General features: G+C 36.5%; 1 protein-coding gene across 2 annotated transcripts; it reads right to left on the minus strand.

Annotated features, from left to right (window-relative positions):
- Positions 1 to 5,354: 5,354 nt before the first annotated feature.
- Positions 5,355 to 95,702, minus strand: RNF128 (ring finger protein 128). Of its 2 annotated transcripts, none has more exons than XM_010346387.3 (7): positions 95,297 to 95,702; positions 27,011 to 27,258; positions 14,760 to 14,831; positions 11,929 to 12,011; positions 10,863 to 10,959; positions 9,917 to 10,085; positions 5,355 to 6,796 (listed from the first exon to the last, which is right to left on the minus strand). In XM_010346387.3, exons 1-7 carry the CDS (start codon positions 95,700 to 95,702, stop codon positions 6,663 to 6,665), a joined length of 1,209 nt encoding a protein of 402 aa, XP_010344689.2. In that variant the 3' UTR covers positions 5,355 to 6,662. The 2 variants fall into 2 exon arrangements, with proteins under 2 accessions (XP_010344689.2, XP_003935936.2); XM_003935887.4 differs by lacking the exon at positions 95,297 to 95,702 and adding an exon at positions 62,368 to 63,100.
- Between the last annotated feature and the right edge of the window lie 11,922 nt (positions 95,703 to 107,624).

Consider the following 107,624-nt stretch of genomic DNA (forward strand, 5'->3'; position numbering starts at 1 on the left):
TTTGGTTCAAATAAATGAGTTCCAGGTGTAAAGGTGTTGCTTCTCTTTATCGTTTTACAGCTGAAGGCATTAAACTGTAGAAAACAAAGTTTCTGGAATTTTGAAATATCGGTTCACTCCAGGAAGCAGCAGTAGCAACAACTAACATTTAATGAGCTCTCAGAATAAACTCAGGTGGTCTCATGTAATCCTCACAGCACTATTGCGACGTAGATAGTCGTCTCGCTTTGCACATTAATAAAGGAAAGCGCTAACGGGGAAAGTGACTTATCCAAGGTCACACAGTCAGTGATCGATTCCTTCTTGAAATCTAAAATTTATGCCTAGATTAAGCTCTTTTTGGTTGTATAGGAATAATATAAAATCTCCAGAAGCCACGCATTTACTTCACTCCGTGCACCCCTCCCTTCCTTCACTGTGCCCCCTATCTGTTTATTAAACTACTGTAACGAACCACAGAAAATCTCTTGTCCAACTTCCCATTTTGGAATCTAAACAATGTGTGAGCATTTTTTTTTTCCTTTCTCAAACTCTTAAGAAAAAATAATCCCTTTGAGGACCACCTTTACCTCTTTGTATCTTGGCAATGATGCCCAGCGGTTTGAACACTAAGGTGAATGAGGTCAGTAATTTGCATGATATCCCTGTGAGGAAATAATATTTGAGTGATTTTTTTTTATGTATTGCAATAACTAAGTCCACCAGCATTAAAGAGTGCACTAAGAATGAAAATAAGTTTAGAGGGAAGCAGGAGTTGGGAGGCAATGTATAAGCAAGGGGCTCTTGGTGAGCTGTTTTGATAATAAAGCCTCAAAACCATGTAGATTAAAAAAAAAATGTGATGGGGCACGTGCAGATGCCAAGCCAAGGAAATCTGCCCTGGAGGAGCGTCTCTGGGATAACCTTCCAAGATGTGAGCCATTTCCAGTGAGGCAGGCGCGTGCTCCAAGCAGGAATTTTTCTTGTGAATGAGAAAAGGAGCAATCTGGGATTCTCTTCTACTAAATGGCAGTAAGTAGTCCCAAGGCAGCTATCTGGACAGTTTGGAAAGAGACAATCCTTTTAGAGTCCAGACTGCAATGTGTCTTTGGGAAAACCCATCACAATTTGAATGTGTACTAAGGGAGATCATTTTTTCTTCGCTTCCTGGAGAAAGATCAGTAAATGTAGCAAATGTTGAGAGATGTCTTCCTTTCTTTTTACCTTTCCTTCCCCCTTTTACTTCCTTCCCCATAAAACCACATTCTTTTCCAATACTCTTAAAGGTTACAGTTGTGGCAAAGGAGATGCTGAACTGGATGGCTTTTCTACCTGTTTACTCTGCAACTTCATCCAGGTGTACCCATATGCTCCCTGTTAAAGGATCAGACCCACTTCTGGCTTACAGCAGAGCATTTAGAGAGCTCCTGCTTTAGTAAATAAGCATTTCACCGACTATGTAAACATTTTTTTTCTAATTAAATTACTTATGTGATCTAAATTTTTGGCTTGATCATAAACAATTTATTTCACACCCTTGCAAATAAGAGTATTTTCCTAGAAGCACCTTAAAAAACAGAGTGTGTCACTCTATTCTGTGTCAATATAAATTGCTTGGGGAAAGAGGACTGGGATTGCACACTGTCTGCATTGCTGGTGCTGTACTGTATATGTGTTGTCATTTAATTTTCATTAATAAGCTTGCACACTTTTACATGCTTACTTTATGGATGAAGGAAAGGAGCCTCAGAGAAGTTAAATAAGTTGCTTAAGATCATATAGCTAAACAAAAGGCAAAGCTGGAATCTGAACCTAGATTTGTCTGATTACAAATGATGACACGATACTGCCTATGCATATGGTCCATAATTACCTCAAATACAACATGTTCAAAGCCAAACTTATTTTTCCAATATTCTCCCTGGTTAATGTTTCTCCTACTAGGTTTCCTAGTTCAAAGCACCTCTGTTTACCAAGACACTGAAGGTAAGAACTTGGTCGGTTGATCAGTCTCTTTCTCTCTCTCTCTCTCTCTCTCTCCCCCCTACTTCTTTTTCAAAAGTATGTTCCATCCTCCTATGATGGCTTTAGATCAGCCTCACAACACTTTCCTCCCATATGGTAATATAGCTTCTCAACTCATCTGTCTGCTTCCATTCTTGTTTTCTGATTTATCCAAGCCATATATTAACAGATCCAATAATATACCATGAAGAGATAAATAATTCCTCATTTTTCTGAAGGTCAGTCTTCCAGCTGACTCAGCCTTCTAAGAGTCTCAAACATCTATAAGAAAAGGTATTTGGAAACCCTAAATAGCAATTTCAAAACCTGTGCTATGGAATGACTGAGGCTGTCACTCAGGATTTTACTGGCTTTTCTGAAAGGAATGTCACTAGCTTAGCTTATACTTTTTTACAGTCTGCAGCTAGTTTAGAAGCAGTATGATTCAAAACAGGCAGACTACTGCTAGATGAGAGCCATTTAAAGCTTTGCTACTGAAAGTGTGGACCCCAGACCAGCAATGTTTGCATCACCCTGGAACTTGCTAGAAATTCAGAATCTCATACTTCCTTCTACACCTACTGAATTGGAATATGCATTTTAACAAGATCCCCAGGTAACTTGTAGGCGCATTAAAGTTTTAGGTGCACTGATTTAAAGCAAATTAGATATTTGAAAATCAAACTCTACAACGAATTGGGGATACTCATGTTTCTATTAAGACCCACATAGACATCTTCTAAAAAAGAGGCTGTTAATGAATTTTAGATCACTGAATTGCTTTTTTAAAAAGTTTATAACAGGGGCTGGGTGCGGTGGCTCATGCCTGTAATTCCAGCATTTTGGGAGGCTGAAAAGTGGGCAGATTGCTTGAGCTCAGGAGTTTGAGATCAGTCTGGAGAACATGCCTATCTCTACAAAAGAGTACAAAAATTAGGTTGGTGTGGTGGTATGTGCTTGTGGTCCCAGCTACTTGCTAGGCTGAGGTAGGATGATTGCTTGAGCCTGGAGGCAGAGGTTGTAGTGAGCTGAGATTGTGCCACTGCACTCCAGACTGGGTGACAGAGAGAGACCCTGTCTCAAAAAAAAAAAAAAAAAAAAGTTTATAACAGGACATGACTGTTTAGTTTTATAAGGCAGTGGTTTAGACGTGGGATATCAGTTGGGATTATAACTAGAAGGGGAAATTGCCACTAACCTTCCATACTAAATCCTATTTATTTGTACTACTCTCTTAACCATAAAAGTCTGGGTATGCCTATTAGTGTTCCACATTCATGAGACTGTTTATGTAGAAAAAAGTTGAGAACTAGTGGATAAGGTTTCTCAAACATTTTACCTTAGCTCTGATAGTAGAGGATAATGAACATTTATCTCAGGAGGTCAAAGTGTCCATCACAATAATGAACTTATTTTAAGTCTCATGTATTTGTTTAAATTTTATATTGTTCAATGTTTAAAAATATAAAAAATTAACTTTCAACAAAAAGCAATGAACAAGGTAAATAATTCAAAATTTGTCAGACATTATCAAACTTAAATAAAATATTTCATAAGTCAACAAAAACTAGATGTGGGTGGGGGAAGGAATCTTCCTAGCATTCCAAATGTATCTCTAAATATATTTTTACTGATTGACCTGGGAACCATATATATTCTTATTTATAAGATAACACAACCTGGGTTCCATTAAACTTACAAATAAACTGTGAAACCCCTTCTTAAGTTGGAGACTCCATAGACATACAAACATTACTCCCACTGTTAAAAAACAACAGCTTATATTTTGACTACTATGTGAGAGTGTAGCATAAAGTCTGATGTTCAAGCTAGAGAAAGTCAAAAGATAACAGCAGGAAGAAAATTCACAAGTGGTACAGAATTTCTCTCCTTGATTTATAACCAAGATAACCTAAAACATATATCTACACAAAGACTTACATGTGAATGTGCATAGCAGCATTATCCATAATGGCCAAAAAGTTAGAATAGTCCAAGGATTCATTAACTGTTCAGTGGATATCCACTCATACAATAGAATATTGCTCAGCAAGGAAAAGGAACAAAATATTGATATATGCTACAACATGGAGGAACCTTGAAAACTTGCTAAGGGGAAGAAGCCAGTCACAAAAGGCCACATGATGTATGATTCCATTTATATGAAATATCCAAAATAGACATATCTATAGAGACAGAAAGCAGATTAGTGGTGGTGTGAGGCTAGGAATGTGGGGGGGAACTGACTGCAAATGGGCATGGGAGAATGTTTGGGAGTGATGGAATGTTTTAAAACTGGATTGTGATAATAGTTGTACAGCTCTACACATTTGCTAACCATATTCCAATTATATATTTGAAATGGGAAAATTATGTAAATTATACTTCAGTGCAGCTGTTAAAAATTTAAAAATGCCCCCAAAGAAGTCCCACGAAACTTGAAAAGAGGTTAACTCTCTAAGAATATAGGGGAAGAATATAGGCATTACACATTCACCCCCGTCCCCGGCATGTCACCACATAAGAAACATGTACCTGTTTTGATAATCCTAGTGCTGAGGTGTTTCAAGCATGTTTGTATCCTTAACATGCTTGACAAAAGAAAGATGTACTTAATATATTAATAACATCCTAACAATCATACTACCAAAGAGAAGGCAGAAGAAAAACTTTAAAGCATGAAGATGGACTGGCATAAAGGTCTATTTTAATGTTATATTATTACTGGTCAACCTCTTGTTTACCTTGCTGACATTTAACAATAATTCATGGTAAGTTGAATGATACTACAATGGCATCCATTCCTCTCTATGTAATATGTAAATATATCATACTAAAGTTTTAGAGTTTATTGATCAAATACATAAATGACCATTTACATCCAACCATTTTATTCCCTCCCAAACCCACGCATATTATGTGTGAAAAGTTAGTATATGACAGTGATAGGGTTTGGACATTTGACCCTTTCAAATCTCATGTTGAAATGTGATTCTTAATGTTGGAGGTAAGGCCGGGTAGGGGTGATTGGATAATGGAGATTGATCCTTCATGAATGATTTAGCATCATCCCCTTGGTGATAAGTGAGTTCTCACTCAGTGCATGCAAGATATGCTTGTTGAAGAGTCTGGGACCTCTTGCTTCTCTCTCTCTTCCTCCTGCTTTTGCCATGTGATGTGTTTGCTTCCACTTAGCCTTCCATCATGATCGTAAACTTCCTGAGGCCCTTACCAGAAGCGGAGCAGGTGTTGGCCCCATGTTTCCTATACAGCCTACAAAACCATGAGCCAATTAACCCTGTTTTCTTTATAAATTACCCAGTCTCAGGTATTCCTTTATAGTGACACAAGAAACATCCTAACATAGACAGTTAAACTAACACCAGACACAAGCTTTTATTGGAATATTTTATTTACATTTTATATTGAAAGAGAATCAATACAAATCGGGACATATTTACAGCATTTCAAATCAGTGTACAAGAATGCAATGGTTTCATCCATTCAGCAAACAAAAATACATGTCTGTTTTATTTTTGCCTAAATTCTGCTAGAAAGAATTTCAACAAAACTCTAAAACAAAAGATAAGCCACAAAGAGTACAAATAAAGTGCATTCTTAAATAGCTATATTTGACTTTGGTGGATGAAGCTTCAAACTTTATATTAAGGCACCTGGAATTCCCCCCACCTTCTTTTTCAAACACCAATAAAATGCATTCACAAAATTTATAACTACATGGACAGAATTTTAGTTTATCTAATGTAATTTTAGCCCATTTAGGTCAAACATAAACTCAATTTTCAAAGTAACATTGCTTGGAAATCATTTTCAACAACTAATTTTACAGAACATTTTTCTGTAGACTAATTCATGCACAAAGATCAATGACCAATATTAGTGTTACTTACTCTGTCATTACCATTGTCAAACAGTACGATTCATATGCTGTGCTTTTGAAAAATCCCACAAGTTTGAGAAATAGCTACACGGTATTTTTGTAAGGAACCTTTTTGTCTAATCTTGTGTCGAATTGGTGTCGTTAATATACCAATCAATTCAGTCCATAATCTCTGAGAAACTATGGTTGACACTCACATGAAGCACATTTAGCCTAATTTTGAAAACAACAAAAAGTTAAAATGAATATTTTGCTTTAAACTTGTTTTATTAACTTAAAGTAGCTTAAATAGGCATTTCATGAAGCACTAGCCTAAGTTTGCATTGCTTTTTTACATTACAATTCCAGATCAATATAAGCACCTGGAGAAAAACCCTGACACATATAGCCCAAGCTAAAGTAGTAGTATTTTTCATTAAGATACTATCATAAAATAAAGTGATCACAGCTACTCCACATTTTAAAAGCAATATGTTTTTATAAGAAAATTGTTATAAATGAAAAATGTGACTTCTTGAAGACAGTTTTGAATGTCTAAAAATGTTGCTATCACTATTGAGAGGAAACTTGCCTATGAAAAACATTATAATGAGTTTGTGGAAAAAAGTTAATAGGTTAAATATTTTAAGCCATTTAACTATAGCATAATATTAGTCATCTGAGCACTTTCAGTATCACTCTTATTTTATTAAATTTATCCAGTTCATTAATAGTAAACTAGGCCCTGATTGGCAGTTCTGTTATTACTAATGGTTCAAGTTTTCTATTGACACATATTTTAAGATTTAATTCCTCGAACAGCAGTCTCTTGATCAGGAGTTTCATCTTCTTCAAAGGTTGGGTTGTCAACATGAGGGACAACATCCACTGTCACAGAATTTGCTTCATGGTTAACCAGCTGTAGATTTTCATCTTTAAAAAGAAATAGCAATTTTAGGATGATTTTATCCCTCTATTCTTTGAAGACAAAATTCAACATTCATTTCCAAGAAGTGTTCCTTATTTAATTTCATCATACTCTGATTACCATACTCATTCCCTGTACCTTTAATAGTTATATAATTTATGCTAAATCTTACATAAAGTAGATATGGCATTATTACATTGATTTATAATTGATCCTTTTTTGATTCCCATATGTGTGCTTATTTCTACCTAGATTATAGCCTCCCTAAGAGCAAAAAATTATGTCTTCTACTTCTTCCTTACCTTAAATATAATAAGCTGTTAAATCTGGCTATACATTTCAATCACCTGGGCACTTAAAAAATTACCAATGCTTCTTCATAAACATAGATATATTTTTAAAAAATCAACCAGGAAGTTGGAGGGATGCCCAAAATTCAATAAAAACAGTAATAAATGAACTTAATTGTATTATAAATGAAATACACAACCACATGAAGAGAATGGGGAAGAAAACAACTGCACTTAAATAACTTTGGAATACAGTATTTTGACTGTAACCTATAAGGCTAAAAACAGAAAAAACTGTACACTAGTTAGTGAAATTGTTTTACACAGGGGTATGTGTTAGCAACGCTGAAACTATTTTATGTATATTCTATAATTGAACAAATAAGTAAATATACTGTGGACAAAAAGAGCCTTTCTCCTTTCACTGTCAGAGAAAGGAGTTACAAATAAATAAAGGGGGAGGCTAGAATGAACTCTGTGGTGTTAGATCAGAATCAGATGTATTAGTATAAGGTCATTGTTTTTCAGATAAATAAGATAACGGAGAAATAATGTATATATGTGTGTATATTTGTGAGAATAAACACATATACTTTCTAGTCTTGTTCATTAAAAAGGCCAATAGCAATGACACCCTCGTAACAATAAACATGCCTAGTGCTCAGATCCTGGTTTTGAAATACCATTTTCCAGTAAAAGGCCTCCTGAAGAAATGGCTGATTCTAGGGCTAGGACAGGGAGAGTACAAGGTTAAAATAGGTTTTAGCCTAGGGGCCAGCAAACTCCAGCCTACAAACCATAGCTAAAAGTGTTGTAAAAGGTTGTAAAACAACCAACAAAAAAGAAAATAAGAGTATGAAAATGAAGACTTATGGCCTTTAAAAGCTTTGAAGTTAGAAATGAAAATTCCTAGGCACCAACCAAGACCCACCCAAGACCCACTGAGTCAGACACTCTGGTGGTGACCTCTCTGTTTTAATCAGCCTTCCAGGTGACTCAATGAGTACTTAAGTTTGAAAACCAGTACTCTAATAGAACTTAGCCCAATGATGTGACATACAGACATGAACTATATGTATTTGCAAAGTTATGCAAATCAACTATCACCATAAAAATCAATGGCTAATACACAAGATTTTTAAACTAGTAATATGTAATCAGAGACAAAATTAAATCTGGTTTAAGTGGTCACTCATTCAACACAAATTTGAGTATCAACTATGTGCTAGGTCCTGGATAGACAACAGTGAATACAAGACACTGTCATTACTCAAACGAACCTTAAAAGTTTTAATGCAATTCAGTGTTATAAGTGCAATGATCGAATTTCTATGGAAACCGATAGTAGAGTTCATCACATCTAGTCAAGAGAGGCTTCTCAAAGAGGTGTGAGTCTTAAAGAAGAAACAGGAATTATCCTGGGCTCCTCCAATTTCTTGGATGAACCAGAATGGAAGGAATAAGCGGAGAGAAGATAGTGGCTCAAACGATGACTGTGGAATTAAGGTTGGAAATTAGAACACAGATGTTGAATCAATAGAAAGGGGAAGTGGGAAGAATTTGGGATGTCCCTAGTTTCTGATTTGGGGCAGTTGGGTGAGTATTACTATCATTCAAATTAAGAATACAGGAGGAAAAACATGGATCATTATTTCATTTGCTTTTTAAACCTCTGCAAAATCTGTTGTGCTTACCTCTTTCCCCCACCCCACCCCTACCTGCGGAAGAATAGAACACAAAAAGAGTAGATTGGTATTTTGTTTTTTAAAAGACTAGCAATAAATTATCTTGTACACTGTCTTTTATCTTTACTGAATTCTATTACCACGCAATTCTGAGAGTACAAGATCATCTGGGGCAAACAAAATGATTCCTTATTATAGGTAGAATAATTCACAGATTGTTAAGACACAACTAGTTTATATTCAAGGGAATGTCTAAAGATTAGATACAAGAAATACAAAGTTTGCCTTTGCATGTTTATATTTATTGTGATATCGTCAGACGTGGTATCTATGGCACTGATAAGCCTACAGAGGACAAAGGTTTATATCACAAGAAGCTGAAAGTTTCATAAGTCATCTCGACAATGAGTTTTTGTTTGACTTTTATGCTAGAATTAAATTATCTCAAAATGAGGATTGAGAGAAGACTTTCAAACCAACAAAAAACATGAAAAAGATTGAGGTTAAGGGGAAAATAATTTCTATAGGAGTTGTATCTTTTTAGGGAAAAAACAGAACTCCCTCAAATTTCTCATTTGGCATAAAATTACTAAGTTGCAATACGAATTCATATGAATTTTGAAAATGATATATTCAATTTTAGTTTCTAACAATTTGTTCATTTCGCGGTAAATAGTCAACAGGTGGCAGCACATACCATCCTTAAACAGGTTCCTATTTGCAAAACATGAGTTCTGGAGAAGCTGGGTATAAATCAAGCACTTGTAAATTGAATTCTATTTTATCATTTCAGAACTCCTTTATCTTAATTTCTGCTTTATCTGCAATAAACAATGGCTTCTAAAGTTTAAATTTTCTCCTTACTCTCTGTTAGTAGTTAAGCTGAGATTTAAAATGCATCGGAGAGAAGCTTTCCAATAAATCTTTCTTTTGTAAATAAGCCCCACTCTGATGCATTTCATCGATTTCAAATACATTTGAATATATAAGGCAGGGGTGAATCCTTCATGGCATTATTTTAAGTGGAAAAAACCTGGACCATGATAATGGCTGAATGGAACAAATGCTAAAAAGCAAGAGTACTATACAGGCATATGATCCACAATAGATTGTTTGTAGGGCACTCATTAACCCTTAGTGTGATGCTTACTTGTTGACTGCACGTGTTCCTCCAGAGGCGGTTCATCTGTTCCCTGTACTGAAGCATATCCAGATGATGCAGTCTCACTGCGATTATCCTCTTCATGGGAGGAGGCACTATTGGATGTTTCATTGGATACAGGGACTTGTAAAGACACTGACCCATCTTCAACATCCACCTTTAAAGAGCATTTGAACAAATTAAAAGCCTCTCACTGTACATGCTTTTCCTTGACATATCGCTTCAAAGTTTATTTATAGGTGATTCATTGGAGCAATATTTCTTAACCTTTAAAACCTGTGATCTCTTTTGATTATCACAAAAGTCTCTTGTTAGCCCCAGTCGAAACAGAGTAACTAGGTTCACCAATGGGGTGAAAGATGCTACAGGCAGAGTGCACTCTCATTTGATATGTTCATTTGGGTGATCCCAGCACTTTGAAAATAATGCCGGGTACAAGTTAGGCCCTAAAATAACATCATGCTGTCCCCTGTGGAAAGTGAGAATCACTGTCATCTATGTATCTTCCCAAGTCAAGAACTGAGCTTGACTCTATGTTGTATCTTGAAAATAGGCCTTTTTAAAAATTTTCCAACTCTAAACTTACAATTTAACATTTATTATGCCTTCTCAAATTAGGCGTGCTTATTTAACTACAAGTTTGGTCACTATGCAACAGTAAAAGATTACAAAAATAGAAAGAGTGATGCCAAGTTGGTAGTTTATATGGTTATTATTTCAAATTCTGACCAAATAATCAGTCTATTTGAAAAGAGGGAGGGAGAAGGAAAATGGAGGTGGCCCAAGATGGCACCTCATTGTCTATATGATATAAATATGCCCAGTTTAAGCATTAACTGTAAGTATGGCATGTTACATAACTAAAAAATAAGGATGTTATTTTCCCCAAAGCCCAGGCATATATCCTTCATATAAATAACATATTAATGTTTACCTCAATTCCCAAAGCTTTGAGTATGTCACATTTGCACATGGGGCAAGTCCTGTGTTCTAACAGCCATGGGTCAACACATGTCTTATGGAAAATATGGCTAATGAAGGAAAAAATACATAGTTATTAGGTGTGAAGTGGCAACACTTGGCCTAATATATATTAACAGATTACTTAGTGTAATTTTATTTAGTCTTTGAATGGATGCCTTTTTTTTTAAACACACTATTCATGCAGTGAAGGAGCCACAGAAACTAAATGTGGAAATTCCATAATACAGTACTTTTAAATGTAAATGCCTCATTACTCTAGCTCCCCAAAAATATTTTTAGTACTCATTTGAAAATGGCTAGAATGCTACCTGACCTAAAACTTTGTTCATTATTACAAATTTTAAACAGTTATAATTCCCTAACTGTTAAATGGTACAGTCATTCTCAATAATATAGTCCAATATAGTATTGAGTACAATGACACAGGTACTGATGCTTTAGGCAATGTGATATGTTCCAAGAGTACCACTATTGTATCAAGTAGCTAAGAGAAAGAGGGTTAAGAACAAACTTCAAGGGAGGGATAATTAAAAAACTAAGGAATGAACACTTCCAAATAGATGTTCATAAGTTTATTTTATTGTATTTTATTCTCAATGGATTAGAATAAATTTAAAATTAAATAAGCCAGTACTATCCTTATATCTATGTGTATATATTATATATTACGAATATATGTATATTATGTATGTTTATGTGTAGACTTGTACCTTATATATTATATATACATATATATATATATATATATAATTTGTGCTGGCTACATTCTCAGTTTTCTATAGAATTAGTTTAGAAGAAATTGAGCCAGATTACAATTAGATTTATACCAACTTCATTAGTATTCAGAAATAAATAATAATAAAAATAAACCATTCTTCTATATTTAAATGAAAATAAATTTAAAAAATAAACATTTCCTTTACTATTTGGAAATAGTCACAATAGTTTTCTTTCATCACAATCATTTTTTTGGGTCAGTTATTTTTATTGAAGATATAAAGGAAAATCAAACTTACTTGCAGGTTAAGATGCGTACCAAATCATTTGGTTTATACAATTCAATGCACACAGCACAGCTATCTCCATCAGGGCCAATTTCCTACAAGCAAATAGTTATCGTTACTTTGACAGATAAGAAAAGATATATTAAACTACAGAACAAGATCAGAACATACATGTACTTAACCAGCCTAAATTCCTACAAAAGGAAGAACATCATATCACTGAATGATTATGTAACTGTAAAGTTTTCAAAGCTGATTTAAAATTATCAAGACTTTAAAAAGATGAAAGAATAAAGTGAAGTAAAAGGGGAACAGAACAAAGAAAAACATGTAGCACTGATTTATTTTTCCTGATTTTAGAATTCATAAAATATCATTTGTACAAGTTCTGTAACTTTGTTCATTTAAAAAAATAAAGTGCAATTCACATACAGTAAAATTCACCCTTTTAGTGTACAGTTCTGCACATTTTGAAAAATATATAGTCACTTAATCCTTATCAAAATTAAGATATAGAATAGTGCTATTACTCCCAACAAATTCCTCCAAACTCTTTGTAGTTAATCTTTCCTCTCATCCCCAGCTCCTGGCAACCACTGATTGATTTTTATGGTTTAGGCTTTTCCAGAATGTCATATAAATGGAATCATGTATTTTCTGGCTTTTGGGTTTGGCTTTTTAAACTTAGCATAATGCATTTGAGATTCATCCATAATGCTGTATTTATCAGTGGAGTTCCCCTCACCCTTCTATCACTAAATAGTATTCCATAATATGCATGTAGCACAGTTTATCCCTTTACCAGCTGAACAACGTTTGGCTTTTTTCCAGTTTTTGACAACTATGAATAAAGCTGCTATAACAGTTGTGTACAGGTTTTTATGTGAACATAGATTCCCCCCCATAGGGTAAATATCTAGTAGTGAGATTGCTAGGTGCTATGATAAGTGTATTTTTAACTTCAAAAGGAACTGCCAAACATTTTCAAATTAGCTATATATTTTGCATTCTCACCAGCAAATGAATGAGAGTACCAGTTGCTCCAAATCTTGGTCAGCTCTTGGTATTTTCAGTTGTATGCATTTTAGCCATTCTAATGAATATGTAATGGTATTTCATTGTGGCTTTAATTTGTATTTTTTTAATGATTAATTGTATTTAACAATTTAACATCTTTTTTGTGCTTATTTGCCATTCATATTTTTTTGGTGAATTGTCTGTTTTACTTGTCAACTTTCTATTCTGTTGTTTTCTTACTGTTGAGTTTTGAGAGTTCTTTATATATTCTTGGTACAGCCCTTTAACAGACATATGATTTGCAAATATTTTCTCCCAGTTTATCCCTTATCTTTTCCTTCTTTTAAAAGTGCCTTTCAAAGAGCAGAAATTGTTAATTTTGACAAAGCCAAATGTATCATTTTTTTCTTTTATGGACTTGTTTTTAGAGTTATATCTAAGAAATGTTTGTCACCCAAGTCATGAAAACATTTTTCTTTAAAGTTTTCTTCTAAAATTTCATAGTTCTAGGTTTTATGTTAAGGTCTATGATCTATTGAGTTAATATTTACATAGGGTATGAAAAATGGATTGAAGTTCTTTTTTGTCTGTTTGCTTGTTTTTTTATTGCTTAAGGATTTCCAATCACTGCATATGGATTGCCAACAACTGGCTAACCTGCTGAAAAGGCTATCCTTTCTTTATTGAATTGCTTTTGCACTTTTATGGAAAATCAATCGACTATGTATGTGTGGGTTTATTTCTGGACTCTCTCTTCTGTTCCATTGATCTATAAGTCTATTCTTTTTCCAACAGGACACTATCTTGACTGCTGTGACTTTAAAATAATTCTGCAAATCAGGCAGTGTGACTCATCCAAAGTTGTTCTTTATCAAAATTGTTTTGTTTATTCTAGTTCTTCGCATTTTCATCTAAGCTTAGAATCAGCTTGTCAATTTCTATAAAAGATTTCCACTAGGATTTTTACTGGAACTGCATCAAATCCATAAATTAGTTTGGTGGGTAACCGATAGCTTAACAACAGTGAGTATTCTGACCCATGAACATGATATATGTTTCCATTTATTTAGATCTTCTTTGATCTCTCTCTTTCATAAGTCTTTTGCAGTTTCATGGGTTTGGTAAGATTTACAATGGTTTATTATTTCCATGAGTTCTACAGCTATTCTCAACTGTCCTAAATCTGAAAATGAATGTTCAAGCAAAGTAACACTAAAGTATTGTATGAGTTTCCTGTAGTTGCTGTAACAAATTATCATAACTCAGTGGCTTAAACAACACAGGTTTATTCTGTTACTGTTCTGAAAATCAGAAGTCTATAATCCAGGCATTGTCAATACTGTGCTCCTTCTGGAGGCTTCAGGGGAGAATCCCTCTTCTTACCTTTCCCAGCTCCTAGAGGCTGTCTGAATTCCTTAGCTCATAGCCTCTTCCTTGTATCACCCCAACCTCTTGCTTCCATTGTCACATCCCTTACTGTGCTGTGGTCAAATATCCCTGCCCCTCCCTCTTATAAGGACACCGTGATTATATTTAAAATCCACCTGGATAACCCAGGATAATCTTCCCATCTGAGGTCCCTTAACTTAGTCATATCTGCAAAGTCCTTTTGCCATATAAGGTAATACTCACAGATTCAAGGGAATAGATATCTTAAATATCTTTGGGGGGACATTATTCAGCCTACTTGTAGAATCAAATACATATAAAAAGTCAATAAGGTTCATAAACGCCAATAAAATCATACTTTGGAAGAACATTGACCCTGAACCATGGTTTGGTACCACTGCTTTAAAACAAATAGCATTTAAAAGTCATGAATGCACCTTGTCTCCTTGTTTCAGTGTGCGTAGTTGAAGCCTTCCAATAGCTTTTTTTGCATCTGCCTTTAATTGCCTCTGTAAAAAAAAATAGGCATTAGAAAAACTATTTTTTTAAAGAAGTATGATGAAAAAGATAGAGAGGTTCAATAAATATTTATCAGGTAAAAGCCAACGTACAAATGAATTTTTAAAGATAAAAGTTAATTAGCCATAATAAATGTCCCATTTACCTGATATCAGGCAGGATTTTCCAAGTTATTGAGACTTTTCACCTACTATGTTTCCCCGTTTTCTTAAACAATACTTGGGGACCATAATGGGAAATGTACATTTCTCCCATCCCCAGTGGATTCAAATGCTATGGACTTTCAAAGCAATCTTCCTATTTGCAAGCTCAGAGGACATTAACATGCATCTTTTCCAATTTCCTTTTTGAATTGTCTTGTTTGGTGGAAGTTTATAGGATTTGGATTCAAATGGTTCGATATCTGACTTTGTCACTACCCAATGAATAACCCCGCATAAGTCATTTAAAGCTTCGAGTTTGTTTACTTATCTACAAAATGAGTGTGGTACCAACGTTTACACTGTTTGATATTAAGAAAAATACTGCTGTTTATAACCACAACTGCTTTATGAAGAAGATGGATTCTGAGAGTGATTGCCTTTTATTGTTTCACTGAGCATATTGTTTCACTGAGCATTATTTCACTGAGATGTGTCTGGATATGCAAAAGCAAGCCACAGGCTCATTTATGGAATAAGAACTAAAATGTTATGGATAATTGAGTCAGAAATGAAGTCAGGGTGTGGGAAGAATCTACCAACAGAAGGAAAGACTATAAAGAGTGGAACCCATGAAAGACATCCCAGGTAATATTTGGTGAGGTATTTGGTGTTAATTTGAAGTTATTGGTGATGCTGCAAATACTTCATTCCCCTTCACTAATGTCTACTACATACATGAATGCCTCAAGTGAAAATAATACACATATAAATTGAAGTAGAGGCTAAGTATCGTACTTGGTAGATGCTGTGTTGATATGGTGAATATTTGTTCCCTTCAAATCTCATTGAAGTTTGATCCCCAATGTTGGAGGTGGGGCGTGGTGGAAGGTACTTGGGTTACAGAGGAAGATCTCTCATGAAGAGCTCAGTACCATCCTTGTGGTAATGAGTGGATTCTCAGTTCACGCTGGTTGTTTAAAAGAGCCTGGAACCTGCTCCCTCTCTCTCGCTTCCTCTCTTATCATGTGACACACGTGCTCCCCCTTGCTTTCAGCCATGATAGGCAGCTTCCTAAGGTTTTCACCAGAAGCAGAGATTGGCACCAAGCTTCTTGTATAGCCTGCAGAACCACAAGGCAAATCAACTTCTGTTTTTTATAAACTACCCAGCCTCATGTATTCCTTTATGGCAACGCACACCCAACTAATACATATGTGGAATATAATGGTAGCATGTGTGGCATGGCAAGATAAGCGATCTTCCTATTTTGAACAAACTTAGAAATTTGGCAAAAAGTAGACCCTCAGAACCAGAGATCATTGTGAGAACATAAGCAACTTCCTTCCCATATGTACCCCCAGCCCCAGCTGACATTTAAGTTACATGAAAATTAGAGATAATATAAGTATTTAGTATAATGTCTGGCTTATAGCAGACACTCAATAAAATGTTTATTACATAAAAATGTAAACTATCATTCATCAATAAGCATAACACTCACTTGCCAAAATATATTTGCTACAAATGCTACGAATACTTGTAGCAAATATATTTTGGAATGTAATAGTCTGTAAGTATCAGTATGTAAAGAATTTCCTTAATGCCCAAACCTGTCTCCTACATAAGATATCATTTTGTGAAAGGTATTTAGCTTAATGCCAAGGAGAATACTAGCCAAAGTATTTATTTGCTGCCACAGGAAAAGCAGAAACCTCTCAGAATATTACCTGACGAGCAAATAAGCTTAATAGAAACAGTGAATAGGAAGCCCTAGATCCTAAGAAGGAAAAGAGATGCTAATCAAGGCACTTTCACTCCCATTTTGGAACATAATTGTGAATTACAAGAATTCTATGATGAGACTTAATTTCAGCACAAATATCTTCCCTTCTATTTTGTTACCTGCAAGATAATAATAGAGTGACAGTGAGCCAAGGTACACTTAGGATCTTTAGATTACCAAGCCCGACATCTAATCAGACAGAGAAGAAAACCGACGCTCAAAGAGGACGAATGTCTTGTTGGAAATATCAGAGCTAGTGTCAGCTCCACTGAAACCCAGAGTTACATCAAGGTAGCTATCTGTTTTGACTGAAGCTTGGAACAGCAAGCTAGTACTATCACTTCCTTGCAATATACAGTTGTTATACAATTTATTTATTTATTTATTTATTTATTTATTTATTTTTGAGACGGAGTCTCGCTCTTTTTACCCAGGCTGGAGTGCAATGGCGAGATCTCGGCTCACCGCAACCTCCGCCTCCGGGGTTCAGGCAATTCTCCTGCCTCAGCCTCCTGAGTAGTTCGGATTACAGGCATGAGCCACCATGCCCAGCTAATTTTTTGTATTTTTAGTAGAGACGAGGTTTCACCATGTTGACCAGGATGGTCTCGATCTCTCGACCTCGTGATCCACCCGCCTTGGTCTCCCAAAGTGCTGGGATTACAGGCTTGAGCCACCGCGCCCGGCCTGTTAAACAATTTAAAATAATTTTTTGTTATCCATTACCTCATTTAATCCTCACAACAACCCCCAGAAGAAGGTATTATCCTCATTTTAGAGATGTGCAAATGAAGGGTTGAAAACGTAAGCTAACTTATCCAAAAGGGAATGCAGCATCTAACTAATAGTGCTGGTACTGGAACTCTGCTCTTCATATTCCAAGAGTCCATTACAATATAACCATGCATAACTCTGCTGTCTTTTGATGTTTCTCTAGCTCCTGGATTCTAGGGTCTGTCAAACTGTGGCAATCCTTCCACCTGTATGCCTACAGGGTCCTGGCCCTGGCCCAGACACCTACACTTCACTACTTTCTTTTCCCATAGACCATGAGTCAGTTAGACATTGAGAGGAGAAAATGCAAATGAGAAAAAACAGAGCCAGCAAGAAGAAAAAGGAAAAAATGTAACATAGTTGATGATGTCTTTCACAATCATTTTGCCCTTTGTCCTGAAAGCAATTCTAATTTAGGTTTAGGCAACAAGCTGCATAACACAGTTAGGGGAAAGCTCTCATAAGGAAGTGATAACTCTCTAGGGTATTTACTTGATTCAGTCTATATAGTCTGATTTCTCATTGCAAAATATTCCATTCAATACAATATAAATGTCTGAAGCTCCAGTGTTAATGCTTATCAATTTATTAGGCATTAATGTCAAATATATAACTTTCTTAATTATAGCCAACACTATAATGCTAATTAATTTGAAGTGTGGGGTCAAAGGGAAACTTTGTATGTAATGTCTGAGTCTATGCCCAGGAGAACAGTAGAACTTGCACTAAGATCAATGCTAGAAAATGACGGTGGGGGGAGAATACAGAAAAAAAAAAAAAATAGGGCCAAATCCAAAATGCCAGAAGACACTAGACAAAAGACTTGATTATAAAGGATCTCTGAAAGATTTGTAGCATAGCATAAATTAATGTTTAACAAAGCAGCCTCAGAATAAAAATGTGTTTAAAAGAAAATCTGAATATTTCAATAGCTCCTACTGGGCTTATATAAAGAAAAGCTACTTTCTTTAAATATGGATGCAAGACAAGTGATTTTACTAAAAAACACCAACTGTATTTTTAGAGCTTAAAAACAAGTCACTCACAAAACTGCCTTAAGATATTCAAGATAGCACTCAAGATATTTCACCATGACACTGATAGCAAGTTCTGAGATGCATGCCTCCCTCTAAAAAAACTGAAATATGAGAACAGTATTAGGACCGAGTAGATTACATTCAATACATACGTTTGAACAACATTATGCCAACTTTTGCCCAAACATACCTTGACATTTAAAGACAATATGCCCCATGTGGACTGTAATTTATATCTTACTCCTTAAACAGAATTTCAAGAATGTATCTGATTATACAAATTACACTGGATACTTTCCCCTTTTCCAATGCCTTGCTACCTGATCAGAATTTCCTTAGTTTAAAAATTCTAATAACACATTGCTTCCACCTCTTATCTTGTTCAGTAATTCTATTATCAGTGCTCCTTTCTCTCCTATTAGATTGTGAGTAGCTGGAGGACTGGGCCTTAGTCACTTAGAAAAAAAGTTCCCTAGTTGCTAGAGTTTGCTCAAAAACTATTTTCTGAATTTAGAAAATATAAACAGACTTTCTTGATTTTCTCATGCAAGACACTTCTCATTTCAATTATTAAAATTCTCTATTAAGGTTGGGAAAAGAAAGGTTTAAACATTAATGGAGCCTTTACCATGTGTCGGATTCTAAGCTTTTTACATGTGCCATCTTGTTTAATAATTAACAACATTGTGAAATAGCTATTTTGATATCCAAGTTTTATAGACAAGAAAAGTAAGGTTCAGAAGCTTGACTAAAGTCCAGACAGCTGGTTAGTTTCAGAGCTGTGATTCAATTCAAGCTCAGATTCTATCTGACTTTAAAGCCCATGATCTCGCCACTATTGTACACTGCCTCCATTGTGTAATGCAAAGAAGCCTTTAAAAAGCCTTCACATTCCTTGTGAAGAAGACAAATGAAAAAAATTAAAAAACCCGTTCAAAGCAAGCAATTATCCAATCTTAAAATTCTTCTCAAATTGGCTACTTTACTGTGATTTGGGGAATTTAAAAAAGCAAGTACATTATGTCAACTGCCTTTCACCTTTCCCCTCCTTCTCTTTAATCCTAAGAGATACCTGGTCTAAGAATATTTGGCAGTAGAATGGAAGACTGATTCAAAGCTGGTTGTTGGCCAATTTTCTTAACAGAAGCTTAATGTGGCTATTCTGACTAATCAAAAGCTGCATTCACTCTACTTACTGAAGAATCTCAATTATAAGGGTCTTTTTTTTTGGTTCTGAATGGGAATTTATTGGGGTTGAAGATGAAGTGTCAAACCAATTATCATTCTTTATTACAATGTTCAATTTTGAAATTATAGTGAATGCAGAGATATTCTACCCAGTTCATTGGTGTATTTATATTCAAATAGGTAAAATACAAGTTTCAGTCTGGTGATTTGTCAGCCTCATTTTTGCTTCCAGGATATTCAGCTTTTAGCTTAACTGAAACTCACATGAATAGTATTAAGTATGTAGTCAAACCTAATTACTTGATGGAGGACAGGGTGCATAAAAGCAAGACAGGAGAGAGATACAAGCAAACTAGATTTTTTTTTGTACTTAAGTCACCATATTTTAAAAATAAAGATTTTCATTAAAAAATTGGCTAAGAGTTTTAACACAGATATTTAAAATCAAGAATTACAGTAAGAGGATTGTTTTTCTCTGATATATTCTTAGGAACAAAATAGAAGTCTGAGCCATGTGGCTGTTTAGGTATATGAAAACTGAAAGAAATCCATTTTATTCAACACAAGCTTATCTGTAATATTTGACTGAAAGTATACCTACAGGTAAGAGGAGGTGCAGGCTATAAAAAAGCTCCCTATAAATCTATGGAACTACAGATGAGGGGATAAATAAGAGTGCAGACCACACCCATGAAGAACATCACTGTGGGCAGTGTAAGGAAATACACTACAAGGAAGAACCATGAAGAAAGGGGGAATTTCACCCAGTAGATAGGTTATAGCTCAGATTATAGCATTTTTTTTTTAAGAAATGCGATTAACACCCTTTAGAATTTGTGGTATAACTGCAAGTTTGTATCATTTGACCAACATCTCCCCATTTCCTCAACACACACCCCCACCCCAGCAAACATTTCTCTGTTCTCTGCTTCTATGAGTTCAAAATTTTAGATGAATACATCCTGAGGATCTGATATATAGCATAGTTTACTTGAAATTTGCTAAGAGGGTAGATCTTAAGTATCCTCACCCACTATGTGTGTGGATAGATGTGTTAATTAATTTATGTTAATCATTTTACAATTAATATGTATATCAAATCAACCCATTGAACATCTTGAATATATACAAATTTTATTTGTCAATTATACTTCAATAAAGCTGGAAAAAGAATTAGTGATATAAATGCAAAATTAGAGTAAGTGAATATATAAAAATCCTGAGACCCATTATACAAGCTTTCTTTTGTTTAGTGAGAAAGTCAGAAGAAAGACTGTAAAACGAAGTCCCATTTAGACAAGGATTTAATCTGCTCTTCATATTCAAGAATTAAAATTCTCATGATTCCTGTAAAAAACCCTGAACTACTCTCAAATATAGGCAGAAATGGATACATACATGTGAGCATATCAACCACAAATGTATATATGTTGATAGTGGTACAGTGTGCAGGTACTTAATGAATCTTCCAGCTAATTTCATGTACTATGGAGTAGAGAAAACTTAATGTAACCAGAAATAGTTTAGATACTTTTTAGTAATGCTTTAAGTTGAAGGACAGATTTTAAGATATTAATGTAGCCTAGTCCTTTCTCATCTGAGAGCACACAGGAGTGCTCTTTCTCTCTGGCAGCAAATTACAGAAATGTATGGTATATCTCTGCCCAGCGAGCCAATTTAAGTGTTAGGGTCCAAGACTTAGATGAAGGGACTGCTTACTAGGTGCATCCTTCTAGCAACTGGCCATGTTGCCTGAAACTCAGGACCCCAGCAATGAAACTAGGATATCATCAACCTTGATTGTTGTGAAAAGCAACTCTGACAGGCTGGCACAACATGGTGCATTGTTCCAGGTATATATAACGAAATTATCAATTGCTAACATAAAGAACACTTTGAGAACCACATTCCCAAGGTTGGCCAGAGGCAATCATGGTTCCCTTAGGGACATGCAAGCAGTAAGCAACTATATCTGTTGTGTTACCTTTTTCTTCACAATCCATTCTGTTGATCAAAGCCTTTTTATAATAAAACTGTCAGTACAGTAACTATTAGTATGGTATTTATACGTTATCATTTCAGATAGTATGGTAGTCAGTACAGTTTCTATATAGTAACTATACACTTAGCATAGTATTTATTTACAGTATACTATATATAGTATACAGTTGAGCCTTGAACAACATGGCAGTTATGGGCACTAACCCTCACCCAGCCAAGGTTCCATGTATAGCTTTTGACTCCCCCCAAAATTAACTACTAATAGTCCACTGTTGTCTGGAAGGCTTACTGATAACCTAAACAGTAATTTATACGTATGTTGTATGTTATATAAATCATACACTGTGTTGTACAATAAAGTAGAGAAAAGAAAATGTTATTAAGAAAATCATAAGGAAGAAAAAATATATATATTTAAACACAGGGTCTCACTGTCACCCAGGCTGGAGTGCAGTGGCATGATCTCGGCTCCTGTAACCTCTGCCTCCCATGCTCAAGTGATTCGCCCACCTCAGCCTCTCAAGTAGCTGGGACTACAGGTGCACAGTCACCATGCCCAGCTAATTTTTCTATTATTTGCAGGGACAGGGTTTTGCCATGTTGCACAGCTTGGTCTCAAACTTCTGGGCTCAAGCAGTCCACCTGCCTTGGCCTCTCAAAGTGCTGCTATGACAGGCATGAGAGAAAATATATTTTCTCTCCACTAAGTGGACATGAATCATCATGAAGGCCTGCATTGTTCTTTCTCCACATTCACTAGGCTGGGAAGGAGGAAAAAGATATATTGACCTTGCTGCCTCAGGGATGGCAGAAGTGGAAGAATATCCATGTATAAGCGGATTCACGTGGTTGAAACCCAAGTCGTTTAAGGGTCAACTGTATATACTGTTCAGTTAGCACAGTATTTACATATAAGGTGCCATATGAACAACATAAGTATATCTAATACTTGCAGAAGCCAACAAGGAGTAGAAACAGGCTCAAAGGAACAATTCATCCAGTTTATAGGACCATCACAAACATCTTTACATTGTTATACCAATTTAATTATCAATTTATTCCTTTGATCTATGACCACTTGAACTTTGTGATAAATTTGCACAGAGGTATTCAATATAGTAATCCACCAAATCATTCTAGTTCTTCTTCATGCCAGTCACTCTCCCTTGGTATCACACTGTGAGAAGTTTTAGTTCAATTTCTCAAATAAATTTGATTACCATATGATTTGTTTATATAAGATAGTTGAATTTTACTAACAATACCAGTATTATACCATATCAGAATATGGTTATGGTACAGTTTGGTTTGGTTACAACAAAATCCGGAAATGTCACAGATGTCACAGAAATATTTATTAAACTTTCCTAGAAGAATTAGCCTTTGCCCGTATACCAGATATGATGAGAAACAAATACTGTCTCCAGTGGCAATTATTCTGTCATTTCTAGGTTCCATGTTATTTGGGGACAAAACCAATCATTGTCTCAACTTACATTATTATAAAGTTATAGGTTATGGTTAACTTTGCACAGCAAGGCCATTTCCCTACCATGAGAGTACATGGGTATCATTTAGTATTAGTTCTATTCCTACTAGCCTTATTTTGGTCCATCTTTTGGTCAAGATCAGTCAGAAATCAGTAGTGCAAGTTGCAATTTTACAAAAAAAATTCCGTAAATTTGGGGATCTGCATGTGTTTCAAAGATTCTCTGCCTGAGCTTTCACAGCTAAAAATGAAAAGCCATTACCCCCATGGCTACTTAGGGCTCACTTTTAAGTAAAATAGTTAATAGAGTCTGTTGTGTTAGAGTATATTTTCTTCCCCAGTATTGATTCCTAGCATTCCCTAGCATTATGTGTTAGATCTGTGTGATCATTTTATCAAAGCTTTATGATCTTTCCAAGTGGATTCCCATTCTTTTCCCTTCTCTTGGAAGATGATTTCCTTCTAATCTGTCTATTTTAGTTAGTAATCCTTTTCTGAAAGTCACTCTTCATTAAAAGTAAATTCAGCTTTTCCCATTATATCCAGGCCAGCTCCTATTTCACCTATAGGTCTCTTTTGTTTCACTGGTCAGTGTTTAATCCAACAGATGCATTGCTGTTATTGAGTATTAACTGCTTGAATACAGTTAGGATACATGTGCCGTACCCCAAAATGTTTGGTAACCCATGCTAAAGTCAAGTGTATAGAGATCACTCTCAAATGTAGTTTAATCTGTGTATGCCATAAGGTTTCCCATAATCTTTCTTGTCTCAAGTTAGGGTTGTTCCTAGCAGGGACACAAATCTAGCTTATAAGGCCTAATATGTTATTTTCATTTATAATCCATTAATACATTTTTGTTCTGTTTAAAAACTTTGTTATCTACAAAATAGGAATGATATGTGTTCTTACACATCACACTACGACAGATCAGGCTATTCCATCTAAGACTCATCTGAGCATTCAGCCATCAGAATTTATGGTTACACGGTTATCAGTTGCCTGACATTATATACCATGTATCATAACCTTCAGAAGGAAGAACTTCTTGAATATATTAAATTTGCCTAACATTCTAATGAAGGCAAATTTCCATAACTCACCTTCATCACTATTTCTACCAGTAAAATGGAAATAATACAGTTAAATGTTTAGTGATAGTTATAATTAGCATATGTGTTAAGTGCTACCTTTTAAAAATTAATACTAAGTCATGAAAATTAAATATATAAATGACCTTCTAGCACCCTCGAATATTTATAAGCTAAAAGGATTATCAGCCATATATTTAATCTTTTAGTCTCCAAAGGATAAACAGATATAGTCCATTAAGTAATTTTTAAAAGTCCCTTCAAAAACCTTCTCCAATAGATGAAAGTTCTAATGCTATTCTTGACAATTTCTACAGAGGTTAATTTTCATAAAATGTATTATAAACTATGAAAATTAAATAAGTGAGAAGACTAGAGCTAAATGTCCAATGAAGCTCTGTACCACCAGACAAAGTTCTTTATAAACCTTATTATTTTCTGATGGGGTTTAACGCCATGTTAATAAATTTATTATGGCACTGAGAATAAAGAAACACATACCCCACCAGGAACATATGCAAACTAAACACTCTTGTCATTGTAATTATAACCTTTGAGTAGTTTGCCACACTGGACACCAATTTCCTTCCAGCCTTGCAGATAAAAACAGCACAATATACAAATGTCAAATATTAACACGGTGTGAAACTACTGAGTGGCCTGGCACAGGAATTTTAAACGTCTTTTTGACCGCAGCCAGTATCAGGCTGAACCTGCCACCAATGTGATAAGCTGCTTCTCTAAGCAGAAGGATAGAAGTCAATTAACTTTAAACACTGCGATAACCATCACTTATTACCATATGCTGGTATCTAATCTTTATGAAGTTTTTATAACAACATTTAAATTTCTCATCTATTCCTAAATTCAATTAACTTTCTTGCTATATAAAAATCCTCACTGCTGCCTCCGCGCTCCCCCGACCCCAAATAGATTGAGTTCTTTTCACTTATTGGAGAAAGAGTACATGAAGTGGCCAGAAATTAACTGCCTTTAGGGAAACTTCTCAGTACATATAAAAAATTTATTTTCATCTGAAAACATTAAATCCCTACTGAGCTTTCTAAAGAAGTGTCACACCATACTGCTGTTATACTGAGAATACCTGAAAGGAGGAGGAGGTAAGAAATCATGGTGGCTTTGATCGCATGGAAGCAATGGAGGTGTTAAGAAACAATCAAATTCTGGATATATAATGAAGGTAGAAATAACAGGATTTGCTGATAGAGTTTACATGGGAGGTGAGAGAAAAAAGGGAATAAAGACCAACTTCAAGGTTTTTGGCTTGGGGTCAAGAGAAAATCTTTTGAAAATGGGAGCAATGATACTATGTTTGCGTGTTGATGTAAAAGATCCAGAGGAGAGGGAGAAATTGTTAAAGTAGGAGAGTGAGAGCAGACAATTTCTGGAGTGGTGTCCGTGAGTATACAAAAGAGAAAAAGAATCCTGTACATGAGTGAAAGAGCCTTTGCAAAGGAACAGTTCATCCATAATAACAGAAGACAAGGCAGGGGAATAGGATAGACTCAGATGCAGACAGATGAGAATATGCAAAAATATTATTGATAGCTTCAATTTTCTCAGTAAAATAAGATACAAATTGAGAGTAAAGTTAGAGGAGGTGTTGGAGAAAGGGAAAGGAACACATACGGTTAGTCAACAGTAGGATAGTAAATGGCCAAGAAAACATAGTGTGATTCCTTGGTAGCATTAAGGACCCACTCTGAATTTATGGTCACAAATTTAAAGTGAGATCAGTCAGTACAGCTGGAAATGCTTTTCTGATACTTCAGCTGTGCAAGGTGCAGACATAGAGTAGGTGGGAAGTAGATTTAACCAGGGCTGGATTTGTTTTGCCAGCAACTATAACAAAGAGAAAGAAGGGCCAAGGGAACTGAAGATATATGCATGTAAGTGACCATGGAATTTAAACTGGGTAAGGAGAGATGTAAGGGTATCAGGGAGCTGAGGGGGACAATTTAATGGTGGCAGGATCAATGTCATACAACCACAGGTACTTTACTGTGCAATAATGCTTTGGTGTTTTTGCTCTGTTATTTCTATACCTTGTACCTTTTTATACACTGTTATAATATGGTAGAAACTATTAATAGTTGACTCTGTTTGGAGCCTAACAGCATATCATGTACAATTAGATCTTCTAACCTGTCTTCTCATAACATTCTGTCTAGTTTCTCTTCTCAGCACCACCCCCACATGCAAATACACACATACACATAAAATAATAGTGGTTACCTTTGGTCAGTGACTATAGTTATATTGCTATATCAGGTTTTAGGTGGCTTTTCTTCCTATGTAGTTTCGAATGTCCTCATTTTCTATATTAAGCATGAAATGTTTTTGTAATTTAGAAAAAATGTTTATTTAAAAGAACATATATATTTATACCTATATATGATTAATCTTGGCTGTGATCTCTAATGAGGTGTTAGAAGACTTAATCGGGCTGGATTAAGTTCTTTGACAAATATAGAAAATAAAACATTTGAGAAGAGCTGATGCACTTTTAAAAACTACCAGATTTCGTAAAACATATGCAGAGATCATCGTCTAGCAATTGAAATGTATTAAAATGCATGACCCAAAAACAATTAGAACAGTACAATTTTTTTTTAATATTGGAAGAAAATACCATTACAAACCTGCTTCCTGCTTTGAGCTCTTGCATTCCGTAGTCTTCGAGCAGAATAAAAGATAAAATAGCCCACAGTTGCAGCCGTAATAATAAAAAAGGACACAGAAACAAAAAAAATTGAATAGTGATTCACCCAAGGGCCATGCTTTTTCCCTACTTCTATGACCATTGTCACTTGTATGCCTCTTTGAATAGATTGTAGAATTTTTGTGCCTTTCAGATTGCCGATCATGATTGCAACAATGTCTCCTGCACCTGTAAAATAAAACAAATTCAGTTTTAGTTTGGTGAAACATTTTTTTTTTCTTTTTCTTTTTGAGACGGAGTTTCGCTCTTGTTACCCAGGCTGGAGAGCAATGGCACGATCTCCGCTCACCGCAATCTCTGCCTCCTGGGTTCAAGCAATTCTCCTGCCTCAGCCTCCCGAATAGCTGGGACTACAGGCATGCACCACCATGCCCAGCTAATTTTTGCATTTTTAGTAGAGATGGGGTTTGGTGAAACATTCTTAGCATACAAACCCAATTGCTAAAATGAATTTAAATGGGCCTCAATGAGACAAAGGAAGGATACTCATTCCTTCAATTAACATTTTTGAGCACCTACTATCTATAGAAAAGTTGTAGGCTATATAAACATGCATGAGATTTGATTAGGGATCTTAGGGAACTCATAACTAAGTAAGGAAGCTACAACACACCCCTTCCCCTCCTCAGATTAACTATCTATTTTTCAACAGTGTTGCCTTTGAGACCCAATTTGCATCTTATATGAAGGCTTGCTTAAAGACAAATAGTCCCCCGAATTGCAGAAAATAGGACTTACATTATAGGGATCCTAAGACTCGGGAAATACAGACATATTTCCCAAGTTATGAAGTGATAAATTATCTCATGAGTTCACTGCTAACATGTATAAGGATTTACATATTGAGATAGTAATTTGAGCCAAACAGTGTTTACAAACCCAAATGTGCAACCTATACGTATGCCCATGATGTGCCATTTTTCTATATCCTCAAAAGCAATATAAAACTTGCTCAAGGTGTTCTAGGGATTTACACAGACCTGATCAGGTTAGCAATGAAGATAACATATAGAAATGTACATTTCTATTCACTACCAATTAAAGACAAGCAAGCCTAAAATCAGATGAATCTTACTGCTAAAGGTCTAATTATTTATAATACCTACCTCTCTACTACCAATAATGTAAGTTTTGTGGAAAAAAATAAAGTACAGACGGTATCTTTCCCAATATTGTAAGAATGTCAGATTGCTCATGCTATTCCAATGCTTATCAAGGTTTATATTCCTTCTAGTTTATATGACCTAAGACCAATAATCTTAAGCAAAAGAATAGCACTCATTGAATGTTAAGGTATAACCAACCAGAGAAACCTCCCACTGATATTAAGTTAAGGTGCTAATCTAGGTTAATGATCAAACTCCAATCTGGAATAAATACATCTACGCACATACAACTCTATAAGGACCTTTAGATTTGAATTTAAATACAAAAATACAGAATGTACGAAATGTAGACATCCTCAGTTGTATCTTCTTCCAATATCAGTATATGACCCAAATATTCCTTATGGGTCTGGAGGTAATTTTGCCAGAGAGTGGCCCTTTTTTTCTGTTTATTTGGGGACTTTAAATTTTTAGCTATGGCACTAAAATCACAGAAATTATTTGTCTTTTCTCTAAGAGCCACCTCTAAGGAAAATATTAAAATAGTATTCACAGTTTTAACTTTCAAATTAAGAGTACAAGACTTAAATGACAATGTACATAGTAAAATTATGACTCAAGTAATCCTTTAAATGTATGGTCCTCAGTAGCCAAAGTTTCCAAAAGATGAGGCCAAAAATAAAAAATCTCATAATATGCTAAGATTCTCTCTTTATTTGAAGTTACTAATTTAAAAATTTTATTTAAAGGATTTTATTACAGGTCCTTAATGTTCCAAAAGACACTATTTTTACATGATAGCAATTTAGTTAAGCCCTTTTATAACTCTACTGACTCATGTGTAATCATTCAGTTTGATAGACGTTAATGACTCACCTTGTTCTCATTTACACCAGGAAAATATCAAAAACAATGGGGAGTGAAGGAGTCTGAAATGTAGAGACCCTCTGTTGTATCTTCTTCCAACATCAGTATATGACCCAAATATCCCTTATGAGTCTGGAGGTAACTTTGCCAGAGAGTGGCCCTTTTTCCCATTTATCTGGGGGCTTTAAATGTTTAGCTATGGCACTAAATTCACAGAAATTATTTGTCTTTCCTCTAACAGCCATCTCTCAGGAAAACGCATGGTAATAAAGTTGTGACTAATTATATAATGTAGCATTCATTTCATTTTTTTTCTTTTAGAACATATGGGGTAGGAGACAGGGGTGGATACTCAGGAACATACTGGCCATTGTTGTCAGATGAAGGTTAAAAAACAAATCAAAAAACAAGGATAGGCAAGAAATGTACATTGTCTACATATTAGGAACAATGCTGTGTTTCAGTCCTCACAATATATATTCATACATGCTATATACAGTCCAACTATTAAAAAAACTGGAATTAGCTTTCTAATCTTATAAAAGACCTATTTCTAAGCGTTTTGATACTTACCACACCCTTGCAAGTATCTGTAAACTGTTCCCCCTCCACTGTTCTCAATTGCAGTTAACAATGTAACAACCCTTCCAGTCACCTGGTTTAGTAACCTCGGAATCATGTTTGAATCCACACTGTTCACCTAATCGTTCATGCAGACTCTATCTACTTTCTTGGTGTCTCCATTATCAAATTTTTCTATTCCTGCTGCCTTAATATAGACCCTCATAATTTCTTTGAAATAGGGCACTGAAACTATTTCAGTAACCTGCTAGCTGATCATCCTGTATCCAGTCCCTCCCTTAAAGTTTCATTAGAGTTGACCTTCCTGTTTGACATTTGCCATAACTTGGTTGAATCATGCCTCTTTCTCCGCCCAGGAGTCTTTGGTGGCTCCTAGTTACTCATAACAATCCGACTCCTTGGCCTAACATGTAAAGCCTTATATGATCTGATCTCAACTGATCTTGCCAGTTTGATATATTTCCACTATGTCCCCACCTCATAGCCACATGGGACCATTGTCATTCACTTTTCTTAACTCTTTTTTCGTTCTGATCCTTCTGCCTAAAATGCCCTATATTTTCTCTGACACCCCCCTCCTCTGTTTATCTATGTATTACTTAAGTCCCAGCTCAAATGATGCTTCTATACAGGTTCCTCAAGCTCCAAGTCAGAAAATAAATGCTCTGTCTTTGATCCCCTGTCACTTGGTTTCTAGCCTCTGTCTAGTATTTCCTTTTGCTTTGCATCTCAATTGTCATGCCTCTCTAAATTGAGCCTTTTTAAATTTTGGGCAGAGTCCTTTTTAAAAAAAAAAAAAAAACCTTTAATTTTAAAATTTATAATTGACACATAATTGTATATATTTATAGGGTACAATGTGATTGTCAATGTAAGTATACTATATAGTATATAATCGAATGGGGGCAATTACCATATCCATCACATTGAACATTTTTCATTTATTTGTGGTGACATCATTAAAAATCTTCTCTTCTACTTATCTTGAAACATATACTACATTGATATTTGCTATAGTCACCCTACCGTGTAAAAAAACACCAAAACATATTCTTCCTAACTGTGAGTTTTTACACACTGACCAACCTCTCTCCATCCTTCCCTACCCCATACCCTCCCCAGCTTCTGGTAACCACTATTCCATTCTCTACTTTAAAGAAAACAACTTTTGAAAATTTTTAAACTTATATTTTAGGCTCAAGAGCACATGTGTTTGTTATATAGGCAAATTGTGTGTCACGGGGGTTTGTGTACAGATTATTTCATCATCCAGGTAATAAGCATAGTACCTGACAGGGAGTTTTTTGATTCTCACCCTTCTTCCTCCATCCACCCTCAACTAAGCCCTGGTGTCTGTTGTTTCCTTCTTTATGTCCATATGTACTCATTGTTTAGCTCCCACTTATACATGTGAACATGTAGCATTTGGTTTTTGGTTCCTGTGTTTGTTCACTTAGGATAATGGCCTCCAGCTTCATCCATGTTGCTGCAAAGGACATGATCTCATTCTTTTTTATGGCCGTGAAATATTTCATGGTGTATTTACACCACATTTTCTTTATTCAGTCTACCATTGATGGGCATTTAGGTGGATTCTCTGACTTTGCTATTGTAAATAGTGCTGTGGTGAACATACATGTGCATGTGTCTTTATGGTAGAATAATTTATATTCCTTTGGGTATATACCCAATAATGAGATTGCTGGGTCAAATGACAATTCTGCTTTGAGTGTTTTGACAAATCAGCAAACTGCTTTCCACAATGGCTGAACTAATTTACATTCCCATGAGCAACGTATAAGCATTTCCTTTTCTCTAAAACGTTGTTAACATCTGTTATTTTTTGACTTTTTACTACAGCCATACCGACTGGTGAGAGATGGTATTGCATTGTGATTTTGATTGGTATTTCTCTAGTGATTAGCAATATTCAACAATTTTTTGTATGTTTCATTTGTTGGCTGCATGTATGTCTTCTTTTGAAAAATGTCTGTTCATGTTCTTTGCCCAGTTTTAAGGAGGTTGTTGGATTTTTGCTTGTTAATTTGTTTAAATTCCTGATAGATTTTGGATATCAGACCTTTAGTGGATGCATAGTGTGCAAATATTTTATCCCATTCTGTAGGTTGTCTGTTTACTCTGTTCATAGTTTCTTTTGCTAAGCAAAAACTTTTTAGTTAAATTAGCTTGCATTTGTCAACTTTTGTTTTTGTTTTTGCTTTTGTTGCGATTGCTTTTGAGACTTAATTTTCTCCAGGTTCATCCACACTGCTGCAAATGACAGGATTTGCTGCTTTTTAAAGGCTGAATAGTATTTCATTGTATATATGTATGGATTTTTTTTATATCCATTCATCCATTGATAAATACTTAGGTTGATTCTATATCTTTGCTGTTGAAAATAGTGCTGAAATAAACATGGGAGGGCAGATATCTCTTGGACATACTGATAATTGCATTTTTAGTTACTTGTTTGTTTAGTTTTTTATTGAGATGGAGTCTCTCTCAGTTGCCAAGTCTAGAGTACAGTGGCACGATCTCAGCTTCAAGCAATTCTCCTGCCTCAGCCTCCTGAGTAGGTGTGATTACAGGTGCGTACCCCCATGCCTGGCTAATTTTTGTATTATTAGTAGAAAGGTGGTTTCACCGTGTTGATCAGGCTGGTCTTGAACTCCTAACCTTGTGATTCACCCACCTCGGCCTCCCAAAGTGCTTGGATTACAGGCGTGAGCCACCGCACCCTGCGTGTTTTTATTTTTTAAAGGACTTTCCATACTGTTATACATAATTGCTGTACTAATTTCCATCCCCACTAACAGTATGTAAGAGTTCCCTTTTCTCCACATCCTTGCCAATATTTGTTCATTTTCTGTCTTTTTAATAATAGCCATCCTAACTGGGTGAAGTGACATGACATTGCAGTTTTTATTTGCATTTTCTTGATATGGTGATGTTGAATATTTTTTCATGTAACTGTTGGCTATTTGTATGCTTCTTTTAAAAACTGTCTATTCAGGTCTTTTGCCTACCTTAAAATCAGATTGTTTGTTGTTTTGCTATTGAATTGTCTGAGTTAACAGTCTCTTAATGACAGTAATGCCTTTATCTGCTATTCTTAGGAACTAGATGTTCCATAAAAGTAAAATTTACAGGTAACAAAAGGTTTTACACAAAAACTTAGTTTTAATGATTTTGAATGAACACTAAAAAGTAATCTATATTGTCCTAAATTTGTTTAAATTCTTTTTATAAAATTTTTAGTTTTTATGGGTGCGCATCAGGTGTATATATTTCTAGGTTACATGAGCTATTTTGTTACAGACATACAATTTGTAATAATCACATCAGGGTAAATGGGGTATCCATGACTTCAAGCATTTTTACTTTCTTTGTGTTAAAAATATTTCAGTTATGCTTTTAGTTATTTTAAAATGTACATTAATTTGTTGTTGACTGCAGTCACCTTTTTGTGTTATCAAATGCTAGGTCTTATTCATTCTATATAACTATATTTTCGTGCCCAGTAATAATCTCCAATTTCCTTCTACCCACCTCTACCTTACCAGCCTCTGGTCACCATCCTTCTAATATCTATCTCAAACCGTTTAAAATTTTAGCTCTCACAAATGAGTGGAAAACATGCAAATTTTGTCTTTCTGTGCCTGGCTTATTTCACTTAACCTAATAATACTCCAGTTCTATCCATGTTGTTGCAAATGACAGGATCTCGTTCTTCTTCATGGCTGAATAGTACTTCATTGTGTGTAAGTACCACATTTTCTTTATCCATTTGTCTCTTGATGGACACTTAGGTTGCTTCCAAATCATGGTTATTTTGAACGGTGTCGCAGCAAACACAGGGGTGTAGACATCTCTTTGACATCCTGATGTCCTTTCTTTTGGGTATATACCCAGCAGTGGGATCGCTGGATTATATGGTAATTCTACTTTTAGTTTTTTGAAGAACCTCCATACTGTTCTACAAACTGGCTGTAGTAAGTCACATTCCCACCAAGAATGTATGAAGGTTCCCTTTTCTCCACATCCTTGCCAGCATTCATTATTGCCTGACTCTGAATAAAAGCCATTTTAACTGTGGTGAGATAATATCTCATTGTAATCTTCATTTCATTTCTCTGATGTTCAATGATATTGGGCACCTTCTCATATACCTGTTTGCCTTTTGTATGTCTTCTCTTGAGAAATGCCTTTTGTATATCTTCTCGAGAAATGTCTATTCAGACCTTTAGTTCATTTTTAATCGGATTATTAGGTATTTTCTTATTCAGTAATTTTGGCTTCTTACATATTCTGGTTATTAATCCCCCGTCAGATGAATAGTTTGCAAATATTTTCTCCCATTCTATGGGTAGTCTCTTCAATTTGCTGATTGTTTTATTTGCTGGCAGAAGCTTTTTAGCTTGATGTGATCCCCTTTTTTTCATTTTTACTTTGGTTACCTGTGCTTGTGGCAGGGTATTGCTCAAGTAATCCGTGCTCAGTCCATTGTTCTGGAGAGTTTTCCCAAAGTTTTCTTTCAGCAGTTTCATAGTTTGAGGTCTTAGATTTAAGCCTTTATTCCATTTTAATTTGATTTTTGCATACGGTGGGAGATAAGGGTCTAGTTTCATTCTTCTGCATATGGATATGCAGTTTTGCCAACAGCATTAATTTCAGAGCCTATCTTTTCCCCCAATGTATGTTCTTGGCACATGTGTTGAAAATAAGTTCACTGTGAATGTATAGATTTATTTCTGAATTCTCTATTATTTTCCTTTGATCTATATGTCTGTATTTATGCCAGTACCATGTTTCTTTGATTACTATAACTGTGTAGTATAATTTAACGTCAGGTAATATGTTTCCTCCAATTTTGCTCTTTTTACTCAGGATGGCTTTGGCTATTCTGGGTCTTCTGTGGTTTCATACAAATTCTAGAATTTTTTTCTATTTATGTGAATGATGTATTGGTATTATATTTTAATAGGTATTGCATTGAATCTGTAGATTGCATTGGGTAGTATGAACATTTTAATAAAATTGAAACTTCCAATTCATCAACATGGAATATCTTTCCGTTTTTTTGGTGCCATCTTCCATTTCTTACATCATTGTTTTACAATTCTCATTGTAGAACTCTTTTCTTTGGTTAGGTTTCTTCCTAGGTAGTTTATTTTATTTGTAGTTATTGTAAATGGGAATACTTTCCTGATTTCTTTTTCAGATTGTTTGCTGTTGGCATATAGAAATATTACTGATTTATATATGTTGATTTTGTATCCTGCAGTTTTACTGAATTTATCAGTCCTAATAGTTTTTTGGTGGACACTTTAGATTTTTCCAACTATAAGATCATATTACCTGCAAACAAGGATAATTTGACTTTTTCCTTTCCAATTTGGTTGCCCTTCTTTCTCTTGTCTGATTTCTCTTGCTAGGACCTCCAGTACTATGTTGCATAACAGTGGTAAAAGTTGGTATCTCTCTCCTGTTCCAGATATTAGAGAAAAGGCTTTCAGTTTTACCCTATTCAATATGATACTAAGCTGTGGATCTGTCACCTATAGCTTTTATTGCAATGAGGTCTGTTCCTTGCATACACAGAGTTTTTAGGGTTTTTAATCATGAAAGGATGTTGAATTTTATCAAATGATTTTCAGCATCAATTAGAATTATATGCTTTCTGTCTTTCATTCTGTTGATAGGGTAGGACATTGATTGATTTGTGTATGTTGAAATATCCTTGCATGCCTAGAATAAATCCCACTTGGTCATGATCAATGACCTCGTTAATGTGTTGCTAAATTTGTTTTGTTAATATTTGGATGACGTTTTGCATTAATGTTCATCAGAGAGACTTGCCTGTAGTTTCCACTTTTTTCTTTCTTTCTTTCTTTCTTTGTTTCTTTCTTTCTTTTATTTTTTTTTGATATGTCTTTGGTTTTGGTTTCAGGGTAATACTGGCCTTATAGGATAAGTCTGGAAGTATTCCTTCCTGCTCTATTTTTCAGAATCGTTTCAGTAGGGTTGGCATTAGTTCTTCTTTAAATGTTTAGTAAAAATCAGCAGTGAAGTCATTGGATCCCAGGCTTTTCTTTACTGAGGGACGATTTATCATGGCTTTCACCTCATTACTTGTTATTGATCTATTCAGGTTTTAGATTTCTTCCCGATCCAAACATGGAAGTCCTAGCTACTTGGAATGCTGAGGTGGAAGAATCCCCTCAAGCATGGTAGGTTTAGGCTGCAGTGAGCCAAGATCATGCCACTGAACTCCAGCTGGGGCAACAGAGTGAGATCTTGTTTTAAAAAAAGAAAAAAAAAACAGATTTGTTTTGTGGCTTAACATATGGTTTATCCTTGAGAATGATCCATGTGCCAAAGAGACAATTGTGTCTTCTGCGGCTGTTGGATGAAATGTTCTGTAAACATCTATTAGGTCAATTTGTTCTATACTACAACATTAAGTGTGATATTTCTTTGTTGATTTTCTGTCTAGATGATCTGTCCAACGTTAAAAGTGGGATATTGAAGTCTCCAGCTATTATTGTATCAGGATCTCTATCCCTCTTTCTAGTTAGGGTAATATTTGCTCTATATATTTGGGTGCTCCAATGTTGGGTGCATATGTATACTTGTTCTATCTTCTTGCTGGATTGACCCTCTTATAATATAATGACCTTCTTTATCTCTTTTCATAGTTTTTGTCTTGAAATATATTTTGTGTGATGTAAGTATAGCTACTCATTTTTGTTATTTTTTATTTGGATGGAATATCTTTTTCCATCTTTTTATATTCAGTCTATGTGTGTCTTTAGAAGTGAAGTATGTTTCTTATAGAGAGCAGTTAGTTGGGGCTTTTTAATGCATTCAGCCATTCAACGTCTTTTGATTGAAAAGTTTATTCTATTTACATTCAATGTTATTATTGATAAGTAAGTTCTTACTCCCTTGCCATTTTATTATTTGTTTTGTAATCTTCTCTTCCTCTTTTTTTCCCCTCTCTGTCTTCTTTTTTGTGAAGGTGATTTTCTCTGGTGGTATGTTTTAATTTCTTGCTTTTTATTTTTGGTGTATCTATTGTAGGTTTGTTGATTTGAGGCTACCATGAATGTTACGGATAAATCTTATATTCCATTATTTCAAACTGATGACAACAGTGATTGCAAAAACAAACAAGCAAAGAGAAAACTAACTGAAACTCTTTAACTTTATCCCCTCCTTGGCTTTTTACCTTTTTATTGTTTCTATTCATATCTTATTGTACTGTCCATGTCTTCAAAACTCACAGTTATTATTTTTGATAGGTTCATCTCTTAGTCTTCCTACTCAAGGTATGAGTAGTTCACATATCACAATTACAGTGTTATAGTATTATTCCTTTGAATATGCTTTTGACCTCGATCTCTCTACCTCCTCTTTAAGGCAAACTCTTAGATCTGTACTTCTGAAACTATTTTCTAGATATTGTAGGTGTGCTTCATTCTATTTTATTCTTTTTTTGTCACCTCTGACTGCACGTTTTCAAATATCCCCTCTTCAAGCTCAATAATTTTTTTCTTCTGCTTGATCAGTTCTGCTTTTGAAAGACTCTGATGCATTCTTCAGTATATCAATTTCATTTTTCAGCTTCTGAATTTATGCTTGATTTTTTAAAAAGTATTTCAATCTCTTTGTTCAATTTATCTGATAGAATTCTGAATTTCTTCTCTGTGTTATGTGAAATTCACTCAGCTTCCTCAGAACAGCTATTTTGAATTCTGTCTAAAAGGTCACATATCTGTTACTCTGTGATTTGTCACTGGTCCCTTTTCTAGTTCATTTTCTGAGGAACTGTTTTCCTGGACAGTCTGGATGTTTGTGGATATTTGTTGGTGCTTGTGCACTTAAGAGTTATGTATTATAATCTTTACAGTCTGGGCTTGTTTATACCTGTCCTTCTTGAGAATGCTTTTCAAGTATTCAAATTGCATTGAATGTTGTGATCTAAGTCTTTGGACACTGTAGCCATATCCGCATTAGGGGGCACCCCAAGCTCAGTAACGCTCTGGCTCTTGCACACTAAGAGAGGAACTGACTTGGTGGTCTTGGGTAAAATCCAGGAGAATTCCCTGGATTACCAGGCAGAATGTCTTGTTCTCCTCCCTTACTTCCCTCAAACAAAAGGAGTCTCTCTTGCCATGCTGTGCTGCCTGGAGTTGGGGGAGAGGTGATGCAAGCACCCCTGTGGCCACCACCGCTGGGAATGAGCTGCATTAGACCAGAAACCAGCATAGTTCTGGGTTTTGTCCAAGGCCTATGGTGAGTATTGCTGTTTGTTCAAGGCCCAAGGGCTCCTTAATCAGCAGGTGGTGAATCCAGCCAGGCTTGTATCTTTCCCTTCAGGGTGGTATTGTCCCTTCTGGCCCAGGGTGGGTCTAGAAATGCTGTCTGGGAGGTAGGGCCTGGAGCCAGGAACTTGAGGAGTCTATTCAGTGCTTTATTTGACTGTGGCTGAACTGGTACCCAAATTGCAAGGCAATATCCTTTTTATTTTTCACTCTCATTTCCTCAAGTGGAGGAAAGGAGTTTCTCCCTGAAGCCTTGCCCAAGGCCCATAGTGAGTACTGCTTAGCTACTATTAATGTTTATTCAAGGCCCAAGGGCTCTGCGGTCAGCAGGTGATAAATCCTGACAGAACTGGGTCCTTCCCTTCAAGGCAGTGGGTTTCCTTCTGGCCCAGGGTGTGTCTAGAAATATCATCCGGGAGGTAGGGCCTGGAATGTGGGCTTCAGGACTCTGCTTAGTGCTTTATTTCACTCTGGCTAAGCTGGTATCCAAGTTTTAAGACAAAGTCCACTTTACCCTTTCCTCTCCTGCCAGAGCTGTGAGCTGCACTGCCTGGAGTTGGGGGAAGGGCGATGCAAACGCTTTCTTGGCCACCTGCACCTCAAGTCCTCTGGTTCTGAGCCCAGCATAGCACCACCAGGACTTGCCCCAAAATTGCAATCCTTTTGGCCTAGACAGCCTTTCAAATTTGTCTAGGACCCCAGGGCACTTTAACTTGCAGTGGTGAGACTTGTCAGAGGGATGTACGATTCTCCTCTGGCTAGGGCTGGTCTAAATGCTCCCTCCATGGGTATTGGCCCAATTCTGCCCCATGTTGCTTTCCACTGTGACAGGGTAGCACTGAGTTCCAATGCAAAGTCCCACAATCCCTGTGCTCTCCTTCCCCCAAACACACAGGTTCTCTCTCTGTGCCATGCTGCACCACCAGGGGATGAAGAAGGGGTGGTGTAAAGAATGCATGACTGTCTTTCCTACCCTCTTCAGTGCCTCTTTCTTTCCTTGATATGATGTTAAACTCAGGTACTGTTATTGCTCACCTGATTTTTTTTTTTTTTTTTGAGACGCAGTTTCGCTCTTGTTACCCAGGCTGGAGTGCAATGGCGCGATCTCGGCTCACCGCAACCTCCGCCTCCTGGGTTCAGGCAATTCTCCTGCCTCAGCCTCCTGAGTAGCTGGGATTACAGGCATGCACCACCATGTCCAGCTAATTTTTTGTATTTTCAGTGGAGACAGGGTTTCACCATGATGACCAGGATGGTCTTGATTCACCTGATTTTTTATTCTTATAAAGATGCTTTCTTGTGTGGGTAGTAGTTCAATTTGGTGTTACTATGGAGGGGATGATCACCAGTGGGTTTTATTTGGTCATCTTTCTCCCTGTCCTATTTTCTTAACTGAGAGATACAGGCTATGATTTATTATTGACACTGGATTATTTTTGTATGCCATTATTTAATATAGTAGTAAGATTATTTGTTTCTAAATTGTTGTAATTTTTCACTAAGGTCGCAGATTTTTGGAAATGTAACAGAACTTAGTGATCAACCAGTCTGACTTATTTTTGAGTTCTCACACTTATAATTTTTTTTTTTTGAACAAGGAAAGTTCTTGCTTCAGTTTTTTCTTCTAGCAGCATCTCTCCTCTCTCTCTCTCTCTTTTTTTTTTTTTTTTTTTTTGGTGATGTCATGCTTCTAATATACCTTTGGCTCAGAAAAGACAATCAAGCTTGGTCCTACAGAAAGAGTAAAATAAACTTCTAGAGAAAGCTTGGGGACTTCAGGTCAAGTACTCTCTGTCTGACATTTATATTGATTGCTCAGTGACATTTTTGTTTATTTCCTGAATCCTGGCTATGCTCTGGATAACTGAGGTTGCTAGATAAGATTTATCTATAAAGCAGGCCTTTAACATATTTAATCCTCACGTCAACCCTATAAGGTAGGCATTGCTACTATCCCCATTAATGATAAGATTCACTAATTGCCTAGGATAACATGAGCCAGTAAGTGCAGAAATGGTATTTGAACCCAGATAGTTTGGCTCTGGTGTCTCTGCTCTTCACCATTCTGCACTAGTTATCTTCAATGAAACCTAAAGCTGTTATTTAGCTGTAAAAGTGAAAATTAAATAGGCATATTTATGGGTGCAGTAGTAAATGTTTAGCAATCACTCTCAGGGTTGGAGAAAGCCCTAATTTGTAGTGTGTGCCAGTATCTATGAATGCTCCCACCATAGCCACATAAATGTGGAATTGGGACAAAATGTGTACAATTGACAAAACAAGCTCACCACTGGACATTACAGATTTGAAACTTAAGTACAATAGCTCTTTCAGTCAGTTACAAATTAAACTGCTTATTCTACTTTCCCCACTTCTCACTACTGAACTTATCTAGTCTTAAAAAACTTAACTACGAGTAAATACAATTCAAAGATTGTAGCAATTTTACTTTGCTATTCTTTTCACTTGAGCACATCTAATTTCCTGGATTTTTTTTTTTTTTTTTTTTTTTTTGAGAAAAGGTCTTGCTCTGTTGCCCAGGCTGGAGTGCAGTGGCATGATCACAGCTCAATTTAGTCTCCACCGCCCTGGTTCAAGTGATACGCCTTTCTCAGCCTCCTGAGTAGTTGGGAATATGGGTGTGCACCACCACACCTGGCTAAATTTTTATTTTGTAGAAACAGGGGTCTCACTATGTTGCTGAGGTTGGTCTTAAACTTCTGGCCTCAAGCTATCCTCCCACTTTGGCTTCCCAAAGAGCTGGGATTACAGGTGTGAACTAACATGGCTGGCCTCATACTTACTCTTAAAAACTAGTAAAATTCCATGCACATTCCCAAATTAAGTGTCTCTACTTGCTACTTTGTTGAAAATCACAAAATATGTACCCTGAAACTCCAAAGAAGAACAATCTAATTTCCTTTTGTGGAATAGGAAAAAAACCCTTTTAGTGTGTGTGTTTTTTTGGGTGGTGGTGTGTGTTTCTGTTGCTACAGCAGGCCTTGCTGAGCCTCTTTTTCCTTTAAGCTTTCCTCTATCCTTAAAATATTGGAAAGGGGCTTTTATAATGCTTCAGCGAATTCCAAACCTTTCAAATTAAAATCAGTGACTTTGTAAGTAAGTTATCTTTTTAAAGGATCACAGAACATTCAGAACATTCAGTATGTAAAGTTAGCCATTTATTATAAGCAATATAGATGTGGTCATGTTCAGAACGTATTGTAGATATTTAATCTCTCTGATTTTCAGTATGTTAGGGAATAGAAAGTGAAGGGAACATTTAAAACATACACAGGGCCAGAAGCTTTTCTCATGTTAAACAAGCTTTGGAAAATGTGAAGGATGGCATTTTTTAAAGACATAATTAAAATATAATCTTTTCCCTGCGAAAAAGATTCACTTCCTTTTAAAAAAATTGTTGTATCATAGTTGTATATATTTGTTGGGATAAATGTGATATTTTGATAACTATAAATAATATGTAATGATCAAATCAGGGTAATTGGGATACTTGTCATCCAAAATATTTATTTTTCTTTGTGTTGAGAATATTATAATTCTCTTTTAGTTGTAAGTTATTCACTGCTGTATTATTGCATACCAGAACTTATTCCTTCTGTCTAACTATATTTTTGTACCTCTTATACAACTTCTCTTCATCCTTCCCCTTCCTGGCCTCTGATAACCACCAGTCTACTCTCTGTCTTCATTAGATTCACTTTTTTAGCTCCCATGTGAGTGAGAACATGCAATATTTGTCTTTCTATGCCTAGCTTATTTCATTTGACACAATATCCTCTAGTTTCATCCATGTTGCTGCAAATGACAGAATTTCGTTATTTTTAAGGCTGTATGGTATTCCATTGTGTATATATGCCACATTTTATTTATCCATTCATCTTCTGATGATTGATTCCACATCTTGGCTGTTGTAAATAGTGCTACAATATCCGAACACTTTTTAAAGTGCTCATAAAAATTGATCTTTGAAAACAGGAGTTCAAACACTCAAGAATACACGTCCAATTAACACATAACATATCACTGAATCTATGTTGTTTCTTTTGCTGAGTTTTGCTTTTTAGCAACTTTTGTTATTCTCTCATAGTAAAACAACACCAAATTATATAAATGGAAACAGTTTTACCACAGTCTGTAAAATTATGGCTATTTCCTCAAGACATTTACAGCTGATCTTTAAAATCAACGTTGATTTGTTAACATATTGATTCCTGTACAAATTCTAGAGTTTTCCACTTTTCTGTTCAAAATTTCACGTAACAACTATTTACTTTGGAAAGTACCAGGCTTAAGAAGCCAAAACTGGGTTGCATAGCTTAGCTGATTAAAACATAGCACTAATAAGATCAAAACTATGGTTCAATGAACTTTCTTGTGGACCAGCTATACAGAAGACAGACAGTACTGCTAATTTCATTCATTAACTGCTTTTCCGAATATCTACACACATGTCTGGCACTATGCTAGGCTGTGGGGCTGTAGAGAGCAATAAAATGCAGCCCCTACCTTCTGGGCACTTACAAATATCTTCCGTATATTAGATATTCAACCACTTGGAAGAATATGATCTAAGCCACTGAAATGAATTGTACATATCTACTATCATGGCCAGTAGCAGAAAAAGATAATTTCCAAATCACAGTTCAAACTGATACAAGTAGAATAAAAAGGAAAACTTACTTTCCTTCAATGTCAAATAATTTGTAAAATAACAAATTGTTTTGTATTGGTTTTGATATTCCTCAACTTGATAGTGCTCTTCATTTAAAAACTGGTAACTTGAAACAGACTCTCATTTGGGAGAGGGAAAGAGCATAATGTAGCAAAAGTAACTCAAATGGGATCAGAATACTAGGTTGCATCTTCTGCATGAAGGAGGTCAGGCTGTACTAGATTTTTAACGTTCTGTAATCAAGTCTGATCACTACATTTATTCTTCTATCCTTATAGAATCTCCAAATCAATTATTAATTATATCCTATTTTTCTAAACAAACATAGCACTCATCCCAAAGAAAAGCAAAAAGTCCTTAATTTGCTAAAAGTATCAGATGATAAAAACTGATAATTGCACAACAAACTAATAGCCTAAACCCCAGTCACAGAACAGCTGTCTTTTCAAGATTTCAATCTTTCTAAATCTGCACTTTGTTTCAAAGGTAATTGTGAGACCATTCACACCCTTTTCTTTCATGGACTGTTAGGTAAAAATCATTAACACAAACTATAAAATTTATTAGTTAAATGCCTATCTGATTTATAGAGATAAATCAAGGGTTTATTCATAAATCTTATATCTAATACATTTATTCATAAATCTTATATCTAATAAATATGTAATACAACATTTCTGTTGAATAGCAGAAAAAGCTATCATTTTTATAATTCCAGTGTATTTATATCACTTTGTATTTGACAATTTAGTCATCAGGAGTAGCTTATTTGTACCCTTATTTCTTAAATACAAATTCCTGAGTCCATTATAACTTAAATAACACTAATATTGATGTCACAAATGCATATAGTAGTTATAGGTTCCAATTCTATCAGAAATTCTCAAGCTTAAACGTCATTAATAATAACAAGATGTTGCTAGAGTTTTAGCACATTTTCATTCTGCTATCTAAGGTATCTTAGGAGAAGGGACAGATTAGAAATAGGTAGCAATAAAGTAGAAGAAGAAATAGAGATTCCATTTAAAATGTTTAACAGTGAAAAAAGGTGTTGGCATGTGCCTACTTTGAGAACAAAGGTAATAAAATAAGCTGTAGCAACTCTTACTTACTGTTACTGAATATGATTCATTTAAAATGTTAATACAAAGAATGTCTATTTTGGGCATTATTGGGGAAAGTAATTGTTCACAATGTATATAAATCTGACATAGGATCCTGCTGATGGCCAACTTCTTTCATTTCTTTCAAAAAGCTAATGATATTATGGCTTTTGTCTAATCTTATTTGTAAACACAAATTCAACGAACAAATATTTATTAAGCACCAACTACGTAGTAAGTTCGGTGCTTCTGGACCATTTTTTCCCACATTTAATATTAACAGGTCAAAATGTAAAATAAATTCTAAAACATTTTTACAATATATTAAATATTCTAAGCGTAGTTATAGCATGCTTACAGCACCTTGGCATTGAAACACAAAATACACAGTGAAGGAAGCTGTTCTAATATCTCTTTCAACCAACATTTTCTAATATTAAAATATTAGAAAAAAGAGGGAATTTACAATGAGAATAATAAGGGCAATTGAAGGCCAAAGTAGTTCTTCTAAAACTACATTCAATACTGTCCAAACATCCTGATAATACAATAGGGTCAGCACTTCTAAATTTGCTGATATCCAGAATGAACAAGATCTAGGTGTAAAGAGTTCCAACATAACAAACATTTCCTCCATTAGAAAATCTGGAACCAATTCAAGTGGACTTCTAAATATTCATTATCCACAGTAGCTTTTCAAAGGCTTGGCTTTTCCTCCTATATCCCAAACTCTTTGAGCAACTGGGGAAGGACAACTATTTCAGAGAGTGATGTGAAAGCTCATCAGACCAAGAATCCTACAGAAAAAACATATATCTAAACTTTTAAGACAAACTAGCCTCTCTTTCTTCAAAGTTCTGTTTTGTGGCAACTTATTTTGTTTCCTTTTGATTGTTCTCAGTCACATATGAACCAAATTTGCATTTCTTGATTCCTTCATAGCAGTTCTTGGAATTTAAAAAAATATATATACTACGACCAGTGTACCTCATCAAATAAACAAATACACAAATTATTTCTTTAAAATGTCTGCAATATATATCTGTGGTTCACTAGGAAGCAGACAAAATCAGCACTGCATACCCCTGTAGAAAGTGATTATCCTCCTGCTATGGTTTGAATATGGTTTACTTGGCCCTCAAATAGACTTCTTTTCTTTATAAATTACCTGGCCTCAGGTATTTCTTTATAGCCACACAAATGAACTAAGACACCTCCTATCTAGACTTTAGTTAAAATCTAGTCTGTTGCAGAATGGGCATTAGTACAGATGAGCTACTGACTAAAACGATGGTTCTTAATACTCTGGATTATTACAAATCACCTTTTGTGGGGAGAGTGTGATGGTAGGGAATGTGACCCAAATCATTTTTATTACCATTTTTTAAAAAATCAACAAAGGCTAATGTACACAGCTAATGTAGAGTACAGCAAGTTGCCTTTCTGCCCTGCACCTCTAGATAATTTGCTTTAGTTTTTGAAGGCAATAATACATTAGGGAGTGGGTCACATACTTGATATAGCACAAAAATTCTCTGGCAGATGGCGTCCTCAGGAAACAGTATATTAAAGACATGAGGGAATAAGAAATGACGCTGTCTAAAAGGTCACGGATGAATAATTTGTGGATGACATGTCACACTCGCAGGTAAACAATTCTTAGAAATATTATATAAAACACCTGGTCCTGCTTGAACTATTTTAGTGGTTATGTTTAATGTATCACATAGAACCTAAGGGTTGGATCAGCAATTCTCCAATTTTTGGGTCTCAGGACCCATTGACACTTTTTACAGTTATTGAGAACCCCAAATAACTCTTGTTTATGTAGATTATTTCTATTGATATTTACTACATTAGAAATTAACACTGAGGAATTTTAAAAAATATTCAGCCGGGCGCTGTGGTTCATTCCTATAATCCCAGCACTTTGGGAGGCCAAGTTGGGTGGATCACGAGGTCAGGAGATCGAGACCATCCTGGCTAACATGGTGAAACACCGTCTCTACTAAAAATACAAAAAATTAGCTGGGCATGGTTGCATGTGCCTGTAATCCCAGCTACTCAGGAGGCTGAGGCAGGAGAATCGCTTGAACTCGGGAGGTGGAGGTAGCAGTGAGCTGAGATTACACCACTTTACTCCAGCCTGGATGACAGAGTGAGACTCCATTTCAAATATATAAATACACATGAATATATATTCACTTATTTAAAATAAAAATAAGTTCATGTTAAAATAACCTAATTGTATTAAAATAACTATATTTCCCATAAAAAGTAATAAGAAAGAGTGGCATTGTTTTTCATTTGTGCCAACCTCTAATGGCAGACTTAATAGAAGATAGCTGAATCTTCATAGCTGCTTCTGCATTAGACCTAAAGTGATATGTCATTTTGTTAAAGCCCAAGAAGGAAATCTATATTCAGATATGTAATTGGAAAATTGAAGGATGTCCTAATAGCATTTTCAGATAACTGTAGATATTCTCCTATGATACTACACCTGAACTCAACAAATAGTAGTTTCTTAAATAGTATGTGAAGGAAAAATTTGAAACAATATCAATAAATTCTTTCTCCTTGGTTAAATGAAAATCTATTGGTCTGTCTCACACGTTGAATGGATCTTTTATTCATGTTTGGTTTTGCACTATCATGCATTGGTCATTTGGAAAATATTGGCTCACTGTGTTACGTAGATCCCAGTTATGTAGACTCAGTTATGAAGATTCACTGAGTTTTGCCCTTATATTGTGACTAATTTCAAGATTAAACAATAAGAAAAAAGGTCAGTTGTTAATATTGCCATTGATCTCATTAGAAAAATCTAAAGATTGGGAAGTTATGCTTACTCAGTGGATAAAAGTATTTTGAAATTCTGATTTTTCCTTAAAAGCTTAAATCTTATCATTGGCAACAGTTTTCCTGAAATGACAGGCTCACCTAGTTAACTTGTGAGAAAATATCTTCCAAATAGACTTAAGTCTGAAAAACTGTTGGTTGTCAGTATATCTTCAAGCTAAAGAGTTGTTTGAAGTGGCTAGTTCAGCACATGACTCAGTCATACAAGTGCTTTTCCTTCAACCATCATACTTTGGTATGCTGCAGATGGACTTTATGCCTACTTCCCATTTCATGACACAGAAATACATACACAACTATATATACATATACACATGTGCATATACATACATATATATATACACACTATCTCTCTCTCTCTCTCTCTTTCTCTCTTTCTCTCTGTCTATCTATCTATCTATCTATCTATCTATCTATCTATCTATCTATCTAGTGCAGGGTAGAGATTAATCAATTCTTTTTGATTCATCAAGGGCATTCTTAAGTGAAATTAGCATTTTCTGTTTCCTGAAGTGCATGGAGGTAGAGAATACAATTAATACACTTTGGTGCCACAGTCTTAACTTAGGTTAAGGTGCCAGCAGTTTTACCCACCATTGCTTTTATATCATCCATGTAAATATTAACACAGTAAATAAAGCAAATAATGTGTAAGTATTATTATTAAAATAGTTTTGATCTCATGGACCCCTGAAAGAATCTCAGAGACTAGCAGTCCACAGATCATAATTTCAGAACCATTGTGCTAGATCGATGATCCTCAAATGTTAATATGTAGGAGAATTACCCAGGAAACTTGTTAAAACACTGAGCTCTCTGGGCCCCATTCCTTCATTCAGATGTCTGGGGTGGGGCTTGGGAATCTGCAGGTTTAACAAGTTCTGTAGGTTATTCTGCTGCATGTGGTCTGTGGACCATACATTGAGAAATACTGGACTGGAGTTTGTTTGTAGCTTTATCAACATTAGGGTCAAAGAGCTTCAAGATAGCAGAACAGTCCATTTGTCCAGATCAATGCCAATCCTTTACTATGCAGAGAAAAACTCTGTCAATAGAATTATTTTGTTTTTATCAGTATGTAATGTACTTCATAAAGAGAAGTTTAAAGATTTGCTGTATCAGAAATAGTCCCATTCCTTTCCTGTTGTAATATCTCCATTGTCAACATTATCTTTCACTTAAACCACCATTAACAACCTCTTAACTGGTCTTCAAGCCACCAGTCTTAGATTTCCAATTCATTCTCCTCATGGCTACTAATGAAATGTTTCTAAAAGGAAATTATATTATTCTTTTTCAAAAGGCCCTGAAAAAGATCCATTTCAAGATTCTGACCTGACTGCATTAGATGTCATGCTTTTACATTATCTACTAAGAGTTTCTTTGAAGTTATGTTGTTTATTTGTCCTTCACAAACTATGAACTTCTTCATGTTGGGAACTGGGTCTTTCATCAATTTATCTATAGCATCTGGCAGAGTGCCTAGCACATAACACATGTCACATAAATTTCTGATGAATGAAATTTTAAGTATACTGTATTTAGTGATAATTTGAATTTTGATTTAATCTGAAAACAAATTCATCTTTTGAAAATAACTGTGGTTAACATTCTAAGGTGTGCCTCCTCTCTCTATAGAAAGATGGCATACCCAGACAAGACACGACTGCCTACAGCAAAGACATATCACATATACAAATAAAAAATTCAATACTAATTCTACCCTATAGACCTTGCTTTTAGTGCAATGCTTACTGCCACAGGGCTGATTCTGTTGAAATTACCATACTTCCAGAGCTGCACTAATAGTAACAAATAATCCCTTTCCAACATGGGGCTCGGGTACACCTCAGTTTCAAACTTCTATCCAGATGCTAGTACAGATGCCATTTTAGCCCAAAGCTCAAGTTAAAACATAGTTATCCTGGTTCACTAAGAGGACACTTATGAGAAAGTTCAGAGGTCATAAAAGAGAAGCATTGAGGTATCTAGAACAGGTTGAGTCTCTATAAAACCTTAAATTTGTGCTGATACTGAGAAAAAAAATAAGATATGCTATTGCAAGGCCATGCAGAATTTATAATATATATGTTATTATATTAGCATATATGGTATTCTGTAATAATATTAAAATTGTTATGCTAATGTTTTCTATTGTCATTATTTTTGTTTTGGGATGGTAAGGTTTCTAGAAACCAAATTCAACACTTGCAGTTGCTATTTATTTATGTTTTCTGGAGGAATGCTAGACAGTAAACCCTATAGCATCAACATTTTCAATCCCTTAGGGTTATAAAGTATGAAATATACAGAGCAGTTCAGAATCTAATAGAACGATTTGATGAGAAAAGATGAAACAACTATGACTAACAAGATATATATAAGTGGTTAAAATTTTTGAGATTATTTGTCGAGCAGTTTAAAAAATGAGTGAACAGATAGGAGACTTTGAGGTTTTAGGGAAAGAAAACTTATACAAATGAGCATTAGCAATTATGGTGATCCTTTTGTCTTTCTATTTGTCGGTTCTGGCCACGTGTGGTTGCTCATGTCCACAATCCTAGCACTTTGGGAAGTCAAGACGGGATGATTGCTTGAGCCCAGGAGTCCAAGGTTGCAGTGAGCGATGATTGCACCACTGCACTCCAGCCTGGATGACAGGACAAGACCCTGTCTCTAAAAATAAAAAGTAAAAAAATATTTGTCTGTTGTATTTTCCTATAACGTGAGGCCTTGTAAAGAAGAATTCCACTGTTTATTTAAGGGCAAATATATGGGCACAGACCTAGGCTATAGCCTAAACTTACAATGAAGCTAGGATATGACCTTCATCACTTTATCCTGAACCTTTCAGACCAGGTGGAACCAGTACAATGCATAAAGGTACGTGTACTCTGTACCTTAAATGTTGCCAAACTCTAGTCAGTGCAATTTTTGTGTAGATCTGAAAGCCCTACATAAATTGACATTTAAGTGCCAGACTGAATTATTAGTAGGAAAAAAAAGAAATCATTGTCGTTTTGGCATGCTGCCTGCTCACTCCCCTTCTACTACAACACTCGGTACATTGTTAGTCATAAAGGGGCATTCAAAGTTTTATTGAAACTGGAACTGCCTCTTATATGCATTCTCTTCAGGTAGGGCCTTTGGGTTGGAAATTGCATTTATTACTAAAGTTAGGACAAGTATTATGTTGACAGATTTGGTATTCATTTTGACCTGACCACAAAATCCAAGGGTGCAAGAGTTCCAGTAGTCCAATTAGTTATTATTCCATTAATATCCAAATTAGAAAAGAGGAGAATTTGGTATGCCTCTGCATGACTTTTTGGTATCCTATAATTACCAAAAATTTTATAAAAAAGAACATTCTAGTACTTGTGTATATGAACTTTTCTCCCGAATGATGTATTACAAAAGCTAGCTTCTGCACTAAGGCACACACACCAATTATAAAACCAAGCATAAACCTGTCTCACTTATGCCTTTATCTTTTTACAATAAATTGTTTCTGAAAGTCGGTAAAGAGAATAAACCTAGCATGTAGAACTGTACTTTAAAGCCACATATACTTGATATAAAAGCTACCGTATTATTGCAAAAAAGAATATTTGGCATTACAGTTAAATATATTCCATTCCTATCATACTGAGCTTAACTTTATTCATTAGTCTCTGACATTGACAAAACTTTGACAAAGTAAAAATATGAGGGCCTGGCATGGTGGCTCATGCCTATAATCCCAACACTTTGCGAGGCCAAGGCTGGTGGATCACTTGAAGTCAGGAGTTCAAGACCAGTCTGGCCAACATGGTGAAACCCCACCTCTGCTAAAATCCAAAAATTAGCCAGGCGTGGTAGCACACATCTGTAATCCCAGCTATCAGGAGGCAGGGGAATCACTTAAACCCAGGAGGTGAAGGTTGCAGTGAGCTGAGATAGTGCCACTGTATTCCAGCCTGGGTGATGGAGCAAGACTCTGTGCAAACAAACAAACAAACAAACAACAACAACAACAACAACAAAAAAAAACAGCAAAAAAACAGAGATAAGAAGGGAGGGAGAAATTGTCAAGTGCCTGACAATCTGTGAACCCCAAATCATATTTCAGATGTCAAGTATTTGGAAAGACAAAAAGGGGTTGACAGATAAATTCAGAAAATAATGTATTGAACGAAGTCAAACAGGGTGGTTTATTTATTTATTTATTTTTGCATATCAGAGGCTGTAAGAAGCCCTGCACTGCCAATACACGCTGCCAGTCTCCAAAGCTGGGCTATAGGTGAGGGTAAGCAGATAGTTAAGCTATCCTTCAATAAACCAGAATGTTCACTAAGCGCTTTACATATACTATTTAATTTATACTTCGCAATAACCCTATGACATAAAGACAATTATATTCCCCATTCTGTGGGAGAAGAAAATGAGTCTTAGATTAATTTGGTGAATGTCACAAAATTTTACATGATAGAGTTGTGAGTCAAACCAAATCCATTTGACACCTAAGTCCTCTCTTCTTAGCCACTGTGCCAGCAAAAGCGTTACAGCCATTTCCATTGTTAGAGCTTAATACCTTGATTTTAAGGTTTTGCTTTTGCCCAAAATGGAAATATACCAGGGAGAAGGAAGAGAGTATCACCGTTTAAGTTTCTTGATTATGTGATTTCTTCCTGCATTTTTCAGGAACTGCCCAGAAAAATTACAGTATGGATGTTAGTTTTTTTTTCTTCTTCTGCATGTGAAACAATTACATATTTCAAAATGTGGTAGTAAATAGCTATAATAACCAATGAAGAAGTATTATGTTTAGTAGTAATGAAATTGTAAGCAAAAGCTTCAAGAGAACTAGCATTTACTAAGTACCCACTACCTGCCAAACATGTCATTCATAATGCCATAGAATAAGTAGGTATTATTGTCCCCTTTTTGATGAATGAGATAAATAAAGTCTAGGTTAACAATTTGCCCAAAATGACATATTTATTAATTGGTAGAGCTGGAATTCAAATCAAGCTGTCTGACTCAGGGACACCTGCTTCCTTTGTAATATGCTGTCACCCAATTTCAAATGGAACACATTCACCTTGGTACAATAGATTGAAATAAAAACAGAGCAATCACATAGCTGGCCTTACCATCAAAGGATGATCTGTTGGCCTTTAATTACATTACTCAAAGTAAGTCAATTCTTTTGTCTTTAGTCAATTCAACCAAAAAGCATCAGCCAGAGAGGAGCAGCGAAAAGAATGGCAGTTGTGGTTTGTGCCAAGGGAGGTAATTGGTGATTTCACACCAGCCAGTTTCAGTCTTTTTTACACATCCTGCCCCTTTGCCAAAATGAACTTGTGACGGCAGAAAACAAGAATTTGACTGAAATACACCTATAAAAGTATTTTGGAGTTGCGTTCAATATAGATTGCCAATGGTTCTATGAATGAAAACCTCACTCAATATAATCACATTTTTTGTAGCTTTCATCCAAATGACTGTTGAAATCCTTGAAGATAAGAGATGTATAGTCAGCCCTCCATATCCACGAGTTCTGCATCCATGGAGTCAACTAAGCAAGGGTCAAAAATATATGGAAAAAAGTGCCTGCATTGAACACATACAGACTTTCTTTTCTTGTCATTATTCACTAAGCAACGCATTTTAAACAACTATTTACATAGCATTTACATTGTATTAGGTATTATATGTAATTTAGAAATGGTTTAAAGCATACAGGAGCAAGCGTATAGGTTATATACAAATACTATGCCATTTTACATCAGGGATTGAGCATCTGTGGATTTTAATATATGCGGGAGGTCTGGGAACCAATTCTCCATGGATACGAATGGACAGCTGTATTTGAAAATCTACTGATGGCTAAGCCACAAATCAAGTTAAGATACATTCTTAAGACTTTTAGGAACATTACAAATGCTCTTATGATAACCCAACATCTAAAATCCTCAAAGATTAAGAAAACAAAATGTAGTATTTAAGGTAAAGTACATGGAAAAGGTGAGCTAGAACTTTGGTCAACATGACAAAGAAACTTAATTAGTAGAGAAAACTCCCTAAACCAGCGTGGTTGGGAAGAATATAATAATCCATACTTGATGGGGCTATCCTTATGAACAACCACAACAGAAACACTAATGGGTTATGTTTCAAAAGTTCACTTGTAAACCAGATCTTTGGAAGTAGAGACAACATATTTTCCCATAGTAATGTTGCTAAACACTGGGATCTCAAATGAGCCCAAAGATTATTGCATATGAAAGTGCTTTGAGGACAAAAAACTGCAAAGCAAATATGTTATTATTTAATCCATATTTGTAATAAAACTTTTCAGAAAATGGTATCACTACAATATCTAAAATAAAACAAACAAAAGCACTTAAAATTTATCTGAATAGTGATACATGAAGGAAATGCATATTTAATCAGGAGAATTACGTGGTTAACAGGTGGTTTTTATAGAATTTATGGGAGTGAGTTATGGACACATGCAAAATCATTAGATTTTGAGAGTACTGTTTGCTATAAAGTTTCCTTCTACTTCAAAATAAGTGGAGTCACATAGAAGGAAGTACAACATTTTTGAAAAGGAAGAAGCTCTAAGAGGGGTGTGTATGTATGCGTAAGATTACCTAAGGTAAAATTATTCATGTTATGAAAGACGGAGGAATAAGGTAGAAAAGTATGACCAAAACCCATTCTGAGAGGAAAATACGTGGTACCAAAGCAAACTTTGAATTTCACAGTTTCTTGTATAAACCAACAACTTATAGTAGAGTTTTGTATAGCAGAATAAAATCTCAAGGGAAATGTTCATTTTAAAAACAAGTAACTTGAATGAACTTGTATGTTCTATCATTAATAAAGTATAAAATAAGAATATCATGATTCCCTTCTGCTCTTATTCTAATAAAATTTCCTCCTATTTTCTAGAATGACAAAAGCTATCACCATCAAATAAACTCAGTGTCTCATGGACGAAAATTACTAATATACTGAATTCTTCATACTGAGCTATTAGCACTAATCTTAACAGTATTGAATAGAATGGATACTGAAGGGGGCTGATGAGGGTGAGGAGGCCTCTTATGGGAAAGAAACAAAAATACAAAGAAAGGCATGGCATGTGTGTTTTTTATGCGTGCATGTGTGTGTGGAGGGGTGTGTGTGTGTGTGTTTGGGGTATTAAAAAAAAGTTAGTGATACAATGGGTAAAGAGAAGAGAAAGATTCCATACTAAAATAGGAAAAGTCAATCCTGAAAATTCTTTTAGTGGTCAAGGCACATGGCTTATAAAAATTAAAAACTTCTGCTCTTCAGAAAACAAAACAAAAAACAAAACAAAAACAAAAAAAAAAAGAAAAAAACAGTGTTAACAATAAAAGGTAACACTAACTCTCATATGGGTTAGATAGATATGTTCAAAAGGCCAAAGCAATTCTTAAATTCTCATAATAGTCTGTAAATCATTTCTAGGATCACATATACTTTGTTTCTGTTGTTCCTATAGTCACATTTGCAATGCTTTCTTTAGGATCTATCAGCGAATTTGGAGTATTTTGGGTTCTTAAAAATACTAATTTTTCTGATAAAACTAAAACATTCACAATAAGAAAATCAGAAAATACAGAACAATAATAATAAAGAGAACAAATACTTTCACCCATAATTTCACCAACAATGCTGACATTATGGTGTATTTTCTTTTTAAAAGCTAAAATGCTTTTAGTTGCAGGCAGCATTTAACTAAGTTATTTCAACATTTTGCCTGAAATGACAAGTTAACATCTAAAGAGAAACGTACATCAACTATTGAGTTCTAGGACTATCTTCTTTCAAAAAAGGTCATAATGAATACGGTTAACTCAAAATTGCTGATTTGTACTTAACTTGCTCATTCAGGTATTAAAAACAAGCAATTCATGAGTAGATTCTGGACCTAACAACCTTTATCAAGTCCAGTTTCCCATGGTCCAGCATGAATCACCGAACTTTCCTTTAGAAATAAATCAATATTGCACTAAACTATGGGTAAATTCATGCAGTAACTACATGCCACGATGCACAGGACATACACACAGCTGAAAAAGGAAATGACAGAACAGGAAAATATAACAAAGAGCCCTTGTGTTTTACTTTGCCCATAGGGCTTCAAGGTGGTGTTGTACAGTGAAATGTGGCAATTCTGAACTCGCTTTGTAACTGCGTGGAAAGGTGCATGTACTCTGTGCTTGGTAATAACTCCCTATGGTATGTAGCTGAGGATCACCAGCATAAAATAACTCCAATGAAGTGAAGAGGAGACTGTCTCTGTGGGTGACTGGGCTCCTGCCACTTGCTGCAAGAGGTCATTCCCTCAGGAAAAGAAGTTCACAATTGTGCTACATCAAAAATTCTTTATATTGGAGTGTGAGGTGCTCTTCTGGAGTTTGGTACTATTTTATTTCTCGAGCTGGGCAATGGTTACACAGGTGTACTCAATTGTGAAAAATCGCTGAGCTATAAATCAATGATTTATGTACCTTTTGGGGATGTATATTATACTTCAATAAACTTACACAAGCAAAAATTATTTATCCCCAGGAAATGCCTATGGTGCCTTATCAAATAAACTTTGGGGGAAATCCCAACAATAGTTTATAGTTAAGTAGGCATCATTATAATAGAAAAGCTACTTAAGAGCAACAGGGGAAACCAGGTGCAAACCTCAATTGTGAAAAAAACATACAAAAATAAAAGAAAAAGAAAAAAAATTACCTTTGGGAATATTGCGGGAGAAAAAGAGCTAAAGCACAAATGGTGATCAAATCCTTAGAAATATCAAAGTCACAATAGGCAATGCATATGGGTCAGACTAGACCACATTTATGGCTAGTAAGTACATTTTAATGTAAACTTCTGTGGAACATATTTTTTATTTAAATGCCCCGATTCACAACCCTCCACATCATCCTTTTTGTACTTCCTTTCTGGTAGCTAAAGAAATAGAGACTCAATCCCCAACTCTCAGTCAATAACCACAACCTTCAACTACAAGAAGGCCATCTTCTATTTCTATTAATCATGCCACTGTGTTCTGGCCTGGGAAACAAAGCAAGCCTCTGTCTCAAAAAGAACAAAATGAATAAAATGATTTTTAAAAACCCAAAAATGCTAAAACAGTTGTATCTATAGATTTATATATCTTTTTCATGTTTTCCATATTTTATTAATACATTAATATTTATGAAAATTAACTATTATAAAAGTATAATTAAAAAGTTATGCCTATGTACAGAAATCAAGATAAGAAGGAATATTAATAGTGCCATATGTGTTGTAGAATTATGGGTATTTTATTTTAGTTTTATATTTTTCCACATTTTTCAAGTTTCCTATAATAGTTTTATAATCAGAAAATTACTTAGAAAATATCTTTAGTACTCTCCTCTCTTCTGTCCATTTAAGAATATGAACATAGATTAAATGTAGCATTCAGTATGTGATAATACATATCCTCCAGGGACTGAGGGGGAAAAAGTTATTTATGTGCTTAGAAAACAATTCACTGATCAATGTATACATTCATCCCTCAGATCCATGGGGGATTGGTTTCAGGACCTCACAACAATACCAAAATCCAGAGATGCTAAAGTTCCTTATATAAAATGGTTCAATATGTGCATATAACCTGTGCACATCTTCTTGTATGCTTTAAATCATCTCTAGATTATTTATCATACTGAAGACAGTATCAATGTTGTGCAAATAGTTGTTATACTATATCATTTATGGAATAACGACAAGAAAATGAGGTCTGTGCATGTTCAGTGCAGATACTTCTTTTCCCCCAAATATTCTTGATCCTCGGTTGAATCCATAGATGTGGACATCGATACAGGGGACTGACTCTATTTACCTTTTTTAAAAAAAGGGTTTTTACTTTATGAATTTTCATATACACCAACATTTTCGATGGAAGCATTTTAATTGGAGACATAAATAGAATGCTGGTGTAAATAGTTTTTAAAAGATAAAAAAAAAATAGCACAGGAAAAGCTCAACATAAAAACTCATCTGTCATTATTTTCTTGTTACCTAGGGCATTTTGCCATTAAAAATACATAAAACCGGCCTAATCACCATAGAAGTTAGAGAGCCAGCAATCTTGAAGTATGTGTACACTCTATTCCTGTATGCTCTTCTTCCTTCTACAAGACTCCACATTGCTTTAGAGGGCAGGGACTTTACCTTAATTATTTGGTATACTCAGGCAAGAAGCATGGCACCTATCAGACAGCAGATCTTTTTTTTTTTTTAACTTTTTTTTTTTTATTGCATTTTAGGTTTTGGGGTACATGTGAAGAACATGCAAGATTGTTGCATAGGTACACACATGGCAGTGTGGTTTGCTGCCTTCCGTCCCCTCACCTGTATCTGTCATTTCTCCCCACGCTATCTCTTCCCACCTTCCCACCCCCCGTCCCTCCCCCATTTCCCCGCAACGGACCCCAGTGTGTAGTGCTCCCCTCCCTGTGTCCATGTGTTCTCATTGTTCAACACCCGCCTATGAGTGAGAATATACGGTGTTTGATTTTCTGCTCTTGTGTCAGTTTGCTGAGAATGATGGTTTCCAGGTCAGATCTTTGATAATGCTTGATGAATTCCAATCCACTAGATATTTTTCTAGTGAATCTTGTGATCCTTCTGGCATTAGAGTTCTTAGGTGTTTAAGGCAATTCAACAAGCATTTCTAGAGCATGGATAGTACAAATGTTTCTATAGGGATTACAAAGATTAACAAAATATAAAAATTGTTATAATCCAGTAGAAGGTAAAATACGTAAGCAAATAACTATCAGCAAAATGCAGAAGGTACTATAAAAGAGAAAGTGCTATTTGAACAAAACGAGATTACTGTACTTTGTTTTGGGTGTGGGCTGTGCTGGGAAGAGGAAAAGAAAGAATTAAGAAAGGCTTTAAAGTTGAGGAGGCATTTGTGTTGTATTTTGAAGGATGCATTAATTTTTGACCAGCACAGCTAAGAAAAAAGGGGTCTGTTGGTAAGAGCAGAAGCAAAGGAATTTTAGTGGAAAAGAAGAGAGAATGTTTAGGGACCAACATGAAAGAAGAGGCATATAAAGTTTTGAATGTAGTTTGGCATCAGATTACTAGGAGTTTTATATGTCATGCTGAGAAATGTAGTCTAAAATTTATAAGTAATAGCATATATGTGAGCTGTGTTCTGATGGCATGGAGGAAGAACTGCATACAAGAAAAAAAAAAAAAAAAACAAAACAACAACAACAAAAAAAAAACACAACTACTGGAAGCAAGGAGACCAATCAAGAGGCTAAGTATTTTTTCCCATGAGAAGATACAGGAACTGAAAGCAGGGTAATAAAAGCAAGGAAGGAGGAGACATATGTGAGAATGTTTGAAGTGCCAGAATCAACAGGATGTGGCAGCTATTTACTGGAAGAGGAGTACTGGGAGTCTGGGATGCAAGGGAGAAGAAGTGTCAGATGCATGAACAAAATGCCAAGAGATACCAAGGAGGTTAGATCTGAAAATGGCTTTGGGAATGGTATTTTACATTGGTTAATCTTCACTGGCCAATTTCTTTTGAACTCCTCTACTAAAAAACAGTTTATTTTAGAAGTCAACATCCTAGAAAAAAATAGAATAAAACTTAAATATTAAAGGGTTGAGAAGAGATTGGGTGGTGATTAAGTAGTACAATATACTATTCCAAAGTCCTCTGTGAACAGAAGAAGACTGGCAGCAGGAGAGAGAAGCAGTTACTTCAGAAAAGTAGAATAAATATAGGAGGACTAAAATATCTTTTTCTTGTAAAAATTCAGTCTATCCTCCATACCTAAAGGGATCAAATTAGAATTTCAGGTAATGTGGACTTTGAAGTACTCTAGACTGTTCATTTCCAATTATGTTCTACAAACACTGGATTAAACTTTAATTTTCTAAAACATATTTAACTATCTTAACTGTGATTAAAATATAATAGTAGCTTCCTATATGTCAGACACTGTGCTAAACAACACTTTAGCTGCATTGTCTCATTTAATCCCAGTAACCTTAGGAGGCAAGTTTATTATTATGCCTACCTTACAGAGGAGAAAACTGAGACTTAGAAAACTAAAATAACTGGCCTAAGATTTAAACAATAATAAGTGGCAGAGCTCAACCTCTTAACGAATCTGTTCCGCTGTCTTTCAACAATGTACACAAGCAGCTGTGTTATATATCAAGCTGTATCTCATTGGAGATCTCCAAATCATTAACTTAAACTGCTTAGTTCGTTCACTTTTTACTGCCCTCAGGAATAATGTTTCTTCTGCCATCCCTTTGCGTATGTTTCAAGTTCTTGTAAACGTTTCATGAATTATGAAGGTTGTAGCTCTGCACGGGTTTTTCAATAAATTCATGCCTACAATGTTGTCTCAAGGAAAATTGTACAAGCAAGTATACACACCTCTTCAACCTGTGGGTTGTGCTCAATTAGACAGCAGGCAAGGCTCAGGCCCATCTGTCTGGTCAAAGCAGAACACTTTGTTGCGCAATAGTGAGAACGTGCTTAATGTGTCTCATTGTGACAATCTTATATTTTAGATAGTTTTAATGGTTACTTTATGATTTGGCCGCTTCTTATCTGATTTTCATTTTTAAGATAAGAAATGTGAATAGTAATTAAACTTTGTAAGAAAATTTTTCTCCTAATTTCCTTTAAGGTTTCTGCATTGATCTGACTGAAATATATCCAGAAACTGCATGGCAAACTGCTAATGAGCATCTGTCATTTGCAATTATTTATCTGTGTGAATCAGAATTTTCTGAATACTCTGCAAACAAAATAAATTACAGAAATAATCTGCATGAGTTGATGCTAGGCTACAATTACCTTTTGTAAAATTTTGGTATACATAAAAGTCGAATTTTCCTAATTGATTGCTGTCATATAGTGGGGTTTCTTTTGCGTAAACAAAAATTTTAAAGCAACTGTTCTAAATCAGATAGGTGAGAGTATAGACACTTAGCACAAACTCTAACAAAGGGCAAACAATTCAAGTGCAGGCCCTTATGAGAGTAAGAGAAGAGAGATTATGTAAACACAGGAGATACAGAAGACTTTTCCACATTTGATGGCTCCTTTGTAATTTGTGGCAATATAACGAATTAATCCATACTTAAATCTCAGTCCTCTCTGCCACTATGACCCAAGATAAGTTTTCGACCAGAGATTAAAAGGAAACTCTAGGCTTACTATGAGGAATGAGTAAAGCAAACAATATAACACTTTGCAAACAAATATTCAAAACCACATGTCGATAAAATGCATAGCGATTTTCCCCCTACATTGAAAAATAGTTTTTCCAGGAGTTTGAGGAGAACTCTGATTCCTTACCTCAAGTAATTTGCTAGTTTTGGCTAACTAGCTTGATGGCAAACTTGCTATAGCCGTTATCTCAGATAATATTGTTTTTAAAATATCAAAATGCTTTTCTGAATGTAGTATAATTTAGTAATCAATATTTAGGCCTTTATACCTATATGGTGTCCTGAAAGACAACAGCCATAATGAGATTCCCAGTATATTCATGCCTTCAAATCAACAGCTGCACAATCATACATTTGTACATTAATTTTTTCCATCCTGTTAGCATTAACCTATTATAACATTCAGTGACTATTATCAGCTGGGTAGTATACATATATTATCCTTAATAATCACAGCAACGTAAATATTATCTCCATCTTACATATGGGGAATCAGAGACTCAGTAAAGTTAAATAATCCAACCAAGGACACAAAGCTATTGTGTGGTAAATCCAGAATTTTATTCCTAATCTTGACTAAAATGCCTGTGTTTCTCTTAGTATACCATATTGCCTCTCAATAAAGTTTAAGTAATATGTATGCAGAATGCCTGGCACATAGTGGGAACTCAGCAAAAGTTAATTTTATTGTCTTCTAAAACTATCAGATAAATACCCTTAACAGAAGTAAAAGGAAAATGGTCTAAGTAGAACTTTCTAATTAAATACTCTTCAATTACAAATCATTAAGTCAAATGAATCTCATTAGAAGACAAAGTCAACCCTTGCTATTAGACTGTCAACTGAAATATAAAGACTATAAACTTTATTAAGTCTTTAGTCATGAGTTTTAGTAGCTTCAAAAAACTACTGATTCATTCTAATCAATGAATTATCGGCCAAGAGATATACAGTTTCTTCTTTAATCAATATAAAATCTAAAAATCATAGCATTTTAGATCTGAAAGGGATCTTAGAGTTCATCCAGTTTTGTTTTGTTTTGGTACACGGTGCTAACTTGGCCTCCACCGCGTATACAACAATTTGACATGTGAGTAACTTGTACAAGGTTACAAAGTTGGTAGAGGCAAAGAAGGAGCTAAAAGAACTCAAATCTTCTGAGTTCCAATTCAGTGCTCTTTCCATTAGGCCACCCAGCCACTCAATACAAGTGGTCTCTAGGCAGGGTCAGTCATAAGATTTTAAGAAAAACAGAAAACCTCCAGCAGTCAAATAAGGAGCTTCATCTTTTCCAGTGACTCCTAGAAGGCTAATGCTATCAGCTAACCCTTACTGAGATTGGATGGTTTGCTTTACTGTGCTAAAACTCTTTAAGGCATTATTTCATCCTGAAGGCAAACTCGTGGAGAAGTTTTCTTATTATTCATTCTCATTTGACTGATGAGAGAATCTGTACTCTAAGACTTCAAATAAGTTGCCCAAGGTCACAGGACTAGGAAGCAACAGATTAGGAATTTGAACCAAGCTCTTATTTGAGGCCCAGCTTTTAAAAACTATGATACACTGCTATTACACGTGTCTCTTCCTTTTTTCTCCATCTTTCCCCCTTTGTCCTTTAGGGTCTAGGATAACTATGTACACAAGGCATGGGGACGTAATCACAAATAGGGAGGTTTATGGAAAGATAACCGAAGGAGGAAAAATAGTATCCCCACACCAGCTCCATGAATTTAAGAACTACCTGGACTATTTTTCCTCCAGAGTCTAGGCCTTGGCTATCCTCATACAGAAACCTCTTTTTCAAGAACATTAGTCACCTGTTTTGCAACTCAATAACCTAAATCAGATTTTTCAGAAGCAAACAAAAGCATTGCTATCACCAGTCATTTGGGACTTGAGACCACTGGGCTGAGAAGAACTGAAGAACCAAGCAAAGTTTCCACCAAAATTGCAATGAGGTTAAGAGGGCACAGTAACACAATCTAGTATTTGATACCCAGGAAACATGGAGAGAAAAACAGGGAGAGGAGGAGGAAAATCTGCTGTCAGTCCGAGGTTGCTAAACAGCAGAGTGAGGAAGAGATTTCTAGGTGATCTTCTCCTCGGTTATTTAAGAGCCCGTGCCCACCAACACCTAATTCAAGGCTAGACACCCTTGTGAAACACCAGCAAAAGGGAACGCAAAGAGCCTAAACAGTCCTTGATTTGCCAGCCTCTGCACCCGGTTTGTCTTACCCTTTTCCACCAGAGAGGCAAATGAGGGATTTTTTTTCCGCCCAACCCCCACGCCTGATGAATCTTGGGGAGAACCCTGCCCCTCTCTGTGGGGACAGAAAGACCACCCACTTTCCTTGGGAGCAAGGGGACAGGACGAGGCGGGCAATGAGGAAAATAAGAAAAACTGGCCGTGGCAGAGGTCTGGAGGGGTGCAATCTAGTAGCTGCACTCACCGGGGTGAGACATGGGGATGACCTCATTGCGGGTCCCCGGGAAGTTAAAGATGACGGCTCCAGACGCCCCTCTCTCATAAGCCAGATGGATCTTGTCTGCGAAGGTGCAGCCCCCGCCGCGTTGGATGAGGGCCAACCAAGAGACTTGCACGGTGCTTCCCCAAACCGTGGGCACCGTGAAATTCGTGTGCGGGTTACAGGCGTTGAGCGCCCCGGGCCCGTCGGGCGGTACCAGGACCCCAGCCACAGGCTCCAGCGGCGAGTCCTGGCCGTACACGCCCTCCTCACTCAGCTCCCACACCGTACGGTTCACTCCGGTGTGCGGAACCCGCCAGGACACGTTGAGGTACGCGGTCCACACTGCTTCGGCCCCCCGGGAGCCGGGGGCCTGCGGACTTAGGGCCAGCAGGAAGCACCATGCCAGCAATCGGGAAGAGCCACAGCCAACGCGGCAGGAGACCCTGGCCCCAGGCGGTGGCCCCATGGCACGCGCGCTCCGCAGCTCACTAGTGCCCCTGGCACTCGCCCTCCTAGCGCTTGGCAGGACCCTGGCCTTGAGCAGGTATACGCCAGGTAGGGAAGGAACGGAGTGAGACTGTCAGCTGCGAGCTAGGTCGGAGCCAGGAGGCACGTAGCGTCAGCAGACAGGTTGCCGCAGACGCAGATCCTCCGAGCTTCAGCTCTCTCCGCTACCGCTGCGGCCGCGTCGGGCTCTGGGGCTTTAGCATGAAGCTCCGCCCAGCCGACTAGGGGGTAGAGGTGGCTGAGAGGGAGGAAAGGACACTGCGGGATCCGCCTCTTAAAAGGGTAACAGGATGGAACGATGTTAGAATAGGATGTGAGGTTGTGTAGCCAGGTGTGTCACGTAGTTTTATAAAAAACAGACAGGCGAGGTATGATAAAGTCCGCAAATATAATGCTTTCTGGTAGGATTCGAGTCGGGTTTGAATTGTAAGAATACATTTTCCCCCTCCTAACATTTGCCTAAAGGACGTTTCGGGCTTACAGTGCCAGAATGTGAAAGTACAGTACTTCTAAAAAGCGCAGATCCAAAGGGTCTAAGTTGTAGTCAAGGGAATTTGGGTAGAATCAGGCTATTTACAGATTCTCTGGGGGTGGGGGGCAGGGGAGAATGGTGGAGGGAAGGGCAGGAGAAGCGCATTGCTACCCTTACCTACTGAATTTATATGGCACCTTTCTCTTTCCCTGATCCTAAGAAGCCTCATACATGTGTATTCCCTTAACCGTTACCCCAGGTTTATTGTACTGCATCAGATGCCCCTTCTAAAAGTAATCTTGCTCCTCACAAAAGAATAACTGTTTTCACGCACCTCAGAACCAATCCTTTTTTTTTCTGTATTTTCCACAAACCTGACTTACCCAAGCAAATATTCCTGTGCTATTCATTACCTTAACTACATTATCTTTCTCCATTTCCCACTAACTGAAAGGAGCCTGACTCGCCTAGATGATTCACTCATGGCACTATTACATTATGATTTATCCTTGCTTAAGTATACAATTTTTGTCTGCCCTGTCAACTATTACATTTATTAGGTGGTTAACAAATGAGTCTTGAATTAAACTGAATTAATACACCTGGTGTCTGATAGTTATGAATAACTTTTGACCTCGGGGAACTTCTTTGTAGCTCAGTTTCCTCATCATCTGTAAAAGGGGGATAATTAATAATAGCACCTACCTTACAGAGTGTTCATATGATTAAATGAGTAAATACATGTAAAGCACTTAGAACAATGCTTAGCAATATATAAAAATTACATGTTAAATATTAAGATTATTAAACAGGCTCAGGGACACAATTCTAAAATAATCTTAAAGTTGTTAATTTGAGGTATTATCAGAGAAAATGATGTTCAAGATGTTCAGTCTTAGCCACTTTTTCAGTTCAAAGAAATATAATCTACTTTATGCAGCTCAACGTTTGTTAAATTGCTGATCAGTTACTCCCCTCAATCCCTGGCCCAGCATTTACTTAATCAACATTATTTCCTAAGACTAAGCATGGAGCAATTCTGTACTTGATACTCTTATAGCTTGAGAGAAACCTAAAGGAAAATTAGCGTCGTATATGAAATAACACCTAGAACATAAATAAATGGACAATTTTGTGAAACATATACTCTAGGTGTTAAAAGGAACTTTAGAGGTCAAGGTGGGCATATGGGACCAATAGCATGGTACCCCCCCAAATACTGATGATAATCTCCGAGATAAAAGTTACCTAGGTGAAAAAATGAGTAGGACCAACCACCTGTAAGAAATGGTACAAGTCCAGAAATTGTCTGATTTTGCTGGTAAAGAACATTGAAAATCCAATCAGTATTACTTGAATGACAGCCAACTATATTGTACTTTGAAGAAATAATGTGTTCAAAAGAAAGGAGGTATTTTACATCTACAAAAATGAAGTTCAGAGAGAGACATTTATTAATGTTTATCCATTCATTATTTTCTTAAATATTTGTTGTACATCTGCCATAAGCCATGGGCTGAGCATTGTACAAAATCAAATAAGACATCAAGTTTCCTATCAAGAACCTCATAAATTAGCTTTGATGAGAAGGACAAGTAAAATGATAAGTGCAGTAGAGAGTGATATATGTATACAGTGTAAGCACTATGATAGAGATATGAAAGGGCAGTAGTGGATAATAGAGAAATACCTAACCCAGACTGAGAAGTAAGGAAAACCTTCCCAGAGGAGGTTATATCTGGGCTGAGTTTGAGGGGGTTGATTTTTCTAGGCAGAAAACAACACAAGTAAAGGCATTGAAATATGAAACAGAAAATGTTAGGAAGCTACAATTACTACAGGCCCAGTAAATGCAAAATGGTTGGAAACTAAAGTAACAGAGGGAGGGTAGTAACAAATCAGGTTGGAGAGGCACATCGGGGTCGGTTCTTGAGAGTCCTTTGGGTAAAGCTAGGGAGTTAAGACTTTATTCAAAAACCAGGAGTAACATAATCAGGGTTTAAGCAGAGAGTAATAGAATCAGATCTGAAGTTTAGAGATCATTATGCCTTCTCTGTGAAAAATAGATTGGAGGTTCTAAGAATAGCATTGGGAGCCCATATAAAAGTGGTTGTCAGTGCTATAGGTCAGAGATGAAGGTGGCTTGGATAGACAGGAGTGGACATGAAGAAAAGTGAGCAGAATGGGAATGTTCTTTGAAGGTAGAATCAACAGGACTTGGTTTGGGGATGAAAGAGAAAGAGGAGGTAGAAATGGCTCTGAGGTTTTTGACTTGGAAGACTAGATGACACTCAATCAGGGAATACAGGAGGAGAGTTTTAAATGTATAGAATGGGTAGAAGGATGAGATGAGTTCACTTTAGATATGTTGATTTTGAGGTGCCTATGATGTAACCAGGTAGAACTGTATGCTAAGCAGTTGAGTTTCTGATTACTGAACACCTATTAAGTGCAAAGCATGGGAGGGGTGTAGAGAGACAAAAGAAACAGTCCCTGCCTTCAATGAGCTCACGGTCTAGTGAGACAGTCAGAGAGATAAACTATCAATAACAGTACAGTGTAATACATGTTATGACTAAGAAAAGTATAAGGCGCTAGAGCAACATGGGTGTGGCTGAGTCTTAAAGAACACATGGAGTGATCCAAGAAAAGAGAGTAAGGATTTTCAGGCACAAGCAAGAGTATATTAGAGTATATTATATGAGAACTCCAAAGAACATTCGGGGAACTACCATTCAGTAGTTCAGTATGGTTGGGATGCAAGGTTGCAAAGGAGGAGCCAAGGGAAGTGAAGATAGTCAAATAAGTTGTGCCAGAACACGAAGAGTTTAGAAAATTACATTAAAGAGTATGGACTCCATATGCATGCACCTGTATATACACATGCATAAGGCAAATATGACAAAATGTTACCAAGTGATAAATCTAGATGGTGGGCATATGGGTGCTCATTGTACTTTTTTTTTCTTCAACTTTTCTGTATACAGTATTTTAAATTTTTTGTAATAATGAGTTTAAACTTGTGACTTTATATTGAAGTCAATGGAGCAAATGAAAGATATGATCAGATTTGAACTTGAAGAGATCATATGGGTTGTATGAAAACAAAACTAGTGAAAGAGAGACTAGTGAGGAGGCCAATATCTCCAGAACTAGTCTGATGCCTCCATTGTGGAATGGAGGCAACAGACTACCATAGCTTGATGATGTGAGTCATTAAAATCATCCTATGAACTCCCCTTGCTCTGAGTTCATCCTCACCAAGCAACCCTACTTATTATCAGTTAGCTCCTCATGTAAATATGCCTACAAGGAGATAATGCACTGATTAGCAAACACTAGTATCTGGTCCACTTGGAAGTTATACTTCTCATTATAAATTAATCAACTGGCATTCTGGCTTATATATTGGTCTCCTGTGAATTTGGTTAAGTGTGATTCTGTCCCCAGGAGTCCAGTCTCTGGTTATACTACCAATCAAATTTCAAGGCTTGCAAAGCTAAGAACCAGATTTCGTAGATCATGACTGCAACAAAGTCCTTCCACTCCATGGAGACTTGCCTGGGTAACCCACTGGCTTTCCCCAACCATATTCCTCTATCTCACTATGAGTTATTTTCTAATTACAACAGAGCCTTGCTACCAATGCTGAGGTCTGTTGATCAGGAGCATCAGCATCATCAGCGAGCTGGTTAGAAATGCAGACTCACAGGTTCCACTCAGACCAATGGAGTCGGAACCTGCCTTTTAACGTGATCCCCGGGGGATCTGCATTTACATATATTTGAGGAGCCCTAGGGTAGACTAGTGTATTCCTGACAGGTAGCTAGCATCCAGCATCTGCTTGAACACTTCCAGTGTCAGAGCTCACTACTTCACAAAACATCCTATCCTGAGTGAGACTACACTTTTCTTGTTGGAAAGTTCACCTAAGTATAGTTTGACCCTGTTTCAGTCCTTCTTTTTCTTTCCACTCTCCTCTTCCAAACCCAGGCCCCCAGAATCACCACTATTCTCTGGCCATATCACTACTCCACCAGGACCTTTGCTCTGATCAAACCCCTGTACCAGACTTCACCTTATATGTGATAAACCAAATTTACTAGTCCCAAATATATTCCCTTGTAGTCCTACTCTCTGTAAGACTAATAACACCTACTGTTCATTTGAGTATTTACTATATGTTTTACATGCATTATCTCATTTGATCCCACAAGTATCTGTTACTAACCTCATTTTTACGGAAGAGAAAACTGGCCCAGAGAGAATTACAGCAAGCTGCCAAAACACATACAGCTAGGAACAGAAGGATTCCAATGCAGTTCTGCCTCTAAGTATTAATGGCTGATAATAACAACTATTTTCACTCTGGAGAGTGCCATTCACATTTGAATGTTGCATTATACAAAAAAGAGAAAGTTCAAATGAAATATCTCATGTATGCATTTCAGGCACTGTGACCATTGAGGGAGACATATTTGGGCCAGGAGCCTTTTTGAATTCTTTAAATCCTACCACAAAAGCCTACCCTGCCAAATATTTGTATCAGCAATACCAAACTGAAAGCTGCCCTGAGCAGTTCACTATATAACGATGAAATGATAAGCAGAGCAGCATCCTGCAGGAGCAACAGTAGGGAACCGTGGTGGCAGATTTAGTTTCCCATCACATAGTCTCTACAGAGGTATAGAGATGGACGGTAGCTTTCCGCCTTTAATATGTTTGCAAGAAATGAGACATCACATCTGGCTTCTTACCATGAAATAAATGGCAAAGCACAACTTGGGAGAAAAAATATCCTGGCATCTAGGTGATGGTGGATACACAGCTCAATAATAGGTATAGAGAATGTGTAGACAAGGGATGCCGATAAATTTCCATTCCAGGCAGCTGCTCTATGGATAGCAAGAAGAAAATGGTGGGTGTGTGGAGAGAAGCAGCAGCCAACAAAAGAAAACGAAAAACCAAAGCATGATGCCAATAGCATACTTCCAAATAACAGAACTTCGCTTGCAAATGCAGGTTAAACCTCAGTCAGCTCAAGTTAGTGTACAGCAATTAGAAAACAGGGTTTTTTTTTTTTTTTTTTTTTTTTAAGCAAAGCTTTCATGCACCCAAAGAAAGGACAGAATTACAGAGAGGGGGCTTTACAAGCAGTAGATATGCTATATCTAAAATTAAGAACAATCTTTTCATATCCATAACTTTAATTAAACTACCATTGAGAGCCTACTATGAGCCAGGCACTTTCCATATACTAATGATATCATTTGATTTTCACAACAGATAATAATATCCTATTATAATTCACATTTTTTTCAGATGAGGAAAATGAGACTCAGAAAAATGAAGAATCTTGATGAAGGTCACATGGTTGGTAAGTGGTGGAGTTGGAATTCACAGAGGGTTATGTATGACTCCAAATTCCATGCTGTTTCATTCTGCTGTACTACCTCTACACATACATAGGGAGGACATTATTACAAGGTGGGAAAATGGGCGTTCATTCTTCAGCCGCACATTTTAGCATACTAAGAACCCTCCTCACCGGAATCCTGCTGAGCAGCCCCAGAAATCTTATATAACAGAGATTCTGAGGCTGAGTGTGGTGGCTCATGCCTGTAATCCCAGCACTTTGAGAAGCTGAGGCAGGAGAGTTGCTTGAGCCCAGGAGTTTGAAACAAGCCTGAGCAACATAGCGAGACCCTGTCTCTACAAAATATATATATATATATATATATATATATATATATATATATATATATATATATGTCTAAATGAGAAAGTAATTGTGTTGGTGGAGGACATTGCAGAAAACTTGAGCTAAATTGTATGCACTTGATTGCTATTGGGATATCAAACTAGATATCTTGAGTTTAGGGAGGTGACTGAGAGAATCACAGATTGTTGAGAAGGAGAGGGATAAAGAGTGGGGAAGGGCCCAAGGCCTGGGGGCAAATTGAGCAAGGGAGGTGCTGAAAGAAGCTATGGGGATGAGTGGTCTTTACTCCCCACTGTGGTATTGGGCAAATCTACTTGGGAAACTCATCTTGTCTCATGCAGTCTCCTATCTTTCTTTTTCAGGTTTCCAATAAAGTGCAGATTCTGGAAAAAATGACACCTGTGACCACAAGAGAATTTCTGTATATCTTATTAAAGAAAGAAAAACAATTACTTGGGGGAAAGTGGGAGAGGAAAATGTTTTCATGAACTGTGCCCTACAAATATGACCATGTATTTGAGGTTCATTTCCAATCCATTCATCAGATCCATTATGATACTCAGTAGAAAAGATCCACAGAATCCCCCCATTCTTGTCTCTGTTCTTATTTTTGACTCTGCTGTTGACTGGTTATGTGACATTGAGGAAGTCTGTTTCTTCTTTCTCAAGTAAAATAGCGATACTACTAATAAAAAAATTGAACTGATATATTTTGAACCACTTAATATTCCATTAGATGAAAGCCTAACAAATCAGATAGTATATCTAAAATAAATATCTATGATCTTGCCATTGCCTAGGACAAATGAGAGAAGAGCCTTTTAATCCATGCCTGTAGTGGACCTGACAGGCAGGCATGGATAAAAATCAGTTTAATAAATTAGGGAGAAATTGAGTTCTTTAAAAAAAAAAAAAGATTGGGAAAAGATATTTAATGCAAATGGAAACCAAAAAAGAGCAGCAGGAGCTATACTTATATCAGATAAAAAAGGCTTTTAATCAAGAATGATAAAAAAGACAAAGAAGGCCACTACATAATAATGAAGGGGTCAGCACAGCAAGAGGATATAATAATCCCAAATATGTATGCATCCAACACTGAGCACACAAATATATAAAACAAATATTAATAAACCTAAAAGGAGAGATTGACTGTAATAGAGTAATAGTAGGGGAATTTGACATCCCACTTCCGCAATGGACAGATTGTCCAGACAGAAAATCAACAGCAACAACAACAACAACAAAAAAACAGAGTTAAATTGTGCTGTTGACCAAGTGGACCCAACTGCAGACATTTACAAAACATTCTGTCCAACAGCTGCAGAGTACATCTATTTCTCAAAAGCTCATAGAACATTCTTTAGGATAAACCATATGGTATGTCACAAAACAAGTCTTAACAATTTTTTTTTCTTCAAAAAACACAGAACAGTCATAAAAAAGGATGAGATCATGTCCTTTGCAGGGACAGGGTTGGAGCTGGAAGCCACCATCCCCAGCAAACTAACACAGAAATAGAAAACCAAACACCACATGCTCCCACTTGTAAGTGTTAGCTGAACAATGAGAATACAGGGACACAAGGAGGGGAACAACACACACCGGGGCCTGCTGGAGGGGCGGGGGAAGGGAGAGCATCAGAATAAATAGCCAGTGCATGTTAGGGAGAAATTACGTTCTTAAAAATGCCCATGGCCAGGCACAGTGGCTCACGTCTGTAATCTCAGCACTTTGGGAGGCCAAGGCGGCTGGATCACCTGAGATCAGGAGTTTGAGATCAGCCTGGTCAAAGTGGTAAAACCACGTTTCTACGTAAAAAAAAAAGTAAATAAATAAATAAAAATAAAAATAAAAATAATAAAAAAAAATAGCCGGCTATGGTGGAGCATACCTGTAATCTCAGGTACTCCAGACACTGAGGCAGGAGAATTACTTGAATCCAGAAGGTGGAGGTTGCAGTGAGCTGAGATCACGAAACTGCACTCCCACTGGGGCAACAGAGCAAGACTCTGTTTAAAAAAAAATGTCCATGGCAGTATTTTTTTTTTTTTGATCTACAGGAAATGGAATTCCTTTCTGATAGAAACCTAATTTGATAATTTCTAGTAAGTCTGGGGCTCCTGAAAAAACAATTTATGAATAAATGTCCTTCTATTGCATTATGTAATCACAATCAGCTATTAAGTTAAGACTTACCCTTTGGAAGTTAAAGTCTTTATGATTGTGGGGAAAGGCTACCTTTGTATTCCAAGGGGTAAAGTCACAAATTCACAGCTGTCAACTATATGCATTAGGATTAGTGGCAGCTGCCCAGGACTCAAACTTGATCAATAACTTGGTGTAAACAAGTATCCAGCAATAAGTGACCAGGTGCTAGCACATAGTTGAGACAACTGAAATTGGCTGCCTTGCCAGTGATAATTCACACAGTAATTTAAGTTCTGTCACACCAGCATTAGACTAGTGTTATGGCTATGTTGGTAGCAGGAAACAGGCAAGGAACAAGCAGGCCTTCACAACAAGGTATTTTGTGGCTACAAAAATGACTTCAGTTTTGACTTCACAACAAATCAAAGTACAAGAACTTTAATGGGGAAAAATACTAACGGGAACATCAAAAGGAAAAAAAAATGCCCAGATACATTGAATCAGAGCACACCCTGGCATCTATAAAATCATGTCTCCCTTAGCTGGCAATCTTCCAAATAGCTGAGGGGAAGGGGAGGTACAGTTTTTCTAAACCATCTTTGTGTAACTTTCTGCGTAGATAACATCAAAATGTTTTATCTTCTTCATAGTAAACTAGTTCAGACACAGACATCTATGACTGCTGAATATTCTGGATGTTGTCAACTCTAAAGCCACAGAAAGTCTTTTATCAGATGCAGTGGAGTAGCTCAGCAATATCTGTTTTTTGAGGGAGGAAAACGAGGGCAGAAATCGAAACCCTGAAATTCTTGTTTGTTTGAAGAAGAGGCTTATTAAGTTTATCTTCAATGATCCCATTAGTTCACTAAATGTCTTAGTTTTCTTTTCTTTTCTTTTTTGAGACAGGGTCTCACTCTGTTGCCCAGGCTGGAGTGCAGTGGCAAGATCTCGGCTCACTGCAATCTCTGCCTCCCAGGTTCAAGCAATTCTTCTGCCTCAGCCTTCCAAATAGCTGGGATTACAGGCACTCGCAACCATGCCCTGCTAAATTTTGTATTTTTAGTAAAAAAGGGGTTTCACCATGTTGGTCAGGCTGGCAATGTCTTAGTTTTCTTAGGTGATGATGGAGGTATTTAAAGACCTGATGAGAAGTCTTGGCAGTCATAATTGGGCTCTAAATGGTTTTTAGGGCACAGCTCCCTCCTGGTTTTAGGACCTTCTATTGGTTAGATTTAAAACAGAATAAAAACTCTTGAGTACACACATTTCAGTAAGGAGGCTAACATATGTCACTGCTTTCAATATGCCCCATGTATGACATTTTAGGCAGAGGTTTCCAAGTTCTAAGACAGAGACAAAAATGAATTGCTTAAGAGCACTCTACTAAAGAGTAGATTTATACTCCCTGCTATTGTCCAGTTTGCAACAGAATCTTAGGCTTGTCACTTTTTGCAAGTTGTAATAAGTAGCAGTGAATAAGCAAAGAACAGAAGACTTTCAATAAAACAGTATTGCTAGGGGAAAATGTGCTAGTTGAATCCCACTTAATCTCTACATTAAGTATACAAATTAGGGAATAAACACTTTTATCAATCTTATCCTCTAGGAATTGTAACATACAATTATAAGCAATAATTATCATTGGGCATGCAGGAATTATAATTTTCTATTTTGGAGTTTCAGTGATTTAAAAGAATATTCTTCTATCTGTATATTTTTAATTTTTTGAGATGAAGCCTCGCTCCGTCGCCAGGTTAGAGGGCAGTGGCGTGATCTCGGCTCACTGCAACCTCCGCCTCTAAGGTTCAAGCAATTCCCCTGCCTCAGCCTCCTGAGTAGCTGGGACTACAGGCATGCGCAACCACCTCTGGCTAGGATTTTTTTTTTTTTTTTTTTTTTTTTTTTTGTCATTTATTAGAGATGAGGTTTACCATGTAGGCCAGGATGATCTCGATCTCCTGACCTCGTGATCTACCCGCTTTGGCCTCCCAAAGTGCTGGGATTAGAGGCATGAGTCACCATGCTTGGCTCATCCACTCTATTAATTAGAATAGACATTTTTAGAGCTTGTGTTGTCTACAAAGTCCTACAAATTTGCTGGGGAAGGTAAAAAGATGAATGCGACAAGGTCCCTTCATTAAAGATCTCAGTTTACTGGGGGTAAACTGTATCAAAAGTTTTGAGGATCTTTTTTTTTTTTTTTTTTTTTACTTGCATGTATCTAGATTATCAGTAATATAAGTTTGAATTGAAAGCACAGTCTGATCTCAATTGTCTAGTAGTGGAGAAGAGCAGTGATATTAATCTTTTCAGATGATTGTAAATAGCCCTCTAATTGATTTTAGTCTCTTCCTATTCCAAGTAATCCTTCATATTACAGCCAGATTATACTTTCTAAAACCTAGCTATGATTATGTTACTTTTCATTACATATTGAATAAAATATGTATTTCTTAACTTGGAATTCTAGGCCCTCAACAATCTAAGTCAATCTGACCACTGCCTCTTTTACCTCTTCACTGTATTTTACACATACCTGTAATATACATAGCATCTTTCAGACTGTATTGCATTTATTTACTTACATGTCTATCTCCTTCATTAGAGACAGTCTCTTGAGGGAAGGGACCATGTATCTTCTTTGTAGCCATAGATCTTACTCTGGGACATCACTTGAAGAGCAAATAAATGGTTAGCAAGAATTTGAGGGCAGGCTGTCTAGTTTGCTGCCTAACTTGTATGATTTTTTCCTAATGTTTTTGTTACGGTATAATTTATGTAGAGTAAAATTCACCCTTTTTAGCATATGGTTATATAATTTTTGACAAATATGTACAGTCATTTAACCACTACCACCACAATCAAGATATAGAACGGTTTCATTACCACAAAAATCTCCCTCATGCTATGCCTTTATAGTCAAAGCCCCCTTCCAATTTTAATCCCTGGTAACTACTCACATGTTTTCTTTCTCTAAGGTTTTTGCCTTTTCAGGATTATCATATACATGTAGCCTTTTGTGTCTGACTTCTTTCACTTAGCAAAATGCTGTTGAGATTCATCCATGTTATTGCATTGGCACGACATTTAAACAAAAGCGTGGTCAGAGAGATAAGTGCTGGGAGGGAGTACAAAGTCCTGTGCTAGAATACAGGCAGGAATGTTTGCCTCTGACTCAAGGATATTTCATGGAGAAAGTAACATCTGGGCAGGGCCTTGAGGACTAGGTGGGATTTTGATAGACGCAAATGGTGAGGAAAGGTATTTCAGTAAAGAATACATACAGCAGGGGGCCGGGCGCGGTGGCTCAAGCCTGTAATCCCAGCACTTTGGGAGGCCGAGGCGGGTGGATCACGAGGTCAAGAGATTGAGACCATTCTGGTCAACATAGTGAAACCCCGTCTCTACTAAAAATACAAAAATTAGCTGGGCATGGTGGCGCGTGCCTGTAATCCCAGCTACTCAGGAGGCTGAGGCAGGAGAATTGCCTGAACCCAGGAGGCGGAGGTTGCGGTGAGCCGAGATCGCGCCATTGCACTCCAGCCTGGGTAACAAGAACGAAACTCCGTCTCAAAAAAAAAAAAAAAAAAAAAAAAAAAAAAAAAAATACATACAGCAGGAACAAAAGCTCAGAGTCAGGAAAGAGCAGAGTGGATTTGGGAAACCATATTTTCATTTGGCTGGAGCACAAGAGGAGGAGTAGTGGGAGATTGGGCAGAAAAAGTAGGTTAGGGCTTTGTTGACCTTGAATAACATATTTTGGAGTTGGTCTTGATTGACTGGGCAGTGAACTGCCATTGTAGATTTTTTATTCAATCTCTTTTATGAAGAGAAGAGTAGGTTAGCCTTCAAGTAATTCTGTTGTCCTGCCTAAACTGTAGCAGACAGCTGTCTGTCCAGGTGGGTACACAGCTCGGACTCCTAAAACAAGGCAACAAACGACATCTAAATATATCCAAAACATACAAAGGACATAAAATAGCTGCACTACAGATACTTGCTAGAAAATACATTCATGAAATGATTGAATCTGATGCCTGCCAAAAGCTGTCTTTTATCTCCAGTTGTATTCTCTCAGTTCTGTCTACAACCAAGGTATCAGAAAGGCAAGTGTTGTTCCTGGATCTTATTTTCCTAATCCTCCACAAAAACATCTTCCCTGGGGTAAGTAAGAGTTAATATTAGGGCATCTGTCTTAGCAGACAGCCAATTAAAAAAATCCCTATTGAACAACATTTCTTTCTTTTATAAAACCATATTATCCACTGATTACTTGAATTCCTGTGTAAAAAGAACTTTTTCCTATTTTGGATGCTTGTTTCTGATTATAAAAGACATGAATAAACATTTCACCAAAGAGGATATACAGATGGAAAATAAGCATATGAAAAGATGTTAAATGTCATTAGCTATTAGGGAAATGCATTAAAATCACAATGTGATATCACTGCATACCTACCAGAATGGCTAAAGTTTAAAGAAAAATGTGTCTACACTAAATGTTTTAAGGATGTGGAGAAACTGGATCATACATATGTGTTTTGATGGGAATGTAAGATGGCACGGCCAATCTGGAAAACAGTCTGGCAGTTTCTTATAAAACTAACATTCAACTCACCAATTTCAGTCATGGACCTTTATCTCAGAAAAATGAAAAATTACATTCACAAAAACCCGTTCACGAATTTTCATAGCAGTTTAATTCATAATTGCCAAAACTTGGAAACAATGTAAATGTCCTTCAGTGAGTGGATGGTAAAACAAACTGTGGTACATCCATACCATGGAATATCACTCAGCATAGAAAGAAAGGAGCTATTAATATATGCAACAATCTGGATGAATCCTCCGAGAATTATACTGAATGAAAAAAGTCAATCCCAAAAAGTTTACGTAAAATAAGATTCAATTTGTATAACATGTTTTGAAATGATAAAATTATACTAATAGCAGATTAGTGGTTGCCCAGAGTTAATAAGGGATTATGGGGTGGAGGTCCTTTATGCTATAAAGGGACAGTACGAGGTAGCTCTGTTACAATGGAGCTGTTCTGAAACTTAACTGTGTGATAGTCACTCGAACCTACATATGCGATAAAATTGTGTGGAACATGCATGTAATTGCATGTAAAACTAGCGAAATCTGAGTAAGGTAGGTGGATTGTATCAATTTCAATTTCCTGGTTGTAATATTGTACTATCGTTATACAAGGTGATACCACAGGGAGAAACTGGGTAAAGGGATGAAGGGTATACAGGATTTTTCTTTTTCTTACAACTGCATGTAAATCCACATTTTTTTTAAATAAAAAGTTTTTTAAGAAAGGGGAATACACATTGATTGTAGAATTGTATAATGCATTATTTGAATTCAACTTTAGGAAATCATTATTTTTGTTGTTGTTGAAGCATTTGAAAAATTCGCTGTGTTTCTAGCTTTAACTTTGTTGTCACAAAACATAAAACCCAAAAAGGAGCAACTACTTCTGCTATAGTAGTTTTTAACCTTTTTGAGGTCAGAGTTACCTCTGAAAATTTGATGAGACCTAGGTACAAAATAAATGAACACACACAATTTTGTGCACAATTTCAAAGAGTTTATAGACTTTATGAAAGTTATTCAACAACCCCATGTTCATGTTCATATACTGCTATACTGTTCAATATGGTAGCCAATAGGTTCATGTGGTTATTTACATTTTTATGTTAAAAATTCAGTTTTTCAGTGACATTAGCCTTATTTCAAGCACTCAGTAACCACAGGTGGCTTGTGGCTACATATTCAACACAGAGATAGAATTTTGTATCATTGTAAAATGTTCTATTGGACAGCATTGCTCTAGACCATTCAATATAAGATTTGCTAGTAATTAGTTTTTTGAGACAGAGTCTTGCTCTGTCATCCAGGCTGGAGGGCAGTGCCTGATCTCTGCTCACTGCAACCTCTGTCTTGCAGGCTCAAGCAGTCCTCCCACCTCAGTATCCCGAGTAGCTGCGACTACAGCCTGTGCCACCACGTCTGGCTAATTTTTGCATGTTTAGTAGAGATGAGGTTTCATCCTCTTGGCCAGGTTGGTCCCCAACTCCTCGGTGCAAGCAATTCACCTGCCTCCACTTCCCAAAGTGCTGGGTTTACAGGTGTGAACCACTGAGCCTGGCTGAGATTTTCTTCTCCTTCCTCTTCCTCTTGCCCTTCCCCTCCTCCTCCTCTTCCTCCTCCTCCTCCTCTTCCTCCTCCTCCTCCTCTTCCTCCTCCTCCTCCTCTTTCTCCTCTTCCTCCTCCTCCTCCTCTTTCTCCTCTTCCTCCTCCTCCTCCTCTTTCTCCTCTTCCTCCTCCTCCTCCTCTTTCTCCTCTTCCTCCTCCTCCTCCTCTTTCTCCTCTTTCTCCTCTTCCTCCTCCTCCTCCTCTTTCTCCTCTTCCTCCTCCTCCTCTTCTTCTTTTTCTTCTTCTTCTTCTTCTTCCTCCTCCTCCTCCTCTGCCGCCTCTTCTTCTTCTTCTTCTTCTTCTTCTTCTTCTTCTTCTTCTTCTTCTTCTTCTTCTTCTTCTTCTTCTTCTTCTTCTTCTTCTTTTCTTCTTCTTCCTCTTCTTTCTTCTTTATTCTTCTTCTTGTCTTCCTCAGGCCAGGGACAGTGGTTCACAGCTGTAATCCCAGCAATTTGGATGCCCAACGCAGGGGTGAGGGACCACTTGAACTCTGGAGTTCAAGACCAGCCTGGCCAACATTGTGAAAACCCGTCTCTAATAAAATACAAAAAATAGAAGGGCAAGGTGGTGGGTGCCTACACTCCCAGCTACTCAGGAGGCTGAGGCAGGAGAATCACTTGAACTCGGGAGGTAAAGGTTGCAGTGAGCCCAGATAGCGCCACTGCACTCCAGCCTGGGCCACAGATCGAGACTGTTTTTCAAAAAAAAAAAAAAAAAGAAAAGAAAAGAAAAGAAAAAGAAAGTAGCATTCTCTACTTAATTTACTTATAACTTGAAGAATTAGGAGATAGTCAAGAATCAGGCTTATCTATATAACACCGAAACAATTGGTTAAAAGTGGAATGTTCAGTCACTTAGTTCAAATAGTATATCTTTTAGTAAACATATGTGATATTAACTGTGGCAAAGGTTATTAAAATAGAGAGAAGAGCAAAATTTTAAATACTACAATGGGAAAAATAGCTGAGTTGAGTAACATTTTAGATGTGTAGGCAGAAAAACGTGGAGAATATGTAAGGGAACTTGTGTCTTGCAAAACGTAGCATTCTGATTCATTGTAGTTTGTCAGATATTTAGGAATAGAAGGCGCTCATGCTCAAAGTGTTAGTGATTTATCAAAGCTCTAACGATATTTCTCTTAGAAGAATTAAGAATTATACTTTTAAAACAGTAACAATAATCTTGCTTTACTGGCTTTCTTCTTCAGATGTTAAAATTAACTTTTTTCTTTTTCGAATTGAATTTCATTTTCCACCTAAAGCAAGGTATTGTTTTCTCAGGGTTGCTGCTGATTATTCTTTGAAAAGGAATTGAATCAGTTACAGATACCAGTAGATGGGAAGCAGTAATACTTCCCATCTACTTCCCAGATAATACAAAGGAGTAGATAATCAAAAAGACATTCAAAGTTGGCTTTGAAATGCGAGCTTCAGCACATTTTCATCTTATGTTTTATGCAGGCATTCTCTTCAGACCTATAAAGAAGTGACTCTGAAGTATGCTGAGTGATCAAAGAAAGTTAACCTGAGATTTAAACACTATCAGTGGGCTAGCACAAGGGTCCCCAAACTTTTTACGAAGGGGGCCAGTTCACTGTCCCTCAGACCATTGGAAGGCCGGACTATGCAAGGTGTGACACCCTTCACAGCCAGCGCTGCTGCCTCCACTATCCCAGACAGCGGTATACAGTGTCACAGGCCCAGCACCGCCTCCAGCGCTGTATACAGGGATGGTGGTGATCAGCCTGTGACACTGTGTATACAGCGTCCTGGACATCTGCAGCAGCGGTGGGCTCTTCTGTGGGAAGCCCACTGCTGCATGTTTCCACTATTATAAGACACCTCCTAAAAATAAGACAGCCCCTGTCTTTTGGGGGTAAAATTAATATAAGGCAGGGTCTTATAATAGGGGAAACACGGTGTGTAGTAATGTGGGGGGAGACTTTTGGGCAAAGGGAGGTTATAGGGGCCATTATGTTGTTGTACATTTGGGGAGTATGGGGGCCATTTTACTCTGTAGTAATGGTTATAGTGCTTTGCCTTTCTTCCTACTTCTGCTGTTATTTCACACTGCTTCCGGTGATGTGGGGCGCCGCAGCCGCAGACCGGATGTGCATCATATGACGCACTTCCAGAGCCATGACGTGTGTGTCCCGTGTCACCAGAAGGAGTACTGTACGTGAGCGACGCCGCGCTTTGTGGCACCACCACATACAGTACTAAAGGATGTGGATGCATCCTGTGCTCCTCTCACTGACCACTGATGAAAGAGGTGCCCCTTCCTGAAGTGCAGCGGGCCTCAGGGGGCCGCATGCAGCCTGCGGGCCATAGTTTGGGGACCTCTGGGCTAGCAACATGCAAATAATTAAATTAATGGCAAAACTTATCATTTTTGTATTCTGTATGTCACCTTACTCCCATGATCATGTAGCTACTAAATGGATTCTATGAACTTACTGATCTTATTCATTTTGGGAATTTATTCACATCTTCAAGATGGTTAGTTTTAAAATAATCAATTAGATTGATTTTTCTTTTATTTAAATCAGTTTGGCTGACCTTGGCTGACCTTGGCTGAGTGTCTTGGTGTTCTCTTAATTGAAACAATTGCCACATGGTGTCAGAAGACATTGGAAATTTGATTTCAGATGCCAATATAACAAGTTACCCAAACCTGTACATCCTGCACATGTATCCTAGAACTGAAAATAAAAATTTAATAATATGGAAAAAATGAAAATAAAAACAGGTTATCATTTAAATATGCTTGAGACAAGTACTGAGGTTTTTGAATTAGTCATAAAGACGTTCAACATGCCCTCTACTGGGCCTTTCTTTTGTAAGGTTGGAACAGAAAAAAAAATGCTGTGTCATCCAGTTGTACAGTGGGTTAAGAAAAGGAATTCCATTGTAACTATAATATGCAATGAATAAATCCTAAATACAAATTCACAGGTTTTTTTGGTATGGATAAGTCTGGCTCACTTACCTAGTTTTTTTTTTTTTTTTTTTTTTTTGAGACGGAGTTTCGCTCTTGTTACCCAGGCTGGAGTGCAATGGCGTGATCTCGGCTCACCACAACCTCCGCCTCCTGGGTTCAGGCAATTCTCCTGCCTCAGCCTCCTGAGTAGCTGAGATTACAAGCACACGCCACCATGCCCAGCTAATTTTTTGTGTTTTTAGTAGAGACGGGGTTTCACCATGTTGACCAGGATGGTCTCGATCTCTTGACCTTGTGATCCACCCGCCTCGGCCTCCCAAAGTGCTGGGATTACAGGCTTGAGCCACCGCGCCCGGCCTTGACTTACCTAGTTTTAAAGGAAGATTTAAAATACTGTCTAGGCCCAAATAAATGAAAACTTTGTTATGTGCTTAGGAATTCCCCTGTGACTTATGAAACAAAATGATCTGACTGTCAGGTGATAGCACCATAAATGTGTAAACCAACTAAATAATTCTGCCAGCCACAAGAGGATATCTGTGAAGAGGTGGATACTAATTCCAGATTTTTGCAGGGTTTGCAAAGTGCATTTTCACTCCAAACCTCCCCTCCCATGGGGCTAGGCAGTGGGTAAGTGGGGAGAGAGGCCAGCCCCTATAAATAAGTATATCTTCCTAAAATTAAGTGGATGTTTTGAGAATGAGGAATTCGATTCAGTGTTTTTTTCAACAAAAATTATTTCTTTTTTTTCTTTTTATTTAATTCAAATTCTTTTTTTTTTAAACTGCATATTAGGTTTTAGGGTACATGTGAAGAACATGCAAGACTGTTGCATAGGTACACACATGGCAGTGTGATTTGCTGCCTTCCTCCCCATCACCTATATCTGGCATTTCTCCCCATGCTATCTCTCCCCAACTCCCCACCCCCCGCTGTCCCCTCCCTTATTTCCCCCGACAGATTCCAGTGTGTGATGCTCCCCTCCCTCTGTCCATGTGTTCTCATTGCTCAATGCCCACTGCAAAAATTATTTCTATATTTGCTGTGGATCAAAATATTTTTCAACATTCTGCGTGGTAAAGTAGCAAATATTCAGGAAGTATTTTCCCACCAATTTCCTTCACTGTCAAATGGGTTGTGCACAGTTCAGTTGCATACATTGTACACATATAAGTCACATTTCAGTTGACCACATATTCCTGCTTATGGCTTCAGAAGAGGCAAATCACAAAACTAGACCAAACCTAGAGAGACTATTATTTCCACATCTCCCAGTGCCAACAGACCCACAAAAAATAAAATTGGCCAGAATATAGCAGGCTTTATTTGCGAATTTCTCCCTAAGGCACCCAGATCAGTTTTTTTTTTTTTTTTTTTTTTTTTTTAAGATGAAGTCTTGCCCAGGCTGGAGTACAGTGGCACGATCTCAGCTCACTGCAACTTCTGCCTCCTAGGTTCAAGCAATTCTCCTGCCTCAGCCTCTCCAGAAGCTGGGATTTCAGGGCCCTGCTACCATGCCATGCTAATTTTTGTATTTGATTAGAGACAGAGTTTCACCTTGTTGGCTAGGCTGTTCTCATACTCCTGACCTCAAGTGATCTGCCCGCCTCAGCCTCCCAAAATGCTGGGATTACAGGTGTGAGTCACAGTGCCCGGCCAGATAAGCTTTTGATACCCTTGAAACTCCAAAAGGTATTAATTTTATCAAACTGAAAATTCTTCTGACTTATTTAAGTCAATATCCTCAATCAATTGTAGTTCTCTGAGTTTCCTAATAAGTTATCCGTGATTGTTTATACCATTTTAACAGAATTTATAATAACAGGTGCAAAAGTAGTGCTTGGAGGACTAGAAATTTGCCTTTTGTTGTGTGTGTCTTCATTGCTTTCCTTTCGTTCATAACAAATTCTAGTGGTATATCAAAGACAAGGGTGAAACAGACTCAGGATCAGGAAAACAATGACATTAAAGGAATTGAGATTATCTATTTTTTTCATATTTCAGTAGAACATGGTACTTTACTGTTTAGCTTCTCAGGAATCAGAATACAATTCATGCAGTAATTAAAATTGATCTGAAAGTAAATTTAGGACATTGGAGTGTTTGTGTGTTTTTGCCATTTCGTTTGGCTGAAGGTAAAAGTCTTAAATTACCCTTCTATTCTGAGTACTATTTTATTTCCGTAAAGTACAAATAGGATATGTGATTGAGAAAGCCTTTCTAAAAAAATATAAACTATCTCTAAGATCTTACTGTAGGGAAATGAAAACATTCCCATAAGAAGTTATAATAGGCTGGGTGTGGTGGCTCATGCCTATAATCTTAGCACTTTTGGGAGGCTAAGGAGGGCAGATTACCTGAGGTCGGGTGGTTGAAACCATCTTGATCAACATGGAGAAACCCTGTCTCTAGTAAAAATACAAAATTAGCCAGGTGTGGTGGTACATGCCTGTAATCCCAGCTACTCGGGACGCTGAGGCAGGAGAATCGCTTGAATCCGGGAGGCAGAGGTTGTGGTGAGCCAAGATTGTGCCATTGCATTCCAATCTGTGCAACCAGAGTGAAGAAACTCTGTCTCAAAGAAAAAAAAAAAAGTTGTAACAGAAAAATGTTCCAAATGAATATAAAACAAAACCAATTCACCATAGCGTCATATTATAAAAATGTAATTACAGTTAAAGGGCACAATTCAGTGAAATGGAAGCCTAAGTAGAAGATTCATAATGTATTATTGCTTGAAGGAGACAAGTTGTATCAATATTTATCACTTTTCTAACATTTTAGGTATTTATATAGTAAGGATTAACGGACTGTGAACATCTATTTCTTCAGAGAAGCATTAATGGGCTATCCAATAATGTGAACAATATCCACAAATGAGCAATGGGAATATTCTTATAGATATAACTTTTTCATTGTCAGAAGTACAGTCCGAGCATACAGAATAAAGGAAACAGAACCCTACTTTCACTATGATTTTGCAAATAGAGTGAAATTATACTAATCAGACTTCCTTGAAGTTGGCAAGTTCTATAACTGGAATTATAGAATACAGTAATATTTCATTATTTTGGAGAACGACTAGTACTCATTCCATGAAAAAGGAAATTCATATTGTATATAAGTTCTTCACTGGGAAAAAACCCCCACAAATTTTGGTGCTTTAGAAGTATTAATTTGCATAGATGCAACTGAACTATTAATTAAAATCACTTACATTGTTCTTTGAAGCAGATTTCTGTATTTTATTAGCTTTGATTACATTACTGTACAGTCCCAAAACAGGCATTTTATGTATTTTTAAATATAACCTTTCATTGTTAAGAAACCTGCTGTCAAGTAGGCCTTCCTCTCAAAGTTTTAAAAATATACAAAATGCAGGTTTATTATTTTCAAGTAATACAACAACACAAATGAATCACTACTAAAATGATGCTGAAGAGAAGCCCTGCTGGATTTGCTTTATTGAACAGGCAAAGATTGTTTGTGGGAAACTAGGGGTCTCACACGGGAGTGTTCCCCACCGTGGACCGTCCGGGACGGGTAGGGAAACAGTTGTTTCTATATACTACTTAAAGAGTTCCTATTCTCTGAAGGCACTTAATAATCTCCTCACTCCTCTAAGTGCTAACCCCACATTTTAAACTTAAACACTGGTAAGAATTAGTGAGGTTTTTAATACTCTACTCAAATTTACATAGTATGATGGAGATCACTACATCTACAATAGCTTATGTAGATAAGTGGAGAGTAATGTTAACTACTTCCACAATATTGTGCAGTGAAACAAGATCTGAACTGGTATCTGGTTCCTTCACTCCATGACCCTGTGTGGGTGTAAGCACTTTATGTTGCTGTGTGAATCACTGTTGGTAATCTAGGCAGTTCCTACTGCCAGAGCTTTATATAGAAGCAGCCTAACAAAGAAGTCATGTCTCCAACTGCCAGCTAAAGATGAGCCATCAAATAGCAGTGGGGAGAACAGACAGAGATTAAAAGAGTACTCTGTTAAAAGTCAGCACGGTGTCATTAAGTGAAGGAATCCCAATCTTTCTGGTGTTATCACACTTAAATGGCTCCAGATAGAATAAAGAAGCAGGTAATATTTGTTTAGGGGGATAGATACTCACTTTTCCAGCCTCATTCAATCATTTTCATACTCTCATTTATTCATCCATCAATGAGGGCCTGATACGAATGAAACAAAGTCCCTGGATGTCCTTTAGTCTTGTACTGCTTCCAGATCACACCTCAATCAAATCCACTATTTTACACTCAGGTTGCCATCAATGAATTAATCTCTGCTAAGGTATCAGTACTTTTCAGTTAGTGTTATTTTTCCTGGGACCATGTGCCTTTTTAAAAGAACTCTAAAACCCTATGGCTTTTAAAACCAGAAGGAATGCTGTTTAAGTGAAGAATGAAAATTTAAACAGCATATTAATAAGGACGAGGATATTGGTGGGCAGGGGGATTCCTGAGACCCCAAAAACCCACATTGCACAGATGACTTGCCCCCAAATCCTTCTCCAAGACATAAAAGTAAAGTCATCCTCAAAAAGCAGATGGAATACCCGCATCCCGTAAACAGAAAAATTTTAAAAATTATCTATTTATTATTATTTTAGTGGTAAAAACATTGAAATTCTACCATTAGTTAAAAAAAAAGCAAATGAATCAATACCACTGGTTGGGAATTGACTGGATGATATAAAATAAATATAAGACAATTTCAAATATGTCCTATATTGTTCAGGAAGGCACAAGAAGGAAAAATGTGTGAAAGTTAGAAGAAAGCACATTCTGGCATAGTTTGAAAAATAACTTTCTAAAAACTTGAGCTGTTCAGCAGTGAACTGAACTGTCTTGCGAGATGATGAAGTCTCTGTCTCTGAAAGTGTCCAAGTAGTAAATAAAGGACCACTGGACAGGGTTTTAGTTTAAGGGATTCCTGGAGTACATGGAAATGTTATATTCTTTTGTGTTTAATCTATGAATTTATTATTATATGATAATTGGGAATTCAAGAATTATACAAATGAATATATAAGAATACATAAAAATAGACAAAAGAGCAAAATTAGCATGACCCAAACTATGTATGTAAATTTCGAATATGCGCCAGGTAAAGGAAAGATCAGGATAAACTGTTAGCCAAAAAAGACTTATTGTAGGACACATATTTTTGTCCAATAGTTTAAAATGAGAAAGAGACATTGAGAAGTGAAGAAGAGGGAGAGTGAACCAAAAATAAGGATGACTTCATGAGCATCATCTTGCTACTGCCATAGTTTTTACTGTCTACTATAGGACAGACATTGTGCAAAGTGCCTTCTTTATATGCATTATCTCATTTAATCTTTACAACCATCCTATATAAAGTAGTAACACATACTCTTATTTCTTATCAGATCCTATGCATCTTTTGCTGTCTAAAGTAGTATTGCTAGTATTCCCATTTTATAGATGAGATGACTGATGTCAGAAGACTGAAATTCAGAGTGGTTAAGTAACTAGTCCAAGATCACACATCTAGAAAACAAATAGCAGATCTGGGATTCAAACTCAGTTCTATCCTCCTACAAAGCCCATGCCTTGAACACTATTACATCTCACTGCTTTTGGTAGAAGCCATGCATACTTGAAGGTTCAGAGATAGAACTATGAAATTTAAAACTTGGGAGGACAAAGAGTTGACTCTCAGTAAATATTTCTTGAATTAATAAGTAAACCCTTGTTTTTTAGATGAAAAAAAAAATCACATTTTTTGCCTTCTCTTATTCTCAAGTTAGAAAACCCAAGTCAGCCAGAACTTGCTCTCCCTAACAGATTTCCTCCTAGCCACACTGCAAAGCTATCCTTGGCTAAAGCTATGGACAAGTAAACAAGAATGAATAGCATCTCAGGGCTTCATACCCTAGGGCTTCTCTTCACCCCTTGATCTCCCAGGCCATTGAGGTATCATGTGGTAAGCATCAGATTAGAGCCCTAGTATTTCTCTTTAGGCCTTTTTTAAGCTGCCCTTGTTGAGGTAATGGAAGGCAGCTTTCAGGTGAGAAAGATGCATTCTTTGTGAAACAATCAAATTATATACCTTCCTTTAACCAAAATGTGATTTACCCACCTATCTCTGAGTTCTGTTCCAAGAAACCCTCACAAATCCCTTTGGTAAATATGGCCATTGCATATCCTAGCTTTTTTACAAAACTAATTTTCTAAGAGAGTTTGCCTGTTTGTATAGTTGAAATGATACTGCATTTCTCAGATGTAACCATGATGGCCTCCAACTGCAGCTAATGTTGCTATACATAAGTTACTGAGCATTTAGATGCTGGCTGCATCCTATATGAGGCTAAAAAAATCAGTGGAAAAATTATTCCTGAAAAATGGTTATTTGGTCCATGCTGACATATTTAGAGCTAAAATAATATCAAACATCTTATTTGACTGATTCTGCACTTCTCTTCCGCTGCTGAATTGACTGCTTTGAGGAAAAGAACTCAATTTACATTTCTATTTGAAAGCTAAAAATATACACAAATAAATGTCGATTGGATTTAATTCAATTCTGGAATGCAGGGTATCCGGGAATTTAACGATTGCAATTTTGACATCCTAAGGCCTTCACTAAGATTCTACCAGTTTTTACTAAAATCCTAATCTTATCAATGCAGATAAGTAATTAGCATTAGTCATAACAGATCATTTTCCAGCCATTTGATTTATTAAAATGGCCCCAAAGAATTTTTCATGTGCTTCTTCTTTATAATGATTTCCTGTTTTTATGCAACATCCTCCAGATACCCAGGTGACACTCAAGTCAAGTACCAACTTGTACATGGATTAAGACTATAAAGCAGTTCCATTTGGAACCCTAGGGCAGGTTAGTTTTATATTAGGTCATTTTGCACCTGTTACTCTCCAGTGTACCTTCCCTCCCCGCCGAAACATTGACATGCTTCTCCATCTCTATGATCTACAATCATAGCTCTAGGAACAAACCCTTCTGATTTAAATTCATTCACATTTTCATCCTTAATCTGTTCAGCTCTACCCTCCCCAGCTCCTTCAAGACTGCCTGCTCCCTTGTAAATAATGCTCTTACATTTTATATATAATGCTAGACTTTTACATTGATAAACCAAGTCCCATACTTGCCTGAGACAAATTTACTCCAGAATTTCATTTCAAATCTTTACCTTATTGCCACCTGGTCTCATATTCATTTCATCCTTAGCTAGTGCCCCAAATGGAAACTCATTTGCTTACTATTTACTTCTGTACTCCTCTCTCTGTACTGCTCATTACTTTCTTCTTGTACTTCTCCTCTCCCCAAAGTTTCCGTTGTGTCTTCTAGATCTCTGGTTACGTGACACATATTTTACCACAGTAAATTTCCTCATTTTGCTTTTATCTGGAAATCGGTCCCCAGAGGTACTATATCTTGATTTCCTTATAAACATGCATTTTTATGCAATTATGTTCGTATGTGCCTGTACCTAGGGGAGGCGGACACTTGGGCATTTGTGTGAAACCATGTAAGAGGTACTAAAATCATTTGTTGTTGTAAGCCAGGTAAAACAAAAGCTTATAATGTTTGCAGAGATTCATGAATTCCAAGTATAGTTGAGTTATTTTCCAGACCTAACATGTTATATACGTACGAATACACCCCATGATCATCTCAGTTTTAAAAATAACTGTGTCATTCTTTATTTGACTTGTGGTACAATGTAGTTGTCAAATATTTTGCTTAGAAACCCATCTTTTTTGCCCATATATTTCTATTTTATGTCTGTTTCCACATTTATTATTCTTTACTATTCACCATGGTACTTCATTTTGTTCTTAATAAATAATTTTCCTAATTTGTCAAAATGCTTTTACTTTTTGTTTGTGTTTTACAACCTGACACTCAACTTGGAATCATATGTAAATGCAATGAAAATCTTTTTTGATTCTTTTATCCAGGGCACTAATAAAACTGTATTGTGGGGAAAGCCAAAATTGTCCCTTTTATCCATTGTTTCTTCTTTCTATACCTAATTTATAGAGATCACCTATTGTTTCTGTATACCACTTTATTATTTCTCCCAAGCTAACAGAAAACTATTAGGTTTTCCTTTTAAGTCATATCCTACAATGGTGACTATTATCTCTATCTATCTACACACAAACATATATGCATATATACATATATATATATTTATATTCTAGCTTACCAATAAGAATAACAGAATTCAAAAGCCTTACTGAAGTCCTGAAACTTAATAAAGAGTATCTCTCAGAAGCTTCTATCAAATAACATACTCAATGATAGAACAGTGGGAGCACTTTTTAGTAAAGTTAAGAACAAGTCAAGGATATATACTGTTTCCACTATCGTAGCCCTAGATAATGGAATAAGACCACTGGGAAAATTAAGAGGTATAATTACTATAAAAGAAGAAGCAAAACTTTCTAGAGAAAGTGATCACTTATCTTGAAATTTCAAGAGAATCAATGTATGAATTAACAGGAGTTCAACAAGGTGGTCAGATGCAAGGCCAACAATAGTGATACAAGATCAATATCAACAACTTTCTTATGTATCAGCAATAATTATGTTAATTGAAGTATTGTTTGTAAAAGAGCAGCACTGAAAAAAACCCAAATGTCCATTACTAGGGGAGTGGTCAAATAAATTATGTGTGTGTATGCAAAATTAATATGCAACAGTTAAAAGAATAAATTTGATTTAAAGCTAAATTTACTGACATGAACATAACTCCAGTTTCTATTGTTGAGTAGCTGAAGCAAGCTACAGAATAACTTTGTTAATGGTAAAAATAAAACACAAAATGACTATGTGTTTTCTGTATATATATATATGCGAAAAAGAATAGAGAAAGTCTGAAAGGTTACATACTGAATGAATGGCAATAGTTATCTCTTGGAAGGGTGCTGGAATTGGGGATGGTAGTCAAGGGGAGACTCTAATTATATTGTTAGTATTTTTTTATAGGAGAAACTACTCATTTATTACTTGTATCAGCAAAAATAAAAACAATTTAAAAATGTAATAGTTTTCTGAATTTACCAAATTTCATTTAAATTTGTCCATCTTTTCATAACTTAAAGAGAATTGCTTTGTAGTTTCTTAAACTTTTATTCATTCAGCAAATAGTGAAGACCATGCACTAAGCTCAGTACAATGGATATAATGGCAAACATGACAGATGTGATCTCTGTCCTCCTGGAACTTACAATCTAGTAGGAGAGACAAATAATAAATGAATAAGAAAATAATTAAGCCAAGTGCAATGGCTCATACCTGTAATCTCAGCAGTTTGGGATGTCGAGGCAGATGGATTGCCTAACACTGGAGTTTGAGACCTTCCTAAGCAACCCAGTGAGATCCCTATCTCTAATAAAATAAAATAAAATAGCCTGATGTGGTGGCACATGCCTGTGGTCCCAGCTAATTGGGAGGCTGAAATGGGAGGATTGCTTGGGTCCAGGGAGTTTGAGGCTTCAGTGGGCTGTGTTTACACTACTGCACTTTAGCCTGGGTGACAGAGCAAGAGCCTGCCTCAATAAATAAATAAATAAATAAATAAATAAAATAAATTTTAAAAACAAATAAATTTTAAAAAGGACAAGATACATTAAAAGAGACTTAAACAAGCATGAGCAGCAGGTTTTGATAGAAAATAATATGGATAAGGTCAAGGGAGACCCATTAGAAGAAACATCTAAACTGGAATATGGAATACCTGTTATGAGTGATAATGATGGTGGTGAGAGAGAGCAAAGCAAGTAAAAAGCATCCTATGTGGAAAAAACTTCACATGTTGGAAAAAATGTCCAAAGATCAGAGTGGTTGAAACATTGTGAGGGAAAGGGAAAGAGTAGACTATTAGGTTGGAGAGATAGGCAGAGGCCAGATCATGCAAGTCTTTTAGGCCTGTTAAAGTTTAGACTTTATTTGAAGAACAATGGAAAGTCACTGGGGAGCCTTGAGAAGAGGAGTGATGTGATTGACCTATATTTTTAGATCACTCTGGCTTCTGTTTAGCGTATATATGAGGTAGGTTGGGTAGAAGCAGGGAGCCCAGTTTGGAGGCTATTTGCAGTAGTCAATGAGAGAGCTGGCAGTAGCCTGCACTAGACTGGTGGTAGTAGATAGACATGGTTATATTTTCAAGGCAGCGTTATGTGAAGAAACTGAAGGAGAATTGACTCAGACAGAGGAGGCAGCAAGTATACAAACTTGCGCTTATTTCTCCTAGCTAAGAAATAGAAGATCAGAGTGGCTGAGGCATGGTAATGCCGGGGAGAAGGGCATAGCATAAGGTCTGATTGTACGTGATTAGCATCAAACCTTGTAGGTCTGGGCTCAGGACATGAATTTTATTCTAATTGGGGTGAAATTACATTTTCCACAGGATCACTCTGGCTGCTATGTGCTACAGAGGGGTGAGAATAGCAGGGAGAACAGTTGAAAAGCTATTGCAGTGGTCCAGGTGAAAGATGATGTTGGCCCAGGCTTGGATGGAGGCAGGAGAAGTGAAAAAGTGCATGGACTTAAGAAATGATTGGAGGTAGGATCAAGAGAACTTTATGTTTAATGAGATGTGAAATCAAAGATGAGGGAGGTATCAAGGGTTACTTTCAGGCTGTCTGGCAGAGAAACGTTTAGTGGAATTGGGGCACTGAAAGGAATCCAGTGTGGCAAGAGCTCAGTGAGTAGGAGAGGAGGGAGTGAGAGGAAATGAAGTCACAGGAGTAGCCCAGATGATTTAGAGCTGGATAAAGTCTTGAAAAGAAGTTTGGATTTCCTTCGAGTGTCATGGGAAGCCATGGAAGGATTTTAAACAGGGTGAGATGTATTTTCTCCAGAAAACCACTTTGGCTTACAGTCTGGGGATTGGGCTTGGAAGAGGACAAGCGAGGGAGGGAAATCAATTAGAAAGCTATTGTGGAGGTCTAAGATAGAATGAGGGGGGTCTTGGAGATGCACAGAGCTAGACAGATTTGAGGCTCATTTGAAATGGAACTGATCAGTTTTCTTGAATTAAGCTCTTCTTTATGTACATATCTGAGTTAAAGTCCTACTGAAGTTTTTGTCATCTTCTCACTTCATTTACATGCCATGATTTTATTTTCCCTTTTACTTCTAGAAAAACATTTTTATAAAGCATGTGAGTTTGCTGCTATAATTAAACCCTTCCTTTTTATGCACTTCACTACTCTGGAATCGTTGACTTTTGGGGATTCTGAATGCTGCAAACGTCACTCTAATCCACTTCGTTGGACAGGGCTGAAATGATAAAAAGTAAAAACCATTTTATCCCTCCCAAATTACTGACCTTGCTGACATAAACTACATCCAAATCTAAGCATTTTAAGGCATTTTACCTAAAAACCGCAAATTTAACTTAAGCTGTCTGCTCAGCAAGCAAGTACTTAACATGTTCTGGTTCTTTTGCTTGGATAACTCAGGAGTCCTGAATTTTCTTGTATCACTAGAATAGAACTGAATGGCCTTGTATACAGTTTTTGGAAAAGACTGTTAGGACGTTACATACTTACTTAAGAAGATGATAGCCATATCCTTCTATTTCCCACCGCATCAAAATGCCAAGTCAAAATCCTATTATTCTTTTTGGTAAGCTAGAATATGAAAATATATGTATATATACATATACGTTTGTGTGTAGATAGATACACATATATTCACTGATGTAGAATATAACCCAAAGGAGAAATCCAAGAGCAAATTGGGAAACTGCTATTGGACACAGCTCAATGGGAAACTGAGTTAAAAGTTTACCTCCAAGTATTAGGCTATACACTATTCTTCCTCAGTGGAAGCTATTCTCAGACTGAAATTATCCTCTTCAGAAAAAGAACACTGTTAGTAGGGAAGCTGTAAATAGACTGGACCCACGAGTAAGGACATTCTGTATTTAAATCATGAAACCATGTGAGGTAAAGGGTGCAGAAGCACCCCTTAGGCTTATCAGGTCCCTTGAAGGCAACTTATAGGGGATGGGGAGGCACAGAAATGTAAAAGGATGTGGAGGGTGGGTGATGTAGATTATTAGTGAGAAAGAGACAAGCTGCCCCTGATATTTAGGACCTAGCCTGGCACTCTCAATTAAACCTTGACATTTTCTTGTTGAATATAAACCATCTCACGGAACATCAACATTAGAGAAGGTCAATCTTTGACCATGGTGGATCAAAACAATCAAACAAAAAGACTACTCCATAATCAGGTCTGAACACCGACAAATGGACAGTGTCCAAAGCCACAAAAATTACCAAATAGCTCTCTATTCTGGCCAATAAGGGTAACTACCAAATATTTCTCTATTCTGGCTAATAAAGGTACCTATTGCTTCTTTACCAAATACAGCTTTAGCCATGAGCTAGTCTTCCCCACTTATAAAAAAGATTTATTTAGAAACGTAAACACAGAATCACCTCAACTTACTGACAGCCTCCAAGTTCAGAACAAAGCCAGCTATGGTGACCAACTTGTCATAGTTTTCCCAAGAATTTCCTGGTTTAACACTGAGAGTCCCACATCTCAAGAAACTTTCCATCTCAGGCAAACAATGGTTGGTTAACAGCCACCTTCCTTCAACTCTCCCCCAAAACACTAAAGCAAGCCCAAATCCTGCAAGACCTTGTTAACACCCTCTTACTAGGATGCCCCATGGTTTTCCATGGTGTGTGCTCTTCCAATTGCTGCAACAAGTAATAAATCTAACTTTTTAAACTACAAATCTGTTGCTAGTGGTCTTTGGCTGGAGATCATTGACATCGGAAAGAAGAAAAGAGACACAACATTGTGGAAGTGCTTAGTAAGGCCTAGTACAGGAAAATGGGGCCGAAGAAATGAAGAGGTACAGGGAGTCAGGGAAGAGAAGAAGGGTACAAGGGCTTGAGGGGGCTACAGTGTGATTTTCTGAAAAGGTGGTTTTTAGGGGTCATACAAGACGAGATGACAGAAGGTGAAGCAGTGAGCTTTATTATAGGAGGACTTCCCCCACCCTCTGTGTCAAAATGAAACAAAACACTAATGAGAAGTCAGTAACAACAAACAAAATGTTGGCATAAAATAATGGCAGTTTGTAATGATCTAGTGTTTGCTCATCTAGTTTTCTTATTCACACTTACTTCCTTATGACAACAACTGCATCACTGAATAGTTTTTATATAAGGGAAATTTCTAGGAAGGAAGAAATCCAATGGCACACTAGTTGGCAGATCTTAAAATGGCAAAATTCCAAATTTAGTTTTAATTCTTTGGGGTTGATATCATTATATGTTAAAAAACAACATTCATTAAATAAAATAAACACCCTGTAACAGTGCCTGATATATAATAAATGCAAATAAATGTTAACTATCACAGTTATGATGATTACGGTATCTTTTTCAACATGTTTGTTTTGAAACAGGTGCAATACTGTAGCTTTTTTTCTTTAAAAATATTTTGGATCACATGTCTTTGGCTATATTGGAGGCATATATTGAATAATAAGTCTAACTGCCTCCTTTTTAAAACTCTGTTAATAGGCACATATTCAAATGACTATGCATATTTTTTTTTTGGAGAGATTTACTGTGAGTCATCTTTGGTAAATATTTTGTATTTACTGGCAGGGTACCTAGATTCTACTATATATTAGTCCCTAATGCAGGTTGCAAAGAAAGTTTTGAAAATAGCACTATTATTTAGTTTGATACTATTTATACTTTAAAAATAGCAGGAGAATTTGTAAGTAGAATGTGTGCATGCAAAAGGAATCCCAGAGTATTCAGGATCTCTAAGTTTAAATGCACAGCAAGTAGGTTCCTTAGAACAGATTTAATTCCTAAGTTTTATCATAAAATGGCATTACTTTCTTTCTACAAAATGAAATTTACTCGTAAAAATATGGGAACAGGCAGGGAATGCTTATAAAATGCTCTTAGCTAGAAAATAACGTAAAATGTGAATGTCCAAGCTCCTGCAATGTCCATGATGTGTCACAAAAGGTAGCACATAGAGTTTTGTTACATATACAATAATTTTGTACTATTGAAGATCATCTTACCTGTTTTTTTTGATGTTCTGTGAGATAAGCAGTTTGGTTTTCAAATATTAGTACTAAACTGCCATATTGTACGTGTACAACTTGGAACGTTTCAAGCACCATACTATTCTTAACATAAGTTTGATTTTCTCCTTTGCATAATTCTAAAATCTGCTTAATTTACTTTGCATTAGTTTTCTTAGAGACCAAATTTGACAGTGATAACACCAATTATCAAAATATTGCATTTATCTACTGTCTGCTCTTGCCTTGATTGAAATTATTCGTTTTTTCCTTGGACCAAGTCTAGTCTGGAAAAAACACACATGGCTATCCACAGTGAACAAATCTTACAAGCATACAGTAGAGTCAAATTCTCATTTCTGTAACATTTTACATACTTACAATAGGCTATTGTTTAATTATAGTGAAACTGTTTTGCAATTTCACATACTTGAAAATATACAATCCCTCTTGCAGGAGAAAATGAATCAAACTGAAAGGTGCAAATTAATAATGAAATTAATTTTTTAAAATGTTGAGCGGTAAAGGCACAGTTTATTAAAAAGCAATTTATGATATAATACGCACTGAGGAAACATATATTGCTAAGAAAATACGAAAGATAATAGGAATCACTTCATGAATTGCTACTGTCTTTGGGACACATTAATTAAAAATATTGAATAATAATAAAGTAATTCCAAGTAGTGCCAGGCAAGAAAATTTAAAGTAAAGTTATTTTACAACCTCATTGCCAGAACCTAGAGGAGTTCTAGATGGAAATACCATTCTAAAATAAATACAGACATTAACCCTCTTTGTGAATCAATTATTACTTACCAAAATTTGCCATCTGTATTGTCTGATTGCCAGTCTCTGGAGCATTGTAAATCACAACAGCATCAGCATTTCTTCTGCCTGCTGTCTGAATTTTTTCTGAAAATGTACAATTACCTCTTTCTATCAGCGCAATCCAGGGCTTCTTAGCAGTAGTAAACCTAGTGTTGTGGTCACAAGCTTGGTAGTTATTGTTCTTAGGGATGCCTACCACCCCCACAGCATTAGCCACTGGTGAAGCTAATCCATAAACACCACATTCACATGTCTCTATCGCAGTGTAGTTGCTGGTTTCATTGTAATAAGTCACAGTCACATAGGCATTCATTGAAAAAGATGCTGTAATTTTAAGTAAAAAGGTAAAAATTGCAAGGAGCCAAAAAAACCTGGACTTATTCTCCTGGCTCATTGCTCATTCATTTGAGCATAAAATTTAAGATGTCTGCTGATATTTCCAACTATCAGTCACCATTGTCCACTCACGTCCCTGCTAAACAGAAGTTTGAAATTTCAGTTGCATGTAGGTAACTGATCTCACCTCCAGCAACATAAGCTCTGAATACATCAGCTCTATTTCACTTTAGTTATCTACATTCCCTTTGCCTGTCCCTCCTCCAACTGTACACACATGTAACCCTTAACCAGGACTGCCTTAGTAATAAATAACACCATCAACTTTATTCTACATGTCAACTTATTAGGATTGGATGACTTCCTGCAGTACATTTTTTTTCTTCTTACTTGTTGCAGCTAATGCATTTTCATAAACATGGAGTGGATTGGAATGAGGAACTGGATTCTGGGGAATCGCACGTGACAAGGCTGAAAGTCACCTCTCTCAGAATATCTAAAACACGAAACTGGTTTTCCAAGACCTGCTGAAATATGCTATCAACCAGTTCAGCTGGGAGTAAGTTAAGATCTGTAAGTTTAATTGCTATGGCATTAGTAGAATGAATTCTACTGCTTTTTTCTTCTAATTTCCTTTTTTTTTTTTTTTCTTTCGTAGCAGGCTCCCTAAGGGACATCCTCTGTTACCTTGTTTATTCATTGGAAGCCAAACAGGTTTCAGTGGCTAGAAATTCTTTCAAGTATAGTGCCTTGCCCATGGCAGGCACTCAGATATTTGTTGATTGATACCTGTGAGTTGCTGCATTCCATTAATTTTTGTGCCCCATGTGTTTTACCCTAAAAAAGACTGCTTAAAGTTTAATTTTTGACATTTACAGTTAACAATTTTTAGTTCTTCCAGATGTATAGGCAACTTTATTTATTTCATTGCCTCCTTTATTTCAAGTTCTGTTTTAATTCAGTAATACACTGGACGCTAATAGCATTAGGACACATATGCTATAGGGTCAACAGGTCTGTGAAAATTGCTGGGATAGGGAGATTGCAGTGTGTGCCAAGGGCTGGTGAAAGAATAAATGAATGAACAAGACAAACACAGATATCAGGAGTCTGACTGGGTCAAGAGTCAGCAAACTAGACAAACAGGCATCAGGCTGCCAGGGAAGTAAAAAACTACCAGGTCAAAAGGAAGGTAGGCACAACGGTAGTCCAAGCTCCAAGTCAAGTAGTCTGGAATCAGGAAGGTTTACTAGAGTCAAGGGGACAGGACAACCAAAAATAGAAAAATAGGAGACATTGTTAATGAAGGTGATCAGTGAAGTTGTTTCTTCTCCCTACTCTTGTTGGTTTTTAAACATCTGAAATATCAGTGTTGGAGTGGACCCTGCAGGTAAGAATTAACAGTTCACACCACTTAGCAGAGAGAAGGAGTTCAGGGAATCAGCAGCAGAAACTGCTGAATAAATCCCAACAGATATATAATACAAATATGAACCTTGCTATCATATCATAGCTGCCAATTACTCATTTGTGTTCCCTCCCATAGTACCTGGTATAGCTAGCATCATACACATAGTAATCACCTAGTAATTCATGTAATTGAACTGAAAAGATTAAAGGTCTTGTGAATTAGCTTACGGTAACTTTGAGTAAACACAAATAGTTCATTGTTTTGCTACTAGCGCTATCATTCTGATGTATTTTTAAGATCATAATAAAGCCTGTATTCACCAAAGAAAGTTAGACTAAAAACAGAAATGTTATTATTGTTATTATAAATGTTGCCAAAACCATTAGCTTACAGATTGCTGATGGATAGTCTTTTGTGATAAATTCAATATCAGCATTCAACATTTAAATGATTAGTAAAATCTCAGAATTCAATGTATCCTTTTCTGCCAGTAATTAAATTAAATTACTCCTTAAAAAAAATTCTCATGAAAAACTTTAAAAGCAGATGAGTGAGAAGTTACCTAAATCTGTTAGAAGTCAAAGTATAAAAAATAATCTTCTTTTGTTTGTTTGTCTTAAAATTTATTTTCATTATTTTGTGTAGAGATTTTTTCTTAGTTACATAATCGTATTTATATATTTTAAATTCATTTTTCATTTAGTAGCTTAGTCATTTTATATTTTATCCTACAATCTTTGAAGACAATGCTTTGTTGTATAAATGATGTTCCATTAATGGAAATACCTCAGTTTGCTTAGTCATTCCATTTTGTTTGTTTGGTCAAAATTTTAAATAATATTTTGCTATTATCATTTTGTTAAAATAACTTTTTCTCTATTCAATGTTATATCCTAAGATATTTCTTCAGTGGATTTAATAGGTTGAATGTTTGAACATTTAAAAAATCTTAACACATTTTACCTATTCAGGAAACAATTCAGAACAAAAATACACTAAGGAAAAGCACTCTTGCCTCTTTCCTCCTCCCATTTCTCCAACGTAGTTACCAGAGCCTGGGAAGGGAAGGAGGAGAGAGGGATGAAGAGAAGTTGGTTAATGGGTACAAGAATACTGTTAGCTAGAAGACATAAGTTCTAGTATTTGTTAGTACAGAAGGGTGAGTATAGTTAGCAATAGTGTATAGTATATTTCAAAACAGCTAGAAGAGAAGAATTGTAATGATTCCAGCACAAAGAAAAGATAAGTGTTTGAGGTGATGGATATCCCAATTATACTGATTTGGTTTATACACATTGTATGCATCATCAAAATATCACATGTAGCCCATAAATGTGTACAACTATGACCTATCAACAAAAAATACAAAAAGGCCAGGCGCGGTGGTTCATGCCTGTAATCTCAGCATTTTGAGAGGCAGAAGTGGGCAGATTGCTTGAGCTCTGGAGTTTGAGATCACCGTGGGCAACATGGTGAAACCCCATCTCTACCAAAAATACAAAAAATAAAAATTAGCCGGTGTGGTGGTGTGCATCTGTGGCCCCAGCTACTCAGGAGGCTGAGGCAGGAGTATTGCTTGAGCCCGCGTGGTCGAAGTGGCAGTGAACTGAGATTGCACCACTGCACTTCAGCCTGTCTCAAAAAACAAAACAAGACAAAACAAAACAAAATAACCCAAAAAGGCACCATTCAGTAAAGGGCGATAAAACAATTGGCTAAAGGAGGAAAATAGTTGCCCCTCATTTCTTCCCCACCACCCAAATAAATTACAGGTGGATTAAATATTAATGTTTTCTGAAAAGTTAAGAATTTTTTAAAACAGACAATTCAAAGTTTAAAAGTTAAGAATTTTTTGAAACAGACAAAGATTTTTTAAAAGCAGACAAGAGAGCTGAGTATTTATTAAACCTTGTGAAAAGGAAAAAACTGTCTTATCAGTGGAAAAGATTAAAGTGGAACATTTGCCCACTCAACAATGTTAAACGATTTCAAATGGGCAATGATACATTGGGGAAATATTTGTAGCAAGTGACCCAAAGGTATTTTATTACGTATTATTAAAGATTTTATACCCATGAAAAGCAAAGCAAGTTACAGAATAATATGCACTCTATGACTTTCTTTTGGTAATAAAACCAAGCCTTCTCTGTATCTTTAAAAGAAGTGTAATTGTATGCACAGACGAGGAGAAAGGTAGGAAAGCACACCCAGGCCTTATACCACTGGCTCCCTGTTAAATAATCTGAAGATACTAGTGTCAAATCTTCACATATCTTTGCACAAGTTAGATAATTAAGTTCTGAAAAAAGGACAATGTTGTTGGGTGCAGTGGCTCATGCCTGCAATCCCAGCACTTTGGGAGGCTGAGGCTGGAAGATTGCTTGAGCTCAGGAGTTCGAGACCAGCCTGGGCAACAGGACAAAGCCCTGTCTCTCTATATATATTAAAAAAATACAAATAAAATAAATTTTAAACAATGACAACTTTCCCATAACATCTTGTGCTAGTGTTGGTGTAATAAGAGAACATTCCTAAATTATTATGTTAAATTGCACTTCAGGTTGAAATACACAACTTAAATTTATTTTGTGTGTGGGTACTTAGAAGGTGCATGTATTTATGGGGAACATGAGATATTTGATACAGGCATGCAATGTGTAATAATCACATCAGGGCAAATGGATCTCCATCACCTCAAGCATTTATTTTCACTTTTTGTTATAAACAACCCAAGTATACTCTTTTGGTTATTTGTAAATGTACAACAAATTATTGACTGTACTCACCCTGTTGTGCTATCAAATACTAGATCTTATTCATTCTATCTAACTATATTTTTGTATCCAACAACTATCCCTGCTAACCCCCTCCACACTACTCTTCCAAGCCTTGTAACCATCCTTTTTCTATCTATATCTATGAATTCAATTGTATTAATTTTTAGCTTCCACAAATAAGTGAGAACATGCAAAGTTTATCTTTCTGTGCCTGGCTTATTTCACTTAACATGATGAGCTCCAGTTCTACTTATGTTGTTGCCAATGACAGAATCTTATTATTTTTTATGGTCAAATAGTACTCTATTATCTATATATACCACATTTTCTTTATTCATTGGTCTGTTGATGGACACTTAGATTGCTTCCAAATTGTGGTTATTGTGAATACTGCTGCAATAGACATAGGGGCATAGATATATCTTCAATATATTTAGTTCCTTTCTTTTGTATGTAGACCTAAGAGTGAGATTGGATCATATGGCAGTTCTATTCTAGTTTTTTGAGGAACCTCCAAACTGTTCTCTATAGTAGTGGTACTAAATTACATTCTCACCAACATTGTGGGAGGGTTCTCTTTTCTCCACATCCTCACCAGTATTAATTATTACCTGTCTTTCGGATAAAAGCCATTTTGACTGGGGTAAGATGATATATCATTGTAGTTTTGGTTTGCATTTCTCTGATGATCAATTATGTTGTGTACATTTTCATTAATCTGTTTGACATTCGTATGCCTTCCTTTGAGAAATGTCTTTTCAGATCTTTTGCCCATTTTGATTGAATTATTAGATTTTGTCCTATAAGTTGCTTGAGTTCCTTACATATTTTGGTTATTAATCCCTTGTCAGATGAATATATTGCAAATATTTTCTCCCATTCTGTGAATTGTCTCTTCACTTTGTTGATTGTTTCCTTTGCTGTGCAGAAGCTTTTTAACTTGATACGATCTCATTTGTCCATTTCTGATTTAGTTGCCTATGCTTGTAGAGTATTACTCAAGAAATCTTTGCTCCGTCCAATGACCTGGAGAGTTTTCCCAATGTTTTCTTGTAGTAGTTTGAGTTTAAAGTCTTAGATTTAATTCTTTAATCCATTTTGATTTGATTTTTGCATATGATGAAAGAAAGGGTCTAGTTTTATTCCTCTGATATGTATATATCCAGTTTTCCCATCACCGTTTATTGAAGAGACTGTCCATTCCCCAATGTATGTTCTTGGTATATTTGTTAAAAATGAATTCACTTTAGATATATGGATTTATTTCTGGTTTCTCTCTTCTGTTCCATTGGTTTCTGTATTTTTATACCAGTAACAAGCTGTTCTGGTTACTATAGCTGTGTAGTACAGTTTGAAGTCAGGCAATGTGATACCACTGGTTTTGTTCTTTTTGTTCAGGATCACTTTGGCTATTCTGAATCTTTTTGGGTTTTATATAAATATTAGAAAATTTCTTTTTCTCTTTGTGAAGAACATCATTGGTATTTTAGTAGAGATTGTGTTGAATCTGTAGATTGCTTTGAGTATTATGTACATTTTAACAACATTGATTCTTTCAATCCATAAACATGGATTACATTTCCTTTTTTTTTTTGTGGCCTCTTCAATTTTTTGAGTCAATATTTTATAGTTTTCATTTTAGAGGTATTTTATATCTTTAATTAATATTTTCTCTTTCTCCGTATTATGGAATAGTTTGAGAGGAATTGATATTAGTTCTTCTTAAATATTTGGTAAATTAAGTGGTGAAACCATTGGGTCTCCAATTTTTCTTTACTGGGAGATTTTTATTATGGCTTAGATCTTGCTACTTGTTATTGGCCTGTTCAGATTTTGGATTTCTTTATAGTTCAATCTTGGCAGGTCGTATGAATCTAGGAATTTATCCATTTCTTCTACGTTCTCCAATTTATTGACATATAGTTGCTCATAGTAGCCTTGAATGATTCTTCAGATTTCTGTAGTATCAGTTGAATTGTCTCCTTTTCATCTCTGATTTTATTTATTTGGATTGTCTCTCTTTTTTTTCTTAGCTAGATTGGCTACAGGTTTGTCAATTTTATTTATATTTTGAAAAAAACAAGTTTTTGTTTCATTGATGTTTTGTATTTTTTAAAATTTCAATTTCATTTATTTCTGCTCTGATCTTTATTAATTTTCTTATACTAATTTTGGATTTTGTTTGCTGTTGCTTTTCTAGCTCTACTTTATGATGTATTTTTAGGTTGGTTATTTGAAGTTTTTCTACTTTTAAAAGGTAGGTGCTTATTGCTATAAACTTTCCCCTTAGCACAGCATTTGCTATATATAATACATTTTAATATGTTGTATTTCCATTATAATTTGTTTCCATAAATTTGTAAGTTTTGTTCTTAGTTTCTTCATTGACCCCCACTGGTCACTAAGGAGCATATTGTTTAATTTCTATATGATTTTATAATTTCCATAATTCCTCTTGTTATTCAGATCTAGTTTTATTCCATTGTGGGCAGAGAAGATACTTGATATAATTTCATCATTTTTTGAATTTTAAAAACTTGTTTTGTGGACTAACATATGGTCTATCCTTGAGAATAACCCATGTGATGAGTAGAATAATGTGTATTCTATAGCCATTGGATGAAATGTCCTGCAAATATCCATTAGGTCCATTTGGTTTATAGTGCAGATTAAGTTCAATGTTTCATTGTTGATTTTCTGTCTGGAAGATCTGTCTAATGCTGGATGCAGGGATGCAGGATATTGAAGCCTCCAGCTATTATTTTATCCTAATAAATCTCTCTTATCTCTCTTTAGCTCTAATAATATTTACTTTTTATATATCTGGGTGTTCTAGTATTGGGTACATATATATTTATAATCATTATATCCTCTGGCTGAATTAGTCCCTTTATCATTATGTAATGATCTCTGTCTCTTATTATCATTTTTGTCTTGAAGTACATTTTGTCTAATGTAAGGATAACTACGCCTGCTCCTTTTTGGTTTTCTTTCACATGAAATATCTTTTTCTATCCCTTTATTTTCAGTCTATGTGTGTCTTTATAGGTAAAATGTGTTTTCCATAGATATAAGATAGTCGGGTCTTGTTTTTCGTTTCATCCATTCAGCCATTGTCTATCTTTTGATTGGAGAGTTTAGTTCATTTATTCAATCTTATTATTGATAAGTAAGAACTTACTCTTGACACTTAGTTATTTGTTTTCTGGTTGTTTGTGGTCCTCTCTTCCTTATATCCTTCATTACTGTCTTTCTTTTAGGAAAGGTGATTTTCTCTGGTGTTATAATTTCTTGATTTTTTTTTTATTTTGTGTATTTGTTGTAGGTTCTTTGATTTGAGGTTGCCACAAGGCTTGCAGATAATATTTTATAACTATTTTAAACTGGTAACTACTTAACACTGATTGCATAAATAAACCAGCAAATAAGCAAAGAGAAAACTAATAAAAACTCTGTACTTTAACTTCACCCACATGTTTTAACTTTTGTTTTTTCTATTTATATTATACTATCTATATCTTGAAAAGTTGTATTTTTTATTTTTGATAGGTTTATCTCTTAGTCTATCTACTCAAGATATATGTAGTTTACATACAACAATTGCAGTGTAATATCATTTTGTTTTTTTTCTGTGTACTTACTGTTACCTGTGAGTTTTGTCTCTTCAGATGATTTCTTATGAGTCATTAACATCCTTTTTATTCAGATTGAAGAACTCCCTTTAGCATTTTTTATAGGATATGTCTGGTGTTGATGAAGTCCCTCAGTTTCTGTTTGTCTGGGAAAGTCTTTATTTCTCCTTCATGTTTTAAGAATATTTTTGCTGGATTCTTTCCTTCAGTACTTCAAATATGTCATGCTGCTCTCTCCTAGCCTGTAAGTTTCCACGGAAAAGTCTGCTGCCAGGCATATAGGAGCTTCTTGGTATGTTAGCTGTTTATTTTCTCTTGCTGCTTTTAGGATCCTTTCTTTGTCCTCAACCTTTGAAAATTTATTGTGTAATGCCTTGAGGTAGTCTTCTTTGGGTTAAATATCCTTGGTGTTCTATAACTTTCTTGTACTTAAGTATTCATATCTTTCTCTAGGTTTGGGAAGTTCTCTGTTATTATTCCTTTGAATAAACATTCTACCCTAATTTCTCTACTTCCTTTTTAAGACCCATAACTCTTAGATTTGCCCTTTTAGTGCTATTTTCTAGATCCTGTAGGAGTGTTTCACTCTTTTTTTATTCTTTGTTTTTCTTTTATCTGCTTTTTGTAGTTTCAAACAGACTTTCTTCAAGCTCACTAATTCTTTCTTGTGCTTGATCATTTTTTTGTTATTGTTAAGAAACTCTGATGCATTCTTCAGTATGTCAGTTGCATTTTTCAGCTCCAGAATTTCTGCTTTTTAAAAATTATTTCAATTTCTTTGTGAAATTTATCTGATAGGATTCTGAAAGTCTTCTCCATGTTACCTGGAATTTCGTTGAGCTTCCTCAAAACAGCTCACTTATGTGAGTTCTCTCTCTGAAATATCACATATCTCTGTCTCTTCAGGATTGGTCACTGGTTTAATTCATTTGGTGAAGTCATGCTTTCTTGGATGGCCTAGGTGTTTGTGGACTTTGGACATTGAAGGGATAAGTACTTATTGTAGTCTTCACTGTCTTGGCTTGTTTGTACCCAACCTGCTTAAGGAAGCTTTCTAAGTCTTTGAAGGGTCTTAGGCATTGTGTTGTAAGTCTTCCACAGCCATGTCTTCATTGGGGGCACTCCAAACCCAGTAATTCTGTGTCTCTTGTAGACACACGGAGTTACCATCTTGGTGGTCTTTGGTCAGTGCAGCCATATCTTCATTAGGGGACACTCCAAACCCAGTAATTCTGTGTCTCTTGTAGACACACAGTTATCTCCTTTGTGGTCTTGGGTAAGTCTGGAAGAATTCCCTGGATTACCAGGCAGAGACTCTTGTTCTCTTCCCTTACTTTCTCCCAAACAAACAGAATCTCTCTCTCTCTCTCTCTCTCTCTCTCTCTCTCTCTGTGTGTGTGCTGAACTTTTTGGAGCTAAGTGAGGGTTGATACAAGTACTCCTGTTCTCACCACTATTGAAACTGTGCTGGGTCAGATATGAAGCCAACACAGCATTGGGTTTTGCACAAGGACCATGGTGACCACTGCCTGGTGACCATCTATGTTTACTTAAAGCCTTAGAGCTTTACAATTAACAAGTGGTAAATGCAACCAGGTCTGTGTCCTTCCCTTCAGGGTGACAAGTTCCTCACTCAATCTTGGGAGAGTCCAGAGATGCTATCCAGGAGCCAGGGACTAGTGTTGGGACTTCAGGAATATACCTGGTGCTCTATTCTACTGAAGCTGATGTGGTACCCAAGTTGCAGGACCAAATCTTTTTTACCCTTTCCTCCACTTTCCTCAAGCAGAGGAGTCTTTCCCTGTGGCCATCACCACTCCAGGGTGTGGCAAGTACTGCCTGGCTACCTCTAATATTTACTCAATGGCCAATGGCTCTTCTGTCAGCCTGTGGTGAATGCTTCCAGATCTGGGTCTCTCCATAAGGGCACTTGTATACCCTCTGGCCCAGGGAAGGTCCAGAAATGCTATCCAGGAGCAAAGGCCTGATATCAGAAACACCAGGATCCTGCTTGGTGCTCTACCCCGATGTGGCTGAGCTTGTGCCCAAGCTGCAAGCCGAAGTGCCTTTACTCTTTCCTCTCCTTGCCTCAATCAGAAAGAGTCTCTCCCTGTAGCCACCACAGCTGGGAATACACTGGGTCATACCTGAAGCCTGTATTTCTCTGACTCTCACCCATGGCCGGCCAACAGTGAGTATTGTCTGGCTACCACAGCTGGTTTTTCAGGACCCAAGGCCTCTTTAGTCAACAGGCAATAAATCCTGCTAGCACAGTGTCCTTCCTTTCAAGGTAGCAGGTTACCTTCTGGCCCAGGTTGTATCTAGAAATGTTATTTGGGAGCTGAAGCCTGGAATGGAAGCCTCAGCACTCTGCCCAGTGCCTTATCCTACTTTGACTGAGCTACTATCCAAGTTGCAAGAGACAGTCCTCTTTACTCTCACCTCTCCTCTCCTCAACCAGAAGGAAGGAGTCTCTCTTGGAGCTGTGAGCTGCACTGCCGAAGGTTGGGGGAGGGGTGATACAAGCACTCCCTTGGCTGCCTTGGCTGGTGCCTCACTGTCTGTGACTCCTGCACAGCACTGTTGCTTGCCCGGGAATTGCAGTCCTTGTGGTGTAGACTGCCTTTCATTTATTTAGGACCCCAAGCACTTCAGCCTGTGATGGTGGGGCTTGCTGGAACTCAGGTTCCTATCACTGCGATGGAGGATTCCCCCTAGCTAGGGGTGTTCTAAATGCTCCCTCTGCAGGCACTGGCTGAATTATGCTCTGTGTTGCTTTCTTCTGTGACATGACAGTACTGAATTCTGATGCAAACTCCCACAATCACTGCACTCTCCCTCCCGCTTGCATACAGATTCTCTGTCCACACCATGTGGCTGCTGCTGGGAGACTGGTGGTATACTGACAATTCAAGACTGTCTTTTCTACCCTCTTCAGTGCCTCCTTCCTTAATATAATGTTAAAACCAGGTACTGTGACCACTCACCTGATTTTTGGTTCCTATAAAGGTGTTTTTGTGTGTAAAGTTGTTCAGTTTTGTGTTCCTGTTTTGCATGTAATTGCTGGAGTTTTCTTTTTAACCATCTTGTTCTGCTTACCCCTGAAGTACATGACTTTATGGTAACTATCATCATATATGATGTACGCAAGTGCTTTTACATTTTCCTTTTATGGCTTTCAGAGAGAGTCATAACTTGCAAATATAATTTTAAATTGTTTTCAAAAATTTGCAGTTGAGTAGAATTAGTCCTAAAATACTAAATACCCATCAATACAATTTTTTCAACTCTTGAGGTAATTTGGTAGATGGTGAATGGTCTAAGTGTTTATTCACTGTTTTTAGTTTGTCTGTGGAACACCTACATTAGGATCCCTTGGAAGCTTATTAAATGAAGGTTCTTGGGTCCCATCCTCCATCATCTTGAATCAAAGTCTGAGAGGAAACCTAAGAACTTACTTTTAAAATAAGCTCTCCAGGTAATTTCTATCAAGTTTAAGAACTTTAGATCATACAGCTTCTACATGATGTATAGTAGCTGGATCTAGTTCTAGTTTTGACAGATGAGTTGCTGCCATTTCACATTAAACTCACTGTGCTTCAGCTTCCAATCTATAAATATTTGCTGTTTACTTTTACTTTAAGTGGTACTCTGAACATTTGTGAAGCATCTCACAAACCAAAACTTTCCACAAGGGCCAAGTCTGAAATAATTAGTATCATATCCTCGGGAAAATAAAAATCTCTCTGGGCTCTTTTCTTCATTTGCACAATAAACAGGGTTAGACTAGGATTAATCTATAAGGTCTTTTCCAAATGCAACACACTAGAGCTCTGTGAAAAAGTTGTTTACAAATTACCAATTTCTAATGTTTTCCTTCCCAGCAGCACAATTCATAACAAAGCTGCATTAAGAGTACATGAAATTGCAGTGCTTAAATAGGAGGTCAGTTCAAAGTACTGTCTAAAGCTCAAGTGCTAATAAAACTAATAAATGCTTGAAACAGTACTATATATCAATGGTTCTCGAACTTATTTGCATATTAAAATCACCTGGGGAGCTTTTAACTACTCCAGCGCCCAGGCTGCACCCCAATCAAAGGTGCATCTCAGGAACAGTAATTATGAAGCTTTCCAGGTGATACCAATATGAAGCTAAGT

Source organism: Saimiri boliviensis, chromosome X, assembly GCF_048565385.1.
Source record: "Saimiri boliviensis isolate mSaiBol1 chromosome X, mSaiBol1.pri, whole genome shotgun sequence".
NCBI classification, from domain to species: Eukaryota; Metazoa; Chordata; class Mammalia; order Primates; family Cebidae; genus Saimiri; species Saimiri boliviensis.

Coding starts and splice junctions, on each gene's coding strand:
- RNF128 (XM_003935887.4), bottom strand. CDS start 62,851: ATGGGGCCACCGCCTGGGGCCAGGGTCTCCTGCCGCGTTGGCTGTGGC. Junction 14,832..27,010: donor GAGCTCAAAGCAGGAAGCAG/GTTTGTAATGGT, acceptor TTTTTTTTACAG/AGGCAATTAAAGGCAGATGC. Junction 10,960..11,928: donor GTACGCATCTTAACCTGCAA/GTAAGTTTGATT, acceptor TTCCTTCATTAG/CCATATTTTCCATAAGACAT.